Source organism: Erinaceus europaeus, chromosome 13 (genome assembly GCF_950295315.1).
Source record: "Erinaceus europaeus chromosome 13, mEriEur2.1, whole genome shotgun sequence".
Classification (NCBI taxonomy): Eukaryota; Metazoa; Chordata; class Mammalia; order Eulipotyphla; family Erinaceidae; genus Erinaceus; species Erinaceus europaeus.
In genome coordinates this window covers 78,066,044-78,194,523 of record NC_080174.1, presented here as the reverse complement: position 1 = coordinate 78,194,523, position 128,480 = coordinate 78,066,044, and the positions used below count along the sequence as shown (strand labels likewise).

At 41.2% G+C, this 128,480-nt stretch overlaps 3 long non-coding RNA genes across 6 annotated transcripts; 2 read left to right on the top strand and 1 right to left on the bottom strand.

Annotated features, from left to right (window-relative positions):
• Window positions 1-16,960: 16,960 nt before the first annotated feature.
• On the top strand, window positions 16,961-23,711 carry LOC132542935 (uncharacterized). 2 transcript variants are annotated; one of them, XR_009553905.1, is made up of 3 exons: window positions 16,961-17,182; window positions 21,628-21,697; window positions 23,224-23,711. It is a non-coding gene; the product is annotated as an uncharacterized LOC132542935 (long non-coding RNA). The 2 variants fall into 2 exon arrangements; XR_009553904.1 differs by having other exon boundaries at window positions 21,628-21,702.
• On the bottom strand, window positions 23,283-39,920 carry LOC132542937 (uncharacterized). Of its 2 annotated transcripts, none has more exons than XR_009553907.1 (3): window positions 39,591-39,920; window positions 30,386-30,456; window positions 23,283-23,405 (listed from the first exon to the last, which is right to left on the bottom strand). It is a non-coding gene; the product is annotated as an uncharacterized LOC132542937 (long non-coding RNA). The 2 variants fall into 2 exon arrangements; XR_009553908.1 differs by lacking the exon at window positions 23,283-23,405 and adding an exon at window positions 29,018-29,401.
• Window positions 33,315-46,233, top strand: LOC132542934 (uncharacterized). Of its 2 annotated transcripts, none has more exons than XR_009553903.1 (3): window positions 33,315-33,594; window positions 35,373-35,543; window positions 44,914-46,233. It is a non-coding gene; the product is annotated as an uncharacterized LOC132542934 (long non-coding RNA). The 2 variants fall into 2 exon arrangements; XR_009553902.1 differs by lacking the exon at window positions 44,914-46,233 and adding an exon at window positions 36,202-36,423 and having other exon boundaries at window positions 33,316-33,594.
• The last annotated feature ends 82,247 nt before the right edge of the window (window positions 46,234-128,480 follow it).

The window sequence follows — 128,480 nt, the reverse complement described above, 5'->3', positions numbered from 1 at the left end:
TTATATTACCCTATTATATTATGATTTTTTTTTTCTTTTTTTTATTTTATTTTATTTTAGGAGGGGTACAACTCCACACAATTCCCACCGCCCAATCTCCATATCCCACCCCCTCCCCCGATAGCTTTCCCATTCTCTATCCCTCTGGGAGCATGGACCCAGGGTCATTGAGGGTTGCAGAAGGTAGAAGGTCTGGCTTCTGTAATTGCTTCCTCGCTGAACATGGGCGTTGACTGGTCGGTCCATACTCCCAGTCTGCCTCTCTCTTTCCCTAGTAGGATGGGTCTCTGGGGAAGCTGAGCTCCAGGACACATTGGTGGTGTCTTCAATCCAGGGAAGTCTGGCCGGCATCCTGATGACACCTGGAACCTGGTGACTAAAAAGAGAGTTAACATACAAAGCCAAACAAACTGTTGAGCAATCATGGACCCAAAGCTTGGAAAAGTGGAGAGGAAGTATTAGGGAGGTACTCACTGCAAACTCTAGTATACTTCTGCTTTCTTACTTTGGTGCCATACTCCAAACTCAATTTCTGCTTTGCGTTTCTACTTTTTTTTTTTTATATTTATATATTATGATTTTGTAAATCAATATTAAGTCACTAATAAAATGAAAATAAATAAATAAAACAAAAAAGCGAAATGCTCATAAAAATACGATGAATGAGTTAAATAAATAGAATTTTAGTAAGCTTAATTAATTTAAATTTAAATAAATGTCTGCAGGGCTACTATTTCTTTAAGTAGCACAACAGCTTTGAGAGATACACATTTAACACTGATGGAATTCTCAGACATCCTTATTTCATTGGCTTTTTTCTTTCCTGTCAGGATTAACTCTGGTTGTCAGTGTCTGTGTGACTCAACTGCTCCCAGAGACCATTCTTTTCTCTCCCTTTCCTCTAGGTAGAGGGAGAGAGGACAGACACCACAGCACCACCACACTACTCATGGAACACCTCCCATCAAGTACTCCTATGTGGTGACCTGGGGTCAGAATTTGCATCCTCACACATGGTAATGTGTGTGCTCTACCAGATGAGACACCCACGGGCACCTCCTTGGTGTTTGTTTGTTTAAATTTTTTAAACTATTTATTTATTTATTTATTCCCTTTTGTTGCCCTTATTTTTTATTGTAGTTATTATTGTTGTTGTTATTGATGTCATCATTGTTGGATAGGACAGAGATAAAGAGTGAGAGGAGAGGAAGACAGAGAGGGGGAGAGAAAGATAGACACCTGCAGACCTGCTTCACTGCCTGTGAATCGACTCCCCTGCAGGTGGGGAGCTGGGGGGCTTGAACCGGGATCCTTAAGCCGGTCCTTGCACTTTGCGTCACCTGCATTTAACCTGTTGCACTATCGCCCAACTCTCCTGTTTGTTTTTAACTAAAAAATAATAATAATGTTTTAGAGATTGTATTAGAGATTTCTGATGAACTAAAAATAATTTAGAAATAACTAAATAACTTGATTTAGACATATTTTTCCCCTTTTGTTGCCCTTGTTGTTCATTGTCATTGTTGTTATTATTATTGTTGTTGGATAGGATAGAGAAATGGAGAGAGGAGGGGAAGACGGGGGCTGGGGGGGGGGGAGAAAGATAAGAGACCTGCAGACCTGCTTCACTGCTTGTGATGCAACCCCCCCTGCAAGTGGGGAGCCTGAGGCTTGAACCAGGATCCTTACGCCAGTCTTTGCACTTCGCACCATGTGCACTTAACCCACTGTGCCACCGCCCAGCTCCCTGGACAGATATTTTAAACAACCTGCCTGAATTAAAATATTATGTGAAACCATGGGGCACTGAAAAAAAGGCCTTTCAAAGAAAATTTATTCCTCAATACTTGAATCTATTTTTAAAAAGTCTAAATGTCAGTGGAGCAAACACGTGTCCAAAATTTAGAAATGGAATTGATTCAGCAATTAGAACAACTAACTTGTAGTAGTGAGGTCAACTATAGGTATCACACATATACCACAATAATGTTCTGGTTCCATCTCTCTCTCTCAAAAATAAACATGTCTAATACTGTAAATTTTTTTCAAATCCTATAGAGATTATTTTTCTCATATGTATTGATTTTATCAGTTATATCAAATGGTCCTTGAGTTGGATGAACCTCAATTTGATTGTGGTGTATTCTGTATAATCTTTGTCAGGTTTAGATATCAGTGAATCCTCATTTCCAAAATAAGCACTTATAGAAGTTTTTTAAATTGTATGCTGGATACAATTTAAAAAGCACTGTAATTATTTGCTTTTAAAGATTTCATAGAAGTCCCTTGTAAAATTCTCTAGGGTGAAACTTGAAAAATAGAGTAGTTTTACTATTTCTCCTATACAAATCAGTGTATTTAGATTTTCTATTCATTATTATTATAATTATTTTATTTATTTAAATTTTTATTTATAAAAAGGAAACATTGACAAAACCATAGGATAAGAGGGATACAATTCCACACAATTCCCACCACCAGAAATCTGTATCTCATCCCCTCCCCTGATAGCTTTCCTATTCTTTAACCCTCTGGGAATATAGACCCAAGGTCATTGTGGGATGCAGAAGGTGGAAGGTCTGGCTTCTGTAATTGCTTCCCTGCTGAACATGGGCATTGGCAGGTCAATCCATACTTCCAGTCTGCCTCTCTCTTTCCCTAGTGGGGTGGGGCTCTGGAGAGGTGGGGCTCCAGGACATATTGGTGGGGTTGTCTGTCCAGGGAAGTCTGGTTGGCATCATGCTAGCATCTGGAACCTGGTGGTTGAAAAGAGAGTTAACATACAAAGCCAAACAAATTGTTGACTAATCATGGACCTAAAGGTTGGAATAGTGCAGATGAAGAGATGGGGGTCCCTCCATTTTGTAGATAGCTGGGGGCATATTTTAGTTATATTCCAAAGGGTCTGTGGCTATACTAGTTTTTTTTTTCCCCTGAGTCTAAAATCTGATATGCAGGTGGATCCAAGTTATTGTCTGGGGAGAAGATGACATGGCTGGAAAAAGGACCAGAAAGCTGGATCAGGAAAGAGAGTAGCTCCCTAATATGGAAATGGGTATAAATATTGTTGACTGTGAATCCCATCGATTTGATGTGGTCTGGGGCCCATATTCAGCTTAGGATCCTATGTGACCTCTGCATCCATCTAGATCCAACCTCACATTCTGTGGTCATGAGTAGGAACATTCCAAGCTGCCCCAATATCAGGACCCACCTTCCTCAGGTGTAGTGTAGAGTATATTGTCCATACTATTCAATTATTTGAACTTTGTTTTGGTAAATGATATTCTCCTCACACAGTATGTGTTCCATTCAGGTTTTAATTTTTTTCTGTAACGAAGCTTCATATAAATATTTTATTTGAATATCTCTTAATTTTGTGCTAATTTAAGCCTTTGTCATTTCCCTCTCTTTTTCAATAATTGACTAAGTGATTATATTAGTGCATTTTATCTTTTTAAAGAGCCAGTATTTATATTTATTTATTCTTATTTTTTCTGCGTTCCAAAAATGTATAGGCTATTCCATTTCCAAATTTTGACCACATGTTTGATCCACTGACTTTTAGACTTTTTAAAAAAATATATTCAAGTATTGAGGAATAAAATTTTTGAAAGACCTTTTTTCAGTGCCCTGTGGTTTTACAAAATATTTTAATTCAGGCAAGTTGTTTAAAATATCTGTCTAGGTGGGTGGGTGGTAGCACAGCGAGTTAAGTACAAGAACTGGTGTAGAGATCTGGGTTTGAGCTTCCGGCTCCCCACCTGCAGGGGGGTCACTTCACAAATGGTGAAGCAGGTCTGCAGGTGTCTGTCTTCTCTCCCCCTGTCTTCCCCGCCTCCCTGGATTTCTCTGTCTTATCCAACAACAACAGCAGTGACAGCAATAACAACAACAATAACAACATGGACAACAAAATGGGAAAAATGGCCTCCTGGAGCAGTGGATTCATAGTGCAGGCACCAAACCCCAGCAATAACCCTGTAGGTAAATATATATATATATTTTTTCTCGACATATATATATGTCTAAGTTGTTTAGCTGTAGTAAATGAATCTCTAAATTATTTCTTAATTTATTTGAACTCTCTAGTTTTATTGCTTTGTAAACTGAGAATATTGTTGTGAATATCCCTGCATTTTAGAAGATTTTAGTCCAATGTGCCTAATATATCATACATTTAAGGGCAGAAAAGATAACTGGGAACTAGAGTACAGAGCTTGCATGCATGAGGTTATGGGTTTGATTTCTGCTCCACATATGCCTTCTGACCTCTCTCATAGAAATAAAGATTTTTAAGTATTAGTAACAATACATTTTAGTAAGTATAAAATGGGCATTTGAAAAAACAGAAGATGTAATTTTCCAATCTCAGGGTTCATAGTTTGAAATATAGGAATTAAATTTACCTTATAGTTGTTATTCAAATAATTGATGTTTAATTGTTTTATTTACTTATCCATTCATTTGATCTATCAGGGAGTGAAGGGTTGAACTATATTTTCATACCATTATTTTATTTGTATTAGTATTCTTACCTTTTCACTAATTTCTGCTTTGTGAGTTTTGTTGCCATGTGATTTGGTACACTGATTTTCAAAATTCTTATAGGCTCACTGTAAATGGCACACTTTATCACTATAAAATCCTTTTCCTTGTTTGCTTTAGTATACTTTTACCCTGGAATAAATATTTTCCCAATTCTGAGGAAATGGAAACCTCAGATTTCTATCTGAATTTACCTGCTACAAGTTTACCTATTTGTAGACTTTTTGCATTATTTTGGATTTTATCATCTGAGTGACTTTTTATTTTATAAGTTAAAGCCTATTAGTGCTTATTTATATGTCTCAGATAAGTTCCCCTCATAAACACACTGACAAAAACCCTGTGTAGATCTTCAGAGTTCTTCTGTGTTGCTCCACTGCCCCACATCCCCTGCTTGTATGCTTTGTCAGTCCAGCCTACTTTGCTGTCTCTAAACCCTCAACTTCATCTCTCCAATGCAGAGAATTTAAACTCTGCCTGAATTCCTTCTTCAGACTCTAGACTGGAAGATCGCTCAAGTTAGTACACTTGGAACAGTAATAGAGTTCCCCACGTTTATCTCCTATTTTTCTTTTGTTCTAGATACCTAGTGTATTACAAACCATTTTTTTGGTATTTTATCATTTTGTCCTTTCTTTCTTTCTTTCTACCTTTCTTTCTTCCTCTTTCTTCCTTTCTTTCTTTCTTGCCACTAGGGTTATCTTTGGAGCTTTGTATCAGCACTACAAATCCACCTCTCCAAGTGGCCATTTTTTTATTTTTCTTCTTTTCTTAGTATTTTGATAGAACAGAGATAAATTGAGAGGGGAAGAAGAGATAGAGAAGTAAAGAGAAAGATAGAGGCCTGTAGACCTGCTTCATGCTTCATGAAGTGTCGTCCTGCAGGTGTGGAGCAGAGGCTTGAACCCAGGTCCTTGAGCATGGAAATATGTTCACTCAATAAGATGCTCCACTGCCTGGCTCCCTTTTTGTTCTTTCTAATGGAAGATGAAGTCTAGTCCCTCTTATGAAAATTGGCTAAAATCAGAAGTTAAGCTGGCTTTTATTTACTATCTCTATTATTCCACACTATATAAATGTTTAATTACTTTGTATTTTTCTGTTTTTTAAGTTGACTTAAATTTCTATTCTAGTGACATCACGTTAATGTTTTATCTTTGTTAGTGTTTATATAGTAACTTTATTTTACTTTTAAACAGTCTGATATTGTTAATTTAAGCAGTAAGTGTGACTGTTTTCCTCTGTATCTCATTCTGACCTGTATGAGTTTCAGTCAATAACATTAAGTTTTATTAGTAATTTAGTGGTTTACATGATCATAGGGTTACAGGGGCTTAGTTCCACACCACACCCACCACTCAAGTTCTGTGCCATGGTCTCCCAACCCCGATAATAATCACCATAACTTTCACAAAGTCACAAAGAAAGTTTAGCTACTTTTTTTTTCAAGTTCATGGACTTGAATTATTTGCATTCCACATATGAAAGAAACCATCTGCTAATTATTTTTGGCTTTCTTACTTCACTAAGCACAATAATCTTCAGTTCCATGTATTTTGTCCTAAAGGACATTATCAACCTTGTAACTGGAAAGTAGAAGTCCTTTAAATGTATACCCCATAATTTCTTTCCTTATTCTGTGTGTTTGTATAGATGGAACTAAAGGGATATTCCTATTAATTGAGTCTTTAGTGATTCTCTTATTTTATTGTTCCTTCAGTATAACTTTCCACAGAATAAGGGAAGAAATGTTAACTTCAATGAACATATTTGCACTGAGAATTCATAAAGCATTAGTTGAAGACACAGAGTTTTGCCTATGAGTTCTGGTTTCCTTACTGCTCTACTGTGACTTTAGGAGACTTTCAGTTTTCTAGTCTTTAAGGATGAATAATAACATCTACCTCATAAGGTCATAATGAGACTTAAGCAGTATAATGTATATGAAATGCTTAAGTCTGATGAAGAGAATTCACTTTTAAATGTTAGCTATTATTACTAATTGAAAAATCCAACCATTTTCTGTGCATTACATATGAATAGGGTACTATGTTAGCTACCTAATATTTTTTTTTGTTTCATTTCATCTTTACAATGAGTGTGTGACAAGTGCATTGCACTCTGAGTGGGACAGGCTGTAAGAAATTAAAAATTAATTGGTTGAATTAAGACCAAATATGTTGATGACAAGCTCAAAGCTCCCACCCCAACTTCACAACTGCTTTTATTATTTTGATCTCTGCCCTACCAAGGAAAGCTCAAGTGTGTGCACACAGACAAACACACACACACACACACACACACAGAAAGAGAGAGAGAAGCATGCGCACATGTGTGCCTTCACTTTATTCAGAGAACAAACTTGGCATTACAGCTCAGTATGTAGACAGGATACACCTGGATGACTATAATTTGCCTGTTTTTCCAAACTCTAGCTTCAGAGTCTGGCTTGCAGACAAAGTACAGATGGAAATCTTCCTGGATTCAGGCCAAGAAGAGAGGAAAGGGTGGGAAAGGCTTGCCCTATGGCCTGCAGCAACACTGAGTAACCCCAACTTCGAACTATAAGAATTATGCCATCGACATCAACAGATATACCCAAATATATACAAACTTCAGCACCCATTTTTTTTCTTGTGTTTTGCAAAGCACAAAAGTAGGTTCAGAGCACAAAAGGCAGGTTCAGAGACTTAACATCTTGCCTAAAGTCACACAGATGATTGTTGGCAGGGCTTATACGACAACACCAAATCTTCCAACTAGCTTTTTTTTTTCTCATGTATCTTTGACTTCATGGATCGCACTTAGCCTTTTAGAGTTCTGATTGTATCCCATAGATATTGAATAGGAAATACAAGATGCTTAAGAGGAAAGTGCATGAAAAGAATAAATTTCTAATTGAACATGTCCATGTTCTTAGCATATGGCTGCAATAATGCCATAAAAGTTAGTCCTTGATTTCAAAAAAACACTCATTCATTTACTTTTTAATTCATGTATTCTAAGTATGCATTATGTTCCAGCACCTGTAAAGAGCTGGAAATTTTTTCTTTCTTTCTTTCTTTCTTTCTTTTTTTCCCTTTTTGCCTCTAGGGTTACCACTGCGGCTCAGTGACTGCTCCAGGTGTCCTGTTTTTTTTTTTTTTTTCCATTTTATTTAATAGGACAGAGAGAAATTGAGAGAAGTCAAGACGATAGAGATGGGGAGATGACAGACACCTGCAGACCTGCTTCACCAATTGTGAAGCGACACCACTGCAGGTGGAGAGCTGGGCGTTTGAACTGGGACCCTTGCGTGGGTCCTTGTGCTATGTACTATGTGACTTAACCTGGTGTACCACTGGCCCGCCCCCTAGAAATATTCTTTAAAGAACACATTGTGTGATGAAAGAGATCAATTCAAAAGTCAGCTGCTCCAATGCAATGGGAGCATATAAAATAATAAGTGTGGTGACACACTGTAGGTAATACTTCAGTTTTCCTTTGAGAACAGGGAAGCTGAGTGTGACTAGCTGTTGAGGGACATCAACAGACGCAAAAGTAATTGTATTGCATTCAAAAAGCTACAAGCCATTTAGTGTGGCCAAAGGCAGAGCAAGTTGGGGACTACACTGAGAGATAGGCAGTAGTCATGCAGAGGAGTTTATAGACTTTATCCTGGAGGTGATGGGACATCACCAGAGATAGTAATATTTTCAGATTTCATTGGAAGCCTCACCGTAGCCTAAGTGGGAGGAATGAGCTAAAAAGTAATGGTCAAATAAACTGTTGGTCAAGGTTAGGGTTCATGTGAAGAGGTATCAGTAGGGGGTGGGGTGTTATCCTAGTTGACTCTTACATTTCAAAGCATAGAGGTAACAAATAAGGATTTTCAATCTTGTTAGAAGTCCCTCCTTGGACACCTGAAATCTTTCTACTGTGCCCTCAAGGAGAGGCAGAGTTCAGTGGAATAAGCTAGACAGACTTGGAAATTAATTTTTTAAACCATTGCATCCTGGCTTCTGCTAACTAGGTGTGTGAGGTTGGACAAGCTGCTTACTGACTCTATGCCTGTTTCCCTAACTGTAATGACACTAATGGCACCTATATCTTAGGGTCATAGTGATGATCAAATGATTAAATGTGCATAAATCACTTAAATTAGTGTCTGCAAGTGATTTAATATGCAATGAAAGTGGGCTGTTATCATCCTTGCACTCATTTACCATGTGTTTATGTGTGTGCCTGGCTAGCCATGGAGCTTCTTGGGCACAGGTCTCCTCAAGCCTAAAAGAGCAAGCTCTGAGAGAGAGCAAGTTCTCAGTGAATTTCTATTCAATTGAGTGGAAGTGAGGATGGTTGGGAGAGAGTGAAAGAGGAGAATGAAATCATTCCCAGGCTCAGAACCAGGACAGAAAGAAGAAGAAGACGATGATGCCTGAGTTGGGGAATCTGAGAGAAAGATGTGGTTCAGAAAGATCAGTGATTTAGTTGCCCCAGGTCAAATCTACAGGAACCAAAGAAACTTAAGTTCGAATCCAGGTATTCTGGACTGCATAAAATATCTGTAGTCCCAAAATGTACTCGTTGCTTGTGTACCTGCATAGTGCCTAATGCCATAAGTATGCAATAATATATATCACGTGAGTTGGTTAATGAGTGAATAAACCGATTCTTGTGGCTGCACCGGGTATTATGGTTGTTTTTCTCTTCAATAGTAAATAGAGGTTTGTGGGAAGAAAAAAAAAAAAGGACAGAAGGAGGGAGGAGGAGAAGGAAGTCATCATGGAAGGCAAAAGGTTACTAGGAAAGGTTAAAAACTAATATTTCAAGTGACTTAATTGTCATAAAGAGCTATCTTCCTTCTTTTATCTTTTACTAACACCATCAGAACATTTTTATGACATCCCGCTTCATAATAAAGTCTTGCATACTGATTGGAAGAATAATTAAAACTGCCCACCAGGAATTTTTGCAAAACTCAAGTCACAAAAATAAGTTTTATTAAGCAATCCAGGCATACAAGGAAATGCCTGGTGACAGGGGAGCCCGTCACGCAGGCTCCACTCCATATGATTTGGTTTTGATCACCATACGCCTCTTGGGTCAAGCATTTTTAAGACTGACATTTAACAGAAAGAATTCTCTGCCTTATTCATACTAGACATTGATAATCTCTGTCAGTCAATGTGGGGTGACGGAGTTAGTAATAACAGTTATAATAATGTCTACATTGAATATTTACTACTTCCAGAAACTACTGAATGTGTTACATATACCATTTCATCGACAGCATGCTAAGTCCTACAAGAACTATACTGCTAGTCCCATCGAAAAGGCAGGGAAACCAAGACTCAGGGAAGTTAAACATGACCAACTCACATAGCAAGTAAGAGGGGGAAAAATACCATCGGAACCCTCCCTGCTTGCCTCACTCAAAAGCACAAATGTCAACGTAATCTCTACATGTTTTCCTTGACTTTTTTTTTTTTTGAATGTGGAGCGGTACATAGTTACACTTCACCAGGGAACCATAGCTAAAGCAAAAGCTCACACTCTAACTCCAGGTATTAGGAGATAAAAGTGTCTGCACAAAAGATCTTTGTCAGTCTAAAAGAATTAGAAGGATGTTGCACTGGGATCAAGAGACTGGGTCTAAATATCAACTGTGTCACTTACTGGTTTCTGTTGCATCACTTAAATTCTTTGATCTCAGTTAGTTTCGTGTACCTTCCTGCTCGTCATGTACCTGATTTACCCAAATGATCTCTCAAAAATTTTAGAACTGATTTTTTTTTGTTATAGTAGCTGTATTAGTTCTAAAAAAAAATTATAGTTAGAAGGTAACACCTGCTTACTAAAGAAAAAAAAAACTCATTCAAGAAAGGAAAAAGTAATACTTTATTTAAAAATACATAGAAAAGTAGAAAGAAAATAAGCCTGATTCTTTTTAGTCTAAATGGAATTATTATTCAAATTCTGAATTGAAAGAATGCTCAGAGAGGCTTGCTATAGCTTTAGCATTTAACAACAACAATAAAAATAATTTGGGGAGTCAGGTGGGCACACCCATTTGGACGCTCATATTACCATGCTTCAGGACCCAGGTTCGAGTCTCAGCTCCCTACCTATGGGGGATGGGGGACACTTCACAAGCAGTGAAGTGTGTTATCTATATTTCTCTCTCCCTTTCTACCCCCCACCCCATCCCAACACATACACACCTCTCAATTTTCAAAGGAAAAATTGGTCAACAGAAGCAGTGGATTTGTAGTGCCAGCACTGAGCCCCAGCAATAACTATAATGGCAAAAAATAAAGAAAGAGAAAGAAAGAATGAAAAAAAGAAAGGAAGGAAGGAAGAAAGAAAGAGAGAGAGAGAAAGAAAGAAAGAGAGAAGAGAAGAGAAGAGAAGAGAAGAGAAGAGAAGAGAAGAGAAGAGAAGAGAAGAGAAGGGGAGAGATGAGAAAGATGCCTGGACACTTCTTGTCATTTTCCTAAACATTCCTTGACTTATTATATTGATTATATTATATTACTATATTATATTATATTATATTATATTATATTATATTATATTATATTATATTATAATCTTCTACTCAGATTATAGAGATTTAACAAATTCTTATGAAGTTCTTTTGATGAGCTGCCAGTAAAATTAAGTAGAACAAAAGTCTTTTAGAGAACTTTTCCCAAGTATTTCACCCTATAACCTCTAGTTAAGATTTAACTTTATAGAGAACTCATGCAAAAAAGACAGGCAAATATATTGTGCTTCTGGATGGGTTAGGCTACAAGCCAAATAAGAGAAAAAGCAAATAACAGAAAATACCCAGTTCCCTGAATGTGCACAGGTAAAGCTAATACTTCTGTCACAATGGAGTTGGCAGGCATGAGTGGCAGGCATGAGTCTAAAAGATTAGACTGGTACCCAACAGATGGCAAAGTCTTATAAATGCAACCTCCTAGACAAGTTTTTTTCTAGGTAATCTAGTGCCAGGGTGACACATAATTTATCTTCCTTGTTGGGAACTTGATAAAATGGAAACTCTTGATAATTGTGTCAGGACTGAGTGTAAACCAGAATTGTTCAGGCATAAAAGATTGATGGTCACTTTATTCCTGCTAACATTTTCTTATTATGAAATGCTGGGCTCTGCAACTCATTCCACATACATTGAAACCTATGATAAAAAATGCTGTTACAACCCCTGTGGAGAGCAGTCTGGAGAACTCTCAGAAGGCTAGAAGTGGACCTACCCCATGACCCTGCAATTCCTCTCCTGGGGATATGTGCTAAGGAAACAAACACACTCATCCCAAAGGATTTTTGTACACCTATGTTCATAGCAGCACAATTTTTAATAGCCAAAACCTGGAAGCAATGCAGGCGTCCAACAACAGATGAGTAGCTGAGAAAGTCGTGGTCTATATACACAATGGAATACTACTCAGCTATTTAAAATTATGAATTCACCTTCTTCACGTCATCTTGGATTGAACTTAAAGGAATCATGTTAAGTGAGATAAGTTAGAAAGAGAAGGATGAATATGAGATAATCTCACTTATAGACAGAAGTCAAAAAACAAGAACAGAAGGGAAAACACAGAGCAGAACTTGGACTGGAGTTGGTGTATTGCACCAAAGTAAAAGACTCTGGGGTGGAGGAGGAAAGGTTCAGGTCCTGGAACATGATAGTAGAAGAAGACCTAGTGGGGCTTTTATTTTGTAATTTTTCTAGATAGGACAAAAAGAAATTGAGAGAGGACAGGGTGATAGAAAGAGGGAGAGAAAGATTTGTGAAGCAGACCCTCTGCAGGTGGGGAGTGAGAGCTTGAACCTGAGTCCTCACACTTAATAATACATGTGCTTAACCAGTTGTGCTACCGCCTAACCCCAGGGAATTTATTTCCAAATAAATTTCCAAATATTTCCAAATAAAACCAAGAAATGTTATGCATGTACAAACTATTGTATTTTATTGTTGAATGTAAACAACTAATCACCCATAAAGAAATTTAAAAAAAAAGGTGTTGGGCAGTAGCACAGCGGGTTAAGCGCACATGGTGCAAAGCACAAAGACCGGTGTAAGGATCCCAGTTCGAACCCCCAGCTCCCCACCTTCAGGAGAGTCGCTTCACAGGCGGTGAAGCAGGTCTGCAGGTGTCTGTCTTTCTCTCCCCCTCTCTGTCTTCCCCTTCTCTTTTCATTTCTCTCTGTCATATCCAACAACTATGACAACAATAATAACTACAACAATAAAAACAATAAGGGAAACATAAAGGAATAAATAAATAAATTTATTAATAAAAAAGAAATTTTAAAAAAATGGTTTGTTTCAAATGACCTACACTGAGTAGGGGCATTCTGCTCTTTGGTAACTTTCTGAACACACTGTAGAAGTTACCCTAACAACTTTTGGTCCCTTCAATTGGATTCTAGCTTCATGTCAACACAACACACAATGGAATACAATCTTGTATCATCCTCAATATCCTAGTAATGCAAGACTTTTCAAATCAGAGCCTTACAAATTCTGTTTTTTTTTCTTTTTTTCACAATACTGTGTGAACTCACTAAACTTCGTGATATTAAGTGTTTCCACTTGCTGTTCCTGTGTGTGTGTGTGTGTGTGTGTGTGTGTGTGTGTGTGTGTGTGTGTGTGTGTGTAATTGAGATTCCAATGAGGCAGCAAAAGCTGTCTCTTTGAAAGTGCTGCTCAAAAACATCTCAGATGCGGGAGAAGAAATCCGGCAAGGTTTACAGCAAGATTGATGTTTTCTAGATATGACATGTGTTGGCACTCCAAGAAACAGAAGAAATAGCATATGTGCTAAATCAAGAAGGCAGGAACAAGCTTGGAATATTCAGGGAACTGTGGAATTCCTTATTTAGGGATGAAATTGAAAATATGAGAATAGAGATCTTATAGACTAGACTGTGAAGGACCCTGAAAATCACACCAGGAACTTAAACTCATTCCATTGATAATCCCTGAGGGGATGTATCTCAGTGGCCTGGTGATAATAGACACAAATTTCTGATACTTTAAGTTCTTAGAGGTGAAGAAACTTGCATACAGCCTACAAGGAGTTACTGTGTGGTGTCCTGGCCTACCACTCTATCTCTGACTGTCTACTTCATTGTACCTCTTAAGCCTTGATCATCTTTCTGTCTCAGCACTTGTGCCTCTCTCTGCAAGAAATGTCTTCCCTTCTCCTATTCTCTTCCATCTAAGAAAAATGACTCAAATCTGACTCACTTCCATTCGGGTCTCAATCTTTGTAGTATTGGAATACTTTAATATCTAAAACTCTGTTCTCCAGGCAGGATTTTGTGAGTTAGGAGTAGGTAAGAGCAGTGGCTTCTTTGTTTTGACCACTTTGTTGTAAACTGTTCCTGAAGACTTCCCCTGGAAGAGGAATTTATAATCCCTCTTCTCTCTGCCCAAATCAAGTCACTGTAGTTCTAGTTCAAAGTTATGAAGTTAATGTGAAATACATAAGTAGGGGAGGGGGACAGCCTTGTTAGCTATCAAGCTCTAGCAAAAATTACTAAAGTCATGGCCCCCTATGAACATCCCTAAAGTAGACTTTCTAGCTCCTTCCCACCCTAAGCTCCCTATTCTCATGGGCTCTATTCCTACTTTCTGGTTCCTATTTATTAAACATTTTGTCCTGTCTCATGGCTTACTGCCTTTCAGACAACAGATTGCAGGTGCTACTATGATTCTATCCTGAACTCCGTGGACAGATAACCTCACTAATATACCCCAGAACCTCGACTACCTAGAGCCCTATTCCACTAGGAAAAGACAGAAACAGGCTGGATGTATGGGTCGACCTGTCAACACCTATGTCCAGCAGAGAAGCAATTACAAGAGCCTGAATGCCTACCTTCTGCACTCCAAAAATAATTCTGGTCCACATCCCCAGAGGGAGAGGAATGTTAGGGAAAGATGACCAGACAGCTCTGAACTCCAATTCCATCAAGACCCAGACAGAGAAGAAAAAGGAAAGATATCTGGAAGTAGTAATAGGTGTGGTGGCATATCTAGTAGAGCTAACACATTACCATGTGTATGGATGGATCTGGGTTCGAGTCCCTGGTCCCCATCTGCAGTGGGGAAGGGGATGCAGGGAGGAAGGTTCATGAGTGGTGAAGTAGTCCTGCTGGTGTTGATCTTTCTCTGTCCCTCTCTATCTCTTCCTGTGGATTAATGATGCAGGCACCAAGCCCCAGCAATAGCTCCAGTGTCAATAAAAAACAAAAGTAAATAAATATGTAAAATTTAACACGTGTTCGATAGAAGAGTCATGTAAAGAGTAAGAACTGAAATTCTACTGTCCGTGTAACTACATACAACCTCTAAGTCTCTGCTTTCTCAGTTTAGAATGGGCCTTAGAGTCAGCAAAATAGTTCACAAGAGATAGTGCCCTGCCTTTTCCATGTGCATGACCCGGTCTCTAACCTGACTGCCATCGCATTGAAGGAAGCTTAGATGCTGTAGTGTATTTTCTTCTTTATCTATGTCTCTCTCTACCTGAAAAGTCAGTCCAAAGCAATGACATCTCAGTGGCAAGAAAGAAAGAGAAAGGGAGAGAGAGGGTGAGAGAGGAGGAGAGGGAGAGGAGAGGGTGAGGAGAGGAGGGAGAGGGGAGAGAGAGGGGGAGGATTAAGTGCAGGCATCATAGGGTTTTAGGGTTTATAAAATTTTCGAGAAAAAATGAAGAGGATAATCATAATGGCATTGATCCAAATCCAGGCACTTGTATGTGTTCAGTAAAGCTGGTAACCATCGTTGTTAATACAATCATCTACCAGTGGTTAAGCTTTAAGCTCCTGATGGCAAACCAATCATTTATTTCTGAATGTGATCTCTAACTTGGAACCCTATACAAATAAAAATCATACAGACAATCAGTAATAGTTACTGACTACTACCCTTTGAAAATCTTCCCACTATAGAGGCCTAACTTCTCATTATATAGAAGAAAGAAACACAGAGGAGAAAACATTAAGTTAGAAACACTCAGGAAGAGAACATAACTCTTCTGATGCCTAACTTGTGCTCTTAACTGTAACAAACTTTATGTCTCACTTTCTGCTAGTAAGATCTTAGTGATCTTGTCTTCACTCATTGGATATCTACTACTTAGAGATCCAAAGATACAAACTATACATACATATACACATATACACACATACCTGAATGAATATATATATATATATATATATATATATATATATATATATTCAGCTTGTTGGATCGCTATAAGTAATGATTATGTTTATATATATGTGTGTGTGTGTATGAAAATACATATAAGATACTCTTTCACTACCCTGAGAGTTTCTATGTGTATATATATATGTGTATGTATACATTCATGCAATCCTTACAACACCCTCCTGTCTTACTGTTAACTGCCATTTTATAGATAAGGAAAGGGAAAGAGAAATGCTGTAATTATTCCAGTGTTATAATCAGCAAGTATGATAGCCAACAAAAGGGCAAAGTAATGGGTTTTCTAAGCATGTGCACTTAACCACAGATCCCACTGTCCTCCCAAAGAGGACCTCACAGAAGGACACCCCTGGGAGGAGCAGCAAACCAACCCACAGAGTGTGTGCTCATATGCCATAGCCCCAGTGCCACAAGAACAAAACGAAAGAGAGTTTAGTTCTATGTGTGCGTGGAGTTGGGGGAGGGGTGCGCAGAGACTGAGGAAAAGTGCTTGGAGGAGATTACCTTTTTCAGTTTCAGCTTTGACTAATTATCTTCCGTCAAGTGGAAGAAAAGAGAAGAGAAGGCAGTCCCTGCAGAGGGAGACACCTTTGCTCAGGCAATGGGTTTTAAGGGGTGGTAGGCCCTGACAGGCACCAAGAAATAAACAGGTGGGGACAGAGCAGGAGGTCAGGACGCCTGGCAGGAATTCAGAGTAGAATGTGCGCAAGTTACTTCACCTGCAGGGTCCTCTGGTACAGCAGACTCTGAGGAAAGCCTGCCTTGTGGTAGGCTGTTTGAATACTAAATGAGATCACGCAGAGACACTTCCCAACCCAGTGTTATTCCTCTTTATTTGCCTCTCATACAATTATTCCCTCAGTAATAAATAAATAAATAAATAAATAAATAAATAAATAAATATTTGAGCCTACCTTTTCACCATTATGCTCACAGTGGCATTAGTATAATCCTGAATGTCATGATTAGTCATTCATAATAACAATATGATTAATAATGGCGTTAATTGCCGTGGATTGAGGACACTAAGTGCTGAAGATAGCTAATCTATATTTATCTCATCTGTTCCTTGGAACATATGTTAAAGGTAGGTATCATTATTCCCATTTTATGGATGAGGAAAATGAGACACAGACAGATTACAAAATTTAAACACAAAGGTCACTGCACTAGTAAGAGGCAGGACGGGCATTCAGACGCGAGTCTGTTTGTCCAGAAAAGGGCCGGACAAACAGAGAATGCCCTGTGTTTGCAGTTCATGTTGGTTTTGGCAGTGTCCCTCAGCCTCTTTCTCAGAAAGAAAACAAACGTTGGAAGAGGTTTGCTAACACGCTGGAACATGAAAGTCCTAGGGAGAGAGGGAAACAGCAAGTTGAAGCAGGAAGGTGGATCCTTATTTGGAAGGTGTGTGCGTGTTGGGGGTGGGGGGGCGGCTTCATGCAACCTTTTTTTGTCCTTGATCCTAGATGTACTGGAGAAAGTCTGGCTTTAACTGGAATCCTGAACAGCCCCCAAAGTCACAGACTCTTGGGGTGGGGGTGGGGGATTAGAGGGGGGCGTATGTGCCTTTCCTTGGCTTCAAAAGGCTCAGGGAAACCAGGGTTGCCCTGCCCCCACTCCAGAGATGGGGGAAGGGGGCAGTGTGTTCCCACGTGGGTGGCTCCCAGGCAGCAGGGAATTAGTCAGCTATCTGTTGGGATGGTTTCCAGAACCCTCCTCCCTGTTTGCTCAGGGCCTAGCTCTTCAGAAACTGAAACCAACAGGACGCCAGACCTCCTGGGACCCAGCCGGGTTTACCTTCTATGGGGAGACTGGGGAGGGCTGGGCGGAGTCTAGAGTCTTCAGTCTGGGTTGGGTAGGGCGACGTGGCTGTGGTTGCCCTCCTCCTTCCTTAGCTCTACGGACTGGCTGATCCCCTCTCAATCCTCTGGGGGAAGCAGGGTAGGGGCACAAGAGCCAGCCTCTGGGAAAGACGTGGGCCTGATTAGCTTGTGCTCCACAACACCTCTGAGACTCCAAGTAAACCACTGAACCTCTAGAGTTTCGATTTCTTTCCCTGTAAAATGGATCCTTTGCCTCCAGTAGCATTCAGTATGGTGTTTGTTGCTTGGCACTGCAGAAGTACTTTATGTCTGGTCACTGTTTTGGTGTCTTTGCTGTTAGTTTAATTGCTGTTGTCCTGGGGGGGGGGGGGGCGCGCTGGGCAGGTTGGCTTGTGAGATCCTAAGCTCCCTTCCCTCAAGGTATTCAGGTTCAAACTGAATGGCATGAATATTTTCCCAACGGAAAAATTACAGGGCCCCGACCCATAGTTGACAATTTCACTTCAAAATCATCTGGTAACCTCAAATATCCTCTCAAACAGACTGAATCAAAATCTCTGACGGTTTGCACAGCTTAATTTTGCAAACCACTGATCTCTGTCAATCATTACTATATTTTTCATCTTCAGAAGACTCTACTCCCCAGTGATTGCATAGTATGAAATATTTTGTTGAACAGTCCAGACTTAGAGACTTAACTCACAATTTATCTGGTCTTTCTAAATTATTAACCAAAGGCCTAGAGTTCATTCAACAGATATTTAATTAACTACTATACTACTAAGTACTACTGTAGTATAGCCAGATCTGCTGGGTTCTGAAGGCTGCAAGACAGATAAAAAGTTCAGTCCTCATGGACCCTCCAGTCTAGTAAAGGACAGCAGAAAATAAGCAAGAATTCTAATGCTAGCATTAAAACCAAGAGACTATTGTGAGCATAAAACACCTACTATTTCAGTGGTGAGCAGACACAGTTCTCACCAAAAACAAATGAAGTTGATGAGTCATTACCCTACATGGCCTCCTAGAGGAAAATACATGTCTCACCTCAACACACACACACACACACACACACACACACACACACACACACTATGGGCATATACATAGGCCAATATTGTTACTTGTATGGATTCTAAGAGATCCAGAGTACTTATATCAAGAAAATATTACATGCTGTGAAGAAAGGAAGATGCCTTGAACCTAATTTCTACTTAAGTGGTCCATCTTAAGTGGTTCACCATGCAGGCTGGTTCAGAGTTTGGACTCCAAATCCAAACTGTGTTGAGTAGAATTCTTGATTGATTCCCTACTAGTTTATGCGACCATAGGCACACAATTAAGACCTCTATAAATCAGTCTGAATATTAGTACCTACTTCTCTCATAAAGGACTCTGGGAATTCTAGAGAGGGTACCTGGCAGAGGCAGTAGGGACTGAATATCTAAACTGTAATTGTTTTGCATTGTCTTATGACTTTGCAGCTCTCTCTCTCAACCTGGAGAACCCCCTCCCATCCTCTGCCTCTCAGGCATATTACCAGCATATTTTTAATGCAGTTATTCCCCATAACCTTCTCTGAATTGTTTCACCAAGCAATATTAATACTTTTCCTCTCATTTCTCTAGCTCTTTTTATCTTCCTTATCCAACACCTCTCACACTGCAGTCATGTTTCTTGGGTAGATGTTTGCCTTCCTCGCTGTATCACTGGATGATGACTTAATGGAGAACAGGGATATACATATCCTCTTGCATGCACTATTTCACCACTCCCAGGCCAACTTTTTCACCAGTTGAGGACACAAAAAGAGATGAGAGAGGGGGAGATATCCCAGAGCTTCCCCCTGGTGCTTTCCCATATGGTATGCAGGCTTGAAACTGGGCCCTAAGCATGACAAGGCTTGCACCATAAGCAGTGAGCTATGTCTCCAGTCTGAGAGCTGTATTTTTATACAGGTTTCATCCCTAGGGACAAGATAGTCTCTAGGGCAGCAAAAGTTCTTAGCACCATCTGTTGAATGAATAAATCAATTGATGGTGAATGGGTAAGCTGACATGCCCAGAGTCACAGAGTTCAAATTTAAAGTCTTCATTATATTTATGTTGAGAAAAATACTTTTTTTTTCTTCTGAACTTTTGATTTTTCATATGGAAAACAACCTGATTGTAATTACATCTATGTCTAGAGATTGGGAGGATTAAGCAAGGTAATGTTGAAGCTATAGAGGAGTGTTTAAGAGTATAACCTCTAGAGTCAGATGGTTTGGGTTCAAGTGCCAGCTCTGCCACTCATAAGCTGCGTGACCTTTGACAAGATTTCAGAGAAAACAGATCTTAAACAAGGAGAGAGAGAGAGGGAATACATCATGTAAAAATAGGTTATTAAGACAATTTAAAGAGATAGCCTTTGCAAAGTCACTGGTGCTTGGCACAGAGTTGATTTTCAGTGAAGAAATGTTGATTCCCTCCTCAACCTTCTCTAAACGTGTAAGTCCTGGACTCTGCATGCCCCAAACAGCTGTTCAAATGCCACATTTTGTTCCTAGTGACTAATGTTGCTTAAGCCAAGGTTGGAAAGTTGACTCCAGAACTAAGCTTACTTTGAGTGCTGAACCAGATGCGGGGAATGTGGCTGGCTGGTTTATTTCATAAGTAAACTTTTGAAAGGGGGACCGTTAAAAATCCACAAACATGCCAAGGAAATTGAAAAGCAAGAGCAAACCCACAATTTTATATGTAGGTTTCATATGTCATTAGAATGGTCCTTTATATAAAGGCATGAATAATAGTTTCATCCTAACTCAAATTAGTGTTTTACAAACTGTAAGGGCAATGATCTGGATTGGTTTGGGAGCCAATTAACCAATTAATTGGTGCACAGTACAATGGTACTTGAGTATTTTTTTTTTACTGTTTTATCACAATGTAAACAAATTCATTACTTAAAATTCTCAGGTGGCTACATGGCTTTTACTAAGTTTAAGTGTAGAAAAGAGAAAGGAGAAATTCACACTTTGGATCTAGGGTATTCATTGTTCTCCTGCATGAATTCCTTCCATCTCTTTCTTTTTAAGGGATTTGAAAGAGGCTGAAATGAGAGTGCCAAGGCCCTCGGAGCCAGAATGTCAGTGGCAGTTGGCAGTTGAGTTCAGAGAGGAAATGGGAGAGAGCAGAGCACTGGGTGGGAGCTGCAGGGTGGACTGTGCAGTGGGAAAGGGGCAGGGGGAATCTTAGTAGAAAATCCAGCTTCCAGTCAAGTGTGTAGGGGGGAGGGTGTGTGTCTTAATTTCTGAAGAAAAGAGAAAGTGGCAGCTGTTTGTTGTAACCTTAGGCCTCCATGGGATGATAAGAAGGGTAAGAAAAGACAGAGTATTTGACTTGTACCTTTCTTCTCTAACCTAATACCTACCTGCCCATGCTTTGAGCTAGGTCAGATACCACATACCTACTCCAGAACTGTGTCCTGGTCTGTCCAATTTGAGGAAAAATCCTCACTCATCTTCCTTATGTGCCCAGGAGATTCTGTATACCCTGCTTCAGACTCTGACAAGAGTTTTCAAATAATATGCCTGCCAACACTATTCATTCTTTCTCTCCCCCCTCTTATCTTCCCCTGTAATAGTTTTATGGGGGTGTAATTGCCATACAATAAATTACATATATTTGAATTGCAAGATTCAGTATGTGCAGACCTGTGAAAACATCACCATCACCATCACCTAGATAGCAGAGAGTGAACATATCATACCTTCACCTCAAAGAGCGACAGCTTCCCCCTGCACCCTCACAACCTTCCCTCCTGCCTCCATTCTCCCACCACTCTGCTTTCTGTTGCGGTGGATTATGTTGTATTTCCTAGACCCTTATGTAAATAGAGCTATACAGTATAGCAACTCTTTATTTTTTCTTTTTAATTTTCTTCTGCTTTTTTTTTTTTTGACTGGGTGTGTTCCCTGGGCACAATTATGTGGAGATTCATCTATTCAATCTGCACTTTTCCCTGAAGTATGGTTTCCTTGGACAGGAAGGGAGCTGCCCAGAGTTCAACATCCCATCTGGACACAAGGAAAATCTGAAGTAGTGGAGGACACCAGGTAAGGTGAGCAGACCTCACGTTCTGGTATCAGAATAATCAGGAGAACAAAGGTGGGGGTGGAGCACAGATCTTTCATGAAGGATCTGGTGATTCACATCCACTAGGTGTGGGTATAAAAATGCATCTAAATTTTATTATTATTACTATTATTATTATTATTAGCCTCCAAGGTTATTGCTGGGATTCAGTGCTGGCACTATGAATCCACTGCTCCTGGCAGCCATTTTTTTTTCCATTTTATTGGACAGGACAGAGAGAAATTGAGAGGGGAGGGGAGGGGAGACAGAGTGGGAGAGAGAGAGACACGCGCAGACCTGCTTCACCGCTTGAAATATTATTGTTTTGCATAACATGGCTAAATAACTAATTAAAATACTTTAAATTTTCATTTTTATATAGAGGCAGAGAGAAATTGAGAGGGGAGAGAGGGAGGGAGAGATAGAGAGTGAGAGAGAGAGAGACCAGCAGTACTGTTTCACTACTCGTGAAGCTTCTTCCACCCTCCAATCCCTGCAGGTGAGGGCCTGGAACTTGAAGCCGTGTTCTTGCTTATGGTAACATGTGTGCTCTAGCAGGTATGCCACTATCCAATCCCTAAAATTAAAAAACAAACAAATAAACAAACAAAAAACCTCAGATTTAATCTCAGCCAGCTGTGTATGTAACCTCGGTGAGTCATTCACAATCCAAGCCTCATTTGTAAATTGGGGTGATGATAAATCTCCCTCCCCTCAGAAGAGTTCTATGGGAGTCCTCTGAGCCAGGAGATAAAGTGCTCTGTAAACTGTGAAAGGTCAGTCCTGGGCAAGAGATTAGGCCCAGGATCAAGCCAGCAGCACACTGGGAATGCCCCAGCTCCCAGGGCTATTTAAAGGTTACCCAGTCACACAGGGAAGCTTTACAGATTGGTGATTCCTCAGCCGAAATGGCCAATAAGAGTTATGCCTGGTGGCCTTTAGTCCTAGTCCAGTCACCAAAATGTCAAGGATTCTTTTCCCTTAACCCTACCCCCTTCCTTCACATGGATGTGTTTATTTACAAGGGCCCTCCCTATGGGGAACTGTCTGTGACAGAAGGCTTCCTCCTCTGGCCTGGAGCTGGTTGATAAGGATAACCCATCTGTGGGGGCTCCATGGACCTCCGGAACAGGAACCCAGAGGGAAGGACAAGTGGGAGCCCAACAAACCTAACTGCTTCCTTTGATCAGAACAGACAGAGGGACAAGGTGGAAGAGGAGAAGAGGAAACATTTGTCTCCTATTTAAAACTGACTTGAGCTATAAAATTAAAACAGATTTGAAGATAAATCCCCCAACTAGATTTGTTATTTATTGTTGTCCAGAAAAGAGAGCCTAGGGGAATGGGAAGGGTCCAGAGAAGGACAGACAGCACCTCCACAATTGTACATTCCTTGTTTGACACCAGTCAAGTGACTTTCCCTTAGGGCTTTAGTTAATTTGAGTTACCATTTATTGAGTACCTGTTTTTTCTGTTTCTGAATGCACCCTTAAATCTGTACTGACAGAGGAATATGTCTCCTCTCATTTCACCACTGATAAGGAGAAGCAATATGTCTACAGTCACCTCAGATTTGAGACAGAACTTCAATCCATTGCTATTGAACATCAGAATGCCTGTCTTTCCGAGAATTTGAAGACCGTATTTTCAAAGAATGAACTTTGTAATGAATTATTTCCTGATCATGATCTGTGAAAAGAAGATTCTCTGACAAATTTAATATTGGTAAACCTTCCTATAATGCCCTTGTCATAATAACTTTAGTACTCTAATGTCTAGAAGAGTCTGAGAAATCTTAGAATAAAGGGACTCTATTTTTTTCAACCAAGTGGAGGTAGATAGCATAATGGTTATGCAAAGAGACTCTCATGCTTGAGGTTCCAGAGTCCCAGGTTCAATGTCCTGAAACACCAATAGCCAGAGCTGAGCAGTGCTCTGGTAAAAAAAAAAAAAAGTTCCAATCTATTATTTGGCATATTAAATTAATCGTCCATATTGTTGTTGTTGCTTATAATGACTACTCATATTCTAACGAACAAATATTCCTTATAAGGGCACAGTCTAGGAGCCATAGTTGAAATTAAAATTTGAGAAGCCCCAGAGTTTATCTAATGACTGGCATTCCAGTTCCATCTCCAATGATGAGAAACTTCATATATGCAAAGTGTACCTCACTGATACACAAATTCAGAAATTAAGACAGCGCTGCCCCTCTAGAAAGATGCTGCAATTCAGTGTGTGATTCTAGATTTTGAGCACCACAAGAAAAAAAGGCAAAAGGAAACAGAATAAATTATTTTGTGGGATTAATGGTTTTCAGTATACAGTTATTGATACATGTGTAAAATTTCTCAATTTTCAGGAGCTGGTCAGTAGCATAGCAGGTTAAATGCACATGACACAAAGCGCAAGGACCAACATAAGGATTCTGGTTCAAGGCCCCGGCTCCCCACCTGCAGGGGAGTCACTTCACAGGCGGTGAAGCAGGTCTGCAGGTGTCTATCTTTCTCTCCCCTTCTCTCTGTCTTCTCCTCCTCTCTCCATTTCTCTCTGTCCTATCTAACAATGACAACATCAATAACATCAACAATAATAACTACAACAATAAAAAACAGCAAGGGCAATAAAAAGGAAAATAAATAAATAAATAAATCTCAGTTTTCTACAAAACACACTTACCCCAAGCCTAGATCCTCCTCCACCATCATGCAGCAGGACCTAAAAGGCCTCCCCACCCCCCTGAGTCCTTTATTTGGTATAATACTTTGTTTCCCCTTTCTGTTCTTATTTCTAAACTTCTGTCCATGAGTGAGATCATATTATCAGATAAATAAATTTAAAAAAAACAGACCTATTAGCTTGATGAATCTATGAACTAAAGTATAATCTTACAAGAGTTTAGAGAAAGTAGTCCTTCTGCTCTGATAGTGGGCCTATAAACTGGTATAACCACTCTGGCAAGGAGTATGAAGATTCTTTAAAAATGTAAATCCATCCAAAAATAGTAATTTGATTAAGTACATGCACCCCCATATTCATTGCAATATTATATATAATAGTCAAAAACTAGAAACAACCTACATGTCTATTGACTGACAAATGGGTGAAGAAGGTGCAGCATTACAAACACAGTGAAGTAGGAACCAGGTGGTGGTGCACCTGGTTAAGCACACACACAGTGCACTAGGACCTGGGTTCAACCCCCTTTCTACCTGCACAGGGAAAGCTTCATGAATGGTGAAACAGGGCTGCAGATATCTCTGTATCTCTTTCCCTTTCTTTCTTTTTTTTTATTAAATATTTATTTATTCCCTTTTGTTGCCCTTGTTGTTTTATTGTTGTAGTTATTATTGATGCCCTTGTTGTTGGATAGAACAGAGAGAAGTGGAGAAAGGAGGGGAAGACAGAGAGGGGGAGAGAAAGACAGACACCTGCAGGCCTGCTTCACCGCCTGTGAAGCAACCCCCCTGCAGATGGGGAGCCGGGGGCTCGAACTGGGATCCTTATGCCAGTCCTTGCACTTTGCTCCACGTGTGCTTAACCCGCTGTGCTATCACCTAACTCCCTCTTTCCCTTTCTATCTCTTCCAACCTTCTCAATTTCTCCCTGTCTCTACCCAATAATAAATAAATAAATAGATTTTTTTAATTAAAAAAACAATGAAACACTACTCAGTATTTTAGAAAAAGGTTGAAATTCTTTCACATACAGCATGGATGGAACTGAACAGTCAGTATTAAGTGAAATAAGTCTCACATAGTAAAACAAGCCCCATATGATTTCACTTCTTCTTCTAGCGTTTGCCATGATTTCACTAATATATACTATGTGACATAAACGAAGACACAGATGAACTAAATGAAACAAAAAATATCTTCTGGATTATAAAACCAATTGATGGTTACTATAAGGGGAGGGGAGAAGCCAAACCAGGACAAAGACAATGAATGCATAATGCAGAATAACAGTGAGCTTCCAATGGCAGACCTAAAGTAGTGTGTACAGATGTTGACTTCAGGTTGACTCATCCCTGAAACTTGCATAGTAGTATCACACAAAATTAATAAAAATGTTTTAATTAAAATTTTCTCTGTAGTCACTGGCCAATTTTTTCATATATATATATATATATATATATATACATACATACATATATATGTACATATACATATTGGCGCAGTGGATCAAGTGTTGGACTCTCAAGCATGAGGTCCTGAGTTCAATCCCTGGCAGCACATGTACCCGAGTGATGTCTGGTTCTTTCTCTCTCCCCTCCTATCCCTCTCATTAATAGATAAATAAAATATTAAAAAATTAAAAATAGATACAGAGAGTGAGAGAAGAGAGGGAAACTACAGTACCAAAGCTTTTTCCATTGTGGTGGGAGTGGAGCCAAGCTCAAATTGGGGTTATGTACATGTCAAAACTATCCAAATAAACTATCTTTCTGGCCCTAAAATTAAAAAGTTTGAACAAAAATAAAGGTATCCTTTTGGGGGCCAGGTGGTAGTGCACCTGGTTAAGTATACACAGTGCAAAGTGCAAGGACCAGCATAAGGATCTTGGTTCAGGTGCCTGGCTCCACATCTGCAGGGAGCGGGGTTGCTTCACAAGCAGTGAAGGAGGTCTGCAGGTGTCTATCTTTCTATCCCCTTCTCTATCTATCCCTCCTCTCTCAGTTTCTCTCTGTCCTGTCCAACAATGATAACAGCAACAACAACAATGGAAAAAATGGCCTCCAGGAGCAGTGGATTTGTAGTGTAGGCACTGAGCCCCAGTAATAATCCTGGAGGCAAAAAAAAAAGTATTCTTTTAATGTAGAATCAGTGAAAATGAGATATTTCACATTCTGCTGTCATTACTTCTTTAATCCAGACTGACCACATTGCAAGGGTTTAATAACCTCATTTGGCTAGTGTCTACTGAACTGAGTAACATAGGACCAGAAGATTTCTTCCGACCAAGCAAGGTCTTCCTCCCTGTGCCTTGAATTCAAGGGTACAGATGCTTGACTCAGCCACTAGCCCCAAGGAGCAGCCTCAGTTGGCCATTTCTTTCCAAATGCCTGATACGTGCCCCCCCATCACAGAATTAAAGTCTCAGGGACTTGCTGAGGCCCATCTCCCCTTTGTAAAGGACTCTCCAAACTTTGGAAGTGCTGTGTAAATGAAAGGCTGTTTCTTCTTATCCTCTGGGGGGGGGGGGGGGGGGCAGATTTGTTAAGAGTCACCCAGGATATATAGTGGTCTTAATCACACTGTGATTTTACACCAAGCCTCCAGGTAGCTGCTAATTATAGTGACTGACCTAAAGTGACTCCTTTCTGGGCCTCAGTTTCTTTGTATGTCAAATAACAGATTTGAGTTTTGATTTTGTTTTGTGTTTGTTTTTTCATGACTCAGGACATTTCCTATTTACCTACACCTTTTATTTTTTTTGGCTTTGTTTTGTCTACCTACAATGTGTCCTTTTAAACTAAGTCTTAGCTCAAAATTCAGGAAATGTGATACCTTCCCGCATATACACAATAGCATCTTTTTTCAGTGCTTGCTACATGTGAGGTACTGTGCTGAGACTTGGGTATAACATTTCATTGAATTCTCTCCATACACCAGTGAAGTAAACACTGTTATTATTCCATTTTTTATAATTGTAGAAACCGAGGCATCAAGTAGCTGAGTCATAGGTCATGAGCACAAATGAAGGGAACAGCTGGCAATTCTAACCCAGAGGCCTCCCTCAGTCTCCCTGATCCTGGGCTGTAAATGAAGGTTCAGATCTGGGCCCTGACCTCAGCTAAGGCCTATAATTACTAAAGAGGGAACGAGGACCCACGGAAGCTGGGTTTTGCCCATTTTTGCATCCTCCTTCTGTTTTGCAGAGGCAGGAAATAGTGTTAAACTTTCTTCGTGACGGAAATCCTACTTTTCACAAGTCAACTCTCTTTGCAGACCCTTGACCTTCCAGGAAAAAAAACCTGAGGCCCCTGGATGGGCTGCAGAGGAGACCTGAGATGGTCAGCATGCCCAGTCTAGAGCAGGGGTATTTTTAGAGCTGGCAGTACTGTTTACAAAGAAGCCAGCCCTCTCCCTACAGGGAAACTCTGGACTACTGGCCCCACCCACTGCCCACTCCACTAGCTTTTCCTTCCTCCTGGCTGCCCCTTTCCTGCCTCTTTCTCAGGGCTCCATCAGCATGGGGGCAAGATGTCCTTGTCAACCTAAGGGACACTTGAGCAAAACAGCCCAGGGCATTGAGAACTTTCAGGAAGGGCCAACTGTGCCCTGGTGTGGAAAACAATAACAACAACAAGCTATATCAGTTAAGATGATCTTGGCACCGAGCAATGGAATGGAGCTCCAGCAAATGGATGAATGTGTTTTTTTGGCCCTAAAACAGTTAGGGGCATGACCTCTCCTGGGCCTTGAGAGAGCAAAGGCCTGGTAACTTCAGAGTTAATGGGTATAGCAGATGGAGAGGTCAACAAGGAAGACTTCAGCCTCTGTTTCTGAAGCTGCAGAACCAGGAAATGGTCCTGCCTTCTCTTCCATTTTAAGTCACAGTTACACCTATTTCTACTTCCGTCTGTTTTTTTTCCTCTTCTTTCTCTGGGTCCTGATGGAATTGGGTTTTAGAGCCTTCTGGTTATCTTCCCTTAATATTCCTCCCCCTCTGGGGATATGGACCAAAATCACTTTTTAAAAAAATGTCTTTATTGGGGGATTAATGTTTTACATTCAACAGTAAATACAATAGTTTTTACATGCATAACATTTCTCAATTTTCCACATAACAATACAACCCCCCCCCCCACTAGGTCTTCTGTCATCCTTTTTGGACCTATACTCTCCCCCTACACCCAGCCCAAAGTCTTTTACTTTGGTGCAATACACCAACTCCAATTCAGGTTCTACTTGTGTTTTCTCTTCTGATCTTGTTTTTCAACTTCTGCCTGAGAGTGAAATCATCCCATATTCATCCTCTGTTTCTGGCTTATTTCACTTAACATGATTTCTTCAAGCTCCATCCAAGATGGGCTGAAAATGGTGAAGTCACCATTTTTAATAGCTGAGTAGTATTCCATTGTGTATATATACCACAACTTGCTCAGCCATTCGTCTGTTGTTGGACACTTGGGTTGCTTCCATGTTTTGGCTATTACAAATTGTGCTGCTATGAACATAGGTATACACAAATCTTTTTGGATGGGTGTGTTGGGTTCCTTAGGATATATCCCCAGGAGAGGAATTGCAGGATCATACGGCAGGTCCATTTCTAGCCTTCTGAGAGATCTCCAGACTGTTCTCCACAGAGGGTGGACCAATTGACATTCCCACCAGCAGTGCAGGAGGGTTCCTTTGACCCCACAAACTCTCCAGCATTTGTTGCTGCTACCTTTTCTGATGTATGACATTTTCACAGGAGTGAAGTGGTATCTCATTGTTGTCTTTATTTGCATTTCTACCAAAATCATTTTGAGGGGTGAGGAAGGTGGGAGTTCTGGCTCCTGTAATTGTTTCTCTGCTAGACATGGGTGTAAGCAGCTCAGTCCATACCCCGCCCCCCCCATCCTGTTTCTATCTTTATCTAGTGGGGTAGGGCTCTGGAGAGGTAAAGTTCTGGGGAATATTGGTGAGATCGTCTGTCTATGAAGTTCAGGATGGAATCACAGTAGCACCTGCAATCTGTTGAAAGGCAGTAAGTAATGATTCAAGACAAAATGTTTAATAAATAGGAGCCAGAAAATAGGAATAAAGAAGATAAGACTAGGGATTTTAGGGTGGTAAGAAGGAAGGAAATATATTTGAGGGATGTTCCTTGGAGCCCAGTATTTTAATGATTTTTGCCTGAGCTTGATAGTTAACATGGAGGTGGGCTAAAAATATTGTCTGGGAAAATGTGTTCAGAATTGAGAATAGGACTAGAAAGTCAGATTAGGACAGAGAGTAGCTCCCAAACTTGAAAAAAAATATAAATACAGTCATCTATTTCCACATCAATCTGACCCAGGGACCCTATATTTATCACATTTAGCACAGGAGGCTGTGCAGCCTCTGAGTCCCTGTCAGAGATGCATTTCTTTATTCTATTTAAAATCCATTTTTAATTTTATTTATTTATTTATTTATTGGATAGAGACAACCAGAAATCAAGAGGGAAGTAGCAGAGAGACAAAGAGACACCTGCAACACTGCTTCATCACTGGCAAAGCTGTCCCCTTGCAGGTGGGGACAGGGGCTTGAACCTGGATCCTTGTACATTGCAACATGAGCACTCAACCAGGTGCACCACCACCTGGCCCCCATTTCTTTACTCTTGTATCTCAGGATCCTTTTACACTTAAGTCTATACAACACCTCTCCTACACCAATGTGCTTGTTAAAATTCTCCATATATGGAATAGGGAGGTGACACATGCCTCAGGTGGGTGAGGACTTGAGTTAGATTTCTGATACCACATAAATGCCTAGCCTCTCTTTCAAAAAAATATAAGATTTTTAAAAAATATTTATTTATTAATGAGAAAGATAGGAGGAGAGACATAGAGAAAGAACCAGACATCACTCTAGTACATGTGCTGCTGGGGATTGAACTCAGGACTTCATGCTTGAAAGTCCAGTGCTTTATCCACTGCACCATCTCCCAGACCACAGATTTTTTTTAATTACCACTGGGGCTTCATAGCTGCATGATTCCACTACTCCTGGAAGACTCTTCAGATTCCTCTGTGTGACTCTCTCTTGTGAGATAGAAGGTGAAAGGCAAAGAAAAGGGGAGGGGGAGAGAGAGAGAGAGAGAGAGAGAGAATAAATAAGAAGGAGGAGGAGACACCAAAGCACTACATCACCCCTTAGGCAGCTTTGCCTTTGTTTGGTGATCCTTTGTGATGGCTAAGGGGCTTGAACTTGGGTCCTCACACATGGTCAAGTTTGGACTCTATTGGGCAAGCCATCACCCAGCTTCCTAGTGTGTGTGTGTGTGTGTGTGTGTGTGTGTGCGTGTGTATGTGTGTGTATGTGTGTGTGTGTCTGTGTGTGTGTCTGTGTGTGTATGTGTGTATGTGTGTGTCTATGTGTGTGTGTGTGTATGTGTGTGTATGTGTGTATGTGTGTGTATGTGTATGTGTGTGTATGTGTGTATGTGTGTGTCTATGTGTGTGTATGTGTGTGTATGTGTGTGTATTTGTGTGTGTGTGTGTGTGTGTATGTGTGTGTGTTCTGTTCTATTTTTATTTTCCTACATATTTAGCCTTCTTTCCCAGCCCCATGACATTCTTCCTATGGCTCAGGAATCTTACAGAGGTATCGGAAGCTCCTCCTCTGACTCACAGCCCCGTGGCTTCCCTGGCAAGCTTCACATCTGTACCCCACCCTGCTCACTCTTGAGACATTTAACCCAGATCCAGAGTGGATGCACTGAGCCAGGTGAGACCATTTTCCCAGTGTCCTGTCATTCAGCTGAAAGGGCTGGTGGGAAGTTGGACCCAGACAGTCCAAATCCCACCCAAGCATCTGTGGATGTGAATAGAGAGAACCAGGCCTCTGAGCTCCTCAGAAGAATCACCCTCCCTACTCTGACTTGTGAGAAGCCTCAGCTTCTCCTCCAGCGGCTGCTCCTTCAGAGTCAGGGACTTTTACCAGAGTCTGCTGATTCTCATTACACTTCCTCTACTCCTCCAGATCCCCCCTTCTAGTTTCCCACTTCCCCTCCAGCCCATTTCCTTCCTCCTCCTCCTCCACTTCCTCTCCTTCACAGCTGTGCTTTTTCACTCCAGTGACAGCCTGTTCTATTCTTTTGGGGGGAAGTCCCCACAGAAGGGACAGGATTTTGATTTCTCATGACTCCCCTCCTCTCAGGCCTTCTACAGTGAAGTCCAACTGGCCTCTGATATGCCAGGCACAAGACTAAAGAAGCAAAGACTTGGCCAGCTGCGAATACCAGTAGTTAGAGTGGTAAGCAGCACTCATAATTGGTTGGGAGAGTTGCATATTCAAAAGGTGTCCCTGTTAAGCACAGCCCAGAAAGTGGCACAGGGATAAAGCCTTGGATTTTCTTTTTTTTAATTTTTTTAATATTTATTTATTTTCCCTTTTGTTGCCCTTGTTTTTTATTGTTGTTGATGCCATTGTTGGATAGGACAGAGAGAAATGGAGAGAGGAGGGGAAGACAGAGGGGGAGAGAAAGACAGACACCTGCAGACCTGCTTCACTGCCTGTGAAGCAACTCCCCTGCAGGTGGGGAGCCGGGGGCTCGAACAGGGATCCTTACTCTGGTCCTTGCGCTTTGCACCACGTGCGCTTAACCGCTGTGCTACCACCCGACTCCTGGCCTTGGACTTTCAACCATAAGCTCCCAAGTTTGATCCCTGGTATCTCATGTGTCAGATTGATGCTCTCCCTCTATCTCATTAACAAATAAATCCTAGGAAAGAAAAAAAGAGAGAAAGGGAGGAAGAAAGAAAAACAAAGAGAAAGGAATATAGGAAGGAGAGAAAGCAAGAAAGAAAGCAAGAAAGAAAGAAAGAAAGAAAGAAAGGAAGAAAGAAAGAAAGAAAGGAAGGAAGGAAGGAAGGAAGGAAGGAAGGAAGGAAGAAAGAAAGAAAGAGAGGGAGGAGGAAGAGAAAGGCAGTCAACCACTGGGTTGTTCTGTTCATGTGTGTAATATAGGCAACTGAATCAAATAAACTTGCAAAATAAATAGTAACTGACATATCTTTATTACTTTATAAAACTTGTGGTAATTATCAGGTGAGAGAATGGGCAGACATTACTTTGGTGGTGGTGTGGTGTGGTGAAATATACACATATGTACGTGGATATGAAAGCTGTATAAATTTGTAAACCACTCTTAATTCTCTGACAGCTAAAAACTATTATGTAGAAAAGCATCAGCTTTGATCTCCCTGTCTACTATCTCAACGTCCTGCATCCACACTTTTTTCCCAGTGCTGTTTGTCGTACATCTTTATCGTGGGATTTTAAACCTCAGTGAGAAAGAGCCACTCCCATAGAATGTCATTACGGAAAGAAGTACCATCTTTTTCTACTGACCTCCCCCCCCCTTCCCCACTTCAGCTAATGTGGCTTGTGTATAGGGTTCAGGTAAGAGAATAGCAGAAGAGGCGGTCACCCCATAATACCATGGGGTGAGTCATGCCAGCAGTCACCAATAGAAGCCATAGTGCCCTCCCATTCATTCATTCAGACTGCAATGAAGAGACTGAGCAGGAAACAGTGAAAGTTCATCCTTCCCTAATGAAACTTCTAGGTTCCTAATCCTCCCTACTAAATCATCCCTGAATTTACAAACCCAAGGGGTTCCAGGAGAGTGCTCATTCTTAATCCTCTTCTTTACATATGTTCTCTCCCCCCACCACACACACACCATGAAAGTTGTTATGAAGCTTAAATACATAAGACATTATAGAAGGTAGCCCTTTGGAAAGCACAGGCAGTTCTCCATATCTCCCTTCCTTGCCCTAGCTGCTATTCCCATTCCACCAGGGGAAATCCTCACCCGGAAAGCTGCATTCACACTGGCAGGGGTCCCAGGGCGTGCACTAGAGCAGAGCAGTCTCTCCCTTTCCATTTCCCTTGTTGACTTCCAGTGTGACTGTTGTTGACTTGCTGATGGACAGTCAGTTCTCTAGGCCTTGCCCAGCTGCCAGGCTGAGGGCCCACTTTGGTTCCCAGGAGGAATGAGACTGTGACTGATATCAAGGGCTCAGAAGGTTGTGTGCATGGCCTCTGCTGGCGGCAGAATTTCAGGCGTTTAGACAGAGGTGAATGAGGACTTCTTAGGTTCAGGCTGCTGATTCGATACAAACTGCCACCACTATCAAGTCCTTCCAGCAAGATGAAGAAGCGAGACTGAGGAGGTGAGCTAAGTGAGGAAAGAGGGGCCTGCCTAGGAGAGAGGAACCCCAGGAAAAGTATGGAGCTTCCGCACAGGCACAGACTTGTGGCAAAGTTCACAGTGACTCTGCTCCTGCTTACAGTTGCCTCCCTTCATTACACTTTTGCTCTGATTGCTCCTCTCCTGCACAACCTAACCTCCATGCACCAGCCAGGTTGCAAGTCCTAAGTCTTTCATATCTGGAGCACTCATCTTCTCTAGCTCACTGGCACTGCCTGAACAGAGCTGTATCTGGGCTGGACTACCAGAAAAGCATCCTAACTGGCTTCCTTGTTTCCAGATCCCACCTGCCCCTCCAGCCCTACCACCATCTCATTCTCACAGGCAAATAAGATTGTGACATGTCCCTCTTCTGTAATTCCATCAAAGTTTCCCTCCCTACTTCTGGATCAGTTCTTTGACTTAGAATCCAGTACTCTCCACGATCGGACCCCCCTCATTCATCTCTCTCCTAATTCATTTTGCACCCCAAACATACAAGCCCTGAGTCCTTGTCACTTGTCATGCTACGCTTCAGTTTCCCTCACAAACTATTTTGCACCACTACGCTCTCCGAAATTCTTTCTTTTTTTTATTTATAAAATGGAAGTACTGACAAGACCATAGGATAAGAGGGGTACAATTCCAAATAATTCCCACCACCAGAACTCCGTATCCCATCCCCTCCCATGATAGCTCCCCTATTCTTTATCCCTCTTGGAGGATGGACCCAGGATCATTATGGGGTGCAGAAGGTGGGAGGTCCAGCTTCTGTAATTGCTTCCCCGCTGAACATGGGCATTGAAATTCTTTCCTACACTTGGGGATTCCCGCCACCCCAATTTCCATGGATAGCTCTAATCTTGCCTTTCTCTAGAAAGATCTCCTTGGAACCCTCGGGGTTCACCTTACATAGACATTCTTTTTTTTTAAAGATACTTTTTAAAATTTTCTTAAAATTATCTTTATTTATTGGATAGAGACAGCTAGAAATTGAGAGAAGGGGAGATAGAGAGGGAGAGAGACATCTACAGACCTGCTTCACCACTTGCAAAGCTTTTCCCCTGCAGGTGGGGATCAGGGGCTTGAACCCGGATCCTTGTGCACTGTGGTATGTGCGCTCATCCAGGCGCACCACCACCCAGCCCTACATAGACATTCTTAACCTAGAGTCCTGATTCTGTGAACTCATATTTTGCAATTGTGTTCATTATGCTTGACCTAAAATTGAAGATTTCCTTCAATAATAAATGTGCACTCAGACCACAGTGTTATCAACGGTACATGTGATTTATCACTAGTAGAAGCTATAAGCATTTTCATATCACTTTAGTTACCGCAGATTATTTCACAAACGATGCTCACAGATTATACTGACAATAATCATAGATAATTCAAAAATACATTCCAAGACATTTTGAAATTTGCATAGTTAGTATACTTGCAGATTTAGGTCATTATTTAATATGTCAACAAAGACATAAGTTATTACTAGTATGAATATATGTATTTCAGAAAAGCCAGGCCACATTTTTGCATAAAAAATATGTCATGACTTTACTGCTAATTCTTTAAAAAAATTTCATCAACTTCCTTTGTAATCATATGCATTTCACTTTATGCTTTTAAAACTGTTATTCTGAAGAGAGCTTTCTCAGACTGCCTGCAGGCTTTTTGTTATGAAATACTTGCTCTTTTTCTGGTAGAAACCTGTAGTGTTCTCCATGGAACTGTTGTTTTATCTTGTCCCTTTGTCAACAGAGTTACAACAAGTTGAAACTGAGGGATTCTTCTTAGCTGTAAGGCTTAATAAAGGGCATGTACTTAGCATTCCCTAAATACATATTGCATACAGTGAAGAAATAAATGAAGAGGAGGACCAAGGATGGAAGGAAGGGAGAAGAGAAAGAAGCAAGAAATGAAGGAAGGAAGGTAGGAAATAATAAAATGAGTGGGGAGTAAAATGACGGTGTAAAAGAGGGAGGAAGAGGCAAGTAAATATTATCTATGCAGAATTTCTTTTCTTTCTTCCTTTTGAGACCCCCTCCTAAATGTATCTCCAGATCAGTGCTTTCCTCTTTTCTATCTTTGCTCTGATGTTACCTTCTCAGCAAAATCCTTAAAAGCACTGTATTTGAAGTTGTAGTTCCATAAATACCCCCATAGTTTCTCTTCCTTGCTTTGTTTTCCACACATTTACATCATCTATCATAGTACTGATTTCTAATCAAATATTGCCTGTCCTCCCTCAACAGACTTTACACTTTATGGAGGCAGTGACCTCTGTCTCACTTCTGTTTGTATCTCTAGCAACTGAAAAGGTATCTAGCATATGATAGGCATTGAGGAGATATTTCATGAGTAGATGACTGGAAGCAATTAAGCAGTAAAGACCACTCAGTTAAACTAGTTTCCTACAGATGAGAGAGTCACACTGGAAAGTTTAAAACCCAGGTCACACATGGAGGCAACCACATAGTTGAATGGATGTGAGCAAGTGATGGGAAGATGTTTGGGTTGAGCATGAAAGGAATTCCTGAAAGCCCGGGTCAAAAATGCTGATTCTCTACTTTCTAATGTCCACATTCAGCAGAGAAGCAATTACAGAAACCAGACCTTCCACCTTCTTCATCCCATAAAGAATTTTGGTTCATACTCTCAGAGAGGGATAAGGAATAGGGAATTTTCCAGTAGAGGGGATGGAACACAGAACTCTGATGTTGGGAACTATGTGGAGTTGTACCCCTGTTCTTACAATCTTGTTAATCATTATTAAATCACTAATAAAAATCATTTAAAAAATTTAAATAAAGGTTGATCCTAGGACACAAAGCATGTTTCAGTGGGAAAATGACTGAGATGAAGACTGGACTGGGCGTTCATTAAGATGTTTTATGGGAGTCAGTGGGTTAAGCGCACGTGGTGCAAAGTGCAAGGACCTGCACAAGGATGCTGCTTCAAGCCCCTGGCTCCCCACCTGCAGGGGAGTCGATTCACAGGCGGTGAAGCAGGTCTACAGGTGTCTGTTTTTCTCTCTCCCTCTCTGTCTTCCCCTCCTCTCTCCATTTCTCTCTGTCCTATCCAACAACGACAACATCAGTAACAACAATGAAAAACAAGGGCAACAAAAGGGAAAATAAATAAATATTTAAAAAAAGATGTTTTATCTTTAAACTATTGCTGTTCAATCAACAGTCTAGATTTATAAAAGCAAACAAACAAAGAAAATGCCATTCTGAGTTCCTTGATATTTGGGGTGGAAAAGTTTAACCCTGTGAGGTCTGATAGCTTAAAGGGTTTCCAGAAGAATGAGAAGCCAGACTGAGTGTGCCCCTCATAGACTCATCATAGCTTTCTATGTAAATCTGTACCAGTGTAGTTTCTCAGTTAGACTGGAATGTTCCAGAGACAAAAATTTTCACTTTAGGAGCTCTGAGATAACCAGACTCCACTACAAGCTTCTCTCTTTGAGAGTGCAAATCAAGGTCTTGGGCATAGCTGGTTTTGAAGGGGGAAATCTGGGACAATAGTCACAGGGGTTATCGTGATGATTTTATTTGATCATCCAGGAGAACCAGGAATGGGCCTCCTTTCTGTGTTGGAGACATTCTTCTTCTCTAACTCTAGCTCTGCTCTTACTGTGTTTCATAATGGGAAGGAAAATCACTTAGATGGCTCTGGCTTCCTGGTAGCAGTGATCGGTCAGGTGTGGGCACATGGTCAAACAAGGCTAATGAGAGAAGGTTCCTAAGCCCACCTCCACTGACAGCTAGGCCAACTATGCACAATTACACAGGTTGTGCCCGAACAAGATTGTCCAGCAGGGAGGATACAAGGAGGCTGAAATTAAGCCCATGCTGTATTGCACCAAGGAAACTCCAGCAGCAACCACTCTGCCAAAGGATGAGGGGCCCTCGTCTAACTAAACAGAGGCGATCTGTGAGCAGCCAAACTCAATGATTGGCCCAGAAGTGGTCTCCCATACCACATTTGGCAAACTAGACTCCTCAGTAATCATTGCATTTGGACACTTGGAAAAGAATTTTTCCCACTCTGGTCCTAACGTACAGATGGAACTCTATGGGCAACCATATTCCTGTGGCATAAAGGAAACTGATGAGGAAAATAAAAACCAGTACAGAGACAAATTCAGAAAGGAGAGATGGACTGTAGCACAGCGGGTTAAGCACAGGTGGTACAAAGCACAAGGACCAGTGTTAAGGATCCCGGTTCGAGCCCTGGCTCCCCACCTGCAGGGGAGTCGATTCACAGGCGGTGAAGCAGATCTACAGGTGTCTGTCTTTCTCTCCCCCTCTCTGTCTTCCCCTCCTTTCTCCATTTCTCTCTGTCCTTTCCAACAACGATGACAACAATAATAATAACTACAACAATAAAAACAACAATGGCAACAAAAGGGAATAAATAAATAAATATAAAAAAAATTTAAAAAAAAAGAAAGGAGAGATGGGAGAAAAAAGAGAGCTCCCCAAATCACAGTCCCGTCTTCCAACCAACCCTTGAACTTGGAAAATTGTCTTCACCTTTGATTCTGCAATTTCCTTTTTTATTTGCTTTAGCAAGTTTAAGTTAGAATATGGTTCTTGGTGGAGGGGGAGGTAGCGCACCCAGTTAAGCGCACACAGTATAAAGCACAAGAACCCCGCAGAAGGATCCTGGTTTGAGCCCCTCCCCACCTAACTCCCCCAGCTCCCCACCTGCAGGGGGGTTGCTTCACAAGTGGTGAAGCCGGTCTACAAATTTCTATCTTTCTCTCCCCCTCTTTATTTTCCCTTCCTCTCTTTTCCTCTGTCCTATCTAACAATAGCAACAACAACAATGGAAGAAAATATGGTCTCCAGGAGAAGTGGTAGTGTAGGCACTAAGCCTCAGTGAAAACCCTGGAGGGGGGGGAAGTATGATTCTTTGTAGCCAATGAAGTTTTTAACAAAAGCGAAAAGTTCTCACATGAAGCAAAGTGGATATATATATGTATATATATATTCATCTGTCCTTATTTCTCTTTCTTAAAAACAAAAAGAATGTGGTCAACAATTTCATGATCCATGTAATTTTCCCTAGTGTTCAAGGAAAATCCTAGGGTGTGGGCTTCAGAAATTGGAGCAAGATAATGGTATCATTCCCAGAAGTAAATGATCTAGAAAATAAACTACATGGAGGTGGATAGAGAGAACATGCACTTATTCATTCACTGAGCAATTCTTTACCAAGCTGTGGTTGGCAACAGGGGCTTAATGGTGGATAAGGAAATTCAGGGTTAGATAGTATCTGTGATCAGTCACTGACTTATTTAAACAATGATCTGTAATCACCAGCTATGGGTTATAGACTGTCCATAGAACTGAGCAGAAACGTAAGCAGTGATGTCCAGAAGGCAGCTAGGAAGAGAGTTTCTGTGAAGTATTACCCCCCCCCAACCCCAACCCCCAGGAGAATTTTGAAAGTCATGGAAGAGAATGCTTGGCGAAGAGAAGTCTAGTTCCACAAGACTTATCCATCATGCCCCAGCTTCATCTGGGAGCTGAGAGTACAGTGTATCTTTGGTCCTTATGACTGACAGGCCAATATAGAAAGAACAAGAACATATGAATTTAGAATACAGACAGAGTCCTTCCTGGGTTCATACACCAACCCTGTCAGAGAGAGAGAGAGAGAGAGAGTCTTAATGAGTTGGCTGGCTGACCTCTCATAGTCTTTGTTTCCTCAGCTACAAAAATGAGTCTATGAATGTTCCTTCCAGTGTTGAGAGTGAGAAAGAATGTAAAAGTGCATTCACTCAACCACAGACAAGAGCAGCTACATGTGCAAGGCTCTGGGCTGAAGGACTAAAACGGAAGCCAGTAATGAGAGGTTCATCCACCGGGGAGGGACATGTGAACCCTTCAGAACCACAATGCCAAGCTTCTGATTCACTTAAAGCAGCCTATCTCTCTCTGCCACCACAAGTCAACAGCAACTTACCCTTCCCCAACTATGGTAAAAGGCATTTTTTTCTTTCTGCTATTCCATTGGAAGACAAAGAGAAAAACACACTTTCTGCTGTCTGCTCCAGAGCTTTTTTCCAAAGCAGCAGAAAAAGGGCCCACGTGAACCATGCTGTTCTTGGCAGTGGCTGCCCCACTCCTCACAGCCAGAGGCTTAAAGCTTTATTTGTGGTTTAGGTTACAAGCAAGGGCAAAAACCCTAGAAAAGGAGGGGAGGAGAAAACATTTTAAAAGTTCAGAAAATCACTATGTGTTCTCAAGTGCAGGCAAGCACCTGAGGTCTGTAGAGTCCTCATGGTCTGACTGTGGCTTTCTATTCTGGGGCTGGGGTCCAGTATCAGAGTGGGCTTTTTTCATGCATCCAGAAAACCAAAAATTATCACTTTTTACAAGATATTAATGAGGAGCTTGGCTGCTTCAATGGTAACATTGTTAGAGATTTTGAAAGAAAAAAAAAATACCTCCAGATCTAGGCAGGGGAGATGTTTTGTTTTGAGGATTACAACATAAAACCTTTCACAGTTAATATATTTGAGTGTTGCTCCCTGGCATCTGGAGTGGAGGACACTCGACATTTTAGGGACAGAAGAGCTCTTTGGGATCTTTCAGTCTAACCCTCTCCTTACACTGATGACAAAAATAAGGATTAGAGAAAGACAACAGACACATCTGTGCACACATAGGGCCCAAGGTAGCTCAGCACATTTGTGGTAAAAACACGTCTAGACCCCAGGCTCCTGGACTCTGAATATCTTTCCGGCAGTCTTTGAGGCAACCCAGAGGTGACATTCCAACTCGGAAACCACAACTGGCTTCTGCTTCATGTTGACATTTCAGACACAGTGACTTTGAAAGCTGCCTTTTATGGTCCTGGCTTTGGAAGGGCAAACACTGTTATCAGTAGAACAACACAGGTGGCTTTTAGAGCTGGGTCCAGGTGGAGCCGGGCAGGAAAAGAGGCCTCTCTGCACAGGCACACATGACCCAATCACCTGTCTAGGTACAGGAGGGTGCGTAGATCCCCTAGGGGGAGTGGGACAAGGGGGTTAGTGTGATGGTGAGGGACTTGGCATTGGGGCCAGACAAGATGAGTTCATGTCATAGAGGCCCTACTTGCCTGCTGTGCAACTGCTGCACTCCTTGACAGAGCCATAAAACAAGGATAATGATAGCTCAGTCACATGAGTCACATGGAGAGTGCTTAAGAGCCACATGTTGCTAGTAGCTACTGTATTAGACAGCACAGGTATAGGATTATCACGGGGAAATCTGTCAGACAATGCTGGGAGGTGCACTGGCTTCTTGGTTTGACTTGCTTTTTTCTGGATCTCATTGTCTTCCGCCACCTGGAAACAGAGGGCTCTGACCCCAGAAGGATCCCCAACATGAAGGACTTAGATTTTGGTTAAAACACCAAGCTTCCAGGCTCCTTTCTCCTTTCCCTGGTTCTTTCTAACACTGCAAGGATTTGGCTTCAAGCTTTGGAGCCTGGATGGATCCTCTTCTCACATGTCCTTGAGTAGAATCCCAGGGTAGGGTGATCTGTAGGGCCAGAGGCCAGGGACTAGGCAATGTCTGCCATTAGAGTCCAAAAGCCTTGGATGTGAGTCCCATCTCACCCACTCCGCTGTGGGCCCCAACACTCTGAACCTCAGTTTCCACATGTATGCACTCTCTACCTGCCAAGTCAATACTGGTAAGGCGATCAAGTCATAGCAGTAGAAGCACTTTATTATCTGTAAAGTATACTCAGAATAGGAAACTTCTAAAAATAGAGGATCAACTTTCTCCTTGCTTGGCCTCCTCACTTAAAAGAATATTTAGGTGGAGGCAGATAGTTACCTTTGAATCTGTGTAAATAGAGGTGTCACTATCTGGAAACATTCTTCAGATGTCTGGAGATTAGAAAAACCTTGTATCCCAATGACACGCAGAAAGCATTCTTTGGAGAAGAAGGAAAGGAGAAGCAGTCATTGAACCTTTATTGCATGTATTCTAAATTATATAATAGTTACTTTTTAAATTTTTAAAAATTTATTTATTTTCCCTTTTTATTTCCCTTGTTTTTTATTCTTGTTGCAGTTATTATTGTTGTTGTTATTGATGTCGTCATTGTTGGATAGGACACAGAGTAATGGAGAGGGGGGGGGAAGACATAGAGGGGGAGAGAAAGATAGACACCTGCAGACCTGCTTCACTGCCTGTGAAGTGACTCCCCTGCAGGTGGGGAGCCGGAGGCTCGAACTGGGATCCTTATGCCGGTTCTTGTGCTTCATGCCACGTGCACTTAACCCACTGTGCTACTGCCCAATTTCCGATAGCCACTTTTTTTTTTCACCAGAGCACTGCTCAGCTCTGGTTTATGGTGGTGCAGGGGATTGAACCTGGTACTTTGGAGGCTCAGGCATGGGAGTCTGTTTGCATAACCATCATGCTCTCTATCCCTGCCCCGATAGCCAGTTTTAAAACTATACTTCTATTAACTCATAATCTTATAAATCACTATTGACTAAATATGTCAGGGGCAAACAGATTGAATATCTCAAATTCTTTAAATGCATAGACTTCAATTCTGAGTATATATTTCTTTCGACTAAGCAATTACTATTTCAAATTTGTAAACTGACTGAATTCTGACAATGGGCCTAAATTGTTAAAGTGTTTCTTAAATAACATTTTTTTTCAAATACTAAATCATCTATGATCTAAGGCCAGGTAGACCAGAATCAACTGGTCCTGTCAATATCTAAGATATAGTTATTTTAAGTAACATTAAATGATATGAATCATGATAAGGACATGGGATTTTCAAAGTAAGTGATCTCATAAATACTTTAACTTGGTTATAATAATAATTATCTATTGCCTTTTTCTAAGAGAGCAAGGAAATTCTCTTGAAAATTTGTATTTCTTCAAGTCCTGGAACATCTGGGACTTTGCTTGTATTTCTTGATGCTTCTCCTCTTGATCCCCTACCCTGTGATACTTCCTCTGCTGGCCTCAAATAAATCAGTTCAACCAGTGACATCAAGCCATGTTTCACTTCGGACTGTATCCAGAGATGCCAAGCCTGAGATATCAACCCTCCAGCTCCAATAATCTGGTGAGGTCTTTCCTAATGCACAGAACTACTTTTTAAATGAAAGCATATTTATCTATTTTTAAAGATTTAGTTATTTTTATTTTTTATTATCTTTATTTATTGGAGAGAGACAGCCAGAAATCAAGAGGGTAGGGGCATATAGAGAGGGAAAGAGACAGAGAGACACCTACAGCCCTGCCTCACCATTTTCAAAGCTTTCCCTCTGCAGGTGGGGACCAGGGGCTCAAACCCGGGTCCTTGAGCACTGTAACATGTGCACTCAACCAGGTGCGCCACCACCTGGTCCCCAATTGATTTATTTTTATCAGAGAGGCAGGTCAAAGCATTGCTCCACTCTCACTTATGGTATTGCCAGGGAACTGATGCTGGAAGCTCTGTGGTCTCAGGCTTGTATAATTAGGATCATGGTATAAACTAAGTGATATGAAATTGAACTTCCTGTGGTCAGGCTGCAGCTGGACTGTGAGGTTAAAGCTGTGCAACTCCCAGGCCTGACAGATACTTTCATATACAAAGAGTGAATTCCTGATGATGATGTTAACCTCCATCGACAAGTACAGTTTTGTGCACTTTACAGAGCTTACCCCATTTTGCAAATGAGAGAACTAGGTGCTGAGAATTTAAAATAATTTTTCAAGATCTCACTACATGGAAGGCTCATTCCCAAACAGTCTTAGTGCCAGGGTCAAGTATATAAGCACTGTACTGCACTGCTCCTGCAGGGACTCTTGGCCTGCTGGTAGATTCTCGTGTACCACCACCTATATCTTTTAGTCAAGGAGACAGAGACTCAGGAAAATTGGGTGACAGTCCTATAGAGGAGAGAGGGTGGGAGGGGGTGTTTGTTTTCTTCAAAAACATTTCCTTTAAGATGGGGATAAAGATACTATTCAATTTGAGTCTACATCTAGTTTCCTATTCTTCACTTGAACCAGATCTATATTTTCAGTGGGTTAAGAGAGAAGACATCAACTGCCTTGTGCAGAAAGAAACCCGCGGAACGAAAGCATCTAGTCCAAGCTTGGCGATCAGTAACAGAGTTCCAATGGGCTCACTTTCCCAACTTGCACACCTCTTCTCTTCCTTGGGAAAAAGATACACAGGTTCTTCAGGTTTTACAAGGTTGGCAACACTGTTCCCAGTGTGCTAGTTCTGTGTGCAAGTTCTGGTTTCAAGGTAGTCACCAAAAAATATGGATCCAGATTTTAACCTCACATTCCAGCTGCAGTCTGACCATGGAGGAACTGCAATTTCATATTACTTAGTTTATATCTTGATCCTAATGACACAAGCAAAGTTCACATTATCTCTATTATTGCTGCCACGAAACCTACCCATGATTCCCTGTGTTCTGATTCCCTGTCCATTGCCCTTTCTTCTACTTGTCCTGACCTCTCTAAGTTCTCGGTTGCATTCTTCTGGGTTTCTTTTTTTTATTAGTGATTTAATAATGATTAATAAGATTGTAGGATAACAGGGGTACAATTCCATACAATTCCCACCACCAGAGTTCCATGTCCCATCCCCTTCATTGGAAGTTTCCCTATTCTATATTCCTCTGGGAATGTGGACATTCTTTATGGGGTACAGAAGATAGAAAGTCCGGCTTCTGTAATTGCTTCTGCACTGGACATGGACATTGGCAGGTCACTTCATACCTTCTTCTGTGTTTCTTAAGGGAATACTTCAGCAGATAGCTTGAAGGAGCCCTCAAGTTTGTGGCTAATGTACACCTCTTTTCAAAGAACACTGGATTCATGCTCTCTGATCCTGCCAGGGGATCAACAAGACTGAAGGGTATTTCATGAAAAATATGATCAGAAAGTGTCTGGGATACATCCCCAGCATGTTTAAGCTTCAATTTCTCACCACAAAACTGGGGATATGTGACACTTCAGCATGACATTGAGAGGGTAAAAAAAGAAACATAATAAAACTGCATAGCCCAGTGACTTAATATATAAATAGGGCTCAGCATTTGTGATCATTTCTTCTATCTTTTGTTCTCCCATTTAAGCAACTAGTCAGCAAATATCCAGCCAGTGTCTGTGGGGGTGCAGTTAGTTTCCACAGTGAAATGAAATGAGATGTTAATAAAACCCAGAGCACAGGGCCCTGGTCTAGTGGATGATAATGCTTCTGGGAATTAGCTCAAAGCTCTGCAGGAACTTATCTGTTTCTGGATTTGGACTTCTAGGAACCCCACCCACATTACCCTGATTTCAACATGCACACCATCTCCAGGATTCTCCTGTGCGTGTAGCCTCTCTGATCACTCTCAGTGTGGCATTAAGCTAATCTCAAAGCTCATCTGAGACCCCTCACAGAATGGGAGATCTTTATATGCCATTCACCAGACAAGAGTTTAATAAGCAAAATATATAAAAAGCTTGCCAAAGTCAACTACAAGAAAACAAATGACCCCATCCAAAAATGAGGAAAGGACATGGACAGAATATTAACCACAGAAGAGATCCAAAAGGCCGAGAAACACATGAAAAAATGTTCCAAGTTTTGATTGTCAGAGAAATGCACATAAAGACAACAATGAGATACCACTTCACTCCTGGGAGAATGTCAGACATCAGAAAAGGTAGAAGCAACAAATGCTGGAGAGGTTGTGGGGTCAAAAGAACCCTCCTGCACTGCTGGTGGGAATGTCAATTAGTCCACCCTCTGTGGAGAACAGTCTGGAGAACTCTCAGAAGAAATGGACCTCCCCTATGATCCTGCAATTCCTCTCCTGGGGATATATCCTCAGGAACCCAACACACCCATCCAAAAAGATTTGTGTATACTTATGTTCATAGCAGCACAATTTGTAATAGCCAAAACTGGGAAGCAACCCAGGTATCCAACAACAGATTAGTGGCTAAGCAAGTTGTGGTATGTATACACAATGGAATACTACTCAGCTATTAAAAATAGTGATTTAGGGGCTGTGTGGTGGTGCACCTGGTTGACTGCACATGTTACAGTGCTCAAGGACTCAGGTTTGAGCACCCAGTCCCCACCTGCAGGGGTAAAGCTTCACAAGTGGTGAATCAGGTCTACAGGTGTCTCTCTTTCTCTCTCCCTCTCTACCTCCCCTACCCTCTTGATTTCTGGCTGTCTCTATCTAATAAATAAAGATTATAAAAAATTTAAATAGTGATTTCACTATTGTCAGCCTATCTTGGATGGAGCTTGAACAAATCATGTTAAGTGAAATAAGTCAGAAACAGAAGGATGAATATGGGATGATCTCACTCACAGGCAGAAGTTGAAAAACAAGAGCAGAAGAGAAAACACAAGTAGAACCTCAACTGGAATTGGTGTATTGAACCAAAGTAAAAGACTCTGGGGTGGGTGGTGGGGAGAGTACAGGTCCTAGAAAAGGATGACAGAGGACCTAGAGGGGGTTGTATTCTTATATGGAAAACTGAGAAATGTTATGCATGTACAAACTATTGTATTCACTGTCAAATGTAAAATATTAATTCCCAAATACAGGAAATAAAAAGAAAAAAAAAGCTCATCTGAATCTCTGGAGCATGTCTTATAAAAGGTGGTAATAATACCAAAAATGTCAAGTCTTTGTAGATTAAGCAACAGTTGTAAACTACCCATGATTCCCACAATTGGTCCATGTCTGTAATTTTTTCACTGTGGTCCCCTCACCCCTCACAGTTTTCTCTGCCCACCAGTCTTTTATTACTATGTGTTGCGCATGGAGTAGATGTTGATGGACAAAGGGTTAGACACATCTGTAAAGAGGTTAACACTGAGAGGATAAGTAAACACTGAAACCTTGAATCCTTTCATTACATGGCCTGTAATGGAATTAAACCCAAGACAATATAGGAATACCAGGAAGTTCAAATCACTTTGCCTGGTTGACCCTCAGTTTCCTTTCTGTCAAGTGGACATATAATGTTTTTCTCTCACATGTGATGAACCAAGTGAGTTAGTGAATATGAAAATATATCTTTGAAAGTTTAATTCTGTGTCAGTTCTGTGTTTTAACTTACCTTTCCCACTGGAACCTGATCCCCTTGAGGTAGGGTCTCTGTCTTATTCATTCCTCTGTGCCCAGAATCTTGGCAAAGAGCAGAGCCTAAACATCATTAATGGAGTGAGCCAATGGCATAACTTATCATATAATGCTATCCACCCCCCCCCCAATAAAAACCCAGACAGATACACACATTCCAGTAGTGGATAAATAAACTGTGTACAGAGTTCAGTGGCAGTCAGTGACCAGTCAGTGACCTGGCAGTCAATGAGCAGTCAGCATCTTCAGACCTGTTCTGATGACCTTTCAACTACATTCTACAATACATGGTTTAGGTAGGGTGGCACCGCTCTGCTGACCATGAATCACCCTTCTTCTCCAGGGATTACTGAGTTATTCTATCATCCTCACACTGAGTCAGTCACAAGTTGAGGTGAACCTGGGACCTGACGAGAAAACAAAGCTGTCCTGTTGGACAGGTGTACCCAGAAACCCCACAGGCCAATCACACAGTCAGACTAGGACAACCCTCCCAAACGGGGAAGATGGACTAGGTATAGAGACATCACTCTGGGTCCCCTCCCCTCTCTTGCGAGGGTGTCTATTCCCCTCCCCCACAAGAGTGTCTATAGGACCACACCTAATCAGTCACTGTGCCAACAGGCTCTCACTTACAGACAGCCCTTTTTATCTTTCCAGTGCCAACACCTAACAGGTTTGATCATTTTTTTTTGTTTCAGCTGGGCTCCAACCCCAACTCTACTAACTTTCCTTCTAAGAAGTTAAGTACTGGAAGTTAGGTGGTAGGTAGCACAGCGGGTTAGGCGCACATGGCGCAAAGTGCAAGGACTGACTTAAGGATCCTGGTTCGAGCCCCCGGCTCCCCACCTGCAGGGGAGTCACCTCACAGGCTGTGAAGCAGGTCTGCAGGTGTCTGTCTTTCTCTCCCCACATCCTGTCTTCCCCTCCTCTCTCCATTTCTTTTTGTCCTATCCAACAACAATGACATCAATAACAACAACAATAATAACTACAACAACAAGGGCAAGAAAAGGGAAAATAAATAAATATTTTTAAAAAGAAGTTAAGTACCTTGTCAAACTCCTCTGTGCCTTTACTAATATACTTTCTTTCAACTTGAAGTCCCTTCTCTTGTTTTATTTTGTGATATCAACTGAAAAGTCGCCTCCTTAAGGAAGCATTTCCTAATCTCTCCAACCCAAAATAAATATGTTAGTTTTACTTGTCATTTATTTTGTCCAAGCACTGTGGATGTTTCCTTGATACTGCAGCAATCCTACATGGAAATCAATACTGTTGTCCTCATTTCATATATGTGGAACTGAGACTCAGAGGAGAGCTAACTTGGCCCTACTCACAAACCTCATGAGATCCTAAAAGAAGTCTGCTTGAATCCAAGCCAGCTGTAGGACATTGCTTCTCATTTAGCAAGTTATTAGCTGATTGGGGGGGACTTACTGGGGCACTTATCTTCTTAGGTTTCGTATCTACCTGTATGGTCCATCTATTCAATTCTGCTGTGATTTTCCTAATGATCAGGAACTAGTTTTCATGCACCTTTAGTTCTCTCTGTGGTTTTTCACATGCATTGGGCAGGAAGACAGAAAGCAGGATTTACTGAGTATGTGTGCTGACTCTGTGCTCATTGCTATCCAAACACAAATACATATAGTCACACACACACACACACACACACACACACACACACACACACTTATTTTTAAGTACTGTTAGTTGAAATAGAAGAAACAGAGAAGTTAGGTAACATGCATCAGCTAAAATGTTGTCTTTGAATGCCTTTTTAAAAAATCCATTTGATTGTATATAGTTCTTTTTTGGAAAAAAAAAAATCATTTGTTTCAAACTCAAATCATGAAAATCTTTGAAGATCACAAGGTGATTCTTCTGACTGCAACCATTTAATTTCTGATTATTTTGGAGACATTTCTGACACAAGGTGACATTAGGATTAAGGTCAACTGAATCTAACAGAAAACTCACAGTAATCATGAGATTAATTCTATCACATATAACAGAAACTTAAAAGAAAGTAATCCTGGATTGAGAGAGCATTCAGAGTAGTAGAGACCCTTTTGTCTTCTCACCCCGCCAACCCAATCCATAATTCTAACCTTCTAGTCTAAGATAATTTATCTCTCTAGCTCAAGAGGAAAAACAACAGGACATGGGGCATGTCCTCTGCATTTCAGAACTTCCCAGAAGTTTCACACACCAATTCCACTTACATTTCAGAGACAAAAACTTAGTTACATGACAACACCTAGTTATAGTGGAGGGTAGACCATGACTATATAGTAGTGCATTTCTGGAAGCCTCCTAGCAGTCAAAAATCAGAATATTCTGTTGTTGGAAGGAGAGAGCAGAAACCTGGAGGCAACCTGCCATCCTCTAACAAGGAGATGAATGTTCTGCTTTCAGAATCAGTGTGCCCTCTCTATAACACCAATTTGTTTGGCTTATTTTTATTTGTTTTTTATATAGAAACAGAGAGAGCAGAGAAGGAGAGAGGGAGAGGGAGAGGGAGAGAGAGAGAGAGACCTCTGGGATCCAACCTGGGTCTCACATATGGCTAGGAAATGCAGTATTCAAGTGAGCTATTGTGCCAGTCCTCTGTAACACAAATTTATGATGAGAACTATTCATGCTTCTGACATATTCTTGGCCTTCTGTTAAAAAATATTAACATTAAAGATCAAATTTCTTTTTCAAGTATTTTATTTATTTTGGATAGAGACAGAGGGAAACTCAGAAGGAAGGGAGAGATAGATCAAGAGAGAGAAAGAGAATCGCTTGCAGCACAACTTCACCACTCATGAAGCTTTCATCTTGTAGGCGGAGGCTGGTGGCTTGAATCTAGGTCCTTATACATGGTTAACATGTGTACCACCATCCAGCTCCTAAAAATTGCATTTCTAAACTACATGATCAATAGTCTTTCTCCAGTGAAAGGTGCATCTGTATGGTTTTGGATAAATCAATTACCCTCCCTAAATCGTATGACCTTGGGCAAATCATTTGACCACTAGAAGCCCACTGTGTCTCAGTTAAATGGGACTATAACCCGGATCCTTGAACATGGCATTGTGCTCTTACAGGCAACCACCACCCTGTCCCCTTACTATTGACCTATTTTCCATACTAAGACTCAGGGATCTGATCTGTGATTTCCACTTACAACACATGTCAGTTTAGAACAAACACATTTCAAGTGTTCAACAGCCCCAGGAGGCTGCTGGGGTGGATGGTACAGGTTGAGACTTATTTCAAGGACATAGGCCAACCTGCTAGAGCACTGACTTTCATACCTGAAGTCCCAGAGGCAGTGGACTCAATCCTTGGTATCACTACATGCCAGAACTGAGCAGTGTTCCCATCTCTCCATCCTCCTCTCTCCTAATAGATGAATCGATTATAAAAAGAAGTGAGTGAAGACTCAATCCTTCCTATAACAAGTTTCTGTCTATTTGATTTATCCTGCAAACAATTCCTTTGAAGAGAGGGATGGTGTGGTCCCCACGGCCCAACTTAGAACCTAAACTCAGAGCAGACAGTGGATAAATGCCTGTTAAACAAATAGTATTCATTTCTCTATCCCCTGAGAACCCAGCCTGGTACGTGACCTTCAGTGGGCATTTCATAAAGACATATTAAACTAGTGAAGTAATGACCCAGTATTTTAATGGTAAGTGAATTTGTGATTTGTCAGCAGGTGAAAACCAGGGAGTTTATTGCTAAGGAGACAATGGCACCTTTCTAACCCTCATGGAACACCTGCCTTTAAGTCAAGTTTCTTTCACTGCCCCCTCTCCCCAAACAGAACTGGAACCAGATGGGATACCAGGGGGTCTGCTTATGCCAATAAGTTCACACAATGCCTGGCTTGCAGTGGTTCTTCTTCTAGCGGTAAGCAAGCCTACCAAGTACCCAGGAACAAATACAATTAGCTCTGTATCACTGTATTCTTTTTCTTCTTTTTCACTCAGCTGGATGCAAGCTGAGAGGCTCAAAAAAAAAATCGCTGGTCAACTGTGCATCAGAAATCTGAAGGATTTCATAATTACTGATAATCATAATAATGGGATATTTCAACCTTGGTGGCACTGCTTGCAAAATCCACAAGCACTGCCTTCCTCATCTGTCAGTGGGGTGGGATGGCACAACTATCTGGCCATGCAGTCCTGGGCACTCCAGGAGAGCAGAGCACCCCCTGGGTCTATCTGTGCTCAATAAGCAGAAACGTGCATTGTTCCCACAGCCCCCTTGTCAGGCCTCTCCTGAATGACACTTGCAAAGGGAGACAGCGTCACTTTTGTCTTGACAGTCAGGCATACGCTGGAACTATGTGGTGTTTTATCACCCTCCTTATGGACAGCTAAAACACAAACACCATTTAGAAAGATCTGGGCCAAGCCAGAGCTTGGGAGCCTGGTAGCAGGCTAGGAGGCTGGTCACAAAGGTTGCATTCAGCTGCACGCAGCAGCCTAATGGGCTGGAGCCTTGTCCCAAACATTCTTGACCAGGCTTGGGGGGAGGGGGGGAGAGATTGGGAGGTGTTAACCGGCTTCCAAATATTTGTTGCTTCGTTTCCATAGAAATGGCAGTGGCCATAGTGAAACCTTAAAACTGCACATCGAAACTTGGGAGGTGCAGCAAAGCCAAGCCTGATAGGGGGAGTGTTTGCTCCTGGACCTTTCCTTCTCTCTCTCCTCTTGCTCAAGAGTTTTTCAGGCTCTTTTCGAAAGGGCACTAAAAAGAGAAGCTATTATACTCACGGCACACAGCCTACTGTCTGCTCAGAGAAAAGATGTGTGTACAAAGACCACAAAAATCACCCAGAACAGATTCCAAATTCAGCAGCTTGGTGTGGTCTGTGAAGTTTTTGCAACATGGTTCTGACAGAGGATAGTAATACCATCCTACTTTACCTAGGCAACACTGGGCAAGACATCTACACACCTGGCCCCCTTACTCATGGAAGAAAGTTTTAGTTAAGCCCAATTCATTCAACTCTTATTGATGCCTACCCTGAACTAGATCCTGGAGTTACATGGCTTATGGCCCCAGGGAGTTCCCATAACTTACCAGGTAGAGATGTATTAAATATCGGTTGGATCACACTACACGCCCATTGCCTGGCCCAAGTGGACACCAGTTACACTATAAAAGTTTATTTCTCCTGGAGAATGCTCAGAAGGCTAGAAATGGACCTACCCTATGGCCCTGCAATTCCTCTCCTGGGGATAATATCCTAAGGAACCAAATACACCCATCCAAAAAGGTCTGCGTATACTTATATTCATAGTAGCACTATTTGTAATAGCCAAAACCAGGTATCCAACAACAGATGAATGGCTGAGAAAAATTGTGGACTATATACACAATGGAATACCACTCAGCTATGAAAAATGATAGATTTACCTTCTTTCCCTTATCTGGGATGCAGCTTGAAGGACTCATGTTAAGTATGATAAACCAGAAAGAAAAGAATGAGTATGGGATGATCTCACTCACAGACAGAAGTTGAGAAACAATAAAAGAAGGGGAAACACAAAGCAGAACTTGGATTGGGTTTAGTGTATTGCACCAAAGTAAAGGACTCTGGAGTGATGGGGAGTGTTCAGGTCTTAAAACATGATGGCAGAGGAGAACCTAGATGGGGGATTAGAGAGTTATATAGAAAACTGAGAAATGTTACACATGTGTCAACAACTGTATTTATAATTGATTGTAAACCATTAATCCCCAAACTGAAAGAAAAAAGAATTAAAAAATGTTGTACCCCACTTATCCTATGGTTTTGTCAATGTTTCCTTTTAAGAAGAAGAAAGAAAGAAAGAAAGAAAGAAAGAAAGAAAGAAAGAAAGAAAGAAAGAAAGAATAGTGGTTTATTTCCCTCCTTCTTCATGCTGTGCCACTCCAAAGAGAACCCTAAAAAATAAGCAGGAGTCCTTGTCCTTCTACAACATTCTTCTCCTATGCAAGATTAATTTGCCAATCTTGTGGACATAATTAGGGAGACGCTGATCTTTTACTGGAATTAAACATTATGTTTTCACTACAACATGGTTTCACAATCCACATCTCTTTGGAGTTGTTAATGATCCACTGGATGTAGAAGAGCATGCTTCATTGTTTATTACTCTAGACTAACGGTGAGGTATGTTTTGTCCCATGGGCCACAATCATTTGGTCAGGCCCTGCCAAAGCAGCTGCAGGTGGAACTCAAAATTCAGTAAGTGCTCATTTTTAAATTGATGATCTTGTATGGCCTTTTGAATGATAATACCCAAATATCTCTTGGAAGATAAAAGTTTTCCCATACCTGCTCTAGATTAAAGGTGCTGAGGCACACAGGTAAGGTTTTTTTTGCCCAGGTCAAAGATTATTATTCAAGATGGAGCAGGGAGTCAAAAACTTTCCCCAACTTAGTGTTTCAGTAAATATTTCTTGGACAACTATTAAGGCCCAACATTGCTCTAGACATGAGTTTAAGTTATAAAATATGTTTGGTTAAAGAACTTGAATTTCAGGAGTTTGAGAACACTATCAATCATTACATAAATACATAGCATATCAAGTAGAGAGAAATGTCATGATGCAGAACAAAGAAAATAGTGATGCATGGGCTGGGAGGTGACTCACCCAGAGTCTGTGCATGTTACCATATGTGTAACCCAGGTTCAAGCCCCTGTCACCACATGGGAGTGTGTACAGAGGAGAGGCTTCATGAGTAGTGGAGTGGTGCTGTGGTATCCCTCCTCTCTCTTTCTATCCCTATCTCTCTTACTATCTAGTAGAACAAAAGAAGTGGCTGTGTGGAGCAGTGGAATTACACAGGCACCAAGTCCCAGTAAAAGCCATGTTGGCAAAGAAAGAAAGGAATGAGGACTGGGCAGGGGGGAGGAGGAGGAGGAGGAGGAGGAGGAGGAGGAGGAGGAGGAGGAAGAGGAGAAGGAGGAGGAGGAGGTGGAGGAGGAAGAGGAAGAGGAAGGAAGGAAATAGTGACGTGGGATATGATTTATCTAGAGTCATCTGGGAAGTCTTTTCTGAGATCTGAGAAACCTGAGGAGCTAGTTATGTGAACACTTTTGGAAGAGTTTCCAGGCAGGAAGAAGAGAAAGCACTTAGCCCTGACATTGGAACACATTGTTGGCATGCGTGTAAAACAGATGACCAGTGTGGCTAGGACAGAGAGAGAGAGATGAAGAGATTGGCAAGAACAAGTCCAGGAAACAACCGAAGGATCCAGCTTATGAAGCCATCATAAGGGTTGAAATATAAACTTTTGGTTTGACCCTAAGTGATACTGAGTGGCTTTAATGGATTTGAATGTATATTGGATTCCAACAGAATAAAGCAAGGAAGCTGTCTCCAGACAAGCTGGAGAGATCCATGTCCCAAATTTTAAGTCACATACTATTTAAAGTCTTTGACCTAAACTACCATCCTCTAAAAAATCAACAAAGATAAAGAAGACCAATTCTTGAAATGTGCCAATGGCTAGAACAAATAAAGACAGAGAACCCAGCAAGCAGGAAGCGCCCATCTGTAAGGAGCGAATCCTTAGACAAAGAGGAAAGTTCTATAACTCCTGTCCTTAGTGGTAAGTTGAGGCTATCCTTCAAGATGGGAGTGACCCACAATGTCAAACCAAAAAATAGATTAAAGTAAGGACTGAAAACTAACCTTTGGGGTTAACAAACAATCATCGTTTGTGACTTTGACAATATCTGTTTTAGTGAAGTGGTGAGGGACAAAAGCCATCTATTGATTGGGTACAGAAGAGAAAAGAGAAAGGTGGAAACAGAAGGTTCAACTTTCTGAAGATTTATCAGGAAAGAGAAAAAGAGAAATGAAAATCTGGGGATCGGTGATGGTTCCCTTTTTTGTTTGTTTGTTTGTTTGTTTGTTTGCCCGACCAGAGCACTGCTCAGCTCTGGTTTATAGGGAGATGCAGGAGATGGAACCTGAGACTGGAGCTTCAAATACAAACGTCTTTTTTCATAACTATTATGCTATCTCCCCCACCCAAGTCTCTTTTATTTAAAAAAAAATTTATTTATTGGGTATAGACAGGAAAAATTAAAGAGGGCAGAAGAATGGAGAGAGGCAAAGAAATACCTGCAGCACTGCTTCACCATTCACAAAGCTTTCCCTCTGCAGGTAGAAGCTGGGGGCTTGAACCCATGTCCTTTCTCATTGTAATATGAGTGTTCAGTTACGTGCACCACCACTAGTTCCTGGTGGGGTTCTTTTTAAAGATGTTTGGCTTCACAACATGTTTGTGTGCTGATGGGAGTAATTTAACAGAATATATATGTATATATATATATATGCATATATATACATGTATGAAGCAGGAGATACGAGGGTCTATTCTAGTTCTGGAATAAATAAGAGAAATGAGGTCAATTTCAATCTCTGGTGTGCATTTAAACATCATGACTCCCCAGTGAGTAAAATCATACACTTGATGACAATTTTAAACTGTTTTCAAATGAAAATATTCCTTTAATGTGTTTTTATGGGGAGTCAGGTGGTAGTGCACCTGGTTACAAGCTCACATTACAGTGTGGAGGAACTAGGTTCAAGGCCCCAGTCCCTACCTGCAGTGGGAAAGCTTCACAAGTGGTGAAGCAATACTGCAGGTGTCTCTCTCTCTCTCTCCCTCCCTCTCAATCAATCTTTCTCTCTCTAATAATAAAGAAATAAAAATAAAAAAACAAAATAAATTTTATTATATTGCTTTATTGGATAAAGAGAGCCAGAAACTGTGAGGGAAGGCAGTGACAGAAAGGGGGAGAGAGGGGCCAGGAAGTGGTGGTGCACATGGTTAAGTGCACGTATTTCAATGCACAAAGACCTGGGTTCAAACCCTGGGTCTCCACTTGTAGGGAGAAAACTTCACAAGAGGTGAAACAAGTCTGCAGGTCTCTCTCTCTCTCTCTCTCTCTGTTTTTCTCTCCCCCCTCTCCCTCCCTCCCTCTCTCTCTCTTTCTATCCTCCTTCCTTCTCAATTTCTCTCTGTCCTATCAAATTAAATAAGTGAAGTTTAAAAATCTTTGAGAGAGAGAGGAAGAAAGAAAGAAAGAAAGAAAGAAAGAAAGAAAGAAAGAAAGAAAGAAAGACAAAGAGACACCCGCAACACTGCTTCACCACTCGCAAAACTTTCACCCTGCAGGTGGGGAGACTGGGGGCTCAAACTCAGTTCCTCACATACTTGCAACATGTGTGCCCAAACAAGTGCACCATCACCCGGCCCCCAGTGTAAATACTTCTTTCAATTACATAGAGTTAAGTTTACTAGAAGGCGGCAAATAGATTGCTCAGTGAGTCTTGTAGACCCTGTCTCAGTAAACACAGTGAATTGTCCAATGGTTTGCTCTAGCATCTGCACACAGCTCTAATGGCAGGTCATTTATGTGCCTGGATCCCAGGGTAGAGGTGGATTTCCATAGCCAGAGATTGTTCTCTATTTCTTCTGCAGCTCTATGACCAGCAAGTGTCTGCCATAGGTGTATTCACAAAGCACTTGGGGAAGGAAAGAGAAGGAATAAAATGTGGTAAGAATTGGATCTCCCTGCCTACAAAACCTCTTCCCTTTCAGATGGTGTATGAGTTTACTAGAAAGATATAGATATAATCTTCCTGGCAATGTGGTACATAGATATGTTTTCTTTTATTTAAAATTTTGTGAGGAGAGGATAAAGATTCATTGGTAGTTCATAGTGGCCTAGGCACTCTACTGGGTACAGTCACATGAACTGATGATTTTTTTTTAACAAATAAAAAGGAAAAGTTCCCCCTTGTGTACAGAGTTATCAGTGCTGTCACTAGGCCAAATGGCAGGTCATGGAATGGGACTTCCTATACAGTGGTGAGCTTCCCATCAGTGGCAGTACGTAAGTCTGGATAATGTCTGTGCCCAGTTAACTTTATCATTTGAGTCCAGTCCAACCCTAGGAGTCAAAGGGTCCAAGTTGTATTATTCTACAGCTGTACTGTTGATACCTCCAAGTCCCTGATCATTATAATATAAGCACACGAGATACTTTCTATCTGTGTGAACCAGAAGAGATATCAGCATCGTACTGATGAATCTGAAATCAGATTCAATGGACAGAATCTTTGACTCTGCTACTTAAGAATCATACTATATGTGGCTCAGTTTCCTCATTCATAAAATGGTATATGCCTTACTCTAAAAATCTATCTTAAAAGTGCCTAGAAGGATAATCTAGCAGCTAGTAAGCACTCACGAAATGCTAGCTATTATTTATTCGATTCAACTTCCTCTTAGAGACTTCACAGATAATAATCTGGGACTTTGGAGAAAATGTTCTCTTCCATGCTGACACATTAAGCCAGTGCCACCTCCAGTTACAAAAATTGGGCTGACCAGACAGAAGCCCTTGTGAGCTGAGGTACTTTGATGGAGGGTACCAGTGACTGAGCCAGACTGACCTCTCTCCTGCTTCATAAGTGCACCCATCTGCCTTGGTGGGGCAACGTACAGGAATGTTTATGACGACCTCATTTGTTTTCCTTTCTGTTACTGCTGCCTTCCAAAGGCCAGGAACGGCTGAAATTAAACCAAGTTAGGGGCCAGGGGAGCAGACAGGGCCTGGGCCAGGGCCAGGAGTAATGAAGTGGAAAATGTTCACACCACAGGCGGTGTAACAAATGCACCTGTACAAATAGAATGAGACTTGCCCACCCCCTCCCATCCTTTTCCACCTGGGGGCTCAACTGCCTAGGAGCTTTCTCTTAACTTCACCCTCTCTTTAACTTGATCAATGCTTAGACACACAATGAAGATAAGAAACATAAGACAATCAGAACAGAATGATTAGAGAAGGGACAAAATAGCAAAGAAATAGGGTGGGGGGAGAGATAACCTTAGCCCAAATGTTTCCTGAAAGTTCTGGTGAATTCCCTAAAGGACTTATTGCTTAAATATCATAGGAGAAATGCAAAGTTAATGAGTTTCAACACTTTGCCAGGATTTGATCAGGACACTTTCATACAGTCTTGCTTACTTCACCTACTCTATATAATTTTTTTCCCATTTTCAGACCAGGAAATTGAAATTCAAAGCATCACAGCTAGTAGGTAATAAAATTAGGATCTGAATCCAGATATCACCATCCCTGTTTTATAATAAAAATCATTCAGAACAGGAATGTTGAGTGTTTCTTTTATTATTGTGAGGTTAATGGTTTACAGTACAATTTGCTGGCACATGGCTCCAATTTTTCATCTGCCCATGAGAGGTGTCTGAAAACACTCCCACCCCCAACTTAGTTCCTTTTCCATCATCACGGACCAAGACCTGTAAGGCCTCCATCCACATACACCCATCCTCCTTGCCTAGAGTTATTTGCTTTGGTGTAAGATACCAAACCATTCCAAATTTACTTTGTATTTTTTTCCTTTTCTGTTCTTGTTTCTCAATGTTCAATGTTTTTGAGGCAAACAACTGTTGGACAGAAACACAAAGGTTCCTGGTTCTCAATATAGACATCACCAGTGCACCTTCAACAAGTAGAGCAGTAAAGATAGAGGATCATCAGACTTTCACCAAAAATAGAATAAGAGGTCACAGCTCTATCGTAATGGAAGAAAGAGGACTAAATGAAGACCAGTCTTTGATCAAGGCCATATATTTTCTGAAGAATTATGATTCTGGTCAAACCTCCTAATCTCACTGAGTCTCAGTTTCACCAGAATCTCTGAGTGAAAATTATATGAGAATTAAATGAGATTTAACTGTGACAGCCCAATGAGATACCATTTTTCATGTGACCTGCTGTCACTCCCAACTCCTGTTGTTTCTGCAGCCAGAAACATCCTCAGTGCTGTGGGGGAAAAATTAAAAGCCAAAAACAGAGGTTAGTATCCTAACACATATAGGCTGCTTTTTTATTACTACCTTCTCTCACATAAGTTGTTATTATTATTCAAAGTAAAAGTGCATCTTGCTGAACATCTGACCCTCAAGTCCTGGCTCCCTTGACAGTTATTAACTCTTTACACATCAAAATATATATGACTTGAATCCTCTAGCATAATGTCATTCTAAGTTAACTGATCAGTAAATGCCTACAGAATCTGTTAAGACCTTCAGGAACTTCTGTTACTGTTCCCTTGTAATTCCATACTCACAATTTGGAAACACCCAGTTTGTTCTTTTCTAAATGCCAGATGCTGTTACAAGGGTCCAGGGACCAGTTTGACACAATTCTGCAAGGAAGTGCTTAGAGGCTGCAAGGAGCTCAGCTTCCCCAGATTCAGTACTGGGAATGAATTGTTCTTCATGCTGTCTTGTTGCTGCTATGGATTTTTATGGCCACTGCCTTTATTTTAATCAAGGAGGAAGTCTAAGCTTTGTGATGTACACAAGTCAGTATTACCATCGGTCTGGAAAATACAACTCACATTCTGTATATCTCCCTAGTCAATAAACATGTCTCTAGGTGCTAGGCAGAACTAGGAATTCACTACTTTAGAGAAGAAACTAGAATGAATATAATTCAGATATTGTAACTCCTGAAAATATAGAAATATGTATAGAGGCTGGAAAACCAGCCTCCCTAGTTTTCTAAAGGTGAGATTTGAGCTGGGTTTGAACTACATGATGTGGTCCCTCAACATGAATCCTAGGGTCTATGCTAGATCTTCTGAAAAATCAAATGTCCTGCATCTTCATGTTGACAAAGGTCCAATTCCATGAGGAGTGTTTCCCTCCATTTAGTAATTAATTTTATCCCCTAAAATTGACACTGAATCATGTATTATTTAGTGTAACTATTTAACAGTTTCATATGAGAAGTGTACATAGCAGGAGACCCATGATTGCTAACCCAAATGAAATAAACAATGAAGTCTAACCCATCAACAACTAGAAGAATATAAGTTCCTTCCTTTCTTTTTCTTTTCTTTCTTTTTTTTTTTTTTTTTTTGTGTGTGTGTGATTATCACTGTGGGGGATTCACTGCTGTAGAATGAGAAAGACACCACAACACTAAAACTTCCTCTAGTGTGGTAGGGCTTGGCTTGAATAGATTATGCTCATGACTGAGTTATCTTGCCAGCCTGAATATGTTTGATAAAACCAAAGCCGTGTCTTCATCTTTTTATTTCCTATATCTTTACAGCAGCTGAGGTCCAGAGAGATGAATACATTTGTCTAATACCACAGAGAAATTTTTTTTCCAAAAGGTTTGGAATCATGTAGAAATAATCACTGGATTGTTAAACTACTAAAATTCAATCCACAAGGCTTAGAAAAGCTACCCAATTTTGGCACCAAAACTCTCTGACTATGGGGCTGAGTGGTTAAGCACATATAATACCAAGCTCAAGGACCCAGGCTCGAGCCCCACCCCCCACAAATGGGCGGTTCACTTCACAAATATCAAAGCAGGTCTGCAGATGTCTATCTTTCTTCTCTTCTCTCTCTTTCTCTCCCCATCCTTCCTCAATTTCTCTCTGTCCTATCTAATAACTTTTTAAAAATGCCATTGACTATGAAGATTATACACTTCACTTGGGTCAAGCCTCATTCAGAATCTGAGAAAAGATAGCCTCAATCATTAAAACAATACCATCATTTGAATAGCCATTTCAACTGCATTTGCCGAACAATCTAACAAAAAAAAATCACTAATACTTACAGTTCATCTGTCTGAGATCACCAGGAGTCATCACACTACAAGATTTAAAATCCTCCTAAGACTATGAATCTGAGACATTTATGGTCAGCAGAGAGTAAGGGAGGATCTCTTTAATCTTAACAACTAGAGATCCTTCATCTCTGTGCATGAGTGATGGTTCTAGTGTTTTTCTTTTCTTTTATTTTTTTAATTATCTTTATTTCATATAAACATATGTGTGAAATTAGCCTGTAGTTCTTCACTTCCTTCCTTACTTCACCAAGGATAATCGTCACCAGTTCCATCCATTTGCACAAACACTTTTTGTTCTTAGTCTAATAGCACAAGTTAAAAGGTATTTTAATAGGCAGGGGTAGATAGCTTAATGGTTATTCAAAGAGACAACTATGCTAGTGTGTTTTCCTACATAAAATGTTTCTCTAGTCATTCAGACTTTCCCTCCCTCCAGCTATAATTCTGGCTGGACAAAACCCTCTCTCCATGCTCCTTTAATTCCCTATGAGTGCCTGAATCATGATACCCACTATAACTTCTTATGCCCAGCTAGTATAGTCATAGAATTTCATAAGACCTTAATGTATGTCATACTCAACAATATTACACTAGTCTATGTGAGCACAATGTATGGTCCAAAGCAAGTGTGGACATCCATACCTCTCCCGAATACTATAAGAATAGATAGATGGGGGGGAGCCGAGCGGTAGCACAGCGGGTTAAGCGCACGTGGCGCAAAACTCAAGGACCCGCTTAAGGATCCCGGTTCGAGCCCCCAGCTCCCCACCTGCAGGGGAGTCGCTTCACAGGCGGTGAAGCAGGTCTGCAGGTGTCTGTCTTTCTCTCCCCCTCTCAATCTTCCCCTCCTCTCTCCATTTCTCTCTGTCCTAGCCAACAACAATGATGACATCAATAACCACAACAATGCTAAACAACAAGGGCAACAAAAGGGAAAATAAATAAATATTAAAAAAAAGAATAGATAGATGGATGGATAATAAGAGCTTTAAGTTGTTAGCATATTGTACTTTTTTCTTTACCTATTTTAACAAGTTTCTCCTAAGGCAGATTTTCCCAAGTAGTATTTTTTTTTTTTTGGCCTCCAGGGTTATCACTGGGGCTTGGTGCCTGCACTAGGAATCCACTGCTCCTGGAGGCCATTTTGTCCCCCTAATTGTTGCCATTATTGTTGTTGTTGTCAATGATGTTGTTGAATAGGATAGAGAGAAATGGAGAGAGGAGGGAAGACAGAGAGGGGGAGTGAAAATTAGACACCTGCAGACCTACTTCACTGCTCATGAAGCAACCCAACCCCCACCCCCGCAGGTGGGGAGCAGGGGGTTCAAACCGGGATCCTTATGCTGGTCCTTGAGCTTCACACCTTATGCACTTAGCCCACTGTGCTACCGACCAACACCCCCCTCCTGCCACACACAAGTATTTTTTAAGATGCTAGCAATCTAAAAGACAATTGTTGTCCTCAAAAATTAGCAAATAAAAAAGTAAGAAATGGGGAGTGAGGCAGTAGCGCAGCAGGTTAAGCGCACGTGGTGCAAAGCAAGGACTGACCAGTGTAAGGATCCTGGTTGGAGCCCGCAGCTCCTCACATGCATGGGGAGTCGCTTCACAGGCAGTGAAGCAGATCTACAGGTGTCTTTCTCTCCACCTCTCTGTCTTCCCCTCCTCTCTCCATTTCTCTCTGTCCTATCCAATAATGACAACATCAATAACAAGAATGACTACAACAATAAAATAAGGGCAACAAAAGGGAATAAATAAATCAAAAATTTTTTTAAAGTAAGAAATGAAAAAAAAAAAACTAGGTTTTAGGTTTTTTTGCCACCAGGATTATTGCTAGGGCTTGGTGCCAGCATAATGAATCTACTACTCCTGGTGGCCTTTTATTCCCTACCTCCATTATATTCAATAAGACAGAATTTGAGAGGAGACAGGAAGATAGAGAAGGAGAGAGAAAGACAGACACTTGCAGACCTGATTTGCCGCTTGTGAAGTGTCTGCACCGCAGGAGAAGAGGATGGGCTCAAACCTGGGTCCTCACGTGAATCCTTGCACACAGTACTATGTGTGCTTAACTGGATGTGCCACTGCCAGGGCCCTGGGTTTACTTTCTAAAATATAATTTAACATATGTACACAATAAGTGTTTGCACATGTGTGTCTCCTTCTGCATATGTAGTCTTATTATTATAGAATATGATGCACATTCTTACAGAATAGCATGTCCTATAATTGGAATTTCTTGTAAGAAATTCTTTATTTGCAAACTGAGAACAGTCTATGCTAGCATAATGCTTAAGCAACGCTAGCCAACTCATAAAGATTGCCTTTTGGGTGACTGTTGGTCATATAAACTATCTTTTACTTCTGATATTCTTCAGTGTTTCCTGTGGATTAAACATAAGAATCAAAATGTGATGTTTTTTTACAACAATTCAACACGCAAAATACATTTTATCCCTGCTTATTTTAACCCAAATGTAAATTCCCTCAGTATATCATCAATGTAGTATTTTTCTAATTCTCCTATATAAATACATCTGAGAAGTATTACTCAGCTATAAGAACATTATTGAGCTGCTGCTGCTGCTCCGACCTGATGATTTTCTTGGGAAAACAGACAAATATTTTGACATGGAAGGAAGAATAGATGCAGAGTTATAGGCAATAAAGTGAGATTCCACAAAAGTTCAAATTTTAAAAAGACATGAAGCTCTCATAAATTCACTATTAACCAGGGTGACAAGGGTGCTGTAAAATATCTATGGATAAACAAGAATGTGCTTATAAAGGACAGAAACATTTGGGTTCAATTTTTAAATAAATAGACTTTTCCACATGAAAAAAGTACATAAATTGTCACAGAAAACTTAACATGATGAGGATTTGAGTAAGATAAACATAAAAAGAAAGCAAATCATAGAAAAACATAACATTTTTTCCATTTATTTTATAAAGCTATTATAAACATTTACACTAAAAGCTAACAGTAATAACAGAAATGGGAATTTATAGGTCAATATCACTTATTAATATCTTTGTGAAAATTCTAAATAAAATGTCAGGGAATTGCATTCAATAGCATTTTAAAATATATTTCTATTTGTTTTATTTTAATGAGACAGATACAGAGAGAAAGATGTAGAGACACCAGAGTATTGTTCAGCTCTAGTTTATGGTGGTGCAGGGGATTGAACCTGGGACTTTGGAGCCTCAATTATGACAGTATTTTTGCATAACCACTATGCTATCTCCCCTACCCTCAACAGCATTTAAAAAAATAATACCCACTATGACTAAATAGGCTTATCCCAAGAATACACTGATTCTAAGTTCATCTTCATCACTGAGAACTTGCTCAGAATGTTAAAGTCCATCTAAAGGGACCAAAGAAGGAAACACAGAGGAAACAGTTGCCTCGCGGACTTCAAGGGGTGAAAATGAGTGTTACCTATATTGTACAGCTGAACTGAATAGACACAAAGAAAGGCACGAGCTTCCCTGGATTCTCAAAGAAATTCTGCTCAATAAAAATTTCTCACCTAATTGAATTGTTTCATAAATGGGAATATCATATCACAAGGAAGAATGTGTAGAGACCAATTTCCTTTGCAAGTGAGCCTGAATTACGAGAGGAACACGCATTGGGACCAACCAGGAGTCAGTGGCAGTCCACACCCAAGAAGTGCTTTCTTTCCTTTCTCTTTTCCTTTCTTTTCCTTTCTTTTCTTTTCTTTTCTTTTCTTTTCTTTTCTTTTCTCTTCTTTCATTTTCTTTTCTTTGTTTTAATTTTTTTATTTATTTAAAAAAGGAGACATTAACAAAACCATAGGATAAGAGGGGTACAACTCCACACAGTTCCCACCACCAGATCTCTGTACCCCACCCACTCCCCTGATAGCTTTCCCATTCTTTATCCCTCTGGGAGCATGGACCCAGGGTCATTATGAGGTGCAGAAGGTAGAAGGTCTGGCTTCTGTCATTGCTTCCCCGCTGAACATGGGCGTTGACTGGTCGATCCATACTCCCAGTGCTTTCTAACCACTGAACAACTGTAGTGGCCCTCCTTTGTAAAGGACTGTCATCTGACCAGGTCAGTGAGGCAGCAGCCTACTTATCGTTCATAGATTGTAGTCACACTGAGCATGTCTAGGACCTTTCTTGAGCCATCTTCTAGAAGGTTAAGATTTATATGACTCACTTCCTGCTTCATGACTCATCCTTTTCACTCATGAGAAATGTAAGTCTGCCTAGTAGCCAGGGGAAACAGCTCCTCCATTCTTGGGTGACTCTTCATCTTTGGGGTTCAGTTTGCCTCCAGGGCAAACATGACTGATAGTGTCAGCTGCCTGCCTGTGAATCCTAACAACCTATCTGAGATATTGCCTACAGACTCTAGCTCCATGGGAGATTTCTACTAAAGATAAATTTCTGTTCACTAACAGTGAGTAGCTTGCCTTACTTATGATGGAACGGGGCTATGAAAATTTTTAAAAAATGTCAGCCACAATTGCATTGATTGTATTCTTAAAAGTGGTGTAGATGTAAAGATGTACTATTACATCTTAGTTTTCACTCTGCCACTGATTGACTCTGAATGGGTAACTCGGCCTTCTTTTCACGGCAAATAAATACAAAGTTATTTTACTTTATAGGGCTTTTAGGAGAATGCAAAGCAGAATAGATATAAAAGTGGTTTTTAATTTATAAAATGCAGGGCCAGGTGGTGGCACACCTGGTTAAGCGTACACATTACCATGTACAAGGATTCAGGTTCAAGGCCCTGCTCCCCACCTGCACGGGGAATGTTTCAAAAATGGTGAAGCAGGGCTGCAGATGTCTTTCTATCTCCCCTGCCCCTCTTAATTTCTCTGTCTATCCAATAATAAATAAATATATTTAAAATATATAAAATGCTACAGTAGCATTGAGTTCTATGATTGTTAGTGATAATATCAGAGGAGATTTATATATAATCCCCCATTTAGTAGCCTGATGAACTGCAAATATACATTTAAGTTATATTAATTCAACTTAGTACTAACTGAACATTTTTTCTGTGCACATCCTGAGGGAAGAAAGTGGCTTATTTCTGCAGTCGTCACAGTCCCTGGCAGAGAATGGAGGCAATAACAGTTGTAGCCGAAGTTATGCTAAACTGAGCTGAAGTGATTTTATTATGCAATTAGTTCAAATACTCATGCAAATAAGAGAAAACCAATAAATCATTGGGCAAATGGTGTGCATAACTGCTTCTCAAAGTGTCTTTGTCGAAGGACAAACATTTTATTCTCAGTTTTTGGCCAACTGACACTTTTGTGAAATAGAAAACCATTTGATTAAATTCCATGATGATGCTATAAAATTTCTCAGTGTTCATCTCAATTGATGTGCTGATATCATCAAGGACCTGCACCATTTTCAGACTGTCTAAGGACCGACACATGGTCATTTGTAGCGTTAATCTATATGAGTTTTTTGTGTTTTTTTTTTTAAGGTAAAGACGGAGAAAGTAAAAGAGACTACAGCACCAAAGCTTCCTTCCATGTAGTGGGGGCTGGGCTTGAACCTGGGTCACATATATGGCAAATCAGTGGACTATCCAAGTGAGCTATTTTGATGGCCTGCATTAATCTATATTATTCAAATAACTTTTGTTTTCTGGAATTCTCAGAATGGCTGGAGACAATCAACTGGCAAATTTTATAAAATATTTAATGGTGATAACGGTAAGAGATCATCTTTTTCTAAGTGCTTCCTATGTGGAAATGTTGCTGATGACTCAAAATGAGCCTTGTAATATTTGTCATTGAGGAAACTGCTTAGTGCATGCACACCGTGCTTCTTTCAAGTCGCTTCTTGACAAGAGAAGGTAGTGACAATAGAAAATGCCATCAGAGGCCTGTAACTAATGCAGGAAGGCTGAGGTGCTAAGTAAGGACCAGGAGTGGTGAGACGCAGGACTAGGTAAACCAGAAGGAGTCAACAGGACGATTCAACGTCAGTTTAAGAAGCTTTGATTTTATCCCAAGCGCAAGGAAGAGTTTCTAAAGCATTTCAGTACAAGAAAGACATTGTCAGTGGTTGAACACAAGTACTTGGGTATCAGATTGGGTAAGAGGAGCAGTTTACTTCTGTCCTTATCTTCTGCCCTCCTCTTTCATAACTGCCGATGCATCCTCAGTTCTATTCTATCCAGCTCTGAGCCCCAGGAAACTGATGCCTGGTCACTGTCTCAAGAGTTCCCTGGAATCGTGCTTCAGACAATGAGAAGCACTCACAAATACAAAGGACTTGGGTAGATTGAACACTGTATGTTTTCTTTCTTATTCCCTCCATGATGTCACATAGCCTCTTAGGCATTTCCCATTGAGAAACACTTCCTCCACAGTTTTAGATCTTATTGGACTTCATTATCTATATTCCTCTCCTGTTCTATACGTGATAACAGCCCACCAGCCATTACTAGTTTCTGAGTGATTCAATATCCCTTTTTCATTACATCAATACTGCCACCACCTCTCTACTTCATCCCTTCATTATTGGCTCGTCATTTGAACCCTGTAACATAAGTTCTGCTCCCTGTCATAACCCTGATTGATATGAGAAAGGTAAAGCCATGAGGGAATCTGGAAAAATTGTGCAGAGGTAGTAGGAATGAAGAAATGGTTGCAGAAAGGGGTCAGCTGCTGGCACACCTGGTTAAATGCACAAGGACCTTGGTTCAAGTCCCCAGCCACCAACTGCAGGGGAAAGGCTTAATGAGTGGTGAGGCAGTGCTGAGTCTCTCTCCCTCTCTCCCTCTCTCTCTCTCTCTCTCTCTCTCTCTCTCTCTCTCCTTTCCTCCCACCCTCCCTTACCCTTCCCTCTTGATCTGTCTCTATCCAATATATAAACAATAGAAAAGCCTAAGACAAAAAGAAGTGGGAGCTGAGCAAAGAATTTCTCCAAGGAAGAAGCCACAGGTCTAAGTTTTAGTTTCTGCAAGGTCTTTTATAAAAGGGAGATTATCCTGCAGGACCTAGTGACTGGTGGGGCACTTTCCCAAATGGATCCAGCAGGAGAAGTAGGTTTTAGGGAACTTATTTTAATCACTTGAGTTTGAGGTACAAGTATGCAATCAGGAGACCAACAGGTCAGTGATTTGTCCTGGATGCTTAGCCAACAAAACAGTATGACCAAGTTATTTATTAAGGCTCATGGACAACAGAGAAATGCTCTAAATTTACCACAATCTCATCCCGTTGATTCTATCCTGATAATTATTGATATACGGCTCAAGATCTCTGTTCAGAAAATGTCTGCCTTGTGCCTGAAATAATTTCACAAACCTTAAAGGTAAAGGTTTGTTTTTCAAATTCACAATTTTCCCCGGTGTTCCATTTAGTCATTCCTATTTTTCACTGCCAGATTGTTTGCTGGGAAAAAGAACAAAAACAGCAACAGATGTCTTTGTTTGGGGGGTTTGCAAAACTCTCTGCTTAAGATAACACTTTCAATTAAAGAAATTATATCATCCAAATACCATATGCCAACCAGCACTCATTTGCAAGAATCACCTGCTTTCAGAAATTGAAGCATCCTCTTAACCCACCAGTTAGACAGTTAAACACATTCCTCCTCTCCTCTGGATGCTGAAAGCTTCATTTAGAAAGCTGTTGTCAGTTAAGAACTCTTGCAGGCCTTCCCAGGACCTTACCTTCACCATAAAGCAGCAATAGTAGGGACTGCCCCAGTTTCAGAAGGGAAGCTGGGGTATCCAGCCCTCCCAACTCGAGGGAGACTGTTTCTAAAATGAGAGCAGCCTGCAATGTTCCCAGCTGTGATCATGAGCTGTGAGCCCAGACCAATAGGGACTCAGAGGTTACACTGGCTCTGGTGCTAAATTTAAATACATATATGGGCCCTGGGTCAGGTGGATGTAGGGAAATAGTTAATTTTATCCATAGAATTTTTTCAAGAATAGGAGCTACTCTCCATCTTAATCCAACTTTCTGACCCTTTTATCCACTCTGACTGACACCATTTTCTCAGACAATAGTTTGATCCAACTTCATGTCAGCTATGGAACTCAAACAAAAAATTCCATAGTAATGGGCACCTAAAAATATGCCTAAAATGGACTTCCTAGCATTATTCCACTCTAAAATGCCTAATCCCATCTGCTCTGTTCCTACTTTTTGGTTCCTGATGATTAACCATTTTGCCTCACTTTTATGTTCTGCCACTATCCAAACACCAACTTGCAGATGCTACCATGATTCCATCCTGATGTCCCTGGGCAGAGGACCTCACCAATGTGTCCAGGAACCTCGCCTCTCCAGAGCTCTACCTCACTAGGAAAAGATAGAAACAGGCTGGGAGATGGATCAAACTGCCAACACCCATGTCCAGCAGAGATGCAGTTACAGAAGACAGAACTTCTACCTTCTGTACCCCATAAAGAAATTTGATCCATACTCCCAATGGGGAAGAAGTGATAGGAGGAAGAGGATAAGAGGGCTCTGAACTCCGGCTCTGTCAGGACCCAGAGAGAGAGGAGGAAAAGGGAGGGACATTTGGATACAGTAATAGGGTCATGAGTGGCTTGGAGGGGAAGAGAGGACTGGATCTGGAAGAAAAGGGGGGGAAATTATGTACAGATATAGACAGATAGTTGTAGAGATGATAAGTTAACCCATGTCTGCAACCTTGCAAGAACTGAGGTGGATTGCAGTGGAGGGATTGAGGATTCAGAACTCTGGTGGTGGGAAAGGTATGGAATTACACCCCTGTTGACATGTAATTTTGTAAATCAATATTAAATCACTAATAAAATTTAAAAAAGAAAGAAAGCTGATGTCAAGAGAGCATCCTGTAATTTGTCTTCGGGTTTCCACTACTTAACATCAATTTCTCTGTCTTCACACACATATGCACACATACATGCACACACATATATACATATACATTCCTTTATATGTATAACCTATGGTGTTTATTTATCACACGATCTGGCACATTTTGAGAACCTAACAATAATTATAGATTAGCCAAATGATTTATTTCTTCTTTACTTCATTGCTCCTTCAATGATTCTTCTTCTGCAGTTGCACACTTTCTGAGAGAATTCTGTGCCCCACATTTGCTAATCGCTGAAGCATAAAGATAAATAACCATATTGCCTGTACGTAGGACACCCACATTCAAGAGCATAGCTGGACAAGTAAATAGGAAGTCCTAATCCAGGAAGAATTTGAACTTCTTAAGAGCAAAAACCATACTAAATTCCCGTTCACACAATGCCAGGAGTTCTACAGGCATTTAGTAGATGTCTGCTGAATGATGTTTGCTAAATGAAGTATACCCTACCAAAACAAATAATCACCATGTTAAAGCATATGGAAAACCATGCTAAAATTCTGAGTGGGAGGGAGATAGAAGTTCTCATTGAACAGAGGGATGTTTGTGCATGAAGTGCTGGAAAAAACATTGGCAGAGCATGGAGGAGGGGATAGGGAATGACTGGAGGAATCACTTTGCTCAAAGATTAAAATCATGACAATGCTTATGAAATGACTCTTAGTGATGAACAATCCAGTTTGGCTACAATGTCAGGTAAGGGGAGATTGAACAGGATTCAAATCCTGTTACAGAGGATCTTTAATGCCTCCTTAGAGTCTGGGTCCTGTTAAATACACACTGCTGGTAGATTTTGATAAAGAGACATCTCATCCAACTCAAGCCTATTGAAATAGCTGCCTATCCTGTTTGTGGACATTGGATAAGCAGCTCATCTTTCCTTCTTACCTGTATACAATGTCTAGGAATTTGAGTTTAATATTGATGACACATTCTTCTTGCTCATCCAGATCCATTCTCCCTAATTTACATCTAACTCTGTGTTCTAGAAGGCTTATCTCATAAAGGACATCAACTTACTACCTTGCTCTCTGGTTCCTATTTGGGACAATAAGAGGTATCAGAACATGGAAGATTAGAAAAGGAAGGTATCTGATCACCTTCCCACCGGATCTCCTTTAGTGCCAGGTTGCTACAGGTTAACTGCACCCTTCTAATAAAGGTCACAGCTCCTGAAGAATGTTCCTCTCTATATGGCTTTCCCCTTCAGGTCCATGGCTGCTTCCTCCTCTCACTCTTTCAGGTCTGGGGATACATGTGTGGACATGTGCATATGTCTATATGTATATGTGTTTGCATGTATAGGTATATGTAATTCTATATATGCACAATTAAGTATGTAACGTTCTAATTAGAAATCAGAGAAATATTTAAAACCAACTTGGACAAACAACCTTGATGAAGGGCTCTTTTCTCCTCTTGTTTTTTAATATTTATTTATTTGTTTATTTCCTTTTTGTTGCCCTTGTTGTTTTTATTGTTGTTGATGTCATCATTGTTGGATAGGACAGAGAGAAATGGAAAGAGGAGGGAAAGACAGAGAGAAGGAAAGATAGACACCTGCAGACCTGCTTCACCGCCTGTGAAGCGAACCACTTGCAGGTGGGGAGCTGGGGGCTTGAACCGGGATCCTTATGTTGGTTCTTGCGCTTTGCGCCACATGTGCTTAACCCACTGCACTACCACCCGATTTCCCTCTTTTCTTTTACAAATTACTGCTCCATGTGTACATATAGTAGACATACATATGACTGTTCTCTATTTAAATCAAGTCACCCAGTGCTTGAAATACCCTATTAGATAGTCACTATATTTTTGCTTGCCCAATTCAAAAGTTCCAATTGTTGACTGTGTAGCTAGAAGGGATATGAGAAGAAAAAGATACTTTTAGGTATGCCAGCTACTTTCATATCCCCTATCTTGCTTCGTCTGTATGAGTGCACATCACACAGGCAGAATGCCAATTTTCACTGATGAACTGGGTGAAGTTCAGAGCAGCACTTGGCTTAAGGTCATGAAAATGGTAAAGAGAGTGAAATCTGTGGGTTGAACCCAGACCTTCTATTCCCCAAGTCACAAGCAGTCCCCAGTGTCTCACTGAAGAATCTAATCCACACCCTACCACCACACAGAAGGCCCATCTTTCACTTCACTGGTTGCTTGTTTTTCTCTCCAAGTTCAAACTCCTTCAGTTTGAAAGCAACAAACTATTCCAAGACACGTGGTAGTTACTCACTTAGGAGTGAGCCACAGGTCTTTCCTGGTAGGCCTTGCCAACTTTTCTCTCTCAATTGTTTCTGGGGGAGGGAAAAGCTCCCCACTCATGGAATTCCAAAAAAGAATGTTATGGTGACAAAGCAGGGAGAAAGCTCAGACAATAGAAGGAAATGTTGAAAGATTCCCTTTCATCTGCTACCCACCATGTGGGGAGGCACATGTCCACTCCTGGGAACAGAATCCAAGGGCAAAGGTTCCCAGCAATGAGGAGGCCACACTTTGTCCACATAGTTACTCTTTCTTCCGTTTTTTAAAAATATTTTTCTAACCAGGTCTCCGGAATTGAATATAAACACTGCAAGGGTCTTTTCATCCTTTCCAAAACAGCATATCACTCTCCAGCTTCTATCTAACACCCCTGTTGAGAATTTGAGTATCTAGATAAATGGATCCATGCCTTTGAAATCTTGGGAAAAAGAAGTGTGACATAACAAAACACATAAGCTCTGTGCTGATTCTGTTTTATCTCCAAAGTAACCCTGTGAGAAAGCAAGCTTGCAGGGAAAAATAGGACAAAGGCTCAGATTTGCTCTGCTCTGGTCATGAAGTCTCAGAAGTACTCAGAAAAGGAGATATTAGAGCTGGAATGAAAGGCCCTACTTTTGAATCTGGATTCTAGCATTTGTTAGCAATGTACTCAACCATTCTGATTCTCTGTTCCTTCAGGAAGTGAATGGAGAAAATGACACCTATCTGTCAGAGATGTTGTGTGGATTCAAAAAACAGCCCATGGTTTTGGTATCTCCTTGATCTTACTTCTGGGTGGTGAATGTAGAAGTCTGACAGATTGGCAATCCTACCCCACCCACATAGCCATTTCTAATGGGGAAAAAATTCTGTATAAACACCTTGAAGCAGCTGCTACTGACAGGAAGTAACTCCAGGTTGAACCTTCAGGAGCTACAGACTAAAGCAGAAACTACAAAACTTTCAACCATTCAAGGGATCCACCACCACTCTTTCATGCTTTTATTTATTTGTGGTCTAGAAAAATGGGAATCGTCACTAGTATAGCAATAGACGTGGTAGGGGAGGAGTACAAAAAAGAATGAAGAGAAGAATCAGTGTAGCACACTTATTGGAGAAACCAGTCCAGTTACAGGAGCTGTTTGAGTCCTTTAAAGTCCTGTCTCAGGTATCTTTCCTTCCAGGAAGACTTCTCTGACTACTATCCCTCAAGCTGAGTTGGGTACACTCTGAAATGTTCCAATAACTTCCTGTGCTCACCTTCATTATAACTTTCATACACTGGGAACTCTATGTTTCCATTTGGTCCCTCTATAGGCTAATCACTGGATTTATTAATCTTGTGAATGAGACTGCAAGCACAGAGCTTGGCACAAAATGTTAAGTGTTCTCATCTCATTACATGGCTGGAGTTTACCTTCTCCAATGACAACACTAACAGGGTCCTTTCATTCACTGTGAGAAACCTTCAACAAGGTTCCAAATAAGGTGACTTGGAGACTTGTAACATAAAGTCTTGGAAATCATCACATTTCACGATTCACGGAAAGAAGGACCCTGTCAGTAGAAGATAAATAGGAAAAGCAGTACTCAGTGATTCCCTTCCATCTGCCCCTACTGAAAGGTATACTTGTCAGCAGTGCTCAACCCAGAAGACTTGAGTTCAAGCCAGGAGTGTCAAAAAGGAAGAATGAGGCAGATATCTAAAAATTTAGGCTAGGCAACTTAATATAAAAAAGAGGAGGAGGAGGAGGAGGGAAGAAAGAAAGGAAGTAAGAAAGATGATAGATTAGGGATCATGAGAATACCAGAATTGAGCAGAGGCTGTGTTGTCAGTGATAAAACTCTACACTAGGCCAAAGGCTTGATGCTACTATTGACAGTCAACTGAAAGAACAAAGGGTGGCAGAGGTGGACATGGGAGCTGTCATACAAAAATATGAATTTGAGAGTGGGGCAAGTAGAGGGTGTTTCAGTGCTATAGTTATCTCTGTCTTTCAAATTATCTTTTCTATCAGGAAAATGTCAGCCCAGGCACAGTGAAATGTTCATGTAAGAAGAAGACTCAAATGCACAAAAATAAATAAGTATCATTTAAAAAATCATTTAATTCTTAAATTATCTCTTCCAATGCTGGAGATAAGAGATCACCCAGCAACATAAGTAGACCCTAGATGACATTCAAGATCAGAAATGTCTTCATGGGGGTCGGGCAGTAGTAGCACAGCGAATTAAGCACAGGTGGCGCCAAGCGCAAGGACCAGCGTAAGGATCCCGGTCCGAGACCCTAGCTCCCCACCTGCAGGGGAATAGTTTCAAAGGTGGTGAAGCAGGTCTGCAGGTGGCTATCTGTCTCTCCTCCTCTCTGTCTTCCCCTCCTCTCTCCATTTCTCTGTCCTATCCAACAACGAATGACATCAACAACAACAATAATAACCACAACAAGGCTACAACAACAAGGGCAACAAAAAACAAAAGGGAGAGGAAGTGGCCTCCAGGAGCAGTGGATTCATGGTGCAGGCACTGAGCCCCAGCAATAATCCTGGAGGCAAAAGAAAGTCTAAAAAGTCTTCATTTGTCTGGGTCCCATCAGTACGTGTACAAGACAGAAACTGAAGAGAAAGGGATGGAAACAGCTCTGAAGATGACATATGAGTAATTCAGGAGAAGGCTTTAATGGAGCACCCTCAGCCAAGGTAAGTGGTAAAAAGTGATGTTCAGTTATTCTATGTTATGTTTCATGATAGATGATCGGTGTGTATATAGTAAAGTAAGTATAAATCAAGGTACCTCACACTCGAGACCATTGTCATTTAAGGATAGACAATCATTTGCCATTAGGGAGAAAATCCTGTTAAACACAATGCTATAACTGAACCTTATGGGAAGATCTTTATAGAAGGATTATAGAGAAACATAAGGACCACACAAATAACAAAATATCAACCCAACAAGCAGAGAAAGATCAGGATTCCACAATCCTAGAAAAGAACAAAAAGAGCTTATTCATTTATGTAACAAAGATTTATTGTGTGCCGGATGGATGGATAGATAGACAGATAGATAGATAGATAGATAGATAGATAGATAGATAGATAGATAGGCAGTCAGATAGATATAGATAAAGGGGGTTAGGTGATGGTGTACCTGGTTGAAAGCATGTTATAATGTGCAAGGACCCCGGTTCAACCCCCAACCCCCACCTGCAGGAGGAAAGTTTCACAAGTGGTGAAGCAGTGCTGCAGGTGTCTCTCTTCCTCTTTATCATCCCCTTCCTTCCCTTTCAATTTCTGGCTGTGTCTATCCAATAAATAAATAAAGATAACAAAAAAATTTAAATGACAGATAAATTGATGCTATGGCAAGTATCTCTCTAAATAAGATATAAAGGATCCCAGTTTTCTTAGGGTTTACATTCCTGTCGACTTAGAATCAATTATTTAATAGGTGTGTTTCCTCAAGCTTATGATTCTACCTGATGGTACTGTCATTTCTACATTTGTATACAAAATGAGAATATATTCACCTGTAGAAGCAGATTAACATTACAGATGTTTTGGGGATTCTTAAAATTATTTGACATTTGTTTTATATTTATGTAGAAGAGCAAAGTATAGTGGAAGAGGGAAAAGTTGCAGCAGTGGTAAGTCTATCAGGTAGAGTTGTCTGCATAATAGCATATGTAACTGGGTGCCTGTCTGTGCATCAAATATGGTATATATCACACATGGTATGTGGAAGCAGTGCACAATCTTACAAGCATGCAGCACCCCACCACATACTTCATTCAGCAAAACAAAGCCCAGGAGTCCTCTTACTCAGCCTCATGGGAAACAATTTGGGTAGCTGCAAGGCTTACTTCTCAGTTCAGGCAATTTATCTAACTTGTTCTTTCAACTACATACTCTGCCTCAGAAAAGCTCTGGAGAATACAAGTTTTACATATCCAGTGATGATTAGTACTGAATGCCTCTTGCAAACTAGTGGACTGGGATTCTGTGTTCTGGGTTATTTATTATTCAACGTCCTAGTGCTTCCCATCTCTAGGAAGATTAAATAGAAAAGAAGGTGTATTGTTCCTAGGGAGGTAGCTCAGTGGTAGAGTTCATTTCTTCTATGTGTGAATCCAAGGGTTCAAATCCATACACCAAAAACAAGACAACAACGGCAGAACTCCATGGATGGCGGAACTGTGCTTTAGTCTCCTTATTTTCCCTTTCCTTTCCTCTCTCTTTCACAGAAATTTAAAACTATGCCATTAGGGGGCCAAGCGGTAGTGTACTGGGTTAAGTGCACTTGGTGTCAAGTGCAAGGACTGGCATAGGAATAGCGGTCCGAGGGGGTAAAGCCAAGATGGTGGCTTGGAGACAACACCTAGCATGAGCTCAGCAAGGAAGCTGCTTTCTACCTGGGAATCTCAGTGAGGGGAGGATTTTGGGGCCTGGTGGAGGAAGAGTGCAGGGGGTGATCAGGGTGGACCCAAGGAAGACTATTCATGGGCTAGCAAACAGAGGCATAAAGGGACAAAGGAAACAGGGACTCAGCTGGGTTATATACAATAATAACTACAACAATAAAAAAAACAAGTGGCAACAAAAGGATAAATAAATATTTAAAACAGCAACCTTTTATGGTCTGCAAAGTTCCGGATATGGATGCTATCATTCTGCCTTTACCCAGGGAATCCAAGGAAAGCCCTTTCCCTCCCCACCCTCCCCACCCCCCATGCAAGTATGTTTCCAGCTTTCCCCCACTCAGACCACATTATGTTCTGGGCCCCTTTAATTTGGAGGCTTTAAAAGCCACATCCTGTCATCAATTAGGGGGCTGACTTGAATACACTTTCTGTGCAGGGTGGGAGGGGGCAGGATGCAGCTTTCTCCTGGTGGGCCCTGATACAATAGGGTTTTCTACTGAGATCAATGGATTAATTGCAGAAGCTCTGTTTAGGGCCATAAGGAGATGTATTGTCTTCTCACAGTCTGCAGTCCAGACTGGGCTGGCCAAAATTCATTTTTGAAAAGTCAGGGAAAACAATTCTGGAAAAAGGGGTGGGGGTGGAAGGGTGCAGGAAAGTAATTTTGCTCATCTTACTAAAGGTCAATAACAATTATAGTGAAACTTCAGAAGGCACATTTGTTCTCTGACTGAGGCCCTGTATGGAAAATTCCACCCAGAAACAATCTGTAGTCTTTCTTCTCGCCCTCCCATCCTCCACAGGCTCTCTCATTTTCACTCTCGCTCTCGCTCTTACTCCTGTTCCAGCCCAGCCTACAAAATCCCCACGTATTAGACCCTCCACATCACAAACTCCCAGGAAACAGCCTCCAGTGTGGAGAAAGGAAAAGGGACTCTAGAGATTTTTTTTTTCCTTATCTTGGAAGTTGAGGTGGGCACTTCCTTCCTGGCATGGAAGGAATGTTTTTGAAAGACTTTTTTTTTAATTTTTATGATCTTTTTGATTGGATAGAAACAGCCAGAAATTGAGAGGGTAGGGGGAGACACAGACGGAGAAAGACAGCTGCAGCACTGCTTCACCACTCAAAGCTTTACCCCTGCAGGTGGAGACCGGGGGCTTCAAACCCTGGTCCTGGCATTGTAAGATGTGTGCTCAACCAGGTGCGCCAATACCAGGCCCTGCATTGTAGGAATGTTTCTCTAATAGTGGAAGTAGCAGGGGAAGATGAAAATTAGAGTCCTAGCTCTTCCATTTAAAAACTAATCGGGGACACCCAACTCTGAACATCCATGGGGTCATATGTGAAATGGGAATAGTAATTTGGACCTCTTGGCATTTGGACCATTTCTTGGAATATATGATGGAGATGCAATACATAATCTAAAGTGGGTGTCGTTTAAGCACGACGGTAACTATAACCTGAGAAGGTAAGCATACCATTTTCTGCAAGGAAAAAGAAAACGTCCCTAATACTGTTCCCACACTGTTGCATTCAAATCTCTGTTTTTTGGGTCTGCACAATAGCTCAACTGGGTAGTGTATCTGCCTTGCCATGCACACAGTCCAGGTCTAAGTCAGGCTTCCATACATTGTAGAAAACTTCAGCACTGTGCTGTGTCTGCCTCTCTCCCTTTGTCTGCCTCTGTTTCTATTTGAAAATATGTCCACCACTGAAACAGCAACAACAACAGATCTTCTGTATTTTGTCCCCTCCTCCCTTCCTTGCCTTCTTGGGTAACCCTACCTCACTCCTCTATCCTCTCTTTGTGTAAAATCTGTTCCTTCCTCTTAGTCTTGGATCTAACTCTGGACTCTCTGGAATATGCATTATAAGACTAACCTTAACCTTCTAACTAACTAACTTCACCTTCTGTAAAAAGTTTGATTCTGTAACTACAATGACTTGTTTCTCTTCACCGCATTTTGCATCTGGCTTCTTCTTTTCCCTTTCTTTTCTTGTTTTTCTGTTTTGTTTTTTTATTAGTGATTAACTAACTTAATAATGATTAACAAGACTGTAAAATAACAGGGGTACAATTCTGTACAGTTCCCACCTGTGCATATGTGCTCTATCTCATGGGATATGAGAGTTTCATATCCCATATCCTCCATTAGAAGCTTCTTTCTGGAAGTATGGACCCAGGATCATTATAGGGTACAGAAGGTGGAAGGTCTGGCTTCTGTAACTGCTTCTCTCGACATGGGTATTGGTAGGTGGGTCCATACCCCCCAAACTGTTTTTATTTTTCCCTAGTGGGGTTGGACTCTGGGGAGGTGAGACTCTGGAACACACTGAGCCCTAAAAACTCCATACTCTGCGTAGAGTTAGTTGTTCCCATACTTCTCATTCATTAACCACTGAGACTCATTGTGAAGAGCTCCAGCTTTCTGTGCCTCCATTTTTTTTTTAATTTGGTAAATGAGAATAATAATACCTCAGAGGTTTCTTATATGGACAACTGAAACATTCAGCTAGAATCCTTTAAGGAGTATATGCTATATGATAAAATTTCAGTAAATATTGGATAGTGTTGGTATTATTAAAAATCTAGTTTGCCTTTCCTAGCTCATAGGACTCCTCAATTCCATTTCAGGTGGTGCATATCCTAACAAAGCCACAGAACCTAGATATAGGCCAGCGCCCATGAGACAGAATAGAGCACATGTGCACATGTATCCATAAGTCAGGGGAAAATATACATCTTAAAGCAAAATTACACAATAGTTTGTAGTGTCTCAGTAAATACAGGAAGCAAGTAGAAAGACCTAAAAAAGATGATATAAAGTACTTAATCAAATAATTTCTATTTAGACCTAGATACCTTCCTCACCTACTTCCTATTTCACTTCCCTCAATCATTCCAAGGGTAACCTTGTCAGACAATGTAAGGACTACAAAAGCTGGATGATGGCAAGAGACTGGCATACTTTAATGATGGCTCTTTTGGTCACTACCAGGCTACCCCATCATCTTGGGCCCTAGTCAGGGAATCCTGGGATTTCCACATAGATATGATGAGCCTAGTCCTCTAAAAGATCCCTCTCTCCAGCCTTGCTGGTCATCTCTACCAGGAACATCATAAACTTTCTTGTGTGCTTTCTACAGGACCTTGCCTTCAATGTAGAACAACAGTGGCAAGGATGGCCCCACTCTCCAAGGGGAGGCTGGGTCAACATACTCTGCCACTTGAGGAAGACGGGTCCTGCAATGAGTGCAGCTCAGAATGTTCCTTGCTATGACCATGGAATTCAAGCTCAGATCTATAGGGATGCAGAGTTTACACAGGCTCCTATGCTGAATATGGGCTGCAGAGTTTACACAGGCTCCTGTGCTGAATATGGGCCGCAGATGAGATTGATGGGGTTTACCGTTAATGGTGTTTATATACTTTTCCCATACTTGGGAGCTACTCTCTGCCCTGATCCAGCTTTCCAATCCTGTTTCCAACTCTGACACCATCTCTCCAGACAATACCTTTAGCCCACCTGCATGTTAGCCGTCAAACTTGGACAAAAATTAGTAAAGTTATGAACCCTTGGAATATACCTTAAATAGACTTCCTAGCTTTTCTAAAATAGAGGCCCCAGATCTCATTTGCTCTATTCATACCTTTAGGTTCCTGATTATTAAATAATTTGTTCTGCTTTATATCTTAATGTTTTTTAAGCCACCAAGTTGCAGATGCTACCATGACACCAACCTGACTTCCCTGGGCAGACATCCTCACTATTGTCTCCTGGAACCTCACCTCTCCAGAGCCCTGCCCCACCAAGAAAGATAGAAACAGGCAGGGAATATGGATCAACCTGCCAACGTCCAGCAGAGAAGCAACTACAGAGGCTAGACCTTCCAACTTCTGTACCCCATAAAGATCCTGGGTCCATGTTCCCAGAGGGCTAAAGAATAGATAAGCTTCCGGGAGTCAGACAGTAGTGTAGCATGTTAAGCACATGTGGCGCAAAGTGCAAGGGCCGGCTGGCATAAGTATCCCAGTTCGAGCCCCGGCTCCCCACCTGCAGGGGAGTTGCCTCACAAGTGGTGAAGCAGGTCTGCAGGTGTCTGTCTTTCCCCATCTCTGTCTTCCCCTCCTCTCTCCATTTCTCTCTGTCCTATCCAACAATGATGACATCAACAACAATAATAACTACAACAATAAAAAAATAAGGGCAACAAGAGGAAATAAATAAATATTTTAAAAAATAATAGATAAGCTTCCAATGGAGGGGGTGTGATACATAACTCTGGTGGTGAGAACTGTGTGGACTTGTACCCCTCTTATCCTATAGGCCTATCGATCACCATTAAATCAATTAAAAATAAAATAAAAAATAAAAATCTAGTCTGTGGGACCTGGTTGAGTGCACATGTTATAATGTGCAAGGACTGCAGTTTGAGCCCTTAGTACTCACTGGCAAAGGAAAAGCTTTGCAAGTGATGAAGCAGTGTGGCAGGTGTCTTGCTTTCCATCTATCTATCTATCTCTCCCTTCCCTCTCAATTTCTGGCTGTCCCTCTCTAATAAATGCATAAATAAATAACTTAGTCTATTTGGGGGTGTAGGGATATATATATATATATATATATATATATATATATATATATGTAGGAAAAAATTTCCTTCAATAAATGTTTTATAAAGTGCCTTCTATATTCCCAGTATTCTAATTCTAATGTGAAAGAGAAGGGTGGAAGTAGATAATTAAGTAAATCAACAAGAAAATATTATCTAGTAATATATATAGTGCTATGTTGCAAAGTATAACAGATGAAGTGTAGCTGAGTTTTCTGTGGACTGAGAGCCCCAGGAAATCTCTCTAGACGATGGCATCTAGGTTGCAGAAGTATCGTGCCCCTGGGGAGGGGAAGACTTGTCAACAATGGACTACACCAACTTGTCATTTTCTGGAGCAAAGTGGATTTGTCTGATTCCTTTGTGTCCTTCCCTGCACCTATCTGCAGTCAGCACACTGTGCACTTTCAGTGAATGAGTAAACTCATTTCAACCCTTAACTTCCACTCCCTGTACAGGGGAACAAAGGTCTCTAGGAAGAATTTAGTGCAGGAGGTAGAGATATAGAGGTAATGATATGAATGAAACCAGGTAATGCATTGACTTGGTGGTAGACATCCTTATAAACACCACAACTTATGGGCCAAGCAAGGCTAGTGCTAGATATGCATCATTGCTAGACTACTCTTTGACCTGGAAACCTCAATCCCTCTTCTATAAGGTGGAACTGATAGCAGCTCCTCCCAGGGTATTGTGAATACTGTATAAGATGATAGAGATAAAGCTGCTGCACAGGGGTCTGTGAATACTTACTTCCACCTGCTACAGTGAGACTTGAGAAAACCATTCCTGGACTCATCTATATAAAATCTATTGGGACTATGTGTACTAGTCTAGTGACTACTTATTCATCCTCCAGTCAAATGCTTTTCAAAGGAAATAAAGTAGTAAGAAAAGGATGCTTAACAACTTCTATCTTCCCCACAGCTCTAAAAAAAAAAAAAAAATGACTACCAGAACATCAAACACTCCTAAAAGAATCAACAATATTTTTGATGATGGAAGTATGAATAATCAAACATATGGATTACATTTCCTTAAATTATGCAGAGTTTGAAAACCAGGAGGGAAGGGAGGGTGGTGGTAAGAAGAAATGTTTTTGTCCACATTTTATTAAAACCTCAAGGTCTGAGACTTGAATCTTTTATGACTATTAACACATACACACTTCCCTTTTCAACTGTCAAGAAAAAAAAAATAGGAACACACTGTGTTTTTTTTTTTCTTCTTGCTCAAAGTTTTGTCTTTACTCTGGTCATCTCTAATTCCTCAGCACCAGCTTCATTCCTATGAATAAATTGACCACAAGTCAGTTGGTCTCCTAAATTCTATAAGCTTCTCAGTTGTGTGAACTTGAGCAGGTCACTAAAATCCTCAGAGCTTACCATCCCTCTGATGTAAAAAGGAACCATAGTCAAGACTTCACCATGGGTCTGAAGATAAGAGGAACAAGACACATGGGCATACTTCGGAAACTACAATATGGGATAAATGTAGGATAGAAGAGGCTCCAGAGATCTGTCAAAATAGTTCATGAGCTGAGAGTAAACAGCTGAATGTCCACCTTCAGACTCCTGCTCTCCTAATTAAAAGCTGAGTGCTCCAGGAAATTAAGCCATTCTCTGTGGACCCCCTTATTCACAAAATGGGATACTAAAAAGAAAATCTACTTCATGCAGTGGAAGTGAGGATTAAATCAGTAAATATTTATAAGACACTTAGACTAGTGCCAGTGTTTTGTGAGAGAGAAAATGAAATGAAGGAAGAAAGGAATGGAGGAAGAGATAGAAGAAAGAAATGTCTCACTAGAGATCTCCTATGCTAGATATTCACTATTTAGTTGCTGGTGTTAGACACTACCTCTTTTAAGAGTCCTCTCTGAAAATGCAGGGCTGTGACATATTTGGCTGAATATACACCCAAGTAATCTGTGCCCAAGGGTGCTGGTTCAAGCCCCTGATCCCCACCTTCAGGGGGAAAGCTTCATGAGAGGGTACTGCAAGTGTCTCTCTTTCTATCTCCCTCTCTATTTTCCTCTTCCCCTTTTAATTTCTCTTGGTTCTATCAAATAAAAGAAAGGAAGGGAGAGAGAGAGGGAGGAAGAGAAGGAGGAAAGAAGGTAGGAAGAAAAAATAACCACCTGAAGTGGTAGACTCATCATGCAGGCACTGAGCCCCAACAATAACCCTAGTGAGGATTTAAAAAGAAGAAAAGGGAATCTAGTAGGGGTGTACCTGGTTGAGTACACACATTATCATGAGCAAGATCCTAGGTTCAAGACCCTGGTTCCCACCTGCAGATGGTAAATAGTGCAGCTGGTGTCTCTCTCTTTCATTCTCTATCTCCCCCCTACTCAATTTCTCTCTGTCTCTATCCAGTAAATAAATAAAATTTTAAAAAAGAAAAAGAGAAAATGCAGGCATCCTTTAAAGACTTTGCAAAGCATTTCAGTTTCAATGTATATTTTTTGGGCACCAATTATATATAAACCAATGCATCATGCTATTTAATCTCTCAAAAAAAAAAAAAACAACAACTCTGATTCTTTGGAGGGCATCCGTGGTAGGGGAAAGATGAAATGGAAACGGGATAAAAGGGGAGACAGGAAAAAAAAAACAGAAGAGCCCTGCTTTCCCTACTAAGACTTTGGCATTAAACAGACTTGAGTTCGTATGTCAACTTGGCCAGTTTTGTGTGACCTTGGAAAGTGAAGGGCAAACTCAGACATTATTCCAACTTTCACAGTTTTTATCCTTGAAAAAGTTAGGATAAAGACAATAGGTAGTGGGGGTCAGGCAGTAGCACTGTGGGCTAAGTGCTCAGGGCTCAAAGTGCAAGGACTGGTGTAAGGGAGGTTGCTTCACAGGCAGTGAAGCAGGTCTGTAGGTGTCTATCTTTCTCTCCCCCTCTTTGTCTTCCCCTCTTCTCTCTATTTCTCTCTGTCCTATCCAACAACAATGACATCAATGACAAGAATAATAATAACCACAACAACAATAAAACAATAAGGGCAACAAAAGTGGAAAAGATAGCCAACAGGAGTAGTGGATTCGAGGTGCAGACACTAAGCACCAGCAATAACCACGGAGGCAAAAAAACCACAATAGGTAGCTGTGGGGGTAAATGAGATAATCTATGCAAAACACCTAGTTTTCCCCTCTCCCAGCTCCACACTGCCCCCCACCCAATGACTTCCACATAGTTGTTAAAAAAAACACTGCTAATAGTCTTATCTCAAGGGTTAGAGTTAGAACTCTCAGAACAGAAGTGAGTTCATCACTAACTTTCTCTACACAACTTTTTAACTGATAAGAAGTGCATTTCCTCTGCGTGACATCTCTGATCAATTTCAGCCAGCAGTAACCAAGTGACTAACTCTTCCTCCAGAGGCAAAGTGCCAAGACTGGTCTTTGACTTCTCTCCCAGCCTTGCCTCTCAAGTACAGAGCTGATTCTTGCTGGATACCAATCCTCAGAGGAAATGGGAGAGAAATTAAACTTTGGCTCCAGCAACTCAACCAATAAAAGAGACAGGGAAAAAAAAAAAGCTGAGTGAGAAAGAGAGAATGCAAAGCTCTCTTCCTGGATTCTGGCAGATGCCAAAGGAAGAATCAGCAAGTGAGTAATTCTGCAGCCTGTAGTCCAAAGGCTGCAGCTGGAGGTCTGAGCCAAGAAGGCGGCAAGGGCACAGGAGATATGGGTGTCTCCTGAGCCAGGCTCAGCCGGACGGAAGCAGCTCAGTATGAGTCAGGGGCCTGTTTTCTTTAGTCTCCTGCAGACTATGTTCATTCAGATGGGCTTCCCACCAAGAGAGACTATCCGTATAGAGTAACAAGTGGCTTTTATTGAGGTGCTGTGTCATCAGTGGGTACTGGATGGAGTGATAATAAAGTCCTGTGCTCTAAGTACAAACTAGCATAAAAGAAAAAAGAGGCAGCCAAGATGGCCAGACATCTGGTTAAGCACACACATTACAGTGCACAAGGACCCAGGTACAGCCTTTGGTCCCCACCTGTAGGAGGAGAGCTTGACAAGTGATGAAGCAGGGCTTCAGGTATCTTTCTGTCTCTTTCCCTCTCTATCTCCCCTCCTCTCTCAATTTCTCTCTGTCTCTATCCAATAATAAGTAAATAAAAATTATTTTAAAAGAGAGAGAGAAAGAGAGAGAGAGAGAGAGAGAGGCAGTTAATCTAGGACATGGGCACCAGGACTGTACCCTGGTTGTAGGCTATTTTGCTTACATATGGAACATGATAATCATTGTAGACCATAAATAATTTACTAGCTCCATCAACACTAAACATGATAACGGTTATAGTTCATAAATAGTTCACCAGTTCCATCACTGTGCTAAGTATATGCCATTCCAAATCCCAAATGTGCAACTACTAAGTATTATAATCTACAGAAACTACAGCAAAGCTAGGGAGAATGTTAAGGAACCATTTCTGCTCCATGGGGTCAGTTTCCCTAGTGTAAGAGAGCATAACATTTGCCTATGTTGTGAGTTACTTTGAGAACTACAGCACAGTGATTCAAAACCCAGACCTTTGAATCAGAAAATCAGGGTTTGAGCTCTGTTCTAATTCACTGTGGGAACCTGAGCAATTTCCTGAACCTCTCTGAAATTCAATCTGTTTTATGATAAGAAAATCAACCTTAAGTGATTATGTAAAGATCAAATGAGGTAATGTATGAACCAACATCTTCATCCACAGCCAACATCTCACCTTGTTGCTTAAGTGTTATAACAAAGTGTCACAATCAGTAGGATCTCAGTGAATTGTGGACAGTGTTATTACTGGAATCAAATGAGTCTTTACATGCAAGGTTATAGCCGAATTTTAAGGTGCTGCTTTCCCACTAAATGTACTGCTCAATCAAGTATGGCACTCAGTAAGATTTTTTTTATTATTATTAAAACTTCCATTTAGTTATCTTTCTTATGTTTTTTCAGGAGGTTGGATTCTGTTGGACTTTATAGTCTTAGACACCTGGACTCAAAAGACGCTGAAAGATTGTAAAGACAGTGAGAGTGAAGTTGCTAGAAGCAACTAAAAGTGCCTTCAGTATTCAGTATGGGAAACCACATTCTCATCAATAATGTTAACTCCATGAATTCATTGAAAACTATGTTTCTTTGATTCAGGCAGTAGTTGAAATGACTTGGTATGAAATGGTTAGTTTACTGGTCATCGAAGTCTCCAATTCACTGAAATAAGACCAGTTCTCATCCTGGAGCTCCATTTCCCCAGAGACCCACCCTACTAGGGAAAGAGAGAGGCAGACTGGGGGTATGGATCAACCAGTCAACACCCATGTTCAGCGGGGAAGCAATTACAGAAGCCAGACCTTCCACCTTCTGCAACCCACAACAACCCTGGGTCCATGCTCCCAGAGGTATAGAGAATGAGAAAATTATTGGGGAGGGGATGGGATATGGATATTTGGTGGTGGGAATTGTGTGGAACTGTACCCCCCCATCCTATGATTTTGTTAATGTCACCTTTCTTAAATAAAAAAAAATAATAATAAGACCAGTTCTATTAGCACCATGGGGTCTGGAGTCAGAATACATACTCAGAAGCCACACAGATTTTGGTAAAATTTATATTCTCTCTGTGTCTCAATATTGTCATCTTATAATTAGGAATAGAATAGCAATACTGAGTAACACTAGTGTCTCCTAACAGGGCTACTTTAAATAATCACATGTATTTTAAAAAAAAAAAAAAAAACTTCCCAGGCTCAAATGTGATTGGCCTACAGTACCTATTGGAAATCTATTTAGAGTGATTCTCCATAATAGTGAAGGAAGAGAACTCATACTCACCAGATGCAATGAGGCTGGACACTAGGGTACATGGTGCAGTTGACATAATACTGAAGCTGGTCTGCCACAAAGCAAGGTGAATATCCTACAAATAAGAAATGAAGGCTCCATGGATTCCCCAAGTCACATAACTAGCAAGTAGAACCAGCTCCCAATATAGTTGTACGGAGTTCTACAGAATGAGTTGTTTGAATTATAGCACAGGGATCCCAAGAGAAGTTTCAGTTAAAGAATGTATTTCTTGACTAACAAGGCTGCAATCCCTAGTCTAAGGGTGCAAACACTTGCTGAAATGGAGTAGTCCTCTCATGACACTGTCAATACTGAGAATCATTTCTGAACCCTGTTGGGACAGAAAAAGTCTCAAAATCTTCCTCTCTGGCAGGTTCCAACATCCCTCAGAAGCCACAGCCACACTGATGATTCACGTAGCTCCTATAGGTCCTGGATGAAATAAAATTCCCCATCTTGGAAGTCGCAGAAAAGCAATCTTTGTTTCTCACTTAACTTTGACTGGACACCTGGTCAATGAGTTCAGTGCAAGTCCTGAGATGGTAGCAAAGTTTGAGATACTCACTCCCTTGTACAGTCTTCCAGACACACTGAGCCCTTCTCTGTCTTGTGTTGCATATGCAACTGGGTATTGGAGACAAGGAAATGCTGATGTAAAAGAATTCCATCTGCCAGGAGCACATGGATAGCATTTGTATTTAATGGAAGTAGCTCAAATATCACTCAGTGTGTAAGTTTAGGAATGTCTCTGAAGAATAGTCAAAGTGAAATGGTAGCTAGAGCAAGCACTCATGAGGTAAATCACATGCCTGGACATGGGTGTGACCCAGCTGTGAGCCCAGTACCACATAGCAGGTTTTATGGTACAGGAAGAAAACAGGTACTGTAGTCTGTCTGTCTGCCAGTCTCTCTCTCTCTCTCTCTCTCTGTCTCTTTCTCTCTCTCTCTCTCTCTCTCTCTCTCTCTCTCTTTCTCTCTTTCCTCTCCCTCTCTCTGGGAAAACATTCTGGAGCACTGAAATTCTGCATATCCTGGACCCTGTGATGACCAAAAATAAATAAATAAATAAATAAAGTTCCATAAAACTGTTAAGAATTTACTAAGCAAAAGAGAGGGGAAGAACTGTGTCTTCAGCAGAGGAATCAGTACAAAAAAAAAAAAAAAAAAAGGAAAGATGGAATGATGGTTCTAAATGGAGACTGAAGAAAGATACAAAGAACTGAGTACTAATTATATTAAGAAGAACCTAGTGACCAGGTGGTGGTGCACCTGGTTGAGCACGTATGTCACAATGCACAAGTACCTGAGTTTGAGCTCCCAGTCCCCCCCTGCAGGAGGAAAACTTTGCAAGTGATGAAGCAGGGCTTCAGATGTCTCTGTCTCTCTCCTTCTCTATCTCCCCCTTCTCTCAATTTCTGGCTGTCTCTATCAAATAAATAAATAAAGATAAGAAAAAAATTTAAAAAGGAGAATCTAAAGAATTCCCTACTCAAAAGCTAGAATTTTATCCTTGGTACCATTGAAGAATCTTAATTTCAGGGATAGCATGATCCATCATATTTTGCAAGTTTCACTGATACCATTTCTTACTCAATCCTTGACATGTTTTTTTAATAATACTTGTAAAAGCTCTTGCCATCCAACACCCTTGGAAATTTGATGAGAGTAGCTGTCAATACAGGTGGGAAAATAGCACCAGGTTAGGTCTGTGTTTTGCTTTCTGCACATGCCATCTTTGAACCCTGGAACTAAGTAGAAGTACTATAGAAGGGTGCACCTAGTTAAGAACACACATTAGAGTATGCAAGGACTTGAGTTCAAGCCACTCATCTCCACCTGAAGGGCTTGAACTCGATTTATTTGAATCCGATTCATTTGGGTCTTCTCCCTTTGTGTGTGTGTGTGTGTGTGTGTGTGTGTGTGTGTGTGTGTGTGTGTGTGTGTGTGTGTGTGTGTGTGTGTGTCACTCTGAGTCTGTGTTTGTCTTGTTGAGTTATGTGGGTTTCCTGTAGACAGCATTTTGTTGGGTTGTGTTTTCTGATCCATCTTCCTACTCTGTGCTTTTTAATAGGTAAATTCAGGCCATTGACATTTATTGATATTATAGATAGGAGCTATTTTAACACAATTATTGTAAATTTTCTAGTGTTCTGATATGTGGCCTCTTCATGGTGGTCTGACTGTTTATAGGAGACCTTTCAGAACTTCTTTCAGGGCAGGCTTGGCGATAGTTGATTCTTTCAACTTTTGCTTGTCTGAGGAGGTTTTTATGCCTCTATCTAGTCTGAATGGCAGTCTAGCAGGATACAGTAGTCTTGGTTGAAAGCCTTTCTCATTGAGCACTAGATAGATATCTTGCCATTCTCTTTTGGCCTGTAGTGTTTGTGTGGAGAAGTCTGCTGCTAATCTTATGGGTTTTCCTCTGTAGGTGACTCTTTGTTTTTCTCCTGCAGCCTTCTGGATCCTTTCTTTATCCTTATTCCTTTTCTGTCTAAATATGATGTGTCTTGGTGTCTTTAAGTCTGGGTTAACTTTGTTTGGGACCCTCTGGGCTTCTTGAACCTTTATGTCTTTGACATTGTCTAGACTAGAGATATTCTCAGCTATTGTGTCCTATAGAATGCTTTCTTCCCCTCCCTCTCTTTCTCTGGTATGCCAATAATGTGTATACTATTTCTTCTGAAGTCATCCCATAGGTGTTTGCTGTCGTTTTCAGTATCTCTTAATTTCTTTTTGAGATATCTTACTTCTTTTTTAGTTGTCTCTAATTCGTCCTCAATCTTGCTAATTCTGTCTTCAGCCTCATGTATTTTATTCTCTCTCCTCTACTGTTTTCTGGAGTTCATCTATTTTGCTACCCTGTTCTGATACTGTTTTAGTTTGTTCAGCTAGTTGTGCTCTTAGCTCAGCTATTTCAGCTTTCAGTTCTCTAATAACCTCCAGATAATTGGTGTTTTCCTCCAGAATCTCATTTGTTTCTGCATTCTGATTACAATTCTTTTAAACTCTTTACTCACTCCTGTGATTATTTCCTTAACTAGTGTTTGGATGTTGACCTCACTATTTTGTGCTTCAACCTTGGGGGGGGCTTTTAACTGGACTCGTCCTGGTTCATTTCTCCAATATTTCTTCTTGTTGGTTTAACCATTCTATATAGTATGTTATGAGGTCCCTCTCTAAGTACTTTTCAAATTACTGATCACTCTTGCCTGGATTGACTTGTGTCTAAGTGAGGTACTTAAAGATTTCACAGTTGTGGAAATAAACAGTTGTTTCAATATTATTTTTCAGTCCCTGTGCTGGAGCACAGTGGCTGTTAAAGCTTCTTTTGTTCTTTTTCTTCATGTAGGCTAGGGGAGCCTGAGAGCTTTTAATCTATATGTAGAATTCTTAGCTTAATCACTCACTCCTGACCAAGAGATAAAACAGGGTGGGGGAGTGATAGCACAGTCGTTATGCAAAGAGATTCTCATACCCCAGGGATCCAGAGCTCAGGATTCAATTCAGCTTCTCTTCCAAGTGGGGCAGCACTACTGGGTCCTGTGTGTTTCTAAACAAGTCCTCTTTATAGTCTGTAGTTTCTGAGGCAATTATTCACCATGTTCTCATCAGAAGAACAATGTGGAAAGACTCTCACTATACAGCCCCACTGCTAGGCCACTGAGATGTAGCTCTTCTCCTGAGTTTGCTGGTCAGTTCTCTGTTCCCCGATATCAGCAAAGGGCCTTCCACCTGCTGCTCTAGCCTCTGAGAGCAGTAGCAATGGAGACTCACAGTTGCATTTGGTGAGTCTTAAGGGAGTCCTTTCCTCCCTTCAGCAGCCTTTTTGTTGGTTAAACAGACTGGAGGTAGTGCCTCAACTGATAAACTGCCAGACTGTTTGTTACCAGCTGCTCAATCTCTCCTTAGGCTCTTCTCTGTCCACGAGCCATACGTGTTTGCACTTACTGGTGATTCGGTGAGTTCCTGAAGTCATTCTAGTCCTGCCTTGTTGCTGTCCCAGGTGATCTCCTTTGGTACTCCTAGTTTACCTGGGAGACTCAATAATTGGTAGTCTTTACTGAGCACTTACTCTGTTGGCCTCTGAGCTGACTGATGTACATACATTATCCCATTTAGTCTTCAAAAGAAATTAGACTGGTAAATACGCTATATATAGGTAAAGAAACTGAAGTCTAAGATGCTCGGCAATTTATTCAGGTTTTCACAGCTAGATAGCAGCAGAATAGGTCTTTCTTCTCTTCTCTTTCTTCTTAGTCACCAAGGTCATTATTGGGGCTTAGTGTCTGCAAAATAAATCTACCTCATCTACAGGCCTTTTTTTTCCCCCTTCCTTCTTTTCTTCTTTCCTCCCTCTCACCCTCCTTTCTTTCCCCCTCCCTCCCTTCCTTCCTTTTATTATGATAGAGACAGAAAAAAATAGGGTGAAAGAATGGGAGCAAGAAAAAAAGACAAGTGCAAACTAATCACTGCTCAGGAAGCTTCTTCCCTGCAGGTGGGGAGCAAAAGCTCCCATCTGGCAACTTTTCACACATGGTAACTTATACACTTTACCAATTGCCCCACCACCCAGCCAAAACACTTCCATTTCTTACAAATGTCTGGACACAAGAGATAAAATACATTTTAAAGGATCATTTATGAGCACACTGTATGATGAAAACAGGAGTGTGAATACCTTTTTGGCCACCATTCTACTCCCATTCCACAGAGTTGGCATAAAATGACCCCTTGGGAGGGGTCTTTATAGTCGCTACATAAATATTAAATAAGGACCAGAGTACTGGATTATAAATTGAGGTATCTGAGCTATAATGTTAATAGATTCCTTTCTAAGATGTGCCTTGAGAAGCAGTTGACCCATTTGGATTTCAGTGCTCTTGTTGTCTAACCAAGAGACTGGAATTATAAATTCAAAAATGATTTTTAAACCCTGAGTATGCATGACTCATCATGACTTTAATTTTTCAAGCCTAGCTGGAGCTTTCCTAAAAGATCTTGATTATATATGATTTCATAAGACTTGCCTAGCCCACATTTTAGCAGTCTTATATTTCTCCCTGAGGGAATCTTAAGAGGTTTCTAATTGATGACCAATGCTATATTAAAAATCAAAGAAGAGAGTAATTGTGTTTCCACCCTGAAAATAAAAAGAAAAAAATGATAAACAATCAAAAAGACAATGCCCGAGCTGAGGTTAATAGCATAAGGGTTACGCAGAGAGACTCTCATGTCTGAGGCTCCACAATCCCAGATTCAATATCCACCACCACCCTAAGCCAAAACTGAGCAGTGCTCTGGTAAAAATGAATAAATATTTTTTAAAAGAATGCTTTAAAAAAAAAAAAAGGCTGCTCCTTCATTAAAAAAGGCTTAGAAAACCTCACTTGAGCACAAACTCTTCGTGCAGCTCCCTGTCTGCCCTCTGGCTGATCAGACCAGAGGATGTTTCTCTTGTTGGAGAATCCACACTATGAAATAGCAGGTAATGGGAATTTCTACTCTGTGAAATGGGAATTTTCCCAATGCTTCTTCTGCCAACTTCACAATATTGCTTTGCACATACAAAAAGTAACGGATGGAGAAAATGCCCAAGAAATACAACAAGTTTGGAGATGATTATGATTATTGTATCTAGCAGAGTTCTGAAGAAAAATTAAGATGGGAAAGACTATAAAGAATTGGTTCACAGATTATAAAGGCTGACAAGTCTGAAGTTCTACTAAGGAACTTTTTTTTAGAACATTTTAAGGAACCCAGTACCTGGCAATTTATTTTGACAGAGACAGGAAATTAATATACCTCCCACACCAACTGAGCTATTAATGTCACAAAGATCCTAGTAAATTCTATTGTGTTTACTATTGTATATCCATTGTCTGGAAATGCCAGGATCAAAGTAGAAGCTTAGCAAATATTTGCTGAATAAATGAGAGCATGACTAATCAAATTTTAGATGTTTGCTGCAAGAGAAATCTCTTGTGTAGAAATAAGGACTCCTGGATCCTCTGTTGTCCTGTTCTCACCAGGACATATTCCCTTGTACAGTTTCATAGTAGTCTGTAAATTCCATGTGTTTCTGAAGATCTTGGTGAGCAGAGAGAACAGGCTGGGGAATGAGGGTTGGGGGGCCCATAGGGACATGTGAGTATCCATCCACCATGGATATTCCTCCTCTCCCAGAGGGCCTTCCTCCAGGCTTCTGCACAGGTCTCCAGAGACTGGTATTAAGTGTACCCATCAACAAAAGCATAGGAAAGGGGAGTGGGTGGAGTGTTTATCAAAGAAGAAATGTCACTTCCTGGAACTCTAGGCACCTTCCAGTTGGATCCAATCCTATTTCCTTTTCCTCCTTCCTGTCTTTCTGACATTTCTTTTCAATTATCTCAAAGCTGCACCTATATGATTTCTACCTTTCTGCTTACTGAATCCACATGCTTAAGTAGGGGGACTCTTAGGGTGCCAGAACTCAGAAGATTGGGCTCTGCCATGTTCCCATGAACACACATATACATACATTGTGCTTCCTTTAAGTGTCCTGTTTCTCCTCTCCAGGTTGTGGAAAGACCCTCCCCATCCATTCATCCCATCTTTACTCAGATATCCCTATCCTAACTACTTAAGCTTCTTAGGAAGGGGACTCAAAATTAGCCAGAAAACAAATACATGTAGCCTTTCCAAATTCTCAAACTGACTTGGAATCCTAAGCTATACAGTCTATGTGCTGTGATGCCGCCCCATTAAGCTATGTACTACTCACCAGTTTGCAAAGAGTAAAGCAAGAGATACTGAGGCATCTGGGATTGTGTCTAATACATAAGTGCTCAAAATATCAATAAATCTTTGCATTCATTAATATATTGAAGTGCTTCATATATCTGCCTAATTAATAGCAGTTGTGAGCTGTCAGACAATGAGTAATTATAACATCTGCAATTACTCATGATCACAAAACCAAAAAGCAGCAAAGAAACTTCAAGAGTATAAAAGCTAGGCTTCCCCCCCCCCCCCCTCAAATGAGGAAACTGGAAACTCAGAAAAGGCAGGTCATATAGCTAGCAAACTCTTGAGTTGGGCCTCCACTCTCAGCCTATTGTGCATTCAGTTGGTGACTCATCCAGCCTCGGGCTGCATCTGTTCAACCAACATCCTCGGAGACCTACAGCACCTAGGGCAGTGCAGGCTGCTCAGGAGGTTTGAAAGACCTCAAGGGCCTACCAGAAAAGTGGACAGATGGAAGAAATTATTAGGCGGGCATTTAGGAAGCAGTTCCTTTCCAAATCAGATGCATTCTTGCCTCTGCTAACACTCATATCCTAAAAATTGTTATTTAACATGCTCTCCACATCCGAAATTGACTCATTCTTTGAAATGGAAATCTGGGCAGTTTGGGTGGTGATTCCTAAGGCTGGCAACAGGACAGTGCTTGTGGGCAGTTCCACAGGCAGTCTTGACCTTGGGCCAAAGTCTCAGCCTCCAAGGCCTCCCAGCAAACAGCAGAGGCTTCAGAGTTAGGGCTTCCATCCTGCCTGGGGAACCTTGACCTTGCCTGTGGCTAAATCTGTTTCTGATACGGTGTGGCAAATTTTTCTCAATCTTAGCTGTGGATGGCATTTGCTCCTTGTAGAAAAGGAGCAAGGGGCTCAGGAGGTTCCAATTGAGTCTAAAGTAGAACCAGCTGTTGGAATCCTGGAACACTGATTAGGGAAGTTCATTTCCAGGTTGTGGTTTCCAGTTGATGGAGCCTTCCTTTGTCCCCCTCACCTCACCCCACCCAGTACTGTCAGAGAAGAACCACCTCCCCAACGGAAATTGCTGCACCCATTGATCAAAAGAAAAGCTGGAAACCAGGCAGAGATAGGAAGTGTGTGTAGAAGCAATGGTTTCCATCTCTTGAGTACCTGTTTACTCCCGTACATACCAACAGATTAGGTCACTGTAAAATATCTTCAGCCACCAGCATCCCAACCCCTACCCCACCCCCATCATTTATAAATGAAGGAAAAAAGGTTCAGGGTTTTTTTTTTTTCTCTCACAGTTATTGACTGATTACCACACCAGGTATTTTTTAGGTACACTGCATATCATTTGCCAATTCATCATCTCATCAATTTGGTGATCGCAGCAGTATAATCTCCATTTTGATGGAGAAGTTAAATGAGCAAGACTGTATGTCTGTAGGACAGGGGTGTCAGCACACAGATGTTAGTGCCTGAACTGGTGTACAAAAGCAGGTCTATAGGGCCAGCAAGATGGCTCACCTGGAGAGTGTGCTCACTTTGTTATGCACACAACCTAGGTTCCAGTCCAGTCTTTACTGCCCTAAAGAAAGCTTCCATATCTTGCACTTCATCTCTCTGTCTCTGACATTCTATCTGGGAAAAATGATGCATATCTACTAAACTATAAAATAGTCGAGGGGCTGAGTGGTGGTGCACCTAGTTGAGTACACATGTTACAATGTGCAAAGACCTGGGTTCAAGCCCCTGGTTCCCACCTGTAGGGAAAAAGCTTTGCAAGTGGTAAAGCAGTGCTGTAGGTCTGTCTGTCTGTCTCTCTCTCTCTCTCTCTCTCACTTCCTTCCCTCTCTGGCTGTCTTTATCTAATAAAAATAATAAAACATCAAATAAATAAATATTTATATTCTTAAAAAGTTAAAGAAAACAGTTGATAATACAATAGCAACCATTCTTTAAGAACTTACCATGTACCACATACAATACTAAGTTTGTTTCTTTTTTTTACTTCTTTTACATTATCTTGTGGATAGTCAGTCATATATCATATTTTCCTATTTTCAACAAAAAGTAGATGTTGAGACTTGATAATTAAGAGCAGTAAAATTCAAATGTAGCTTGTCCTGCCCTCAACCCTCCTCCCCCAACAATATTTAATCACTGTGTTCTCTGTCCCACCCTACCCCTCCCAGTATCCTGAGGGTTCACACCTTTTGGTTGGAGTTTCCAAGTTTTTCACTCTTTGGTATAATTTTATCACTTTATGGAAAACTGGGAGCCTGCCTCACATTCAGCTCCAGGTTTCATAGTGACTTTTCTGTCATTCTTTCCAATATCAACCTTCAAAAGCCACTGTAAAAATGCATTTGCAATTTGAAACTTGCCATGAATACTATAAACAGACCATTACTTTAAATTAGTGTTGATTTTGTAGACTATTAAGGATGAAATGAGTTTGATATTTACAAAAGTTAAAGTAACACGCAGTTTATACTTTTTAAATTACTTTGAGGCAGTTTACTAGAATTTTCCCTTAAATAAAGTCAAAATGAATAATACCTTTGACAATGTATGCTACATGTTCTCATAGAAAGGGCCACTTGACTCCACAGGCATCTTTTAAAACAAGATGAAATTGGTGCAAATGAAAGTGAATGTAATAACAAACTGCATATATTACCCATAAATAAAAAAAATACGAATTCAAAAGATATTATGATTAAGAAGCTAGCTCATCAGTAGAGTACATAACCTACAAGTTTGTGGCCCTAGGTAAAATTTCTGACACTACAGATGCCATAGTTGAACGGTGCTCAATCTCTCTCATAAAAAATTAATATTTTTGAAAGTTATTGAACACCTACAGAAGTGCCTGTGACCACTGGACAACTTCCAAGAGTTTCCGATATACTTAGATTATATGACATGGGCATTCCTATATTCATGCAAGTATTCATTTGTTAATGATAACTTAATGCCTCCCTGTGTCAGGTGCTGAGGGGAGCTGGGCACACAATGGTCCTCCAGGATCTCCTAATCCTAAGAGAAATTTAAACACAAATTGCTACTTTGACACCATCACCAGTGCCACAGGGCAACCCAGAGTCTCTTATCCAAGCTAAGGACAGGACAGATCAAGAAAACTTTCTGGAGGAAGTATCACCTAAAGCGATAAAGAATGTGGTGGGGCACATCTGAGGGGAGATAAGCAGAAATTCCATGGGAAGGAAAGGGGATTGCAATGGCTTGGAGCAGAGGTGGGAGGCAGTGTTTGCTAAGTGCTAAGAGAATGGAAACAAATGACAAATGCAGAGAGAGGAGATTCATTTGAGTGGGGTGGTCAGGAAAGATATACTGGAGAAGCTAGATTTAGATGCAGAGTGTGTAGGCATGGTTGGAGGGGAGGGTAATGGTGTGTGTGAACTATATAAGCAAAGGCTCCAAGGGCAGAAATTATGTTCAAATGTCAATAGGAAATGTCACACTAAGCCAAGTCCACACTCCATCACAATTATCATCTTTGTGGCTGATAATCACATAACGCTTACAAAAAAGCCAGTCCATGTTTACAAAAAACCTGGTCCATGTTTGGAGGGCATTCTCCATGGGCACTTAGCATTTCTTCATTTTTTCCAAACAGAAGAACTGACATCCTTTAGGCCAGACCACCTTTCCCAGAATGCTTGTATAGGGACAGGTTTAGAAACTACAGTGCCACACTTGCCCCTACCCCAGCCTCGCCCCAGCTACCACCACCATACACAAACACACCAGAGAGCAGGTTTGCTTAGAGTCCATTAAAAAATCTTTGGGTTCTTTGCATTCAGGGCTCCTCTTAATACAATCCACAAATTTCAGGTGTGATTTGGTCTTCTCCAAGTTAGTTTGGGACTCAGGGAATGAGCATCATGTTCATACTATGGCTACTGCTGTCATTGTAAGTGATGAAGTCCTTGACCTCACAGGAATTGAGCCAGTCTAAGCTATTAGCGTACTAGTGGCATATGATCACAGTCATCTCAGAGCTCTGAGGAACTTTGCTCTAATCACTTTTCCAGTATGACATAATTTAACCCTAACAAAAATCCTGTTATAAAAATAATTATCACCCCTATTGAGGCAACAAAGATAGAAACATTCAAAAGAGAATTTGGTATTAGGTCTTTTTTAAATTTTTCTAATATTTAATCATTTTCCCTTTTGTTGCCCTTGTTGTTTTTTATTGTTGTTGTAATTATTATTGTTATTGATGTCATCATTGTTAGGACAGAGAGAAATGGAGAGAAGAGGGGAAGACAGAGAGAGGAAGAGAAAGATAGACACCTGCAGACCTGCTTCACCACTTGTGAAGCAACTCCCCTGCAGGTGGGGAGCCAGGGGCTCAAACAGGGATGCTTACACCCGTCCTTGTGCTTTGCGCCACATGTGCTTAACCCGCTGAGCTACCACCCGACTCCCGATTAAGAGTCGTGTGTGTGTGAGATTAAGAAATTTAAACTCTATCCACCCACTTATTATATAAAAATATCAAAAGGCGAAGATTAGGGGGGGATGGAACTTTAAAAAACTTCTCAAGGGCTAATCTATTGAATGTATAAGGGAGGAAGGAGATCTTGGTAGAAAACAGAATAGCAAGCGTTAGGAGAAAAAAACAAGATTCTAGACAGTCTTGATGGATGGACTAAGTGTACCCACAGTTAAATTTCACAAGCCTAAATGTCAGGTACTGGACCCAACTCCATTAACATCAGTGACTCTGGCAAATGGGTTGGGATATGCGACTTAAGAGTCCAGCCCTAGAGGATAAGACCTAGGAGACTTTCCAGAGATCAAGCAACCCAGGGTGAGTCATCAGGGAATGTGCCTTCCAAAAAGGCCACTGTGATTTTAGTTGCAAGAAAAAGACTGGGTTGGGACAGGAAGCAGCAATCCAGTTATGGCTAGATTCCCCCAGGTCAAGTTGTATTCAGTTCTAGACCCCACAGTTTGAATTTGGCCATACCTGGTGCTTACTGAACACATGTATGTCCATGACAGCCTTTCATGTTCATGATCATATGTAAAACTTCCTGTAGGTAAAAGGAGCATTACACCTCTCTCACTTACATATAAGGAAACTAAGGCTCAGGGAAACTTGGCCTAAACTTTCCTAGTTAATAAGTGGCAAAGCCGGGAGTTGGGCAGTAGTGCAGCAGGATAAGCACATATGGCGCAAAATGCAAGGACCGGGGGAAAAATCCCGGTTTGAGCTCCCGGCTCCCCACCTGCAGGAGAGTTGCTTCACAGGCAGTGAAACAGGTCTGCAGGTGTCTATCTTTTTTTCCCCCTCTCTGTCTTCCCCTTCTCCCTTGATTTCTATCTGTCCTATCCAACAATGACGACAACATTAATAACTACAACAATAAAACAAGAAAAACAAGGGCAGCAAAAGGGAATAAATAAATATCTACAAAAATATTTTAAAAATAAAATAAAAATAAGTGGCAAAGCCATGATTTAAATTCAAGTCTAGTACAGTCCATAAGAATAAGTTCTTAAGCACCATGTTTGTAACTTCCTTTATATTAATTTTTCTGTTGAAGTAACATTGGTTTATATTATATAGGTTTCAAGTATACAGAATAATAAATCAACATTTTAATACACTCCATTATGTTCACCATCAAAAGCCTGTTTTCCATCTTTCATTATACAACTGACCTCTTCTATGTAGTGTATACATCTCCATTCCCCTTCCCTTCTGGTAACCATTATTTTGCTTTTATATTCTAAGAGTTCGTGTTTGTGTTTGTTTTGTTTTTTGCTTGTTTGTTCATTAGTTTTGTTTCCTCTAAAAATATGAAATCTGATAGTATTAGTCTCTTTTTTTTCATTTTAGTGGAAAAGAGAGAAATTAGGAAATTAAGAGGAAAGGAAGAGAGAGACATCTGCAGACCTGCTTCGACACTTCTGAAGCTGAACCCCTGCAGGTGGGGTTCGGGGACTCTAATGCTTAGTGCTATTTGCTTTTAACAGGGTGAGCCACCACCCAGCCCCTGTACTTGCCTTTCTCTAATAACTGATTTCATTAAGCATAATCTCCTTTAGGTTCATCCATGTTATTGCATATTGCAAGAATATATCTTTTGCTGAGTAGTATTCCACTGTGAATATATACATCACATCTTCTTTATCCAATCATCTATCAACTGACATTTGGGTTATTTCCAGCTCAAAGTCATTGTGCATGATGTTTCAGTGAACATGAGTGTGCAAATGTCTCTTCAACTTCGTGTTCTGTTGTTGTTGTTCTTTAGATAAATACCCAGAAGTCAGACAATTTAATTGTACAGAATTTCCATTTTCAATTGTTTAAGGAAAAACCCATACTGCTTTCCATAATAGTTCTACCAATCTATATACCAAATAGCTGCTACTTTCAAAATGAAACAACTCTAGGAGAAATACTCAAAGATAAGAATGGAATTATTAACTACAACACTGGTTAGGGAGGAGAGAGATGCTCAAAACTGAGGAATCGATTCACATGCGTAGCATAGCATGTGGGTTCTTCTCATATCTAAGGTCTATACCACAGAACCTATGAACTCATCTGTGGTTCTTTAGGGACTCAAAGGTCAATGAGTGGCTGAAAAAGAAAAAACCCTTTTGGGTTGTCAAGGAGGTGGTTTTGGAGGTAAAGTGCAGAACTTGCATGAGAAAGGCATGGGTTCAGCTCCCGGCGCCACATACTATGGAGCAGAATGATACCCTGATCTCCATCTCATTAAGTTAAAAAAAATTAAGTACTGTAAGAAAAAAAAAAAAAAAAGCCCATCTTTGTTGAACTCCTTTCCTCTGTCTGCTTGGAAAGTCCTTGTTCATCTCCTAAAACCAAGACAACTTTCCCCAAAATTTTCTTTACCAGTCCAAGTGCTCCAGTTGCATGGTGCAGCAAACCCCTAGTCTTCTAGCCACCTTTTTGGCCTCAACTGGTGAACTCTGAGCTCTCTTAGTCTCAAAAGTCTCAAGGCCATCCATCACCTGTGCTCAACTCTATACTAACAGTGACTAGGGGTGCCTGGTTCAGAGGACTTGACTTGACTTGAATTAAGGCCACCTAGTAAATAGAAAGTCATGATTCCTAAGTTATACTAAGGTCAGAAGTGGACCCAAGAATTTTCAAGGAAACTGGAAAACTAAGTCCCAGGAAAAAAAATATAAGCAGTATGTCCCTAACTCTGGCCAAGGGAGAAGAGACTCTGGTAGGTAGGAGCTATTTCATTAGTACACTGCTCTCCCCAGGGAATTCAGGCTTACAGAAAAAGGGACAAAAGGAAGCCAGCCTCCTTGAGCAGTCTAGGTTCCAACATCTTAACATCTTATTCCTTACTAAAGACATTCCAGTTGGTAAAAAAAAAAAAAATATATATATATAAAATAAATAACAGGCTGTCAGACAAGAGCTAGAGTTTTAATGGATGGAATTGGAGGTGATTATGCTTAGTGATGTAAGGGAGGAAGTGAAAGATAATTACCTAATGGTTTCAGTCATATGTGGAAGGTAGAGAATTGAAACACACATACTTGTGAAAATAAATAACCAGACTGTCTCTAAGACTTTCTGAGAACTCTAGTGATTATCACTGGGTTTGGGAGGTGAGGGGTAGAACACCAAACTCTGGTGGTGGGTGAGGCATGGAAGTACACTCCTGTAACCTTAAAGTCATGGAAATCACTATAAAATGACTAATTTAAGAGAGAGAGAGAAAGGACTAGTGTTTTTTCAGTGCCGATGAGATCAGTACGCCAGGAACAAAACTCCCCCCACCCCTATACGCACTGAGAATAAAAAGAGAGGCAGAAAGAAAAGAACAGAGGTGAATAAATCAGAACTTCAAACCTTTACTAACATTCTGTCACATACTTGACATTGAAAGATAAATACCAAGTCCTACTGGGTGATCCAGAGTGAACAGGCTAGACGTCAACTGTGGCAGGAGGTAGCCTGTCTTCATTCCCTGTGAAATGTGAGAAGTTGGTGAAACGATCCTCACTTCTTGTAGCTTCAATTCCTTCATCTATAAAAGGGGATCAGATGAGCCCACCGCCCCTGAACAGAAGTGAAGGACATGTATAAAATAATAAAAAGATAAGTGGCAGGCATGTTCTAGATGTTAAGCCTTTACCCACTGTCCATTGACAGCAAGAACACAAGAGAAAGCACAGAACTGAGAGACAGATGGGTGGGTGCAATGTACTGGGGGATCTGGCTGACCCCTTGAATTCTCCTGAGCCATAGTTCTCTTGAGTAAAATGGTCCTGTCAGAGGAAAGCAGTGAAGTGTCAGCAATGTACTTTTTAACCTGGAAATTACTAGACAAATGCAAGAGGTTGCATCATCTAGGGCCCTAGTCAGGGAATCCTTGGGTCCCCACACAGATATGATGGGCCTAGACCTCTAATGGATCCCTCTCTCCACCCACCACCACTGGTCACCTCCGACAGGAACAGCATCATAAGCCCTATTGTGGGACTTTACAGGACCATGCCCTCACCGTAAAGCAGCAATGGTACTGGCTGCTCCAGAGGGCTCTGAACTCCAATATCATCGGGGCCCAAAGAGAGAAAAGGAAAAAGGGAGGGACATTTGGATGTAGTAGGAAGTGTATGTGTAACCTGGAAAGGAAGAGAAGTTGGGACCTTAAAAAAATGGACAAATATATACAACTATAGACAGACATTTGCAGAAATAATAGTTAATCCATATCTGCAACCTTGGGAGAACTGCTGTAGCTTATAATGGAGGGACTGGGAATTCAGAACTCTGGTTGTGGGATTGGTATGGAGTCATACCCCTGTTATCGTGTAATTTTGTAAACCAATACTAAATTACTAATTAAAAAGAAAAAATGGAAAAATCTACAAAATAAAGCTAAAATATGCAAGGGGTTAAGCTATTGTGATCTATTCTTTTGTTCAGGACATAAAACTCCATTCCTTAAGAGATGTAAGACACAGAAGTTAGTAGAACATTTCTTAGAATTGGAATAGACATTTAAGGCTATAGATTCACACAAGAAGTTGCTGTTACTCAGGAACTATGGTGGTAACACAAACTCCTGCAGAGAAAAATCAGGTGGTGGCACACCTGGTAGAGTGCACATGTTGCAATGCACAAGGATCCTTCAGTTCCCACTTGCAGAAGGGAAGCTTTGTGAGCTGTGAAGAAGTGCTGCGGGTGTCTTCCTTTCTTTTCTCTTCTGTATCCCCCTTCCTTCTAATTTTTTTATGTCTTTATCCAATAAATACATGAATAAAATATTTTAAGTACGCTTTTAAAAAACGAAGAAGTAGAGTTTGGACTCACTCCCTCTGGAAAGCATTCCCGGTCTCCCCAACTCAAGCAGATGTCTTTCCTCAGGACTTCCTCAACTCCTTGACTTGCCTCTTCAAATACATCTCCCAGAACTGGAAACTGTCAATTTGTGCATCTAGCTCCCCAACAATGAGGTAGGGAGCCACTTTTTCTGTTTTTGCAAACTTACTACCTAATGTAGAGTCTATGACAGAATAAATGGAAAAGAAATGCATTTTAGGAGGGTCAGAGAAGCCAACTCATCCTGACAGAATAGCAACCTGCACCTTGTGCCAGAGCTGAGCACTGTACTAATTCTCAATATATCTCTATCTTTCCCTCTCTCTCTCTCTCTCTCCTCCCTTCTCTCTCATCCTCTTCTCTCAAAATAAATAAATTAAATAAATAAATAAATTTTAAATGCCTTTGAATTGCCAGGTGGGGCACTCCTAGTTGAACACACACATTACCATGCTCAAGGACCTGGGTTCAAATCCCCAGTCCTCACCCTCAAGGAGAAGACTCTCTATTTCCTCTTCTATGTATCTCTGCTCTATCAAACAAAATAAATAAATAGATATTAAAATTAAATATATACCTTTGAAGATATTCTGGACCACCGAATGACCTAACAACTCCAGGTCTCATACGGTATCTCAGTGCATAGAAGACAGAACCTAGGTGAGTGACATCAGGGCCTGGCCCCACCCTGTCTCAGCCACACCTAATAAGGCTGGAGTTTTGCCATCTTGTGGGAAGTGTTCAGTGTCTCATCCCATCCCAGTACCAGTTGCCTGAACCTTGTTCAGCCTGCCTGGAGGGGAACTTGAAGTCTGGGACAGTAGAGCTCAGCAGCCCTGCCCCTCATGAAAACATGCCTGGAGTCCTTTAATTAAACTTCTCAGTACAGCTAAGAGGCCCTGCTGACCTCTCTGCCCTGTCTACTTTTCCTTTTTACAGTCAGGAGCTTTGGGGGTAAAATTCCCTTTTCTGTCTGCTCCAGGCCACAAAGGAGTCTGATTTTCAGGACTTTATGGCCCCTCATTCTGTAAAGGTGTGCCCTTATTTACCTGCTTCACAGAGGAGCTGGGAGGAGTAATTATTGCTCCTAGGAGCTTTGATGGTCAGCATGCTCTGGGGCAATGAAGGTGTCAAACATGATGATTAGTACTAATAATAAGTATTATTAGCAGTCGAGCTTCACTTTTTTGAAAGGGAGAAATGGCCCTGCAACCATTTCCCAGCTTCTGGGGCTTCCTCTATTGCTCGGTTTTGCTCTTAAAGGGGGTGCCCAGACAGGATGGGGCAGGCTTGAGAGTTGGGCCGCAGGCTTCCTGTGATGATTACAGGCCAAGTCTGGCTAAAGACAGAGGGAGAGCAGTGTGAGTATTGTTACCTGATCAGGCCCCCGCCTCCCTCATCTTGATCCCTTCTCCTCTATTTCTCCCTGTCAATGACACTGCTCTCCGTTACTCCCTCCACTGTGCTCTTTCCAGCCCCAGTACTGTTGCACATGCTAATTCCTCTCCCTAGAAAGCACATCACTGAGCTAATGTCTACACATCCTTTGATCTCTGTTATATGCTGCTGGGCATTTTGCTTTCTTTTCGTAGCACGGGTATTTACTCAAGTTCTACCTTCCCTGTTATATGGATACATGTGCAGACGTGGATCAGAATTTACCCATAAGCCACTTCACTCCACTCTCTCCACTAAGATCCACAAAGTAGGTCCTGTGTTTATTCTATGTTGCAACCTAGCCAAACTGCCACTGTGCAAAATGAGGCAGATACAAAGGTCTTCCCTGTGTCCCCAAGGAGCCCTGCACCTCCCAGAACTGGGAGATCCTGGAGGAATGAGAAGCTTCCATGAGTATCTCCTCCTTTTTCATTGGTTAAATTTCAAATTTTGTGATTACAAATGGATGTAGCCACAGGGAGCAGGCCTGAGACCGAAAGTGGTCCAAGAGTAATATCATCGACACTTAGACAATGATTTGTCCAAGGTAAGCACATGACCCACAAGTCAACCCCAGCACTTCTGTGGGAGATTTCAAAGTCACACTGTAGGGGAAAATTCTCTTCCCTCTCTGATAAGAGGCTGAGATGAAATGGAAGCCCAAACTGTCTTCACATCATTATATTCAGAGACAGTGATTTAGCAACCACAGTGCCCTTGACTTCACATGTAGAAAGCTTGTATAAAGAACGAGAGACAATAACAACCAAGACAAAGAGGTAGGAGAAAGGGATGCAGAAACCTGGACCCAAGTCACTACCATTTTTCAATTTCTGATTAATCACCTTATTCCAGATAATTTCTCTACATAGTTTTGTGAAGCAAACAAAGCAAATAAAATTCATCTGTTTTACAGACATTATAGCTGAAGCCCAAAGAAGAAACTAAGGTGACATGTCTAGTAAATGGTAAAACCTGGACTAGAACCTACATTAAAAAAAAGAAGAAGTTCTACTAGGAGTCAGGTGGTAGGGCAGCAGGTTAAGCACAAGTGGCAAAAAAAAAAAAAAAGTTCTGGGGCCAGGTGGTGGCACACCTGGTTAAGTGCACGTATTACAATGTGCAAGGACCCAGGTTTGAGCCCCTGGTCCCCACCTGCAGGAGGAAAGCTTTGTGAGCGGTGAAGCAGTGCTGCAGGTGTCTCTCTCCCTCTCTGTCACTCTCTTGATTTCTGGGTGTCTCTATCCAATAAAAAAAGATAATTAAAATTTTTTAATATTTCAAAAAACAAAAAAAGTTCTCTCTACTTTGCTAATAAATGTTGGCTATGAGTACTAAGAAAGAGATGATTTTGCTACTTAGATTCATAAGCTTCCCATGTTTTCATTGTGTATGAATTGGTCCCTTTAAGAAGCACATCTTCGGGGCCAAGTGATGGCACACATGGTTAAGCACACATACTACAGTGTGCAAGGACCTGGGTTCAAGGACCTGGGTTCAAGCCCCTGGCCCCCACCCACAGGGGGAAAGCATCATGAGTGGTAGAGCTGCAGGTGTCTCTGTCTCTCTCCCTATCTCTACCTCCTCCCTCTCTCTCTCTCTCTCTGCCTCTATCCAATCATAAATAAAATTTAAGAAAGAAGCACATTTTCATAATACAATAATAGTCCCAAGAAATATTTATGAAAAGTAATGAAAGCTAAGACACTAACAAAAAGTCTTAGGAATATGTCCAGGTTGAAATAATATATTTAATGTAAAAGAAATATCAAGATCCTCACTTGTTGCTAAGGAAGATAGGGTCCTGTGCACCCAGTAGGAAGGAAATATTGGGTGCCGTTAGAACAAAGGAAGTGTCTACTGGGGTTAAGAGACAGTGAGCTCTTGGCCTTAGTCCCATCTTCCTAGAATCCTTTGCATGATGAGAGCCAAGTGAGGGAAGAAGAGACTATGCAGGCTGAAACACAAATGAAGAAAGCTGAGACAGAGGTCTAAGTAGACTTGTGCTTCCATGGAAGCCACAGGAGCAGAAAGAAGGAATGCCGGAGGCCAGAGGCGCTGAGACAAATTGGACTTCTGTGTTGCAGCCTAGATCTTGTTTCAGCGAATCTAGAACCTCATTGCCATCGGATCCTACTCGACCATCTTGAGTGAGCTTCGTTGCCCATACCAAAACACGGTCCTTTTTGCTCCTTCGCCTTGGACTTGACATTCTGGACTACTTCTGTTCTCCTTGTGGCTGACTGTAACTCATGTGCAATAAATAACCTCTTCTGCTATCTTAGCTGAAGAGAGAGGGGGAAAAAAAGGCAGAGGGGGAGAGCAGAGGGAGGAGGAGGTGGAGATTCTCCTTTCATTAACTATGATGCATTAAAAAAATAGATGAGAAGGCAACTCTGGTTCTCTCACTCTCTCTCTCTCTTTCTCATTAATTAATAAGTGAATTTTTTAAGATGGAAAATTATAAACCACCACTGGAAAATTAGACAGACCTTAGTTTAAACCTAACTTGGACCAAGCACTAGTTAAGATCTTAGTTCAGATCTAACTTGGACCAGGCACTAATCAAGATCTTGGGCAAGTCACTAAATTGTTTGAAGCCTCTGCTTTTTCATTTGTAAAATGGAGTTAAGGATGGAATATAGATAAAGGAACATCCTATAATGCCTGGCACCTAGTAGTTGCTTGGCAAATTATTCTTCCCTTTTGTTTCCTTTTCCTTCATTTGCTAGAACATTCATGTTTTTTCCTCCATAACAAGAATCTAGTAGGAAGCACCTGTGTGACCCAAGGCCTACCAGTATACTGTGCACTGTGATTCTGCAACAGGACCTCTGGTTATGTGGCCTCAAGCACCTTCCGCAACATTAATGTCCCTCTCTTCCACCTCTCATGCTGCTTCACACCATCCAGAGTATCTATCCTTCTCTGACCAAATCTCCTCGGACTGCATTTTGGTGTACTCTCCAGACAGAATGTTTTTGAGATGGCTTACTTGCCAGTTCAGTTTGCAGTAAGAGAGACTCTAATGGTGTCCTTTCTGTGAAGATTATTATCTCTTCCAACAGAGAAAAGGGAAGGAAGCAGCAAAGGAAGTGGGGGAGAGTCTGCAGGATAAAAAAGAATAGAGGAAATATAATAGACTTACTGTTTTAAGGGCTTCCCCCGAAGAACTATATTAATAGCCATAGGAAGAGACTTGATTCTGTTAAACATCCTATTTACCATTTACTGTGCCCAGGTTCTCTATTTTGGGAGTCTTCTACGGCATACATCTTTCTCCTGTAGCCGACATGCTACAGAGCCTATGGTCCATCCTTCTGTGTTCTCACAACTATTGTCGTTGTCATTGTAATTACTTTTATGTCTTCCTTCCTTTCCTCTAAAGAACTTGTCAAACAACATGACCAACAGATATATGTTTGCTCAGAATCCCCCTGATGTTAGCACAGAAAGAGTCATGCCCTCAGAAAACTGGGTAGTTGCTCACCCTCGAATAAAGTCAACACTAGGACAACAGCAAGTAATATACTTTGAAGAAAATCATTCAGCCAATCCACTCTCCAAATGTTTACTAACTGCCCACTTGTTGTATTAAGGGACTAGATGAGCTCCATTTTGTGTTGCGTCTAGCTGACTAGATGGTGAGCTTCTGAAGATGAGAGTTCATGTCCTTTTTGAAACTGCCTTGTTAGGATCCAGAGCTGTGCTTGGCACATACAAGTAGACTAGCTTGATGCAAACCACTTTTTACATTAAGAAATACTGTGAGCTTGTGGAAAAACAACTTTAAGTGTGTGTTTCTAAGAAAGACTTCTTATTTATTTATTTTCGATTTTGTTGCCCTTGCTGTTTTTTTTGTTGTTGTTGTTGTAGTTGTTATTGTTATTGATGTCATCGTTGTTAGATAGGACAGAGAGAAGGAGAGAGGAGGGGAAGACAGAGAGGGGAAGAGAAAGATAGATACCTGCAGACCTGCTTTACCACCTGTGAAGCGACTCCCCTGCAGGTGGGGAGCCGTGGGCTTGAACCGGGATCCTTGAGCTGGTCCTTGTGCTTTGCACCACATGCGCTTAACCCACTGTGCTACCGACCGACTCCCTCTAAGAAAAGCTTCTATCTAGTATCCAGTTCAGAAGATCGCACAAGTAACAAAATACATCCACAAGCCTCCCTTCTCCTGCTCTAACCTCCAGCCATACCAGCAGATGTGGTCTCTCTCAGCAGCTCTGACAACTTAAGAACTGAAAATCACACATGTGTAGGTACCAGCATTATCCAACCATAGATAAGTCTATAGATGATCTTTCTTTTCATTGTAAACCTGCATGGTATGTCTTTATAAATGCTCAATATAAAACTCATTATCTTCTGGTCTCTGATTGTGGTTCTTCTGCCCAAAGACACGAAAACAAACCCAGACCACAACAGCTAGCAGTCTTTCATACATCTCTAAGTTCTCTCTCTGCCCTACCACTAACATACACATCTGAGGTGTTTTTTTTTTTAATCTGTGTGTGTGTGTGTGTGTGTGTGTGTGTGAGTGAGTGAGAGAGAGAGAGAGAGATCTATTATAAATGGTGTTAGGACTAAGTCTGGGGGTTCTTGTGTAGGCAAGGTCTGGGCTCCACCCACAAAGCCACATTCCCATGTCCCATCCCATCTCAGCCTTTCTAATAGTTCTTCTAGTGTGGCAAGACTAAGATTTTAGGATGCCATTACTGTCCTTAGAATTTGTTTTTCTTTGCCTTCCTTTTAAATTACCTAAATAGGAGTTTTTCTCTGTTCTAAAATTCTCCCCAGTCTCTAGTATTGTGAATTCATCATAATATAGTATAAAATATTCAATGTCTTTTTTGTGTTGAGGACATCTAAACAGGTACCTGCTGCATCTTAAGCACTCAATAAGTGATTGCCAGCCAATTGACTGGTACATAAAACAGATTCATTATGTGAATGGAGCTTCACAAAGATGCCTACAACCACAGTCACAAGAGATATAGATATTGTGCTGAGTATCATAGTTTTCCCACCCCCTAACTCATGTCCTTTCCAAATGTAATCTTATTTAAAAATATTATGGAATTGTGACAGATGCAACAAGTCACTATAAGATCCTACTGAAAGGAAAATTGCAGATTTGGAAAACAAATTTCTATATCTTGTAAGAAGAGAACACAGAGAGGGCAAACACATCAAAGGAAGACAACTTGAACACATGTAGGAGAAGACCACGTGAAGGTGTTGACAGAGGTTACAGTGCTATAACTCCAAGTCAAGGAATACCACGAGCCACCAGTGATCACCAGAGGTTGGGAAGAAATGAAAATGATACTCACTTAGTGTTTTCAGTGGCAAACGCTAGAAGAAAAAGTGTTTTCAGAGAGACAATAGCCTTATTGACACCTTGATTTTTGAATTTCTAGCCTCTAAAACTGTGACAGAATAAGTTTTTGTTGCTCCAGGTCACCTGATTTTCAGCTATCTGTTCACAGCAGCCCCTACTAACAGGTATAGAATGTACTAAATTCATTACTATTTTCATATTCTTTGTGAGAAAAATTGCCATGAAATTACTGAAAGGACATGAAATAAGATTAGATGACTTGGATTCAAACCATGATTTTAAGAATTCACTAGTGTATGACAATAAAAAGTTAGCTCACTTTTGATTCTCAGTTTGGTGAATAGCAAACATACACACACAAATATATAAAAAGCAAGAGTGGTAAGACACAGGTATATATTTTACAAACTATAGAAACTCCTCAGACACCAGTTATTTGATTTTGTTCTTTCTTTTTCTCGTGAGTAGATTTGTTAGTGGTTTCCATGGTTTACTTTCCCCTATAGAGCCAGATAATGAATTTATTATCATAGTTTATTAATTTTTCTAATTCATTGTTATCCTTGCATTTTATCTCTATTTTCTTAGTTTTTCTTTACTGCCCTGTTTTTTTTTTTCATTCTTAGGATATTTATTTAGTTGATTTCTTTCTTTCTATTTTTTTTCACAAGCATCATTTCACCACAACCAGAGAAATTTTTTTTTTATTCAAACAGAGAAAGAGAAGGAAAAAGTGAGATGAAGGAAAGAAAGGCAAGGACAGAAAGCACTGCCCTTTCTGCAGCCAAAGACAGCATACAGGCAGTGGCACACTGGGTTAAGTGCACATAGTACAGAACCTAAAGACCCACTCAAGGACCCCAGTTCAAATCCTTGGCTCCCCACCTGCAGGAGGGGTCCACTTCACAATCAGTGAAGCACGTCTACAGGTGTCTGTCTCTCCCTCCCCTTTCTCTCTCACTCTCTGTCTTCCCCTCCCTTCTCAATTTCTCTCTGTGCTAACCAAAAAAAAAAAAAAAATGGCCACAGGAGCAGCGGTTTCCTAGTTCAGGCACCAAATCCCAGTGATAAACTTGAAGGCAAAAAAAAAAAAAGAGAGAGAGAATTCCCAGCTATCAATATGGAGAGATCTCATAGTTATCCAATGATAACCCTGGAGGAAAAAAAAAATAGAAAGGGACAAAAAATGGCCATGACCAGAAGAGAAGCAATTACAGAAGCCAGAACTCCTATCTTCTGCACCCTATAAGGAATTTTGGTCATACTCCCAGAGGGAAAGTAATAATAGGGGAAGATGACCAGAGGGCTCTGAACTCCAATTCCATCAGGACCCAGAGAGAGAAGAGGAAAAGGGAAGGACATTCAGAAGTAATAAAAGCTGTAAGTATGACTTAGAAAGGAAGAGAAGGCAGAACCATTTTAAAAATGGACATATGAGAGACATATAGTTATAGAAATAATAGTCAACCCATATCTGTGACCTTAGAAGAACCACACCACAGTTTCCAATAGAGGGAATGGGGACATATAACGGTGGTGGTGAGAATGGTGTGGAATTATACCTGTTATCTCATAATTTTATAAACCAATATTAAATCACTAATAAAAATTAAAAATAGAAAAAAGGAGAAAATAAAGGAGGTGGCTAGTCAAGGTTATCCCTGTGTCTGACCTAGACACCAAATCTGAGATTCACCTGAAATCATGGGACTCCCCTGTGGCACTAGGGCCACATGCAAAGTAAGGCAGGTACTGTATGTAGCCATCTCTAGCTTGGCCCTCATTTATTCTTACTATGTGAAGTCATGAAGGCTATGAATTTACCTCTAACTATAGTTTTGGCTGCACTGTATACATGTTGTGGCATGGTATTATTGTTTTCCTAGTTTATATTTGTGTACTTTAAGTTTATCTTTGAGTCATTAATACTATCATTCTATACTCAGCAATGCATGTTAACCTTAACAACAACAACAGATATTGATCCAGAACTGGATGTTGTTGTTATCATTCTGTTGGAGCTAATTATTACAATTTTCTATAAATAGTCATCTCTTAAATCTCTTAAGACAAGTATATGATGATGGGTGGTTTTCTTAAATATTATTCCTCATAATTAAAAGTATTATTTCCTCTGCATAAAGATATCATCCATAAAATGATAGCAGATTTTTGGATATAATCATTTGTCAGTAGTACATTTCTAAAATTCCCTATATCTTCTCCAATGTTAGTAATAACAAATAAGGTAATAAATAGTCTTGACTCTGGTGGGGGGGATGGTAAGGAATTATACCCCTATTTTGTCATAATTTTGTGGATCAATATGAAGTTACTAATAACATTAAAAAAAAACAAACTTTGGTTTATGAATTGTGTTCCCATGATTGCAGGTAAACATTAATCTTCTTTTAAGCTTAAGACTTAACAGCCCTTCCCTCTGAAACCTTCTCTTCAACTCAAAAAGTCTAAGATTATGTTCATTAAATCTCAGACTCAGTTCTGGTTCCCAAGCCACACTATAAATTCCATAAAAGTGTAAGCGTGTTTTATACTTCTTTTCATGCTTTCTTACACTGCCTCACATTGAGCTTCAGTAAGTGTAATGATTGCTTGATCACAATTCTTTTTCTTTATAACTTTTGCAGAGGGTTAGTGGCATATAGTTGATCACAATTCTTAACAATCTCTGAGAGTAAATTCAACTGTGAAATACTGCATCATGGATATTAAATAATTAAGTATCAAAATCAAGACCCTTTTAAAATGTTGAGATAAATACCTTGGATATATGCTTTCAGGAAAAGAAATAGTGGTATCCTAAACATTAAGCAACTAGCATTTTAGACACTGTGAAAAACAACCAAATAAGTGACATGTGAATGCCTTTCCAATTAGAGCAGCCTGAGTCCTGATGTGCTCCCAAGCATAGAAGTGATATAGTGAGGGCAGATGTGATTCTAACAATTATGTCTAACCTGTGTAAAATATACATGTTTCACAAAATGTTTGCCTAATGCTCAAGGAAACCTATGGAGGAAGCAAGTTAGAAAACATTATACCCGGGAGTCCGGGGGTAGTGTAGGGGGTTAAGCTCACGTAGCACAAAGCACAAGGACCGGCATAAGGATCCCGGTTCGAGCCCCGGCTCCCCACCTGCAGGGAGTCGCTTCACAGGTGGTGAAGCAGGTCTGCAGGTGTCTATCTTTCTCTCCTCCTCTCTGTCTCCCCTCCTCTCTCCATTTCTCTCTGTCCTGTCTAATAATGATGACATCAGTAACAACAACAATAATAACTACAACAAAAAAACAACAAGGGCAACAAAAGGGAATAAATAAATAAATATTTTTTAAAAGAAAGTATTATACCCACTGCGGAAAACAGGTGTGTTAAGTTCAGGAAAAATTGACCAGCTAGTTTATCCAAGGTCACAGAGATAGTTGGTAATTGAAATAAAATTAATCACAGATATTCTAATTTTCCTATTCTTTATTTTTAGGCTACAGCTACTTCAAATAGATTGAGAAATGTATGCAGTCAGTCCTCAGATTCAATGGCTGAATATTTACTTGCCAACTATTCCTTGGGAACTCACATGCTTGGATAAACTAGAGGGAGAAGACACACTACCTAATTTCAACGAGCTCACAAACCTATAACCTGATCCCTACAATGCACATGTGAAATCATGTTCGCTGGGAGAGAATGAAAATAAATAATGACAATAATCTAAGTCACACTTACTGAGTGCTTACTGTGAGTCAGTTTCTGTCCTAAATGCTTTGCATATGGAGTTGGTAAATATGTTGTACCTCACTGTTTGGCACATGGCAAGAGTTCAAGAGTTGGCAACCATTATTTGATATATATTTACTCTTTTTTTTTCTAGAGCACTGATCAGCTCTGACTTATGGTTATGCAAGGAATTGAACCTGAAGCTTTGGAGCCTTGGGTATGAGAGTCTCTTTGAATAACCATTATGCTATTACCCCCAATACATTTTTTATAAAATTAGGAACTATTATCTGCAAAAAATTAAAAAAAGGATAAAATTCCTGTTTTAAATCCAGAGCTGCACAGTAGAGGAGCAGCTAATCATCTAGGGGAATCAGACCTGAAGGGAAGATGTTGGATTAAGGGCTTGCTGGCAGGGAAGGGGTGGTCATTTCAGGCAGAGCAAGAGAACTGGCAAAGGCCTAGGCCCTAAGCAGCAGGGAAGGCCAAAAGGCAAGGGAAGAAGACATTGCCCTTTGTATAGGCAAAGACAACAGACAGAAGAGGGCAAAGGAGGTGGCCTTTAGCTAGCAAGCAGCCCGGGTGGGGTTCTCCCTGTGCCTAATCCAGGCACCAAGGGTGAGGCACAGATTTTCCAAGGCTATTTGTTTGTCCGTTACATTTTTTTCCTGAACAGAATCCAAATTCCTTTGTTTTCACAGAGAGCACCACAGTTTCCAAAGAAAAGAAAAAATAAAACAGACTTATTGGTCCAAGGGCTTTCCCTGAGAAATATCCTAGTGGCTGTGGGCCAAGACAGGGTTCCACCAAGCTCTGTCCTCACACAACAACAAGAGCTGACAGCTGGAATCTTCTTCAAACCCTGCTTGAAAATGAGAATTTGAGGTCATTTCCTCAGAATGTTTTACAATTCAAGTAATATGCCCTGTTGGTTCTATCCCTAATGAGAGCATCCTCCTTGATGCTCCCAGAATGCCATAGGCAGTGGGAAAACTCTCTGCCTTGGCAGGTAATGTTCCTTATTCCCAATAAGCCTTCTTCCTCTGCCCTGGTTGCCATGGTCCTGCATGTCATACAAGATCAGCATAGAGTGCTTGAGAGATAGCATAATGACTATGCAAAAGACTTTCATGCCCAAGGCTGCAAGGTTCCAAGTTCACTCCCTAGCACCTACTACATAAGCCAGTGTTGAGCAGTGCTCTAGTGGGAAGAAACAAATGAAAAGGCCATTCTAGAGACTCCTCCATGAACCTTTATTAGTAGCATCCCAAACCTCAGCATCAACCTCAAGGATGGGAAGTAGGGGTGGATGAGGGCTCCAAAAGCAAATCCCAACTATGCTTGCAGTCATCCCACTCCCTAGTCATCATAGAAGACCATCTCCTCCAACTCCCTCTTGCCCCCTTTTTCTCTTACTCTATGAATCAGTGATAAATAAAAGAAAGGAAAGTTCAAGCAGTAAGTGTACCTAGGGTGTGGGCCAAGAGTTTACCTGCAGCAAACTTCAAAAAGTAAAAGAAAATGCAATATTAGATCATTTTCTGTCGCCATATAGAGGCGGTTCTGAACAACATAAGGATTAAAATACCATTTCTTGCCAAGGCATTGTTTGGCATGTGGATAAGTGGCACACTTGGGAGAACTTTTTTTTTATATTTATTTTATTTATTTATTCCCTTTTGTTGCCCTTGTTGTTTTATTGTTGTAGTTACTATTGTTGTTGTCGTTGTTGGATAGGACAGAGAGAAATGGAGAGAGGAGGGGAAGACAGAGAGGAGGAGAGAAAGATAGACACCTACAGACCTGCTTCACCGCCTGTGAAGCGACTCCCCTGCAGGTGGGGAGCCGGGGTTCGAACCGGGATCTTTATGCTGGTCCTTGTGCTTTGCGCCACCTGCGCTTAACCCGCTGCGCTACAGCCCGACTCCCTTGGGAGAACATTTTGAAAGTTCTTCTACCTGGGAAAAAGACATTCTTTCACTATCAGAATGCAATTCTGGTCAGAGATTTTGGTCAATCAGAGGATTGTCACAGACAAGTTAGTTCAGTTTATTCCAGTATAGGAATTGGAAGCCTAAGGACTCAGATTCTACAGCATAGTCACCCATCAAAGATGGGCAGTGCCCTGGCCTTTCTGTCATAAAAACAAATAAATATTTTAAGTAAAATTATTTTTAAAATAAAAACACAGTTAATCATGAAGGGCAATTGTGTGCCATGTAGTAGGTGAGGAATTTTACATACCTTACAACCTTTCTTCCCAACAACCCCAAACATACAGCTATCTGGTCATTAATCAGAAGGAGAAACTGAGTTCCAAAGAAGTTAACTGATCTATTGAGAGTCCTACTACCGGATATAGTTGAAGGAAATCTGAACACAGATTGATAATGCCTAATGTCCATGCTTTTTGTCCTGTGCAGAACACATTGTATATCAGGAGCTAGAACTGCAAGCCATACACATACTCTCCTTAAGTTCACAGCCTAATGGAGAAAGGAACTCACCGTGACTCAGCCTAGCATGTGACATGTTGCTTTCAAAATAAGGGCACCAACCCCCACCCCACCCCCCACACCACTAACACCCCTTTCTCTTCAACTGCCTCATTGTCAATTTAAGTTTGAGGATCCAAGTCGGGAAGAAGGGTTGACAAGAGAATTTGCACTATGTGAACTTCTGCCAGATGCTGTTCTGGTCTCACGCATTAATATTCTCTCCCTCCCTCTCTCTCTCTCTCTCTCTCTCTCTCTCTCTCTCTGTCTCTTTCTCTCTCTCTCCCCACCCCCCATCTCTCTCTTTCTCATACTTGAATTTTTCTACACACTCTTTCAGTTAGACCTCATTGTCCTGGATTTTCAGAAGATGCACAAAGAGATTAAGTGGTTTACCCAATGTCACATAGCAGCTAAGAGTCAGAGAGCAAGTATTTGAATAAATATCCCTCTGACTTTTCTCTGGGCACCGTGACCTTCTGCTAAGAAGAGGGTGAGGGTGAATCAATTCATTTTAGAGGTCTTCCTAGGGGTTGGGGAGTATAACAATGACAAAAAAGGATAAAGAGGAAAATAATTATTTTTCATTAGGTACTTTACATTTGACAAGATCCCTTCTGATTCATTGTCTCATCGAATACATATATAAATGCACAAAACAGATACCAGTTCCTTTTTCTCCAGCTAGATTAAGACAGAAGGTTTTACAAAAATGTGTGATTTTCCAGTGCTCATACTAGTTAGTTGCAGAAAGAGTGTAGTGTGACTTCACCATTTTGCCCTATTATGCATTATTACATGTGATAAATAGGGACATTTCAATCATATCGGATTTTTGTGACAACCAACCCAATGAGTTTGGTGGGGGGAGGGGGTCAGGCAGTAGTGCACTGGGGTAAGTGTACATAGTACAAAGCACAAGGACCTACACAAGGATCCAGGTTCGAACCCCACCAGGCAGTGTAGCAGGTCTATAGGTATCTATCTTTCCCTCCCCCTCTCTATCTTCCCCTCCTTTCTCAGTCTCTCTCTGTCCTATCAAATAAAAAAAAAAAATGGGGAAAAATAGCCTCCAGGAGCAGTGGATTTGTAGTGCTGTCCCAGCACCAAGCCCCAGCGATAACCCTGGAGGCCAAAATTAATTAATTAATTAATTACTCTGTAATTTACCAGCCAGGAAACAGAAGTCAGATGATAAGGATATATCCAAATGGAAGAACCAGGACTATAACTTGGGACCTTAGGTGGCCACACACTTCCCCACAGGACATGAAATAAAAAAATCACTTACTCATTCATCCTCACTCTTAGGCAAGGATGCCTATCACTAGGATGTGGGCCTAGCCCTTAAAAATACCATCAGTATGTTGAACACCCAGGTTCCACATTTCTATTTTTTATTATCGTTATTTATGTATTGATATAGACAGTCAGAAATAAGAGGGGTGGGGAAAATAGAGGGGAAGAGAGACAGAGAGATACCTGCAGGCTTGCATCATCACTCAGCAAAGCTTTTCCTCTGCAGGTGGGGACCAGGGGCTTGAACCTGGGTTCTTGTGCATTGTAACACGTGTGCTCAACCAGGTGCACCACCACCCTACCCCTTTTTAAATTTGTTTGCTATTATTTAATTTTTTAATTCTTTAAATTTTTATTTATTTATTTTAATGAGAGCACTGCTCAGCTCTGGTTTATGGTGGTGCAGGGATTAAACCTGGGACTTTGGAACTTTAGGCATAAGATTCTCTTTACATAACTGTTATGCTATCTACTCCTGCCCAAAGTTCCATATTTCTCAAATAGTTTTTAATTCCCTCACCCACCCCCTATTCTCACTGCTACCTACAACTGATGATATAAAAACACTCACAAATCCTTATGCTTGCTTTTGACAATGAAAGGAAAAAATAATCAGTCTATCCCATTCCTAATATAACTGTGTCTTAATAAACTATAGTTATACATTTCCCCCTTCCCGCTCCCTTTTCAGAAGTTCCCTTCTAGATCTAAAGAAAGATATTAAATTGCTCCTCTGCCAAAGCATTTCAAGTTTCTTGACCAATACCCTATAATTACAGGACATAAAGCAAGCAAATCTGGAAAGCCTTAGAAAGCAAGAATATCAATTATGGCCTGTCCACCCATAATTCATCTGGTTCCTGAAGAGAGAGAGAGAGAGAGAGAGAGAGAGGACTTAGCACCTTCATTGTTTCAGAGACACTGTAGGCATGCAATCTGGAACCCAGAAAGATAACACATTCAAGGCAGGAAAAGTCTGGGCCTGGGGATTACTAAGTGTGCTAGGAGAGAAAACAAACTCAGGGGAGATTAAGTAATGTGCAGACGGTCACGTAGCACTCCAGAGAGCCGAAACTGAAGACAGAATCTGAATTTAAATCTTTTGCCTCCACGTTGCTCCCTACTCCTTTGGAATAAATTGTGCATGTATCCACACTCAAGGCTGAGTAAAAGCAAAATCAAAAGGCTGCACAGTGTGCCTAGGGGCCTGGGCCCCTAAATCACCTTTGACTGTGCTGTCCTGTAATCTTTACACTATAATGAACACCAAATGGAGGAAGTAGCCCAGAGGCAAAAGAACTTCTAGATCATCTTCTTTTATTCTGTCTCACTGTATCAAATGTCATTTGTTCCAACTGAATTCCCATCTTTTTATAATTTCCTGGTTGAGGTGGAGGACTAAGATCCCTTAGGTCACCCACACTTGATGTCCTTCAGAATCCAAGGCTATTTCTAGAAGGACTGTCAGGTATGGTCTTGGGTTGACATATCTCTGAGGCATAACCTCCACTCCAGAGGCCTCTGGCATGTGGCTGAAACTAGTCTCAGTGGGTGACACCTTGACACCATACCCCCAAGTACATTTTACATTCCAGCCAGTGGATACTTGGGATGGACTTGACAGAGTCCTGCTCAAGGAATAAAAATGAAAAATGCAACCTACTTTGCCCTCAGTAATTCACTCTAATTCTTAATGCTTTTGATAATTTAAACTCTTATTTTTTAGTTTTATTTACTTATTTGTTATTAGAGGTAGAGAGAAATTGAGAAGAGTGATAGCAATAGAGGAGAGAGACAGAGAGAAACCTGAAGCCCTGCTTCACCGCTTGTGAAGCTTTCCTCCTGTGGGTGGGGACTAAGGCCTTAAACCTTGGTCTTGTGCACTGTAATATATGTGCTTTGCCAGATACAGCACCACCCGTCCCCTTAAACTCCTTTTAAAGATCACACTGTCCTTCTTTTTATGGCTTATCTCACTTAACATGATTCCTTCAAGCTCCATCCAAGATGAACTATTTTTAATAGCTGAGTAGCATTCTATTGTGTATATATATCACAACTTACTCAGTCCCTCATCTGTTATTGGATACCTGGGTTGCTTCTAGGTCTGGGCTATTACAAATTGTGTTGCTATGAACATAGGTATACACAGATCTTTTGGGATGGGTGTGTTTGATTCCTTAGGATATGAATATGGGGGGAGCAGGTGGTAGCACAGTGGGTTAAGTGCACTAAGGATCCCAGTTCAAACCCCCGGCTCCCCACATGCAGGGGGAGTCGTTTCACAGGTGGTGAGGCAGGTCTGCAGGTGTCTATCTTTCTCTCCCCCTCTGTCTTCCCCTTCTCTGTCCATTTCTCTCTGTCCTACCCAACAATGACGACATCAACAGCAACAAGAATTACAACAACAATAAAACAACACGGGCAACAAAAGGGAAAATAAATAATAAAAAAATAAAAGCTAGGATACGAATATGGGATGATCTCACTCATAGAAGTTGACAAATAAGAACAGAAGGGAAAACACAAAGCAGAACTTGGACTGGGTTTGGTGTACTGCACCCAGGTAAAGGACTCTGGGACGGGGTGGGGGTGGTGTTCAGGTCCTGGAACATAATGGGAGAGGAGAACCTAGGTGGGGGGTTAGAGTGTTGCGTGGAATACTGATAAATGTTACACATGTACCAACTACTGTATTTTACTGTTAATATAAACCATTAATCACCCTAATAAAGGAAAAAAATTTAAAGTTTGTAATAATGGCATGAAAATATTTTAAATATTAAAAAAATATATCACATTTTCCTCATAGTTTGCTGCTCGAGCCTTTATCTTGTTGTGGAATAAAAATCTAACTAAGGCATTCAGTCCAATGTCCTTGTTAGATATGCTATACTACATTCATTCATTCTGTCCTTCAACTACAGTCGGGGTAAACGAAGAAAAAGAAGTCATGGCTGATTTTTTCTCAACTGTCACACTGTTATCTGACCCCAGCAACTCCCATTGAGAACAGCTTATAATCTTCACACACCCTGGTCCAGATGCCACTTGGACTCTTGTCCCTCTAACACACTCAGAGTGGAATAAAGCTCCACCCATATCATCACCTGACTCCCTTCAAGCCTCTGTTGAATGTTCTTTATACCCCAAAACTTTCTGGACTCCACGATCTAAACAATCTGTCCATTTCTCACTCTGTGGAGTGCTATGTTGCCATCTGCACATAATTTTTGTAGCCTTGATCTTTTTTTCATGTTTAATACCACCCAAGCTTAATATTTTTTGTTTATTCCATAATAGACAAGCATTTCACAGAGAAAGAGAGAAGGAGGAAATTCAGAGCACCACTAAAGTACATGCAGCCCTGGATCTCAAACCGTGAGCCTCAGGCATGAGCGTCCTTCACTCTACCAGTTAAGTAGTTAAGCTTATCTTTCTGTTAAACTATTTAATTATTTACAGGCATTCTTCTCACCAGGAGAATGCAAACACCATGCAATGAGATATTTTCTCTAATTTGTTTACTAGCTGCTGTGTCCACTGGAAGCCAAAAAGCATAAATGAGGAACAGTTGGCAATATCTTTAAGTAAATAAAGCAAATAATAATAAAAAAAAACTTCCTCTCCCTGGCCACTTTTTAGAAAAACTTTTCAGAGAAATATTACAGTAATAACACTCTGAAATTGGAAGATTTATAGATTCCATCCCATGAGCAAGTCTGTATGATACCTGTGAAACAAAGAACTCTTTACCTCAAAAATTTGCAGTCACTCTCCACTACATTAAAATATGACAGTTGCAAGCCAGTCAGTGGCGTACCTGGTTAAGCACATACATTACAGTGCTCAAGGACCTGGGTTCAAGCTCCTGGTCCCTACCTTCCGGGGCAAGCTTCATGAGTGGTGAAGCAGAGCTGTGGGTGTCTCTCTATCTCTTTCTTCTCTCTGTCCACCCTCCCTTTTCAATTTCTCTCTGTCTCTATCCTATTAAGATAAAAATCAATGGACAGCAGAGACTGTGTGTGTGTGTGTGTGTGTGTGTCTGTGTGTGTGTGTGTTATACATACACTGAGTACTTGCTAGCTGCCAGATATTTTACACACTGTAGAAAAAATACAGAAATATGGTTCTACCCTAACCACATCACACTTTGGTTAGTTGTAGTGTGGTGTTCAGTAAGTTATAAGTGATTAGAGAATCTTGAAAACACCATTTAAGGCCCAAGAGATGACATAGTGGATCACTGACATCACATGTGCCAGAGCGATACACTGTTTCTCTCTCCCCCACCCCTCTCTCTCCTTCTCTCTCATTAATTAATAAGTAAATATTTAAAAATAAAAAATGGGGAGCCGGGCAGTAGCTCAGCGGGTTAAGCGCACGTGGTGCAAAGCACAAGGACCCGCAGAAGGATCCCGGTTCAAGCCCCCGGCTCCCCACCTGCAGGAGAGTTGCTTCACAAGCGGTGAAGCAGGTCTGCAGGTGGCTATCTTTCTCTCCCCTTCTCTGTCTTCCCCTCCTCTCTCCATTTCTCTCTGCCCTATCCAACAACGACGACATCAATAACAACAACAATAATTACAACAATAAAACAACAAGGGTAACAAAAGGGAATAAAAAAATATTTTAGGGAATCGGGCGGTAGCAGTGGGTTAAGCGCAGGTGGCTCAAAATGCAAGGACCAGCGTAAGGATCCGGGTTTGAGCCCCCAGCTCCCCACCTGCAGGGGAGTCGCTTCACAAGTGGTGAAGCAGGTCTGCAGGTGTCTGTCTTTCTCTCCCCCTATCTGTCTTCCCCTCCTCTCTCCATTTCTCTTTGTCCTATCCAACAACAAGAACATCAATAATAACTACAACAATAAAACAACAAGGGCAACAAAAGGGAGTAAATAATAAAAATAAATTTTAAAAAAATCTTTAAAAAAATTAAAATAAAATAAAATAATGAAAGGAAGAGACATTTAACTATTAAATTTCAGGAGGTACTTCTACAAAGACAAGAGTTCAATTTCCTTGAGGGAGCTATAATTTGTGAAAAATAGACATTCACTGGGCAAAATGAAAAAGGGGCAAAGGGGTATTCCAAGCAGAAAACAGGCTGAGAAAAACCTTGGAAGAACGGTACTGTAGATGATACAGAAGTTTGGACCCAGAGGTAAGACATAATGAGAGACCAGGTTGCAAAGCAAGCAGTGTTTTAACAGAAGACTTTACTTGGCATTAGACAGACCTAAATTCAACTGCTGGATATACCATTAGCAACTCATTCCTCTCCTCTCCTCTCCTCTCCTCTCCTCTCCTCTCCTCTCCTCTCCTCTCCTCTCCTCTCCTCTCCTCTCCTCTCCTCTCCTCTCCTCTCCTCTCCTCTCCTCTCCTCTCCTCAGCTCAACTTCCTGGGGAACATCTAAGTCACCATAGGGAGTAACTCACCACAGAGTGGGTGGAGGCTAAAGCCATAGCTGGAAGTTCTAGGGAGATTTATTTTGTTTTAAAACAACACACTGAAGACTGTGTTTCTTTGTTTTGATTTGTTTTAAATCATGAAATTTTTGATGTTTTGAATTTGAAACTCATTAAAGGGGGTGAGAAGGTTTGTTTCTTTTCTTACCCCTTGGTCATTGAGATTATAAAAGAAGCAGAGCAACTGGCTGAGGTGAGCCTAAAATCCCCTTGTATTCTAGACTCCAGCTCTAAGATGACTGGACATGGGGGGGGGGGGGGACAAAAAACAGAGAAATCTAAGCACTGAACTTTCAGTCAGACTTCAATTCCAACTCAGTACCTGCCATTTACTCCCTTGTAAAATGGATGAGTGTCAACATCCTGTTCACCAACAAGGTATTTTATTCATAGGTTTATCTGAAATAAAGCAGCCTGTATACATTAGGTGCTCAACAAATGTCAGTCAAGTGGGCTGAAGAAATAGCTCACTTGGATAGTGAGCTACTTTGCCACGTGCACTACTCGGGCTGGAGAGCAATCCCCAACACTCTGAAGAAAGCCCCATGTGATATGGTCTCTCTCACTCTCTGTGTGTCTCTCTCTACATATTTCTATCTAAAGCCAACAAACTAAAAAATGTCAGTTAAGTCTTCAACATTTCCTCTGTATCTCAGTTCCTAAGCATAACAGCTTCCCCATCATGCTGGACACTAGTGTCAGGCTCTCTCCTTTACAAGGGAAACTCACCATTATTGCCATTTAACTTCACTCAGTTGTCTGTAGGTGGTTGGTTTTTGTTTGTTTGTTTGTTTTGTTGCCACCAGGGCACCCCTGGGGCTCAGTGTCTGCACTATGAATCCACTGTTCCCAGAAGCTCTGCTTCCTCTGCTTTTTTCTTTTTCTTTTTTTTTTTATTATCTTTATTTATTTATTGGATAGAGACAGCCATAAATAGGGGGGAAGAGGAGATATAGATGGAGAAAGACACAGAGACACCTGCAGCCCCTGCTTCACCACTCGAAAAATTTCCCCCCTGCCTTTGGTGGTGGCGCTTGAACCCGGGTCCTTGCTCATTGTAACATGTGTGCTCAACCAGATGCACCACCACCCAGGCCCTTTTCTTTCATTTTATAGGATACAGAGAAATTGAGAGGGGAGGGGTAGACAGGGTGAAAGAGAGACACCTGCAGCATTACTTCACTGCAGGCAGGAACTTGAATCCAAGTCCTTTTGCTTGATAATGTGGGCTCTCAACCAGGTGTGCCACTGTGTGGCCTTTCAGGTGATTTTGACTCTCAGAACACAATCACAGGGGGTAATGGGAATTTATGGTATGCTGCCTGGAAGCAGAGCAAGCTTAAAAATCATTTACACTTTAAAAATGTTTTTTATTGCTAAGGAAACCTGCCCACTGCATTTCCCCATGTTCAACTGTAATATATATATATATTTTTTTTTTCTTTCCTTTTACTTTCCACATTTAACTCAAGGCTTGAAATGCACAAATCCAAGCTTGAGACAATCATTTCATTTAAACAGTGAATGTAGTCACAACTTACACTTGCATTGCAGGAAGATCTATATTCTATATTTAATAGCTTTAGCCATTTACAGCAAGAGTTATAACAGGAACCTCAAAGAGGGAGGGGAAAGAAATTTTGACTAGAGATATAGTGGTTGTATGCTCTTTTGGAGATGATTAAGTGATAAATACAGTAAATTCACTCTCGGTTCTGGGAACCCCACAGCACAGACAGTAATTTTCCAAGGCAGAAGCAATTATTATTATTAAAGGTCTAAACCTTAAGCATATGCTATTTCAGTCTATTTAGCAGGAAGATTAGTACAAAGAGAGAAACTTGGGTATGTGAGGCCTCCAGACTGCCGCCCCTAAAACACTTAGTGTCCACAATCCAGGAAGAGAGAAACCAACAGTGTTGAATAGAATAGCTACTGCAAACAAGGTACACACACTGTACACATGAAAGTGTACATTGTCAAGTATATGCAATGTCTAAGCTTTATGTAGGTAACACTGGCAAACTCAGAAAGGATGTCCTGCCTTTTGTTGAAAAGGTGACTGTGTGATGTTCTTCCAGGGCACATCAGGTTAGGAACATGGAGTCTGGGGCCAGAGTTTGTGGTTGCAATTCTTACTTAATAGTTGTGTGACCTTAGAGAAACCACTTATCCTCTATGTCTCGGTTTCCTATCTGCCCAATAGGATAATAGTAATACCTTTCTTATACTGTAACTGCAGAATTAAATGAGCTAATTAATGCTTAAGACAGTGTTGGCAAGTCATACCAATTGCAAACATAACCATTTAAGAACTTGCCAAGTGCTGGAGAGAGCTCATTTGCCTCCCCACCATCACCACCCTGTGATGTAAAGTGTCAGGAAACTGCCTTTTCCGGGTGGGGAACCTGTAGAAAGTAATAACTGTCCAGGTCATCTAGTTCTTAATTGGCCTAAGTGGGATTCCTACCCAGACCCGCCTAGCAATAATAGCCAAATAACATTTAACTTCTTTCTTAAACATCTTAGACCTTTACAGACACGTCTTCATACATTTACTTCTCTGGGCAATTATATGAGATAAGTACTGCCAATCTCCATTTTACAGAAACAGAAACTGAGGCAGAAAGTGCTCAGCAGTTTTTTCGAGGCCTCAGAGTTAGCAAATATCAAGAGGTGGATTTAGCCTTCCCTTAACAACCTGATAGTCGCCACACCCTAACAGACAATTCTTGGGAGCTTTAAGCTTGCAAGTCTTCCTAACTCCTGCTGTGACTGGGATTTGGGGAGAGGGATAGCTCCAGTAACGGGCGTGCTCCCGCTGGGCCTTGAAGAGTAGTAGTTGAGATGGAATGCAGCCAGAGTCTTCCTCTCCTGGCCCTTCGAGCCCCAGCCACACTGGTTAACAGTGATTGTTCAGATGGAATGACAAATGGATCAAATGACTGAATGGCAAAGATCCACAGGGGCCGTGTGTGAACAGGACCCCAGGCACCAGCAGAAAGCAAACCCAGGCCAAGGCTCCGGAAATCTCCTTCTCCTTCTGCCGTGCATCTCACCCTAGGTGGGACTTGGTTCGGGCCTCAGCCCATCTGTGAGTACTGCCGGTCAACAGCGTTTCTGCACAATCAAGCATAAATGTGGCGACAGACTTGAGATTTCTTTGAATCGCCGATTTTAAACTAAAATCATTGTGAGAATTATATAGGCTTCTCCAAATGTCTTTTTTTAAGCTCCACCAATAATCTGTACTTTTTCATTTAAAAAGAAGTAAAATTGACACCCAGGAAAAAGTCCGTGGTTTATCCTGTAGTTTGAATCTACTTTGAGCACCCAAAGAAGCTCCTGAAGGCGCTTTCAACTCCCATTTGTCTGTTAATCTAATTCATTGTGGTTATTTTAATTCTTACCCTTTCAGACTTTCACAACTTCACTGATGACAGGTGGGGTGGGGAAGACTTGGTTTTGCAACCAGATCTAGAGTTTGGTTAGAATTTCTTATTCTCCTTTTCTTCCGCACATTTTGCTTTTGAGATCTTGGGGAAACCATTTAAATTTGTCGTGCCTCTGGGAGTATGGCTGGACCAGTCAACGTCCATGTTCAGCAGGGAAGCAATTACAGAAGCCAGACCTTCCACCTTCTGCAACCCACAACGACCCTGGGTCCATACTCCCAGAGGGCTAGAGAATGGGAAAACTATCAGGGAAGGAGATGGGATATGGAGATCAGGTGGTGGGAACTGTGTGGAGTTGTACCCCTCCTATCCTATGGTTTGGTTAATGTCTCCTTTCTTAAATAAATAAATAAAAATTAAAAAAATAAAAATTTGTCCTGCCTCAGTCTCCCATCTACGAAGTGGGGAGAAGATTCCTTCCAGGGGCTACTGGCCTGGCTGGGGGTGATGTTTGCCACAGGCCTACGACAAGCTGGGTGATCAATGAAACAGGGTGCTAATGAGTTCATACTCTGACCCTCCGTCTGGATTTCTTCCTCCCTCGGTTTCCCTGGGCCCCTAGTTCCCCGCCACGCAGAGGGCTGAGCTCTCAGACACCCCCAGCCTTTGCTCAGGCTCCCGCCTCCTCCGCGGGCGGGCTGGGCAGGCTAGACTCCAGGCGACCTGCAGGCGGAAGACTGTGGCTTTATTTAAACAAAAAGCAGCCCGCTGAGGCTGGCCTTGTATGGACAAACCGGGAACTTCGCCGCCGGGGGAGGCGGTAAGAGGCGGCTTTTGCCTGATAGGAATCTGTGAATAAATAAATACATGAATGAAAGAATGCATTGACCTGCCTTCCAAGGATCACAGAAAAAACGACCCAAAAGCGGCCTTGGGAATCCTCCCACGCGTTCCAGCCCATCTGGTAGTTTGACCGAGGCTCAAATGATTAGCGAGTTATTGTGGGGCCAGACCTCCTGTCATCCAGACCACACTGTTCCAGCGTCGCCTATGGAGCACGAAGTGAGATCTGGGTCTTGAGCAAAGAAGCTTCAGGAGTACCAACTGTGTGCTAGATACGACAGGCTTCCTCCTATTCAGTCACTGACTTCTCACATGGTAGGAGGTTGGAACCCCCACTTCCATCTGGAGAGTCTTGGTTCAGTTGTCCAAGAATGCAAATGTAACCAGAGATTCAAACACAACTCTGTCCTGGCCTCTTCCCACCCAGCCACGAGGCCCCGTGGGAGCACAGGAAAAGGGACATAATGTGTTTTGCATTGCCACCACCGCAGTGTTAGTAGATCGCTATATCTGGGTGCCTCCCCTCACCTCATTTTCTTTCTGCGTGTCCAAAGATTCTTCCAGTTTTACCAGTCAGTTAATTCCTACAGCTCCGCCCCCTTGCCTAATTTAGCAGCCAGAAGTCCCATGCCCTCTGACTGCTGACACAGAGCCCCTGGTCATATCATTGCCCAAGCCTGTGTCGCCCTGGAGGACATGCAGGTGCACCCAGGACACGCACTTCTGCCTCCGCTAAAGTCACCAAGCCACATCCGGCCTGGGAGCAAAGGAACTGGTCCAGAGCCCCTTTCCCCTCAGGGACCTGCCCACATCCACCCCTTCCCAACCTCCCCCAGTGCAGGGCCCAAACAGGTTTCTTCACTTTCCCTGGCCCAGCTCCTGCTGGAGGCAAGGAAGGAAAGCGAGTTGCTTAATGCATGCGTTTGAGAATGCCTCTGTTTTGCATGTGACTTCTTGGCCAGCCATCACCCAGGTGGGTCCAATTCAAACCACCTAGGTCCACCCAACCTATGAATCCTTAGGGCTCCTCGTGTGGTGCGTGGACCCTGCACTCAGTGCTCAAGCTGCCAGAGTATCATGGATACGGTGGGAAAGACAGAATGGAATGCCTCTGCTCTCTAAGTCCCTTCAGCAGAGACAGGAGGCCAGGCTTCTTCTTCTAGCATTTGCCCTTCTTCCGTAGCCAGTCAACAGCATCAGGTTGAGCCTGATGTAAAGTTTCGAGACCTCCTTTGAATTTGGAGAGGTGGCAGTCATTGACTATGTGGGTCATAGTCTGTCTGGAGCCACAGGGGCAATTCAGGTCGTCTCTGGCTCCCCAGCGATGGAACATAGCGTCGCACCGGCCATGGCCTGTTCAATAGCGATTGAGGAGGGCCCAATCATAACGTGCTAGGTCAAAGCCGGGTTGACGCTTGCAGGGGTCTGTGATGAGGTGTTTGTTCTTTACCTCAGCTGACTGCCAACTCTGTTTCCAAGAGTCTGGAACAGAGAAGTTCAGTGTAGGCGTAGGGGACCAGATTGGGCGACGAGACGTCAAGCGTTGGACAGGGTGGGCGAAGATATCCGCGTATATTGGCAGGTCCGGTCGAGCGTAGACATGGGAAATGAACTTAGATGATGCCGCATCCCGACGAATATCTGGCGGGGCGATGTTGCTAAGAACTGGCAGCCAGGCTGAGACCAGGTCCATGGATGCTGCATTGACCACTCTCTGACCCTCCAGCAGCATGTGCCCCAAGAACTTGGAAGATTTCCCCCCCCCCCAAAGTCCCAGCTTCCTTTGCTTTAGGCCCCTTGGCCAAGAGGAAAACTTGGGCAAGAATTCGGGCAAGAGAGAAAAGGAAGTTGTTTACAAATGTTTAGATGGCCAGACAACATTTCAATGTGGGGCCAAGAATCTCTTTCTGTAGT